This window comes from Daphnia pulex, chromosome 10, assembly GCF_021134715.1.
Source record: "Daphnia pulex isolate KAP4 chromosome 10, ASM2113471v1".
Taxonomy (NCBI): domain Eukaryota; kingdom Metazoa; phylum Arthropoda; class Branchiopoda; order Diplostraca; family Daphniidae; genus Daphnia; species Daphnia pulex.
Window position 1 is genome coordinate 6649643 of NC_060026.1, and position 144179 is coordinate 6793821.

Consider the following 144179-nt stretch of genomic DNA (forward strand, 5'->3'; position numbering starts at 1 on the left):
AGAAGAAACATTACTGCTCGCAGCAACTAATTTAACTTCAAACATATAATTTGTTGCCTGTGCGATTAGACATTTTCAACAATAGTGAGGCTTATTCATAACACAATTAACCGACGAATACTTCCATTTTGTTTGCAATACACAAGATTTGAATAATTCCGGGAAAAGATGAAAACTTCTAACTTGTCATGATTCGCCTCTTCGTAGTGTGGCAGCCGAATTGTTGTAAGCAATTTTTCCGTTAACTTTGATCCTTTTTCCCCTTCGAGTATCAAATAAACGAGTGCCACACACTCCAGAAGTATAAACATTTTCAAATGAATCCATTTTCCTATCAATTCAATACAATTCAATACAATTTCTTCCAACGTTGACTTCAGTTCAGGTGACCTCTCATGGGGCGAATTTTCGGAAAATGTTGTTATAGCTGATTTTTCAGATTCGTCAGTGAATATTTGGCTAAAGTGATCAAGATAAGAATTTTTCTAAAAAAGAAGTTAACTCTCGGGATCACGTTCAAGTTTGGGTACTAGGTAATGGGTACTTAGTTTTTTAAAAACTTCCCTGTAACAATTATCATATCAACATGTATGTTTTTCCAATTGAATCTGTCTACTTTTAGTTGCTGTTAACCTTTTTGTTAGCGTGATCCATTTTTTTATTAGATAAGTGATCATGAGATTGATTTTTTCTTTCTTGAAAACACTCTGTACTATTGAATCCTTTCAATGGAATTATTGATTGAAATGTAATCAAAAACTGTTTGTTTTTTCAATGTTTTTTACCTTTAAGGGAGACCGAAGCTATTCGGAGGCTTGTAATGCAGAGATTACACTAAGATAAAGAGACCGGGTTGAGTAGTGGCAGGAGATGTATTGCGCGTGAGCTACTAGACGGGAGTACAGCGAGAGAGAGAGGGACATGAATACATGGGGTTTATATATTGGGGAGGGTGTACGCCGGCTGCAGAGCAGCTCATTTTTCCACACACAGTCACCTCGGGACGGTGTGGTCAGCCGGAACGTGATGGTGCGGACAGTTGGGACAGGTTGGCGTGGCGAGTCGGACCGGGTTGGTGTGGCCAGTCATTCCGAGTCTGCAAGTGCTGACTGCGCTGAAGTTCTCCAGCGTGACGTCGGGGGTGATGCTGTGGGGGTGACGTCAGTGTTGCCGGTCGTGACGTCAGGGTATGACGTCAGGCTGTGGTGTCCTCAGGAGCGGCCATCATGGGATGAGCGGGACAGTACAGGCTTTTCCCTTTTCTACTGTAATTCATGACTAGATTGATTGTAATTTTTTCACCATTAAACCCGCAATATCTAAATCTATATACTGCATTTTTTTCCCGATAAATATCATGACATGCGAATTATGAAAATAAATGAAATATTTTCCCGAAAATTTATTGACTCTCTTATTCACGGGGGGTAACTTGGGACCGACGTGAATCCTTGGGGTCATAGGCAACTCCACCATGTCACAAGTCCCATCCAATGTTTTCAATGAAACTATAAACGACGTCATCTTCGACGAATGTGACGAGAGATGACGTCATCGTAATCCAACCAAAACAATACCACAAAAGATAATAATGGTCCTCGGAACCCCCTTGTCTAAAGACCAAGAGGGAAATAAAGAAAATAATTTAATCAAATTCATTCAATATTCGAGCTTTTGATTTTTATATAATTTTCTAAAAATATCCAGTGTTACATAATATTGTAACACGATTTTCTCATGATGTGATGTGATGTGTGTCAAGTGCCCATTTGGCTCCGTGGCACAACTTCAGTTTTTACGCTCGCTGCTCTGGTGGGACACAGAGCCACATCCGTATGCCCTGTTTGACTAGCGTCCGCTTGTGTAGCAGGTCATTGACTAACACAATGCGCCCGTCCTCCTTCTTTTTATGGTGACGGAACACTCTTTGCCATCTCGGAATCGCCTAATTATTCTGACCCTTGTTCTTCGCCGCTCTGTTTCCCAGGCCACTGAAAATAACAGAAATAGATCGTCCTCGTCGTCCTCTGTTTCTTATTTATTGGATACCAGAAAAGTGCATCTGCGCCCTCGTGCAGTTGACCATTTTTGTACAAGATTTGAGACTGGTAGGCCTGCACGGAGAGTGCACCTACCAAATCTTCGTTATCATTCAACAAAGGGAGTGATTGTTGGTCACCACCTTTCAAAGAGAGTGCAAATAGTTTCGTTCAAAGTCCCGATTCACATCCAGCTGCGAAAGAAATCGCCACAAGTCCTGAAAACTCTTCAACACCCGTCCTTGGTCCAAGAACAAGAAAACCTCCGGTGCGTTTGGCTGAAGAATCTACAACAAGCATTTACGCGGGATTAGCCCTGGATCCAGACGAGATTGAAGAGCAACAGACTTATGAAGATGCCATCGCTTCACCACAGCAGTCAGCAGAGTGTAAATCTGCGATGGAGTACGAAATGGACTCCCTTATCAAGAATTAAACCTGGTCAATTGCCCATTCTCCAGCTGGACGCGTTCCAATAAAAAACCACTGGATTTTTTAAATCCAAAGATGTGGAAAAAACAAGGCAAAATTCAAAACACGTCTGGTAGCTAAAAGGGTTACTCACCTGTTGTGAAACACAACTCACTCCGTGTCATTTTATCAGTTTCTGCAGCAAACAATCTAGAGATGCTCCAGCTTGACGTGATGGCATTTCTAAATGGGAATGTTGAACAAGAATTGTTTGTGGATTAACCAGTTTAATTCGAAAGAAATGATTAAAACTGTTTGTCTACTGAAGAAAAGTTTGTTTGGATGAAACAAGCTTCGAGGGCTTAGAATTCAGTATGGATTTACTAAATGCAACGAGGACTCCTGTGTATACTTTCAAAAATATGGCGATGACTTCATCATAATGGCAATCCGGGTGGACGATGGGATGCTGTGTAATTCGGCAGTTCAGACTATGGGACATTGTTAAATATCTGTCAGATAAATTTGAAATTACATCCAGACCATTTTACATTATGTTGGATTTGAGATCGCTCAACCCAGATAAAATAAGATGATCTATGTATCTCAGCAGTCGTATCTAAAAAAAATTAAAAAAATGGCTTTAAAATAAGATGGGCAAGCCCCTTTATTCTGTTCCGGGGGATCCATACTCTCATCTAGAAAAGGATCATTCCATCACATCCATGGTCGAAGACTTTCCATACAGGGAAGCAGTTAGGTCTTTATTGTTTGCTGCAATATGCACTCGACCAGACATATCTGTTGCGGTGGGACTGGTCGCCAAATTTTCCAGTAAACTAAATCGCAGCCGTTGAGAGGCTGTGAAGCGGACCATAGCATACATGAAAGAAACAGAAAATGACCTGGAGGAGAAGAAAACGACCTGCTTCGTGCTTTTTCCGACTCCAATTTTGCTGGAGATGGAGACGATCGGAGATCGACCACTGGAAACATCTTTATCTCCAATGGAGTTCCCGTATCGTGGAGCAGCCAAAAGCAGAAATGTGTGGCATTGTCAATTGCCAAGTCTGATTATATTTTAGCTAACTTGGCTGCAAAAAAGATTGTCTGGTAAAGACTCTTATGTTTGAAATCGGAAGCGAACAGAAAGGTCCAACCCCTCTCTTCTGTGATAACCAGTCAGCAATTTGATTGGTCAACAATCAGTCCCATCATAGAACCAAGCACATTTAAATCAAATTTCATCACATACGAAAAATGCAGACACATCAGGAAATCAACATTCAGTTGTACCAAATTAAAATCAGCTGGTGGATGCTCTAACTAAAAACCTGGACGAAACTATCAGCAATAAAAAAAAAACAGTGGAATGTGTTATTTTTATGTCCCTTGTTTGAATGAAATCTGATTGACGTGTCTCGTAATTGAGGGGTGTGTAGGAATGTTTGTGGATAACGACGACCGATGAGGCTTCTTATCTGTTATGCCCCATATTAGTGTATGTAGCTTGTCGTTTGATAATCTCACCTGGTCAAACTATTTCTTTCCAATAAATTCAAGTAAAGAGGCTGTATGGTTTCTTAATTGGTTAATTAATTTCACAGTTTCCAACACTCTGACTCCCACCAGTCATTTTATGTCGATCTTCAGTATCGGCCATGCATTTTCCTTTTTTCCGTCTTTCGTTTCAACCAAGCCAATCAGTATAGCCTACTGGTCCCACTCTATCGTTTCCGTGGCCCTGATTGTCGTCCTCTAGGGCAGAAATGCCTCCCGTCCGGAGTCCATCTCATATTAACTGGACGTCTACTTTGTCCCTGTTAGGATAGCACTTGTTTGTTGTTGCCGGTCTTCCACCCTGCTGAGGTGGGTTTTTCTGCGTCTTTGTCGCTATCCCCCAAGCAGTCTTTCCATCATCTGTTCCAGCCGGTTCCTCCGATCCTCCTTTGCCGGTAGCGTTGGTTTCCCCAACGTCGCTAGAGTCCACTGCTTGCTCTGAGATGTGAGTTCCTGGAGCCTTTTACTTCCTCCAGGAACTTGTCGCAAGTCATAGGCTTGAGACTCCAAGGTTTCTTGACTCGGTTTCACTGTACTAAATAAACACCCCAGTTTTTTACTGAATGCTGCCATCGACAACGATTATTTTTGTCAACCACTGTTAACCGGCTACTACAATACGGCGGTTGTTGCACGCAATGAACATTTCACTGCTTACCGTGCGTTAAAACGATCCTCATATCTTAAATGCGCCCAAAAAGCGTAACCCTTCCCGCTGCTCACTGTGCGCTTACTAGATCTCTACAATCTCTACATAACAATTTCCCACACTCTCACAACATTACCCCACACTATCGCAACATCGCTCTCTAGGTACCTTACTCGTAGGGTCCGTGTTCCTCCCTCACTTAGCATGACCCAGGAGCATAGATACAGGACCTTAGACCCGAACCCCAGCAATTCAAGACACATGCCCTCCGGGTCGTCGCCATTCACTTCTGACGGTTTCCACCTTCCAAGTGCCTAGTGACAGACTCTACACACTACTCGCAATTCCCTTAAAATTTTTATCTAAAATGTAATTCAGACCTACAAGTTCTTTCATCTCCCCCATGTAACACGTTGAGGTGTATTTTCACTTTTTGAAAGTTTGAATTTATTACTTTTATTCGTATTCATTTAGGAGTGTTCATAAATGACGTCACACTTTAGGGGGGGGGGAGGGAGTCCTTAGTTTTGTGACGCACTGTGACATGGGGGAGGGGGTATTAAATGGCTTGTGATGTCACACTTAAGACAATGCAGGGCGCCATCTAACGCCCAATTTAAGAACTAATTATGTTAGGTCGGCCATGCAATTTTACATCGGACGCTGCCCGTAACATTGTTAGCAACGACATTCCCCTCCACAACGCAATTCCCTAAAGACAAAGACTAAACTCCCCGCCCCCTTCATCTTGTTTAAAGGTCGCCACCGTTGCTGACAATGTTACGGGCATGAATTTTTTCGCAAAATGACTAGCCAGGTAATTTAACATTCAATGAAATTTTGACACTTGTGTTAACATTTTGTGCACTCTTGATTGAAGATTGTTGGACAACATTTGGCCGATTTATTCCGCAAGCCAGTACAACTACCCAGCCTTCCAAAAATGAGTTCACTCAAACCTCGACCTAAACGAAATTCGGTGAATTTGGTACATGATGGACTCGCCGATTTGTTTTTCCAGGAATAACATACAGAAATGTTTATGTTGCTGGTCTTGTGAATGTAAATGTTTTTGTGCTGTTGTCGTCAAAAAAATTTCGTAATGTGTGGATTTTGGTCTTATCTCTCGAACTGTGATGATTCCAATTAGGAAGAAGAACTTGTCGGCAATTTTTTTACGGGTTTCTTTTTTAATTATTTTCATAAATGACATTCGAAGTAAGAATAGCGAAGCAACAAAAGAAGGATTTTTATCGGTAGATGTGGAATGATGCCGATGGCCTTGTGTTGTTGGTACAGTCATGTTTTTCCTTCGTTTTTTTTTCTTCTTCAATTCAATAATTCAGGAGAATTGGGAGAGTTCTATCTTCTTACCTCCTCTGACACTTTCGATGTGGTTAAAAAGTCGTTTTTTCTTCTTCTTCATTTGGGTTTCTGGGGGAAAGAAAAAAAATTCATTCATTGAGAAAAAAATAAAAAGACGAGATGGGGGCAACGGGCAAGTCATGATCCTCTATAGCATCCTATCCTAATTCCTACTTAACCCCCCTCTTTGGGAAACTTGTATATGTACAAGAGTCTAGCTGACAGCGGAGAATAGAGAAAACTGAATCGGAAAAGAAGTAAGAAAATCTCATGTAAAAAAAAAACAAAGAGAGAATTGAGCTAATGAAAATTTGATGCCTGGAAACGAAAAAAAAAGGAAAATTTATTTATTCATGGGTTCATCTTTTCCTCCACAAAAACTTGATAAAACACTTGATTCATTGTCGTTATATGTAATCATTTTCGTATTTTAGTATAATTAAACACTACTGACTTCATTGTGGAATTTTGTATGCAGATATTCTGGTGAAGATTCTTTTGAGTTTCTTTGTCCAGTTCATTACCTTATCTTATCGTTCCAATAACTAGAGGTCAAATAACTTATCTTTTCTTTTTGGACATAAAAAAAGATAGGAAAAACTGTCAATCATCGTCATCGAGTTGAGTCCCTATCGGGAAATTGAATCTTATTTCTATGATGGCTTCGAGGAAGAAAGTGAACCCTGTAGGAAAAATTCTGGAGTCTGCCAAGAAAGCTCGAATAGATTGTAAACTACAGGAGTTGTTTTATTCCCCCAGAATAGTTTAAGTTCCAGTGGAAAGTCCGAAAGTTGTAAGTTTTTGTATTGCATTCTTTCATACTTATTCTGCATTTCCAATTATCTTTATTTTCAATTCTAGAAGGCAAAGTGTAAAGATTGCCAGAAAGATTACACAATAACGAATGGAAGCAGGACGAACTATCTTCAACACAAGTGTTCTGCGAGGCTACCATCCCGCATAGCTGACCGCACCGAGCCAAATTTGCCGCCAAGCCGCCACACCGAGGAAGAAAAGCTCATGATGATACTTCGTAAAAAGAATAAATAAATTCTTAAAAAGGACGAATAAATTCTAAAATTGCGGATGGAAATTCAAGGTAATTTTTTAAAACAAAGTAAATTTGTATGAATTTAAAGGAAAGACATGTAACACGGCATTGGTTCGTTTCAATATAGCACTTCAAGAAGCTAAACGTCCTGAGCCATCATCTCCCACGATTACTGCTACGTCAAATGCTGATGAAGGTAAGGGGAGAGTTTTACTGGCTTACACACTTTTTCTTATTTTCATTCCCACTTTTCGATTTACCTTATCCAACTTTTTCAGATATTTTGCATTTGAAGACTGGGTATTGCGTTATATTCATATTCCTAGCCTTGATCCACAGCCCAAAATGTTCAGATCGTGATAAACAAAAACTAGATTCAAAAACTAGTTCATCATAGTTCATCGACAGTTGCTTCCATTTCTTGCTTCAAATGGTTAAGTTTTTCAAAGAGAATCGCTTTCGGCCTTGTGTTTCCATTTTCCTTAAAGAACCAGGTAAGCATCTTCTAGTTTTTTTTTCTTTTCTTGTTTACCTTGACTTTTTAAAATCCCTTAGATGGTTCTAACACAAGTTCAGCAAACTTTCTTGCCGTGCCAGAGTTTTTAACAACTGGTGGCAGACCAAGGTCTGCCTCCTTCGACGACGATTAATGCTACCTCGAATGCTGATCAAGGTAAGGGTAATTCGATATTAATCGATTAAATGAATAAAATCTGCGGGAGATCCTGAATGGAGTTGGGCTCGAGATCTATGGAGGTCAGATTAAACTTAACCTAATCAATCTCGATCTCTGGGGAACTATATGGGAAATTATCGAAAAAATGGCAAAACAAAATTAAATTTCGATCATTCTGATCTTTGTCAGTCTTAACCCTAACCTAACCTAACATTTTTAAAATTCTAGTGTCATTTTTAACCCTTTTTTTAGAAGTGTTATACGGAATCAAATAGATTTGGGCAAAATTGTTCGAGACACACTTCTGACACCATGTTGTAATTACAAGTGTGTGTGTGCGACTCTGCATTTGGAAGCTCTGCGTAGCGAGGATATACACCACTCTGAGTAAAGTGGCATCTAGCGGCAGCACTAGACACTTACCTTAACAGAAAATTGAGTGGGTTCTTCATCATTGCAATGGAAGAGATACGACTTTTGGTAAGGGCTAGGCTACTATGAATCACTCAGCCTGTAATACTTTTTTTGTGAGCTATGGTTGTATTGTTATTTTAATTATCTCGTTAAAAGGCGGCTTAGAAATCTTTTTAAGCTCAAACGAATTAATAGACGTAGATCATATGCTAGCTGAGTTGCATGTATTTGCAATAGGTAGCAGGATTTTTTCCCTCTCAGGCGTTAAGGAGAGAACCTCAATTTAAAAAAAAAACATTAAAAATACTTTTACTTTATTTCAACAAGAAATGTTCTGAAACTGAATACTTCATTAGGTTAGACATTAAACTGCATAATTGTTACATCGCAGTAACCTCAACTTTATTTAAAATAATATTTATTCACGGCCAGTTCTTACATAATCTGACAGACTGATCTACAGATAACTCCATTATTTTGGATTTGATTGTTTCTTCTCTTTGCATTTTATTGAAATTCAACTTAACGATTGACAAAATCATCGTTACTGTGCAATATGCACTACTGATAGTCTTTGAAAGAGTAACTGATTCCAGGTGGGGGGGGGTATAAATATTTAAAAAATCATTGTCACTGTCCATTGCCTATGTACAGCAGTTAATATTACCGAATACCAGACAAAAGTTATAAAGATACCAGGTAAAAGCTGGAACAACATGAATGAACATTTAACACATATACCAAAGCATATACTAATGATGACCTTAATTTTGTTCTAATATAACAATTTGCAAACAATTTTCTCGGCCAAAAGTGTTCACAAACAAAAAAATTTTTTGAACACTAAAAATTGTTTAAACAATTGAATATTTATTGTTTGAAAGAAAAACCTTTAAAAAAATTGGCCACGCAAACAACGCTCCAATAGAAAAAATTGATGGTTGGAATCAGCGGTAATGGAGTCAGCCATTTCACCATTAGAGTCAGTGACTAAATTCTCCGCATTGGAGGCCCCATTAACAACTTCATCATCAGAAATGGTTACCTAAAGAGCCTCATCAGGCCACTGAACTCATCATCCATGACACCTAAAATTGTTATTTGAACGAACAAATTTAAATATGCAATTTTTTATTGATCAACAATTTCTTTTACATTGCTTCAATGTATCAGACTTATTCATATAAGGGCTTTGATTAGGAGACAATTTCATTCCATCCACATTCCAGAGTTATTTGGTCAGAAGGCAACTCGAGTCTTGCTCACTTTCTGTTCGAAGAAAAAAGATTAAAAATGAAATACATGTTTACAACTTGTAATTGCAAATCCATCTTTTATTACCTTTTTTTAGTTTAACTAGCTTCTTTGGATCAGGCTTTAGATAATGTAAAAGTATTATTCCATTCATAGTTTCTTCCAAATGGAACGAATGTTGTTCACCTTTTATGACATAGTTTTATAATTCGAACTTCACAATTCACAATGTCAAAGAATGGAGGATAAGCAGACAGCTATTTTTCCTGTTTATTCTATTTCATGAATCCTGATTGGTAGTTAGAATGGTTACTGTCCCTGAAAAACATGTTGCTAGTCATGGTCATAGCCTCATGGAAAGCAGTTATATTTTAAAAATTGTTGGAACAAAACCAAAAAAAAAATAAAAAATAATATATTTTAAATTGTTTAAATTTTGCTCAAATAAACCCGAGCAACAGTTGTACAAACCAGCTATTTGCGCGAACTTCCCCTGGATTTGATCATGTTGCCACCAATGCTTTCAAATGCTGCCTTCATGGGGCAGATGCTTTTCACAAAGATTTTGCCGGAGCTTTCGAAAGTCGTTTGGTTGAACTCGCTGCCTTTACGTCAAATATTTCGAAACCGCCGATGGAATCCTCCGTGTTCAGCTCAGCACTTATGATGGTGTATCCCTGGTCCAGCGCCTATTGTCCACATCGCCCTTGAGTCACGCACCACAGAATATCGATTTCGCTCCAGAGCAGATGATTTCTTCTCTTGCTGTGGCCTCGCACATCAATTCACTAACTAAACTTTGGATTCAGCTGGAGCCGAAGAACGTCAATTCCATTATGGAACGCCGTGACGTGTTGGGCCGTAATACCGAATTCACCAACAAGAAGGTTTGTGTGGTAGGGAGCAGTGGTGGTGGAGGTGGTGAAGTTGGTCTGAGTGGTGGTGGAGGTGGTGAAATTGTATGAGTAGTTGTTGGGTATCCATCAACTATGGCAACGATGCCAATGTCTCCCCCTAGCAGTCAGTCGTCTTGAGTCCGGACTACACATCAGACCAGAGAGTCTTTGCTCTGCCCTTGTGTCCAATTTCGTCTATGTGATTCGAAATACATTCAATTCAGACTAAACATGGCGCAATTGGTTTTCTAACTTTACGCCCCCGCCTGAAGTTGTGTTTTCTCGTCCGTTCTTGTGTTTTATTGTTCGCCCAAATTCTGTGTGTTGGCGACCATTTTTTTTTTATCGAGACACTGATTTCAACCGACCCATGGGTTCCCCATCTCGTTGCCGGGGAGGGGGGGGGGAGGGTTGGCACCCGGTTTTCCTTTTACCACCCCATCGACCCCCAATCTTCAGTGACGCCTGGTAGGGCACCCACAATGTTCCTCCAGGCATTTTGTCGGACGCGCGTTTCGACTCTCTCGAATGTTCGTTGCGTTTGCTGGCCGACCAGGTGGAGCGATTGGCAGCTGCTCCTCCTGCAAGTGTTTCCGTTCCCCTGCCCTCGGGAACCGGATCTGTCCCAACTGTTGAATATTGTTGAATATAACAAGGCAACAAACTGGGAAGAGCGAAACGCTGCACAGGGAGAGAAGGGGAAAATCCAGAGCTTTCTTGTACGTAGATAAGACGGTGTGGCGTATGGTACTCTTGAGAGTAATACACAGATTCCTTTTGCTACAGTTTACTTAAAGTGGGTTAGTTGATAACCAACAGGTTTTGGGCCCAGCTATACGCGTAGCTAATTTTTCGTTCGTGTTTTTTTTAGTTCGGAAAAGTGAATTGAACTGATCTTTGGCGATAGAAAAGGATGGACGCCGCCATATTGGATGGTGCCTTGGTGGCAGAAACTACGAATCATGGAAGTTCGGGATGAAATTGGCACTACAAAGTGATGAGCTCTGGGGAATTGTTGACGGGACTGAACAAAAACCTGATGTGGTAAGAAACAGTTATTATTCTTTGTTGTGTTTCTTGCTAGTTTTGTGTTGATGGAAATTGGTGGCCAGCGAGGCCATGAGGCTATGTTGTCAGTATTTTTTCTTTCCTTTGCTGTGGTCTGAGTGAACATCTACAAGACAGCTTAGTGTTTTTCCATATCGTGATGATATGAGAGGGATTCCACATTATGATAATGTGAGGCCGAGCATGGACATCAGAAAAAAAAGCTAACCAGCCTTCTTCTTTTTCTTTCCCCACTTCAGAGACGCAATGATGCCCAAGCCATTGTGAATGAAGATGATATCACCAATTGGGAGAAGAAAAACACCAGGGCAATGCAGAACATATTCGGAGCCATTAAAGAAGAACAATCACGAATCCTGATGACCTGCAACTCAGCCAGAGAGATGTGGATCAAACTAGAATCTGAGTATGAAGAAGCTGCCGCTGATAGCATACCATTATTGTGGACCAAGTTTTATGGGTGCACCTTTAGGCAAGGCCAGAGTGTCTCAAGTTTTTTGACAGAACTAGAGCAAATTGCATTTCGTCTGAAGAGCCTACACATAGCCATTGATGACGAACAAATAATGGCAAAAGTCCTCATGTCACTACCTGCAGAATTCCGTGTCTTTGGCTTTGCTTGGGAAAGTACACCCGTCGCTGAGAAGACTCTAAAAAGGCTCACGACCCGTATCATTACACTCGATAAGAGCATGAGAAATGATGAAGAAAAACGATCAACTCCTGCTGCAGCATTTCTCAGTAAGAATAAAAACGGCGCTGAACCACATGATGAAGAGTCAAGAGAACGTGCTCTACCTGCCCAGTTCGATCGTGGAAAACGAGGTCATTCTTCTCATCAACAGTCTGGCGCAACGAAGGGATGCTGGGAGTGCAAATCGACGACGCATGTCAGAGCTCATTGTCGTCAATACAAACGCCAGCGTGAAAAAGAGGAAGACGAAGCAGACCGAAAAAGAAAACGTTTTGATCAGAACGACAGAAGAGATAGTGATCGTAGCAGAGACCAGAGAGACAAAGACAGACATTGCCGTGACGACAGCAGAGATGAAAAGGACTACCAAAAAGAACGAAAGGGTTACAGCTATACATCTTCGACGGATCACGAAGTAAACAAGCCGTCAACATGGTACGCTGACTCAGGTGCTACTCAGCACATGACGGACAATAGGGCACTTCTAACCAACTTTGTACCCACTGGACCATAGAAATGGTCTGTCTCTGGTACAGGAGAATCAAGTTTCACTGTAGCAGGGCAAGGAGATGTTATTCTTACTGCTACAGTGAATGGTGAACATCTGCACGGAAAGATGAGAGGCGTGCTCTACGTCCCTGGATAAGGTATCAATCTTTACTCGATTGGTACGGCGACTGATGCAGGCCTCAAAGTAGTCTTTGACGACGACACTGTTTCTTTCTCTCAAGACGATGTCGTCATCATGGAAGGGAAGCGAGAAGGAAAGAAAACTTTATATCAACTCAACATCCAAGCAAAAGAGAATCACCATACTGTTGAAAGGGCACTCTCTGCTGCTCAAGTTGCCTCTCTCTTTTATGGCATCAACGTTTTGGCCACCTCAACCACAAGACTGTCCTAAGGATGGCAACATTGGGGAGTGTCGCTGGACTCGCCCTCTTCAATGACAAGCTTCATCTCTCTAACCACTGCCGAGGATGTCTCCTGGGGAAAATGTCACGTACATCTTTCTTGTCTACCCGCACCAGAGGAACACACGTTGGAGATATAGTCCACTCTGATGTGTGTGGCCCCATCCAAATATGCACACCAAGCGGAGCAAGGTTTTTTTTTAATCATTGTGTAATTTTATCACAACAAATTTTGTTCATGGTTTTTCTGTTTTGCTTTTAAGGTTTTTTAAAACATTTAAGGATGATTTCTCGAGCTTTTGTGAAATCCAACTGCTGAAACGAAAATCTGAGGTCCCTGAAGCATTCATGAAGTTCAATGCCAAGATGAAGGCTGACACTGGACGAGAAACAAAGATCCTTCGCTCTGATGGAGGAGGTGAATATTGCAGCAAGGATTTTGAGAATTGGCTGGCCAAAGCTGGAATCACTCATCAAGTCACTCCGCCTTATACCCCTCAACTGAACGGAGTTGCCGAAAGAACAAATAGGACGGTGATCGAGTCAGCACGGAGCCAGATGTACGGGAAGAAAGTGTCCCCTGGATTTCTGGGGATTGGCGGTCCTATGTGCAGATTATGTTCAGAACAGGGTGATTTCTAGTATTGGGAAAGTAACACCTTTTGAACTCTGGCATGGAAAGGAACCGGATGTGTCACACTTGAGGACATTTGGTTCACCAGCTTTTACGCATATACCGGATGAAAAACGAAGGAAACTTGACCCGAAGGCTACGGAAGGAATCATGGTGGGATATGGCGATTCATCCAAAGTGTACAAGATATGGGATCCGGTGACCAGAAAAATCATCACCAGCAGAGATGTTGTATTTGAAGAAAACCTCAACAATGAAAACTCTTCTGAGCTACAAGAGCTGCTACTACTCACTTCTTCCATTGTCAGCTGACGAACAGATGCCTGAGTCTCTGCTGGATGAACAGATTCCTACGGATCAACCTAATGTGAACATGGGGGCCGATGATGGAGCTTCCCAACCAAATGATCCCGTCATAGATGGACTAGGGGAGGCTGAATTAAACGAAACGAATGGAGAAACGGAGGATGAATGTTTCCATGGTTTTGAGCCAGTTGCTGATCCAGTAGGTCACCTCCGCCGGTCCCTGAGAACTGCAAGGCAATCAGAAAAATATCTTCTTTACCGTGGATATCATGCTACAGCACCTGGACATCGTACATCGACTGATCAGCCCGAAAAGAAAATTTATGGCAAACTAAACATCACTCTGAGTGCTGCCCTCTCATCACCGCAAGGACCTCTCTGGAAGACTGCCGTCGAAGACGAACTTAACTCGCTTCATAAGAATGAGACGTGGGAACTCGTCCCACTGCCACCAGGACGCACACCTATCAAAAGCAAGTGGATTTTTGAGCTCAAGTCCGGCTATGATGGAGTTTCTGAGCGCTGCAAGGCCCGGCTTGTGGCCCTTGGCTGCTCTCAGCGGGCTGGACTGGACTATAATGAAACATTCGGTTTGTTATTCGCTAATTAATTTTAATTTGTAATTTGTTTCATATTCGTTTGTTATTCATTAGCTCCGGTTGTCAGACTATCCACTCTTCGGATTATCCTAGCTCTAGTTGCCGTGTGTGATCTTAGCGTCATCCAACTAGATGTGAAAACGGCGTTCCTCTATGGACGTCTTGAGGAGGAAGTCTACATGTGCCAGCCGGAAGGCTATGCGGCCTACGGCAGTGAGGCTCGTGTCTGCCGGTTGATAAAGAGTATCTACGGACTGAAACAGGCCCCCCGAGCGTGGAATATGGAGCTAAATGACGCTATAGTTACATATGGCCTCACTCGCTCTCAGCATGATCAGTGTCTTTACTTACGTCTTCAAGGAGAGGAATGGATGGCGGCCCTGTTCTTCGTTGATGACGCTATTGTATGTGGAACCAATAGCAAGGCACTGGACGACTTTGTGACATAACTCAAGAAAAATTTCGAGCTGAGGACTCTTCCTGGGTCTCACAATCAAACGAGAGAGAAGCACACGCACGCTGAGTCTCTCCCAGCCCGATTTTGTGGACGATCTTGTGGCAAGATTTAAAATGGAAAGCTGTCACCCAAATTTGATTCCTGCTGAGCCGGGTCTACATCTCAGTTCTGCTATGGCCCCTAAAACCAAAGAGGAAGAAGAAAAAATGAAGGAAGTTCCGTATCAGAGTGCAGTTGGAGCTCTTCTGTATCTCTTAACCACGACACGGCCTGATATTGCTTATGCTGTGAGCAAAGTAGCACGGTTCAATCAGAACCCAGGGCCTCAACACTGGATTGCTGTCAAACGCATTATTCGTTATCTTGCCGGAACCAAGGAATATGGGATAATCTTCTCTTCAACAAAAGAACAAGGAGCGCTGGGATTCACTGATACTGACTATGGCGGAGATCATGACGACAGAAAGTCAACATCAGAATGCATCTTTTTCCTAAATGGTGGGCCTATCTCATGGTTCAGCCGCAAGCAGGAATGCACAGCCACCTCTACAATCGAGGCGGAATTTGTGGCCGGAAGTGAAGCGGCCAAAGAGGGAACTTAGATCAAGTCACTGCTGGAGGAGATCAGGCAAGGAAAACCTGGTCCCATCACATTATTCTGTGATAATCAAGGGGGAATTAAAGTAGCATACAACCAGGAAATGCATCGGAAAATGAAGCATATCGCCATCCGATATTGGTACATCAGAGAAGCCCAAACTAACGGAGTAATAAACACCAGCTATGTGAGCACCCAGGAACAACTAGCAGACACCTTCACGAAGCCCCTGCCTGCTCCGCGTTTCAAATACCTTCGTGACAAGATTGGTGTTCGTGATGTAGGCGCTCTGTAAAGGCGGACACAGGGCGAGCCTATGGATTTCGTGTTTAGTTTTTTTTTTGTTGTTGTTGTCTTCTTTGATTATGTATGATGTAAGCTTATGGTCGTCAGGATTGTCGGACATAAGGATTTCCGACACAAGGATCGGTATCCTTTCCAGCATACTTTGTATTGATGTCATTGTATTGTCTTCATGTCTTGTGTTTCCTCAGTTTGAGGGGAGATGTTGAATATTGTTGAATATAACAAGGCAACAAACTGGGAAGAGCGGCAACAGGCAGAGAAGGGGAAAATCCGGAGCTTTCTTGTACGTAGATAAGACGGTGTGGCGTATGGTACTCTTGAGAGTAATACACAGATTCCTTTTGCTACAGTTTACTCAAAGTGTGTTAGTTGATAACCAACACCAACAACATCGTCAACTGCTAGTGTACCAGGCGGTCCGCCCCCCGTTTTGCCCCATTCCTATCGTCGTGTGACCCCTCCAAATTTTGAAAAGATGGAACATGATATTTCCTTGCGGAATTTTTCGAAATGGCGCCTCCAATGGCAGGCTTACTGTTGTCTGGAACAATTGGCGGACCACCCAATACCCACTCAATCTGCTGCTTTGAAAACGGCGTTATCCACTCAAATGCTACACACGGTGGAAATGACCTTGGGTTCCTACGACGAAGCCACCACAACCCCGGACGCCCTCTTGGATTCCATCTACGCTCAGCTTCGTGCTAAGTGCAGCATCGCCATTGATCGACTTGAGTTTGAAGAGTGTCGCCAGGCGGTCGGTGAATCTTTCGACGAGTCCCTACTAGCACAGAGATATCCATAGGATATACCATGGCTGTCAGTTCTATCAAGTTGGATATCCAAGTTGGACGTTCTATGGATGTTTACAGGATATACTAATGTCCTCTCCTATGGACGTCAAACTTGGATATCCATGGACGTCCAAAAAACGGACGTCTTTGGGATCAGTTAAAAATTTGGGAAAAATTAAAAATTTAACTTCATCGGGGATCGAACCTTGGACTCCTAAATTCCATGCCAGTGTTAAGCATCCATGCTACTCTGTTATGTACGAGTCATGATAGGTGGCGTGTCAGTTCCTACCCTCCCTGACTAGAGTGGCCGGCAACGGCGGTCTGCTGTACGCTACCCTTGGATAAGGTTGTTCCCTCCCATGTCAGCCCTTCAATACAATTACGCTGGCTTCATTCCACCGGGACAGAACCTAACATGGCGCAGTTGGACTTACCTCTCATTCTCATCGTGTAGAGGTATTTGTGTTACATTTTTCGGAATTGAGTACGCCCGTGAGGAAAAGTGTAGTGTAGTTTGGGCGCGTCCTTTGTCTCCCACACGCGTTGGGGTGGCGGCCATCTTGCTTCCTTTGTTCTCGAACCCAGGCGAGTATCTAGTCGGTAGCCATCTTGGCTTCCTTTGTTCGTACTGTTCCGAGTTTTTATTGTGGGAAGTGTGCTTGCTTTCTCGAATACGCGGATGACGACCCGCGTCATGGTGGGAATTCGGGACACAGACGCGAAAAGAAAATTGTTGGCCCTGAGTCCGTTTCCAACAGCCCAGCAGGCCATCAACATATGTCGCAGCGAGGAGTCAGCAAGAGCGATCGAGAAATCCTTGAGTAATCCGCCGAAGGTGTCTTATGTACCAACGAAGGGCCAGCGATCATTCAAACCGTCAGGTACCGTCAGGTGCGGATCGTGCGGTCGCTCGGCGCATCGCAATGGAGAGCCGTGCCCGGCCGTTGGGAAACAGTGTCACAGTTGCGGCGAAAACAACCATTTCTCCCCGTGTTGCCCAAAAAAGCCGATGACAGAGGCAACAAGCGACGGTGGCGCTAGTGGTGGTGGTGGCGGCCAAAGAGGACACAAGCAGGGCGACTATACCGACCGCTCACGGGTGCACATGAAGCGCATCGTGGTGGGCAACGTCCGCGCACACAGGCGGCATCGACCCGCTCCTACCATCCCGCTACTGCTTCGTGACGCGGCTGGCAAGGTACTGACCACAGTCAGTAAAACGATTCCGAACGGCGGGGCCGAGGCTCCAGTCGGGGGCATGGACGTGTTACGCGCACTTGGATTATCCGAAAAGGACCTCACATCTTCCACCTTCAATTTGGTCATGGCGGACAAATCAACCCCCCTGCTGGTGGTGGGAGAAAAGGAATACCTGGCCGACTATGAAGGAGTGACTGCCAATATCACAATCATGTTCAGCCCAGACGTCAAAGGGCTCCTGCTTTCGTGGTATGATTGCGTCGACTTGGGAATTCTTCATGAAAATTACCCGCGTCCGTACAAAAAGCAGCAGCTCAGTACACGGATCGGCGCCATCGATGCTATCCCGCCGCGTAGTCAGCCATTCATTTACCCGGGGCTGGTTCCATTGATGCCCACGGCCGAACACATCCAGCGCATTGAAGGCGACATCGCTAAGGAGTTCACCGATGTCTTCGATCAATCGGGATCGCTGAATTGTATGGAGGGACCCGAGATGGTCATCGAGCTGAAGGACGGCGCAGAGCCGTTTTACGTCAACGGAGCCCGGCCCATCCTATTTGCCGATCGTCCGGAGGTTAAACGCTTGCTCGACGAATTCGAGGCTAAAGATATTATTGTTCCGGTGACGGAAGCGTCCGATTGGGCCGCGCCACTAGTCGTTACCCGGAAAGCAGACAACTCATTGCGACTTGTTGTAGATCACACCAGGTTGAACAGACATGTGCGCAGACCGACGCACCCCACTCGTACGCCACGCGACGCAGTCGCCGAGATCTCCGGTGACGCACGATTTTTTACTACCTTCGATGCAGCAAACGGGTACTATCACATTCCCCTCCACCCATCATCGCAACACCTAACCATATTTATGACGCCATGGGGCAGGTACAGGTTCCTGCGGGCGTCGATGGGCCTTTGTAGTTCCGGTGACGAATACAACCGCCGTACCGACCAGGCGTTTCAAGGCGTCAACAACACCGTCCGGGTGGTCGATGACCTACTCCGTTTCGACAGCTCTTTTCCAGAGCACGTGGCCGGGGTTTGTGCGGTGCTGTCAGCGGCCAGGAGCGCTGGGATTACCTTCAGCCTCAAGAAATTCCATTTTGCCCGCAGCCAGGTCCAGTGGGTTGGATTCCAAATTCAGCAGGGCGGCGTTTCGGCCGACCCGGATAAGCTTCGAGCCATCTCTGATTTCCCAGAGCAAACTAGCGTCACGGAGCTCCGATCTTTTATGGGGTTAGTGGAGCAGCTTGCGGGATTCTCCACAGACGTCGCGGCGGCGAAGGCCCCCTTGCGGCCTCTCCTCAGCACTAAGACGCCTTTTTTGTGGACTACTGATCACGAAAGTGCGTTCTCAGCCGTCAAAAAAGCTCTCGTGGAGCCGCCGATCCTGGCTCATTTCGATCCCACATTGGAGACGTCTCTACAGGTGGACGCGCCTCGCAAGAACGGCATGGGCTACGTCTTCCTTCAGCTACACGGGTCTACGTGGAAGCTTGTGGACGCCAATTCCCGATGGTGCACTGATACCGAATCCCGCTACGCTATAGTGGAGCTCGAGCTGGCAGCGGTGGAGTGGGCGATGAGGAAGTGCCGTCTGTATCTCCTGGGGCTGCCCACATTCCAGCTCGTCGTCGATCATCGGGCACTCGTCACGATATTGGATAAATATACGCTGGACGCGGTGGAAAATCCGAAGCTGCAGCGCCTGAAAGAGCGCCTTTCACCCTTCATCTTCACGACGACGTGGCGTAAAGGGCGCCATCACGCAATTCCAGACGCTCTTTCCCGAGCCCCGGTGAACGATCCGACCCCGGACGACGAAGGTACAAGTTCCGAAATTCAAACGTTTGTGAGGCACGTCATCGTTCACCATGTCAATGCGATGACTCGGACAGACGACGATGTGGCAGATCCTGACGCCGCGGTGGAGCTTCCCCATTTGCCAGATCCCATGCTGGACGACCTTAGAGTGGCAGCCGCCTCCGACACCGACTACGCGGAACTCATCGCGGCCATTATAGACGGATTTACAGTCCCGCGACACCATACCCACCAGAGCGTGCGCCAGTTTTGGAAGATACGCGAAGATCTATCGGTGGACGACGGTCTGGTGTTATTCGGGCAGCGTATCGTCATCCCAAAATCGGCCCGTCGTGAACTTTTGCGGAAACTACACGCCACCCATCAGGGCATTGTACGGATGAAACGACGGGCTCGGCAGACGGTGTTCTGGCCGGGCATTTCCAACGACATTACTACCCTGGTGGAGAGCTGCCAGAATTGTCAGGAGCGACTCCCGCGTCAGCAGAAAGAGCCCCTGATGCGCGACCCTTTACTGACCCGAGTATTTGAAGACGTATCGGCCGATTTGTTCTAGCTGGGCCCCCTACCTGTCCTGGTATATGCTGATCGCCTCTCCGGATGGCCAGTGGTCCATCAATGGCGCCACGATCCGTCCGCCCAAGGCCGTCGTCGAGAATTTCGTCGACCTGGGAGTGCCGGTCAGGTTCCGTTCAGACAACGGCCCTCAATTTGAAGCGCAGAGTTTCCAGGTCAAGTTACGGCAATGGGGCGTCGCATGGGGAAATTCAACGCCCAACTATCCACAAAGTAACGGCCATGCGGAGGCGGCCGTGGCCACTATGAAGGACCTCATGGCCAAAATATCACCAGTCGGTGTGGCATCCGATGAGTTTTCCCAGGGTATGCTCGAGTTTCGAAATACGCCAAGGGAGAACGGCCTATCACCCGCGGAAATGATTTTCGGTCATTCTCTACACTCCATCATCCCAGCTCACCGCACGGCTTATGCAACGAATTGGCAGTCTGTGATGGAGGCGCGGGAGCGGCAGGTGGCCATAGACGCATCCGTAAAATTCCGGTACGATGAGAACGCTCGCCGACTTACTCCTCTCTCCATCGGTACCAACGTCCGCATCCGCGATCCCAATTCGAAATTTTGGGACAGAGTCGGCGTTGGCGTCGGGGACCCTGGAATCGACGACAGCGTACCAGCCGAAGAGAGCTCAGCCCCCCCACATCTTCATGGCGGGAGCGCAATCAACACCACCCCGCCGCCTTTGCGTCGGGGGGAGCGCGTCCGGAAACGTACAGTCATGTTCGATGTCTGAAAGGATCTCAGCATAATATTGTCTGTATATTGGCTTACACCCTGTCATAATTACGCAGTTAACTTTTATATCGCGGGGTTCGTGTATTTGTTCATGTTCTGCCTTTGTGTTTGTTTGTTTGTCTTTGAGCTGGATTCTTTTGGTGTGTTTAAGCTGTTACTTTCCGGCCTACGGTGAATTAACAGCTTGGGAGGGGTTGTTATGTACGAGTCATGATAGGTGGCGTGTCAGTTCCTACTAGTGGCCGGCAACGGCCTAGAGTGGCCGGCAACGGCGGTCTGCTGTACGCTTCCCTTGGATAAGGTTGTTCCCTCCCGTGTCAGCCCTTCAATCCAATTACGGTGGCTTCATTCCACCGGGACAGAACCTAACATACTCTTGTTCTTATTAATTTGAAACAAAGGGGATATTGGTGCTCCCCTACTAGCACACAATGTCCACAGGACGTTCTATGGATATCCTGTGAACGAAAACCCGTCCGTCCGTTTAGCGTCAGCTACGGATATCCTATTGATTGAATGTTTGGATCAAGAAAATGGGTCCATACTGGGATGTCCTATGGATGTACATCGTTAACAATCTGGGATGTGAAATTAATCGTTCGTTTCAGATCCTTCTTCTGATATCCATACAATGTCCAATACTCATCACGAATGTACGGCTGACTTCACATCCGAGATTGGTACCAGATGGACATCCATAGGACATCCCAGTATGACCATCCGCGACCATCCGTTATCTGGATCAAAATATACCATCTATAGTATATCCCTAGCTGACGTTAAACGGACGGACGGGTTTCCGACGACTGGATGTCCATAGGACGTCCTGTGGATATTGTGTGCTAGTAGGGGTTCTACATGCGTCTCCGCCAGATCGCCGCGGGGGACGATTTATGTCCGCCGTGTCACGATTCTCGATTCGTTACACGGATTATCTCGGGAATTTGTGACCCTGACACGTGTCGCAAGTTATTGGCCATCAATCCCCACCCCGGATCTCCACCACACCGTAAATATGTGTCGCAGCGAGGAGTCTGCGGGAAGCAATGAAGCGCTTCTATCCCAACGTCGATCAGTCAATATGGCATTGAAAGGCGAGCATCATCGTCAGCAGAAAAGTCAACGGCCGAGCAATGACCCGGGTGAGACGTGCGGGTGGAAGTGCGGCTACACCGTCCCACACAAGGGGAAAATTTGCCCAGCAAAAGGTCAGAAATGCAACAGATGTGGTGGCAAAGACCATTTCAGCCGCGTTTGAGGGAAAAACAAGGAACCTGCCCCCACCCCATCCGATAAATCCAAGCCTGGCCATGTAGGCCACATTCAGATCGCGGGCATCAATGCCGACCGACTATTGCCGACGGTACAATTGGAAATTTTTCCAATTTCCACTGCTGGTCAAACCGCTATTATCACCACCGTACCGGACAGTGAATCCCAGGCATCGGTGGGAGGCATCGATTTGCTACAGCCATTGGGAATATCCACCAACGAACTCCAACGTGGGAAGCCAGGAAATCTAGTGGCTGCTAATGGATCATCATTGTCTGAAATTGGGAGGGTGCGGGCTCGCATTCGTTTGGAGCAGCGGGAGTGTATCATCAACATCACCATTTGCTCGGATGTCAACGGGCTACTGCTGTCCTGGTATGATTCAATTGCCATGGGAATTCTTCACCCCCAATATCCCAAACCGGTTTCTGTTAATAGCTTAACCACCATTCACTGGACCACCGTGATCGCCCATCACAACAAATGATTGACGACACTAAACGAGCCATAACCTCTGAGTTTTCGGATGTTTTCGACGTATCGGGCCCGTTGCGCACTATGGTGGGACCCCCGATGCACATTGTTTTACAGGAGGACGCTGTTCCCTTTTAAATTCATCGGGCCCGACCCATCCCTTTCGCTCAACGAGTACCGGTCAAGGCGGCGCTGGATAAGCTGGTGGAGAAAAAGGTGATCGCCCTCGTGACTGGACCCGCAGATTGGGTCAATTCCCAACCAATCCCATGGTTGCAAAAACAAATTTATCAAGACCGAGGGTGATATTAGCTTCACGACGTCGCTGCAGTAAACGGCGGGTCCCCTCTACATGGCTAGCAAAGTCATCGTCGAACTGCAGAACGTCGTCCAATACTTTCACCGTATTCGGTAGATCACCAAACGCCTCGTCGCCCCGCCTACAATATTCGTCGCCCGTAGCACTCAGGCCCATAGTACCGCGTAAAAACATATATCGGCCCCAAGGTGTGATGAAGGTAGTCAGGGGTTGACTGTCGGGGTGAATTTCAATTTGATGGTATCCTTGGACCGCATCAACGGTGGTGAAGAAACGGGCCGATCCAGAAATGCAGGCGATGGCGTCCCGAGGAGTACGAATGGGGTGAAGTGGAAGTTTAACGAAACGGTTAAGTTTAGTCAGATCCACACAGACACGTGGTGATCCGTCCACTTTTTCCGCCACAACCATGGGATGGGTCCAATCTGTGGGTTTGGTCACGGGGGCGATCACCTATTTCCCCACCATCACATCCAGAAAATTATTCGTATTTGTGCCACTGATCTGAACGGGGACGATTTAGCGAACCCAACGGCACCCAGACTTACTATCGCTGGTCTACGACGGATTCCCCACCGACAGCCGGAGCCTGTACCCGTTCACCCGACAAATTTGGAAGATCCAGGACAATTTAGTTGTAGACGACGGCCTCATTCTTTTTGGTCATTGCCTTGTCATCCCGATGGCCGTGAGGCAAGATGTACGCCAAAAACTCCACGCAGCCCACCAGGGAATCAACGGTACTAAGCGCCGGGCTCACCAGACGGTTTACTCGCCAGGCATCAATAACGACATTCAGTCCGACTGCGAATCTTATATTCCGTGCCAACGAGCGGCGGCCAGTCTACCACAGGAACCTATGAAATCAGATCCGCCACCATCCCGCATTTTCGAGGAGGTATCCGCGGATTTATTCAGCCACGGCGGCCATCATCCTGGCATACGCCGACCGTCTCTCGGGATGGACCACGGTGACAGTATGGCGAAAGGACCCGACGTCGCCTAATCTCATCAAAACGATTGTCCGTAAATTTGTTAATCTCTGTGTTCCGGTAAAATTCCGCTCTGATGGGGGAACCCAATTTGATTCCCGCGAGTATCACTCTTTTTTACAGTGCTGGGGCGTGTCATTCGTACCTTCAACTCCGCACTATCCACAGAGCAACGGCCTCGCTGAATCTGCAGTCAAATCCATGAAGAAATTGGTCATCTGGACGGTCCCTAACGGTGATTTGGACAACGAGGTGTTTCTCCAGGCACTGGTGGAGTGGCGCAACACTCCGAGACATCACGGCGCATCACCGGCCGAAATTGTGTTCGGACAACCCATCCGCTCCCTTCATTGTGCCTGCCCATCATCGTTCTTTCTCGGCTGAATGGCAACAATCCATGGCAGATTGGGAATAACGAGTAGCCATAGCAACGGATCGCGCAGCCCAACGCTGTAATGAACGCGCTCATTCGCTTCCCCCCCCCCCCTCCGCATTGGCACACCCGTTCGTGTCCAAGACATGGACACGGGCTTATGGGACCAGATCGGGATCGTCTTCGGCATCGGAGATCGCCGGGATTACCGGAACTAGAAACCGAGCGGACGGGTACTATGGAGGAATCGACGTTTCCTTCGCACCGACCACACCCAAGAGGCCAGGCCTCCGGCTCTGCCATCGCATCTTCCGGTCGCTCTTCCATTGATTCCAGCGTCAGACGCTATCCCAACCACCACTGGAACGGACCCGCCATCTCCACCCCCACCACGTCGATCGACGCGAATGCGGAAGCCTCCGCGACGTTTTGACGACTAGAAGACCCCAATCTGCTCTCTGTATTTTATTTTCTATCATTTAACCCGTCTGAACGGATATCCCCCCTGTTATATGTATCTTTTTGTCTTTATCCGTCTGTTTTCAAGCTCTCTCTGTTGTATGCTCGAGCTTAAGGGAGGGTTGTTACGTGTTATGTGGTTGTGAACGTCAATTCCATTATGGAACGCCGTAACGTGTTGGGTCGTAATACTGAATTCACCAACAAGAAGGTTTGTGTGGTAGGGAGAAGTGGTGGTGGAGGTGGTGAAATGGGTCCGAGTAATTGTTGGGTATCCATCAACTATGGCAACGATGCCAATGTCTCCCCCTAGGAGTCAGTCGTCTTGAGTCCGGGCTACACATTAGACCAGAGAGTCTTTCCTCTGCCCTTGTGTCCAATTTTGTCTATGTGATTCGAAATACATTCAATTAATACTAAACAGTAGTGGTGCAGATGGTACGAGCGGTGGAACGAGTGATGGTGGAGGTGGTCGGAGTGGTGGTGAAGGTGGATATGATGGAGGTAATTAATTAATTTTAAATAAATTTAGGGTATTATTTACATTTTTATTTTATAACAGGTAAAGATTGGAAATGCTCTCAGTGTGGCACGTGGAATTTTGCTTGGCGCCTTTTCTGATGCTTTTGTAAGACTTTCCGCATCGCCGGCCCCTGCCTTTGTTCCAGACCTTGGTCTTGAACAATTCATTCCAGACCTTGGTCTGGATTGGGACATGAAGTCGGGCGAATCACCCCCCCCCCCCCTCCTCCCGCTGCAAATTATCAACAGCCGGTCCGGCAATTCAACTTCCCATCTTTAATGCAGAATCATCGGAGCTTCTGCGGGAACTGTTGGTTGGAGTTGGGCTCGAGATCTACGCAGGTCAGTCTCCTAACCGAGACTTGCCGCGATCGATCGATCAAATCGATCGCGACAAGTCTTAACCCTAACCTAACCTACAATTTTTTAAATTCTAATGCCGTTTTTATCCTTTTTTTAGATGTCTTTGCACGGCACTAAATCGATTTGGATATGTTTATGGGAATGTCGGAAGGGAACCTCATCACAAATTTGATGGCACGCAGGATGTAAGACTGCTCCATTGGTTAGGCTAGGTTAGGTTAGGTTAGGACAGGACTACATTTTTTATTTTATTTTTTATTAGAATCTAATTATGTATCTAATTTTTATTTCTTTAATTAGAACTTCGCCGTGAATAGTACCCAGCGCAACCTTATCCAGCGCAACCTAATCCAGCGTCAACTCTACTGCATGATTCTCTACTGTATGCTGCTAGGAAACTCTGTTTCTAAAACCATTCAATGCTCGGAGGTGGAGGTGGTTGAACTGATCGAAGTTTAATTTAATCCATTATCATTACATTTAAGATAATAAATTTTTCATTTTAAAACAGTCGGTGACTGGAAGCACGTTCCGTGCGGGAAAACGAATTTTGTCTGGCGCTCAGTTTTCTCTGAATGCGGGGTATGCCGAAGTATTTCAGAAGAAAACCATTGAAGTTAAACAGGTCAGGTTAAACTTAAACTAATCGATCTAGATCCTGTGGAATTATATGGGAAATTATCGAAAAAATTTCCAAAAAAGAAAAAAATTCGATCATTTTGATCTTCGTCAGTCTTAACCCTAACCTAACCTAAAATTTTTTAAATTCTAGTGTCATTTTAATCTTTTTTTTAGAAGTGTTTAAACAAAACCAAATAGATTTGGGCGAAATTGTCCGAGACACACTTCTGACACCATGTTGTAACGACAAGTGTGTGTGTAAGACTCTGCATTGGAAGCTCTGCGCAGCGGGGATATACTCCACTCTGAGTAAAGTGGCATCTAGCGGCCAGCAATAGACACTCTAACAGGTACCACATCGCTAGGGGGCCAACCTTGACGCACGACAGGCTAACAGCTTCGTGGTATACCTTAACAGATAGTTGAGTGGGTTCTTCATAATTGCAATGGAAGAGATACGACCTTTGGTAAGGGCTAGGCTACTACGAATCACTCAGCCTGCCGTACTTTTTTTGTGAGCTATGCTTGTATGGTATTTGAATTATCCCGTTAAAAGCCCGCTTAGAAAATTTTTTAAGCTCAAACGAATTAATAGACGTAGATCGGATGCTAGCTGAGTTGCATGTATTTGCAATAGGTAACAGGTTTTTTCCCCTCTCAGGCGTTATGGAGAGAACATAAATTTTTTAAAAATATTAAAAATACTTCTTCTTTATTTAAACAGTAAATGTTCTGAAACTTCATTTTTCATTAGGTTAGACATTAAACTGCATAATTGTTGTATCGCAATAACCTGTACTTTATTTAATAATATTAATTCACGGCCATTGTTAACATAATCTGAAAGACTGATCTACAGAACGACTCCATTATTTTAGATTTGGGTGTTTCTTCTCTTTGCATTTTCTTGAAATTAAAGTTAACGATTGACAAAATCATCGTTACTGTGCAATTTGCACTACTTAAGGGGGGGGGTATAAAAATTAAAAAATATCGTTGTCACTGCTGTCCATTGCCTTTGTACAGCAGTTAATCTTACCGAATACCAGACAAAAGTTATAAAGATACCAGGTAAAAGCTAGGACAATTTGAATGACATTGAACACATATACTGAAGCATATAATAATGATGACCTCAATTTCATTCTAGGCGTTAACAGTTTGTTCTCATGTATAAGATCCATATTTCGTAGTCTCATAGCTGCTACTGTGCTACAACACTAACTTATTACATAAGAAAAAGAACAATTTATTAATAACAACTGCTTTATTTGAAATGATAGATTGTACACATTTAAATAATTAGTAATACAATCCATTTTGTTAGCTTGTTTGATTGTTGGGACTCGACACATGCTAGCAATCATCACTTGTGGGAATAATGATGTTCGATTTCTAATTGAAACAGAACTTGAAGAGTTACTATTTACTTTTTGAACACATTTCATGACTATCGTTTATGAACTAATAATATGTAGCCTACATCACCTTAACAATTCATTGTCCTACAATATAGACTGGTAATCCATTCTTGGTTTGATTCACCATCAACACATAAAAATTAATATTATTTAAAATATTTATAGGAAAATTGCTTACTTACTACAGTTAAAATATTTTGAGTTAACAATCCGTTTTCTATTTTATAACCGTTCTTTTACAAGTTCTACTAACAAATAATTGTAAGACTTGTAATAAAAATAATGAAGTCTGTGTCTGAAGCTGTCAGCTGAATTAAACACTGACCGTGAATTAAATTGCGATAATTAAATGTTTCCTTTTTCCGCAAATACTTAAGGAACTGTGGCAAGAGATCGAGCAAACTGCTAATACCAATTTAAAGAGTTGTTTTGCACGATGTTTATCTCATCAGGCAATTTTATCTCAAAGACGATTTGAAACACTGCAAACTTCGCAAGTTCATAACACAATCACCTCAGTGTTAATCGAGCATTTAAAATCTAATAGATGCGGCGAGAAACCGCAAATGATTAAAAGACAATTAACAGAAGTGGAAGCGGGCATAAGTTTTACAAACGACAGTTCTGGAGAAGACACGGAAGAAGACACTGAAGGAGACAACGAAGAAGACAAAGAAGAAGACAAAGAAGAAGAACCGGAAGGCGATTCTTTGATCGACGGAGAAACTGAATCTTCGTCCGATGATGAAGAGTCTAGGTCGGAGGAAAAAAAAGAAGACAGTGGTCTTGCTAACGCATCAAACGATGCAGAAAGCTGTGCAGCCGAAAATGAAATAATTCCAGACGACTTTGAAAACGTCGTTTCGGGAAAAAGGATCATAGCTTTATTTTCCGTCGGAGGTACAAAAAGCTTACGTTGCAAAAGTCATCAGGCGCAGTAGCAATTCCCCCAAAGTAATGTGTCTAAGACAGAAGTCAAAGGCCAGTTTTTCTTTTCCGAAGCGTGACATAAATATCAACTCATCCGTGGATATTCTGAAAGAGTTGCCTCAATCTGCAAAACGCGAACATTTTTTTTCTTTCTCATTCGAATGTTTTCAGGGCACAAACCTGTTTAAGCGTTGAAGCACCAGTCATGTTTCTGGTAACACTTCTTTTTATTAAAACGGGAATCCCCAACGTCGTTTTTGAGTTATCAGTATTTATTTTCGTCAAAACTATAATTTTCGTTTTTCATTTTTTTGCCACATCCACTCTGTATTGAAGTGATTTTTTTAATGAGAGGAATAAAGGTATGTAGAAGAAACTATTGTCAAAAAATATCTCAAGAATTCCCACCCGTCACCGACTTATTCGCAGCAACTTATATTTTTCTACCGATTCCACATAATTAGCCCATTTACATTACCTATTTTCATATGCTTATAGCAGCCCCCTACAACAGACATCGAGATGGGACAATTGCAGGTGAATTCGTCATCTCTTTTTCTAAGAACATATTTTTTCACGTTGCTTCTACTAAAGCACTTCGGGAGATATGATAAAATAACTGCCGATAATTTGAAGTTTTTGTCTAAAGTAGCCCCACTCTATGTTATGTATTTCTTATTGGGGTAAAGGGTGTCTCGCAAAACTGTTAATTGTAAGTTAGTTAATTACAACAAGATCCCGGGAACAATTTTAATAGAAAGGTAAGTAAACAAGTTTCTTTTTGGTATTAATTGTTGTAGTGTATTTTAATGAAAATACACCAAATTTAAATGTTTTCTCTAATTTTTAATGTTTTAGAAGTATGAAAAGGGGGGGCGTACTTTCTTCTGCTTCCTTTTCTTCCCTCGTGCCGATTCTTTATTACTGGAGTTAAGATCAGCAAAGCAATTCAAACAATTGCGTGAAATAAAAGTTATGTTATTTAATAGTTTGTCGAACAACTCTGATATAATGTAATTCTATCAGGCTGGCAATGTTCTAAAGACATCTTAAAATTTACATACAATTATGTACGTAATGAAAAGAAACCATTTTGTTAGGGATATCTCACCCTCTCTCTTCATTACAAAATTATCTTCAATTTTATACGCAATTCTGTATGTAATTAGCGCATACAATAATGTTGAGTCTACTCTACTCTTTTCAGAACATAAGATACTGTTTTACAAGCTAGTACTGAAGTAACAACTTCATTTACTTCCACAACCGCACCATTTCTTCTCTTCCATGCATAAAAAACTGTATCAATCGGCGGAAAAGGATGAAGGCTTAAGTTTCTTTTTTTTTACATCCATCTCCTTGAAGGGCGTGAAACTGGTTATTGCTTTTATAACTCCTTTGTTTTTTTACAACAAGTGATGCTAGAGAGAGGCCCGATGGTTTTGATGCCATTTTCTCAATTTTTCCCTGTAAAGTACGTGAAGCGATGGGATTGTATATGCAAAAAATTCATAAACTGGTATAAATGTTTGAAAAATTTCCTGTTTATCATACTAATTTCATTTCTTCTGTGTTTTCGGATAGTTGTTAGAGGACTTCCATCATAAATAAGGTGTTAATTGTTTTATCCTTCTGTACTCTCTATAAGAAGTTTTAAGTGAATTTTATTCGGTATTGATGCAGAGTACATATTGTCCATTGTTTTATCTACTTTTTCTACTAAAAGTAGTCTTTCGCTTGCTTTTTGTAGTGCATCCCTGTTAAACAAGTTATCCAGATAGCTCAATGTGACTGTAATGCACCTCGTCCTTGTACTTCTGTAACAAAAAAAAGACGGTTGTCGCTGGTAAAAATACGCCTGAATTGTACGTAAGTCATTCAAGATTGGTTTTTTTATTAATTTACATTTTTTCCGTTTTATACTTGAAATCGAGTTTTCTAACTTACCAGCTCTTTTTATCGTAATGGAGTATTTTTCTTGACGAAAGTAGTATTCCTATAAGTCTTCAAATACATTTTCCATGATTGCCTTAGATATTGAAGCACTAGTTCAAGGATTATCAGCAACCAAATTCCTAAACTCCGGAATAGGATTTTGTTGATTTGTTAACTTTCTTTTGTGAAGACTTTCCAGAAATGGTCCTGTACCAGCAGGGAAACCAGTGTTCGAATGAAATGTGAAAGCTAGTGGTAATACCACTTGGTGAAAATCGTATGGTGAGATTGTTAAAAACAGTGGTGGCAAAACTAACCGTTGTGTGATGGCAAGCAAACCATCAACGTCTTTCCATGGAACTAGGAAGGTACTTTTCGCACTGTTCGCACTTTTTTGTCACAAAGTTGAAGATTGGATTGTATGGGGCGAATGAAAGCTTTCGATTATTCTCCCATTGGGTTTTTGCAGCTAAAACAGTCTTGAAGAGAAATTCTTTGTTATTGACTTTTTTTCCAAATATTTTCAATGCTTTCCATGTGCTTTAAACCATTTCGGGTACAGATGACACAGTTGCATGATGTCGTCTCTTATTCGATAGCAAGAACACAAACTGACAAGATTGTGCAAATCAAATTTTTGAATTAATGCAAATACTGTTTATAGAAATGGATAGGTAAAGTTTTTGTAAAACGTATTCATTTTCCAAGAAAAAAGATAAAGAAATGTTCCAAGAATGAATGTATTATTTTCTGTTCCTTGCTAGAATAGTAAGTTCAATAATAGAATAGTTTTTCTAAAATACATTTACGTACATGCATTGCTTTTTCAGATAACCAATCAACCCCATTGCTGGTTGTCATTAAAATGGCATCAAGGATATTGTTTCCATCATCTTAGTCATTTTTATCAAAAACATTTGATCGTATCCCTGCTGGATAAGATTGAAAAATGTTTTTAATAGCTTTTTATTCTGAAAACAGACAGTTTAGCTCTATCAATCAGTTGTCTCTCTAGGGCTTTCCAATCCATTGTAATCTAAAGAAAAGATGATTTGTTAATTTAATTTTTTACAACAGCTTGAGGTAGTTTCAACCTATCCAAAACAACATTTCCACGAACACGTAAATTTGTGCATTCGAATATTTTTTTAGGTGAAAGTCAAATTCTTTATCTGTACCAATAAATTTGACTACGATAATTTTTAATTTACGTCATCTAGCTGTCATGGTTACGTCGTGCGACTAAGATATGTTCTGCAAAAGCAATTCGTCTAACATGGGGAAAGCAAATTGTTTGACTTTTTTCTAGAAGAAACATTACTGCTCGCAGCAACTAATTTAACTTCAAACATATAATTTTTTGCCTGTGCGATTAGACATTTTTTCACAATAGTGAGGCTTATTCATAACACAATTAACCGACGAATACTTCCATTTTGTTTGCAATACACAAGATTTGAATAATTCCGGGAAAAGATGAAAACTTCTAACTTGTCATGATTCGCCTCTTCGTAGTGTGGCAGCCGAATTGTTGTAAGCAATTTTTCCCTTAACTTTGATCCTTTTTCCCCTTCGAGTATCAAATAAACGAGTGCCACACACTCCAGAAGTATAAACATTTTCAAATGAATCCATTTTCCTATCAATTCAATACAATTCAATACAATTTCTTCCAACGTTGACTTCAGTTCAGGTGACCTCTCATGGGGCGAATTTCCGGAAAATGTTGTTATAGCTGATTTTTCAGATTCGTCAGTGAATATTTGGCTAAAGTGATCAAAATAAGAATTTTTCTAAAAAAGAAGTTAACTCTCGGGATCACGTTCAAGTTTGGGTACTAAGTAATGGGTACTAAGTTTTTTAAAGACTTCCCTGTAACAATTATCATAGCAACATGTATGTTTTTCCAATTGAATCTGTCTACTTTTAGTAGCTGTTAACCTTTTTGTTAGCGTGATCCATTTTTTTATTAGATAAGTGATCATGAGATTGATTTTTTCTTTCTTGAAAACACTCTGTACTATTGAATCCTTACAATGGAATTATTGATTGAAATTTTATCAAAAACTGTTTGTTTTTTCAATGTTTTTTACCTTTAAGGTAGACCGGAGGCTTTTCCCTTTTCTACTATAATTCATGACTAGATGGATTGTAATTTTTTCACCATTAAACACGCAATATCTAAATCTATATACTGTATTTTTTTTTGCCGATAAATATCATGACATGCAAATTATGAAAAGAAATGAAATATTTTCCCGAAAATTAATTGACTTTCTTAATCACGGGGGGTTACTTAGGACCGACGTTACTTCTGGGGGTCATAGGCCACTCCACCATGTCACAAGCCCCACCCATTGTTTTCAATGAAACTTTAAACGACGTCATCTTCGACGAATGTGACGGGAGATTACGTCATCGTAATCCAACCAAAACAAAACCACAAAAGGTAATAATGGTCCTTGGAACCCCCTTGGCTAAAGACCAAGAGGGAATTAATTTAAAAAAATTAATTAAATTCATTCAATATTCGAGCTTTTGATTTTTATATAATTTTCTAAAATTATCCAGTGTTACATAATATTGTAACACAATTTCCTCGTGATCCCCTGCCCATTTGTCTCCGTGGTACAACTTCAGTTTTTACGCTCGCTGCTCTGTCGGGACATAGAGCCACATCCGTATGCCCTGTTTTAATAGCGTCCGCTTATGTAGCAGGTCATTGACTAACACAATGCACCCGTCCTCCTTCTTTTTAAGGTGACGGAACACTCTTTGCCATCTCGGAATGGCCTTATTATTCTGACCCTTCTTCTTCGCCGCTCTATTTCCCAGGCCAATGAAAATACCAGAAATAGATCGTCCTCGTCGTCCTCCGTTTCTTATTTATTGGATACCAGAAAATTGCATCTGCGCCCTCGTGCAGTTGACCACTTTTGTACACGATTTGAGACTGGTAGGCCTGCACGAAGAGTGCAGCTATCAAATTTTCGTTATCATGCAACAAATGGACTGATTGTCGGTTACCACCTTAGAGTCAAAGAGAGTACAAATAGTTTCGTTCAAAGTCCCGATTTACATCCAGCTGTGAAAGAAATTGCCACAAGTCCTGCAAACTCTTCAACACCCGACCTTGGTCGAAGAACAAGAAAACCTCCAGTGCCTTGGGCTGAACAATCTACAACAGGCATTTACGCGGGATAAGCCCAGGATCCAGACGAGATTGTAGAGCAACAAACTTATAAAGATGCCATCGCTTCACCACAGCAGCCATCAGAGTGGAAATCAGCGATGGAGTACGAAATGGACTCCCTTATCAAGAATTAAACCTGGTTAATGGTCCATTCTCCAGCTGGACGCGTCCCAATAAAAAACCACTGGATTTTTTAAATCCAAGGATGTGGAAAAAACAAGGCAAAATTCAAAACACGTCTGGTATCTAAAAGGGTTACTCACCTGTTGTGAAACACAACTCACTCCGTGTCATTTTATCAGTTTCTGCAGCACACGAACTAGAGCTGCTCCAGCTTGACGTGATGGCATTTCTAAATGGGAATGTTGAACAAGAATTGTTTGTGGATTAACCAGTTCAATTCGAAAGAAATAATCAAACTGCTGTTTGTCTACTGAAGAAAAGTTTGTTTGGATGAAACAAACTTCAAGGTCTTGGAATTCAGTATGGATTCACTAAATGCAACGAGGACTCCCTTGTATACTTTCAAAAATAATGGCAATTTGGGTGGACGATGGGTTGCTGTGTAATTCGACAGTTCAGACTATGCGACATTGTTAAATATCTGTCAGATAAATTTGAAATTACATCCAGACCATTTTATATTATGTTGGATTTGAGATCACTCAAGAACGATAAAATAAGATGATCTATATATCTCAGCAGTCGTATCTAAAAAAAATTTAAAAAATCGCTTTAAAATAAAATGGGCAAGCCCCTTTATTCTGTTCCGGGGGATCCATATTCTCATCTAGAAAAGGATCATTCCATCACATCCATGGTCGAAGACTTTCCATACAGGGAAGCATTTAGGTCTTTATTGTTTGCTGCAATATGCACTCGACCAGACATATCTGTTGCGGTGGGACTGGTCGCCAAATTTTCCAGTAAACCAAATCGCTTCCCTTGAGAGGCTGTGAAGCGGATCATAGCATACTTGAAAGAAACAGAAAATGACCTGGAGGAGAAGAAAACGACCTGCTTCGTGCTTTTTCCGACTCCAATTTTGCTGAAGATGGAGACGATCGGAGATCCACCACTGGAAACATCTTTATCTTCAATGCAGTTCCCTTACCGTGGAGCAGCGAAAAGAAATGCGTGGCATTGTCAATTGCCAAGTCTGATTATATTTTAGCTAACTTGGCTGCAAAAAAGATTGTCTGGCAAAGACTCTTTTATTTGAAATCGGAAGTGAACAGAAAGGTCCAACCCTTCTCTTCTGTGATAACCAGTCAGCATTTTGATTGGTCAACAATCAGTCCCATCATAGAACCAAGCACATTTAAATCAAATTTCATCACATACGAGAAATGCAGACACATCAGGAAATCAACATTCAGTTGTACCAAATTAAAATCAGCTGGTGGATGCTCTAACCAAAAACCTGGACGAAACTATCAGCATAAAAAAAAACATTGGAATGTGTTATTTTCATGTCCCTTGTTTGAATGAAATTTGATTGACGTGTCTCGTAATTGAGGGGTGTGTTGGAATGTTTGTGGATAACTACGACCGATGAGGCTTCTTATATGTTATGCCCCATATTAGTGTGTGTAGCTTGTTGTTGGATAATCTCACCTGGTCAAACTATTTCTTTCCAATAAATTCAAGTAAAGAGGCTGTATGGTGTCTTAATTGGTTAATTAATTTCACAGTTTCCAACACTCTGACTCCCACCAGTCATTTTATGTCGATCTTCAGTATCGGCCATGCATTTTCCTTTTTTCCGTCTTTTGTTTCAACCAAGCCAATCAGTATAGCTAACTGGTTCCACTCTATCGTTTCCGTGGCCCTGATTGTCGGCCTCTAGGGCAGAAACGCCTCCCGTCCGGAGTCCATCTCAGATTAACTGGACGTCTACTTTGTCCCTGTTAGGCTAGCCCTTGTTTGTTGTTGCTGGTCTTCAACCCTGCCACATGACACATGCCCTCCGGGTCGTCGCCATTCACTTCTGACGGTTTCCACCTTCCAAGTGCCTAGTGACAGACTCTACACACTACTCGCAATTCCCTTAAAAATGTTATCTAAAATGTAATTCAGACCTACAAGTTCTTTCATCTCCTCCATGTAACACGTTGAGGTGTATTTTCTAGTCATAACTAGAGAGAGGGCGATACATGGTGACCCTCTGAACATGGGCGGATGGCCTACGTATCGACCATATCATATAGCATGGTCAATTAACACGCCATAATATTTGAGAAATAAGGTTTTTTCTGACTTTATACGATTTGATACAATCATGTTTAAACATGGTAAACAAATAAAAAAAACAGAAATATTGTATTGATTTCAAAAAACGCAGTTTTCTGTTGAATAATTTCCTTCGAATAATTTTTTATTTTCAAGAAATAATCAATTGATCCATGATCCTCTCTCTTTCAAATTCATGACTTTTATTCGTATTCGTTTAGGAGCGTTCATAAATGACGTCACACTTTAGGGGGGGGGGAGGGAGTCCTGAGTTTTGTGACGCACTGTGACAGGGGGGAGGGGGGTAGTAAATGGCTTGTGATGTCACAAGTTAAGACAATGCAGGGCGCCATCTAACGCCCAATTTAGGAACTAATTATATTAGGTCGGCCATGCAATTTTACATCGGACGCTGCCCGTAACATTGTTAGCAACGACATTCCCCTCCGCAACGCAATTCCCCAAAGACTCAACTCCCCCCCCTTCATCTTGTTTAAAGGTCGCCACCGTTGCTGACAATGTTACGGAAAGCGGTCGGTAGGGGCGCTAGCGTAGCGCTGGTGAAGCGCGAAGAGTAGTAGGAAGATAGTTTTAGGGTGGGTTCTGAACGGGTGAATAAATGGGACGGTGTCGTCTGCTGGCTCTCCCATTGAGTTGGTCATCTCCTTTTCTCTGCACTGGTGCCATCTAGCAACGAAGCACTATAAGCTCTTAGGAATATACGCTACAAGGTGAAAGATAGTTAAGGCAGATATGTCAGAAGACTAAAGATAAGAGAGTTTTCTTTCTTACTCTAGGCATGTATCTGCTTGCAAACTCAAAGAGCTTAGGGTATCTGGTTCCTAGATGGCATCGGTGTTTTTACCTATTTTTTAAATTTTCCGTAAAGAAAAATTTAAATATCTCTATAAAAATAAATTTTAGGTATAGGAACATTAGGTTATTCAATAATTATTTTTAAATTCTGAATCCGGTTCTCCCAGAAAAAAAAATTACATGGCCGATATAGAGAATGCATCTTCTACCTGAACTGCTATTCACCCCCAATCATTTGTAATTTTATACAAGCTCGGCCTCTACTTAATTCACAATGGCAATATGGCATTACTACCGATGGGAGCTACGCCTTTCATCATGGGTCAATCCACGCCAACTCGACAAATCGGTGGCGCGATGAAACCTCCGATTTTCTTCAAATTTACACAGTAGATCAAGAACTACTGTGCAATCACAACCCCTAAAGGATTTTTAAAAATTCTCAGCCGTAAAAAACCGTACAGCGTGTCGAACAACAATTCTCTGGCAGGGTACATTATACAAGCAAATAAATTAACTTTGTGCGTTTAACGTTTAATTACGTTAAAGTTTAACGAATTCAATAATTTGGGTTTAGCTCAAAGCGAAGGATGCGATATACTCAAACTCATGATTTCGTGTGGGTATCCAATTGTGCCGAGGTAATCGTGGCATTAATCAAATCTCATTTTCTCGTAAGCCGGTGAAATGTATTCTTTCCATCAAGACGGGTGCACTGTAAAAATTTGTGTTCTCTTTTCGAAGGTTTAAAGCTGCAGTTTTTGTCTGCACATTTTTAGTAAGTACCTGCTCTTTTTGGCAGGTTTCGATTTTAGTAAGATATGGAACCTACAGTTGTAACAAGTTTCACTTAATGTTTTAGAACGTTTAAACTTGTTAAAATTGCAGGTTTTTAATTGACAACAACATTTCGTTATTTGGTTGTGTAACTCCAATATTATTTGTCTAAAACGGTTGCTGAACCGAATAAAAAAATATTTTTATAATCCTGAATTATATCATAAATAAAATTATATTTATCAATGCAAACTGTTTTTTTTTATTTTATACTTGAATGGAACAAGGCGGCAAAAACAGAACAGCATGTAAAATTGTTTGACTCATTGTTTCAATATCATATTACGAAATATGCTTGCGGTAGGCCTACTACATCCTAATTTTAGTTGTTCAGTGATCCTTTCAATAACTTCTCCTTCAATAAAGAGAAGGAGGGCTTTGACTTCCTTTCACCGTAGATCAAAAACATAGTACACTGCCAACAAACTTATTAAGGCATCGGTAGATTCCTGGGCGCAGATAAAGGGAGCCTTCCCAGCAACAACGTGAAAGGAACTGTCATACTTCAAGAGGTAAGAAGCTTGACGATCTATTTCTTGTATTGCTGCTGCAATTTCAACATAATCCTATCAATAAATACCAATTACGTTATGTTTAACGTTACACACTCTTATAATTAAAATTGTACCTCTCTGCAATCAATGATATGTAGATGAACGTTCTTTCTACGCCTTCCAGCAAAAATTAATTGCGGGAGCAGTTCCAGTGATTCACAAGACATTTGTTCTGAAATTGAATTCCGTTAATGAAGATAATTTTCAACAAATGTAATACTATAATTACCAAAGTCTGATAGATCTTCATAATAAAAAGAAAGGATGGAGATGATGATGATTGGAGTTTGAAGTTTTTGCTAACGAAACAATTTTCGGAACAAGCTTCTTCCAATTCTCCGAAATTCTGTGAACAGTTCCGCTACCTAATATGCCTTCGAATTGGTCGTTTAGCTATAAAACCAAAAGAAAATGATAAACAGGTATTAACCAAAATTTTAATTGGGCATCAAATTTTGACTTTAAAATGGCTGAAAAAGGGCAGACATCTTTTACAATGTCTTGGACGAATGTAGATAAAACGCCATCTTCGATCGGATTTCTACGACCAGCATAAGTTTATTTCCATAAAGTGATGAGTGCTTGACTTATTACGCCATTAGAGTTTGCATACAAATCTAGCATTTTCTCAACATTGGCTTTGTAAGAGACAAGATCCACTTAACGAAATAAAAAACATATAGTACCAACACACTTTATAGATACCAGGAAGATATTATTCACATTCCGTATCACCTACTGTCGTTCTTCGTGCTCGGCCATCAGAAATCTTTTTATTTTTGTCCAATGTCGGACGACCTCCCTTCGTGCTTTTCTTGATACCTATTTTACGACGTTTTCGTCCCAAATAAGTTAATATTTTCTGGCAAAGAAGATTCTGTAAACAAAAAAGTTAAATGAATTCAAGTCAAGTTAAAATTGAACAATAACAATTCACCTCAAAATCAACTCGACTCTCTTCTACTTCTCCAAGCACATGTGGGTATTTGGACACTAGCTCCCCAATTACATAACGTATGCTGATACTATCGCTAGTTTTAGAATTATGTTGGATTTACTTTTCTAACTCTCTGGCAATAGAAATTTAATCAACAAACATCAATGCTTCCTTGTTCTTTAGCTTATTATCAACAGGCTGACTAAACAAAATTGGTAGAGTGTAGGTCCTAAGGTTGTTCCACAAATTTCTTGTCTGGAATGGCACTTGTTAGTATTTTACAAGCAGAACATAAGCAGTCACAAGTTGAGGCGCAAAATAGTAGAAATCACGCATAGTAGAAATCACGCAGAACCGAAATAATAAAGTTTAAATATAACTAACTGGATGCACCAAAACAAGTCAGACTGACTTAACCATTTGCCATGCAATTGCTATCATTAAGTATTAGAGACCATCCAATAAAAATAGTGACAAATACTTGCTGACATATATGGTGAACAACTGAACATAGAAAAAATTTGGCTAAAACTATTATTCAAACAATCAAAACTATTTTCGTGATTTGATACCAAGATATACAATAGACTTGTATTGAAACATGAAACAAAAATACAAAATAGGCCTACGTTTCCAATCAAATTACAGTAAATCATGAGTGAAATTCTTCCTGTAGAAATAATCGGCCATTCAGTTGCAAACAAAAATCGTCACACACGCGTCAATTGCGTGTAGACCAACAAAAATGAAAACAAAGAAAAAGTGATATGATCATCGACACCTGACCCAAAACGACTCGTGAGCTGACGGATCAGATTGGTGTTTGGGAAGTATTTAGACGGTAGACTTCTTCGATGAGATTTAGTATTCGTTCCTATAAAGAAGAATTGTCACTCAACGGGACCTTTTTCATCATTTCTTGGGTGGATTGATCTATACAAAACAATCATATCCCATTATCCCTAGTCCTCTAAAAAAAGCAGAGAAGTAAAAAATAAACGAAGTTGTTATACCTTCTAGTTTGGGCTGTTTAAGTTGCTTTGCATCCGCTTCCTTCAAATTGGTAACAACTTGTTTGTTCTGAGACATGGAAAGGGCCATGATACTCCTGAACATCCATTTCAAGGAACTGTTCTTGAAATCAGCCCAAATGTTGTCCATGTTGTAATTATCGAGGGAGATGCCAAGAAGTCGCAAATCGGTTGTCAAAGTGTCGAAATAGTGACTAAGCAAATCGTGCAGGTACTTCTGTCTCGTTTTCGGCAAGGTGCTCGTGTACAGGAAATACGCTACGTCGCCAATTGGATGGCCTGGTGGATGGATAGTTGAAAATGTTGTTGTTCCAGTAATCTCCGTGCACAATACACACCAACGAGCCACTGCTCTCAAACGTTTCCACCATGTTGACCTTAGACATTTGAGGTGTAAATTTAGCCACCCACTCAAGTAGTTGATAACAATAAAACAAATTAGTTGGGATGCCAGTGGTGTACAGAAAAATTGTTTATACTCACATAGGGCTTTTCCCCTTCTATATCTTCTAAAAATGTGACGATCGACCCGGATGAAAAGTCTGTAAGGCCTTCTAAGATTTCCATATCGTACTTAGTAGTATCGTTGACAAGAAACTTGACCTTCGGGGAAATCCGGGATAATTCGCCAGTAGTCGGATCCAGTATCCAGAATAAATGACACCTCTTGCAACAGGAGAGAGGTTTGGGTAATCATCTTCAGTGCATGTATGGAACAGTTTTAACGATGTAAAAATAGTCTTCTTCTTCAAATGGAAGACAACTTTGGGCAGCAATACATTTGTAAATCCACGATGGAAGAATCAGCTTCATTCTCTTGGAATAACTTTTTGTGAGGAGGGTGACAATGTTAGCTACAACACAGTATTTTTCCCTGTGAATAAAATAGATTGAAAGATGCATTTAGTAAATTCATAACAAAAGTTTACAGTTATAGATTATATTTACCTGGATTTAACGTAATGTTCCCACCATGTTTATAATAATGTTATCCGCAGTATTTCTTTATTTGCATGAAGTGATGGTGGAATTGATTTTTTGACAACGCAGATTTCTTTTCCGGAAAATATCATTGACGATGGGAATAAAACATTAATTGGTTCCATTTTATAATCCTCACTTATAAAGAACAACAATTTATAAATTAATTTGGACTGACAAGTGACAACAGCAGTTTCAACGACAACAAGTACAAGCGTGGTTGCAATACTTGTGATATATACACACATTTCAATTTTTGTTAGAAAAAATCGTCGAAAACAAAGGGTTTTAACCTGTAGAAGAAAAAATGGTCGAAACTTTCGAAAACCGAACGTTTTCAACTTGAGGTATCGGAAAATTGAATTCTGTTTTCGAAACCTGAAGGTTACAAAACCTTTACTTTTAGAAACCCTTTTTAACCGAGTGGATTAAATTCACCTTGAAATTAGAAGCTAAAAGGGAGGCGGGAGAGGGGTTGTTGGCGTAGTTTATCCAACATCCCACATCACGCCTTGGCCGAATAGTAGAAGGAATAGAAACTTTCTTTCTTGGCAGGATAACTTGGCCTTTCAAAGTTGATGAGAGCCATCAGCAGGGTATTCGAATCAGTGACCCTGGTAGCACGCTTCTATTCATAGGATGTACGTCGTCCATCTAATCACCCGAGTGAGACATCTTAACCCGACGTCCATAGGATTGTATATTTCTATACTAATGTCGCGCTGTAAGACATCCAAATGGGTACGGCTTACAGTCGTCTTCAAATGTGGCTCTATAGGAGATCTGATTGTGGACAGCTCATGGATATCATCATGAGTAAATTTTTAGACATACTTTTTGTGTCCAGAATACATCCTCTTTCCCGTTTTCTTTAGACTGAATATGGACTTATTCCGAACCATTATTCGCCTCCCCAATGACAGTAACGAATAACGAAGCAAACTGAATTCAAGAAACTTGTTTATTAAATGGATTGACACAACTACATCATCTCTAAATCTAAATTGATTGTCTTGATTGTCTTGATTGATTGTCTAAATTGATTGCTTTGATCCAGATACATCTGGATGTATCTGGATCAAGGCAAAGGTCTGAAAAACAAAAAGGATTATGACAGATGTCTAGGTTTTCAATTATGGAACACGAATAAATTTATCACCTGTCTATCTGAAAATTGACGAGAGAAAACATGTAGAACAAACTCATTTGCTCAGAATCAGGACAATAGTTGCTCAGGTTTGAGGTAAATTTTCCGAACAACTAGTTAACGAGATTTTAATTCTTAATTCAATCCGATGCTGCACTCACAGTACTGAAAAAGAGATCACAAATTAAAACGCAGCTGATGATAGTTGCTAAGCAATTTTTTTGTTTGTGCATATGTTAACAAGTCGACCGATTCGAAATACATCATGTGTGACGATGCCGTAGGTAAGGAACCAACCAATTTAATATTTTTTTAAATTTTACTTTAATTATTGCAGAATCCTAATATTTGCAGAGCTCTTGGATGATAAATCAATTGATGTTGCTTCGTACCATTACGATTACGAGGCTTACGACTATGAAGGAGAGGGCGACTATGAAGGAGAGAATGACTATGAAGAAGAGGGTGACTATGAAGAAGAGGGCGACTATGAAGGAGATGACAAAGATAAAAATGTTAAGCCAGATCAAAAGGAGGATAGTAAGACTGAAGAGAAACCAGAGCCAGACAAAGAAATTGCCGGGCAAAGTCAAGCCAAAGAAGTGAAATCACCAAATATGGCTGGGCCCAGCAAAAGAAGAAAGAAATTTCTTCGTAAAAAGGAACTGAAGAAATCGGCTAAGGGAGCCAAAACAGCTACAACCCTGGACGAAGAAATAATTGGGAAACTGGCAGATTTCTTAAGCGACTGCAGTACTAGCAGTGGTAAGTTATTCTGATGCCAATAATTTATATACAAATGTTTAACTTACCCATTTTCTAAATTTTAGATAGTGATGAAGATTAGTTAAAATTCCCACGATGGGAAATTCCCATAACCAAGCCTTAGTTGCAACTGTTTGAGGTTCTTCGTTTCAACTTTTGAGGTCATGTTCTCGAATAAAATTCGTAAAATTTTCTTAGTACTACTCCAGGATGATGATGAAAACCACCCCGAGACACCATAATACTATGACTGGGACAATATGAACTATGATGGGGATTGTGAGGATGGGCCTGAGGATGATCAAGACAAGGATCAAGATAAAACAGAGAAGGATGAGCCAAAATCCAAAAAAATCGAAAAAGCAACATCAGCAGAAACGAAAGTCGAAGAAAAGGATGCGGGAAATTTTGCTGGTCCAAGTCACTGGAAGAAAAGGCAGAGCAGAAAGAAAGAGCTCAAGAATGCGAAGAAACCCAAAACTGAAGCATCAACTGAGGTCAACACAACTCTGGCCAATGAATTCAAGAAATATTGCAATTCAAGCAGTGGTAAAATTATGTGATTTTACTTGGATATTTCAACAATTACTAATTAGCCCTAATTTTCAATTTTAGATGACAGCAAGTAAAATAATTTGGGCGTGATCTCAAGACTACCCACTACTTACTTTTAACCTTTCAAAGCTAGGGTCTGTAGTCAAACCTTTTGTCTTTTTTTCAAATAAAATTCTCAAACTAAATTATTATGTCTATATTCTTAGAAAGAAGTGCAATTGTGCTTAGTCATGTTGATAAATAAATAGGCTTTCCTTACCCTCCCTTGACAGAATGATAGCTTTCTCGTAGATTACCTTCAAGTAACTCTGAAGCCACCTGGTTTTGTGATTCTTTCGTGTTCCTGTTAAAAAATATCAGAATCGTTAAAGTCACAGTTATCTACAAACAAATTTTTAATTTACTACTAATATTTAAAAGGGCCACACAACATGTAGCAGTAATTTTTCTATTGGTTCACCACGACAATTTCTCTTTTCTGTCCCTTTATGCTCAGCCAGCCAGCTCAAAGAACAATTCTCAGCCCCGCTGCACATATTTTGTTCAGAGCTGATCTAAAAGACCACAATTTCTCTTTTTTGTCCCTTTATGCTCGGCCAGCCTGCCTCGATCAGCCACGCTTGACATATTTTGTTCCAAGCTGATAGATTAAAAATATTTTACAGATTTTGATTATTACAATGGTTAAAGCACAAACAATTACGATGATTAATATACAAACAAACTTCACAGTAGATGATTCAAATATATAATATGGCAATATATGGGAGACTATTCAAGTTTTGGTCACTGTCCCATCTTAGACAGTGTCCTAAAAGAATTAGATAAAATGGTACAAAAAATTTTTTGTGAATTGTGAACTTCAAAACAACCTGAATTATAATGGAGATTGTGAGGATGTTCAAGACGAGGATCAAGATGACACAGAGAAGGAAGAGAAAGACGCCAAATCCGAAAAAGTTGAGGAACAAGCAAAATCAGAAGAAAAGAAAGTCGAGGAAGAGGATGTGACTTTATCTAAAGAAAATGGCTGATAAACAGCACGAAGAAGACGGCTCGTGGTGCTGTGATAGGTATAGTAAAATAATAATATTAATTTCTTTTATAATTATTAACTTGTTTTTACTCATGCAGGTGCACGTATGTCAACAAATCTACGGATTCGAAATGCGTCATGTGTTACGACACTATATGTAAGGTTTTTAATTTTAATTAAGTTAATCTTACTAAATTTAAATTTATTTTTACTGTATTTTTCTTAGTCCTACTCCAGGATGATGATGAAAACCACCCCGAGACTCCTTATTACGACTGGGACAATATTAACTATGATGGGGATTGTAAGGATGGGCCTGAGGATGATCAAGACGAGGATGATGATAAAACAGTGAAGGATGAGCCAAAATCCGAAAAAGTCGAAGAAGCAACATCAGCAGAAACGAAAGTCGAAGAAAAGGATGAGGGAATTGTTTCAGGCCCTAGTAACTGGAAGAAAAGGCAAGCCAGAAAGAAAGAACTCAAGAATGCGAAGAAACCCAGAGCTGAAGCATCAACTGAGGTCAACACAACTCTGGCCGATGAATTCAAGAAATATTGCTACTCGAGAAGTGATAAAAATATGTGATTTTACTTAAATATTTCAACAATTACTAATTAGCCCTAATTTTCAATTTCAGATGACAGCGAGTAAAAGAATTTTAACTCAGGACTACTCTTAACTTTTCAAAGCTCAGTGTCTATGTAGTCAATATTTCGTCTTTTTTCCTCAAATAAAATTTTCAAACTGAATCCTATATTAGTATATCCAGTATAATTCCCAGATGAAGAAAAATGAAAAAAAGGGGACATCAGATTATTATTGGAATGACCAAATATATGACGGAGACAACGAGACAAGATAAAAAAAACTCAAACTTTGCTGAGGAATTAACGACTTTGACTTGTAATTTCAATTCAATTAATGTATTGAATACAAGTTTAGTTTGGACCCTACGATGTGAGAGTATGCGAAAGGAAAGATGTCGAGAGAGAGAGAGAGAAAAGTGCGACCTTCCATGGCACAGGCATAGTCAGTTGTAAGTTCTAACCTTTTGAGAATTAAAGAGAGGGGTGTTGAAAATAGGGGGGGGGGGGGGGGGCTTTGTGGTACGAATTACGGGTAATGTGCTTTGGGTACCAAATAATACAAATACACAGATATTCCATTGATAAGTAATGCGAAATTTATGTTTAATAATTCTTGACAGGAAAGCACATTACAAGAAAACATCAGACATGACAAAACTTACTTGACAGGAAAACGATGACAACGCTCGTGGTGGGAATTGTTGTAAACTTACTTTTAATAAGAAAAAAATCATAGACTAAGTTTAAGTATGAATAACTAAAGAAAAAGTCCTATTAACACCATAATTCAACGATCGATTCTTATACGCTAGGATGTTCTTTATTTTTTAATAACAATAGAAAAAATTTAGGTCCTAAAGTTTATAAGTTATCGTCACTTTACTTAGGGACTATCGGACATAAGAGACCTTGTTAAACCTTTTTGGCGGCACTGTAAAATTTTTTAAAATGTAACAACTTCTAAATTATACAACTACAATACCGTTCGACAGAAAACATTCATATTTGGTGATATGATGTAGCCTATCACAAGGTATCATTTCATTTTTTTTATTTTAAATATTTTAAATTCGGTATTAAATTTATAGTTAAATGAAATTTTTTATTTAAAATCAATATTTTTAATATTAAATATAATTATTTCTTCGGGGAGTTTTGAACAAGTATTTATTACCTTGATAGTAATAAAGCTCATTAAAAAAATCAATTCTTGCAATTTGTTCTAGGTTAACATAGCCTTTTGGCATAACTTTACTCCACTAGCCCGGAAGAATTCAGCTTCGCCATCCTGTCGATCAAGAAAAGCATGCCTGAAAAGCACGCCTCACTCTGCAGCGTATTTGCGCGACGTTAATAATAATGCCATCGACGGAATAGCTTCGCTTAAGCGAAACAAAAATTACATTATGACCAGGAGGTGCCGGTGTGGTAGAAAAATCGATCCCCTACTCGCCCGCTCTTCCAACCCCCCAAAATTCGACCCCTTCCCACCCACTCCCTCCACCCCCACAAAATTCGACCCCTTCCCACTTAACCCCGCCCAAAAATCGACCCCTTCCCTAAATCTAAACCGCAAAAACGATAAAAGCGGTTTAATCGCCAGCACTCACGATCCGTTGAACGGATCGGGATTATTTTCGCGTCAATTTGTCCGCGTCAACAAGTTTGACTACGCCCTCCCACCACAGACAGGATCCAAGGGACAATTTGCACGAAAGCCACAAATTTTCCGAAAAGGGAATAAAAAGCTTAAAAAAAATCTAACTCGCACTTTAGGCATACTCGTCTGTTGGTAGTGCTGAAAATCAAGTCAAGTGGACATGTTACATAGAAAAAAGAATAATATCAATGTCTTCTCCAAAAAAACATTATGCGTAAATTGATTTAAAACGAAAAGTTAGAACGAAAAAACTTAAAACTTAATTGAAAAAAAAAAAAAAAAAAAAAAAACGATTTAGAAAAAGTTCATAACAGGCCCATGTGACGTTGAAAAACGACGAACGGGCCCAATTTCAATTTTTGCAACGGACGTAGGGCCTACCCGTTCTTCGGACATCCTTTTTATTATTATATAGTCAACTTATGGGAAACAGAAATAAATTTCACTTTAACTCCTTTTTCTCCCATTTCGGATTTGCCTCGAATGTGTCGATGTAAATAAGCTAAATAAATCACGAAACCCCCCAAAAAAAACCTATTTTTTAAATTGTGTTTCGAATTTTTCCTCCCAACTTCGACAAACCTGGCATGTCATAACTTCTCAAATGAAAATGATGGAAATGACATGGTAAAAAAGTATATAGCATTTAGACAGCAATAAAAAGTATTAAGGGGTTTAAAGGACGAAGAATTCTGTGTGAACTATAAAACGCCTTGTGTGGATATGGCATCACTTTCGTTTTTAGCTGATTTCTCCGAGAGTGAAAGTAAACATTTGATGATTGCTCTTCTGGCAGGACTTCATATTAATAAACGATGTTTCGTCATAAGAATACTCTATTAACAGCGTCAAAAGTTAAATTAAAAAATACAAAAATTTCGTTCATATTTTATAAATTGGTATACTTAACGCGACTTAACGGTATTTAATCTTCAAGTGGCCAGTGGCGTATAGGGCTCTTTCGGATCTGTTTTATTTAGCCGATTTATCTGGCAACGCGGCATGGCGCCGTCTCTTGGTAGGGCGAGAACGGGGAGAAGACGGAGAATGGGAGGACGCCCTCCTCCCTCCCATTCCTCCCATTCTCCCTCTTCTCCCCGTTCTCGTCCTACCAAGAGACGGCACCATGCTGCGTTGCCAGATAAATCGGCTAAATAAAACAGATCCGAAAGAGCCCTATACGCCACTTGAAGATTCAATCAGAAAATTTAGTGTGTAAAAAAATTATAACTCAGGAAGTTGCCGTAATATTTAAAAATACAGCACGACAAGGCCTGTATGTTTTTGTTTTTGTTTCCTGTTATTTTTGTTTTGTTTGTTATTTTAACATGAAGAACAATTTGGAAATTGTAATTTATTCTTCTCTATTGATGCTCTTGGTTCCAAGATAATGCTAATTTTTCCAGTGAAGTAGGGTTTTGTTATACGAAGCAAGTATTAAATATTTTCACATTTAAGTGGAGAAATCAGTCTCGTCTACGAAAGAAATCGCATTCCACATTGCACCAGCACCACTTCTCAATACAGCTGGGGGCAGACAGTTGACTTATATCACGGCAAGTTTCCCTTTCCTCAAAACGTATTTAAACTATGATAGCCAAAGGCGTTCTGTCGCACATTCTTCGGGATAAAAAACTCACAAGATGCTTTTGCGGTGCGCTCTTCAGCTCACGTCAACATGTGTGTAGAGATTGGAGAAAAAAGAAATGGCAAAACGATCTTTAGCCGCTATATAAGCCTGTCCAACGCATGTTGTTCGGTCATACTCTGTCAGACTGTCGTCTATTGACCACAGAAGGAGCACCAATAGTTTTATCAACATGAAGTTTTTTAACGTAAGTTAGTTAATTTGCTAACCAATTTTTTTCTATTATAAATAGGCTAAAATATAAATTAGCTTCAAATCAATAATGATGAATATTTTGATGAAAATATTCCTTTCCCTTTTAGATGAGAAATGGTGCAGCAGTTTCTGTTTGGCTGCTTTTTTTTCAAGTGTCGATAAAATTCTCCGAATCGAGCTCTTCTCGTTTAGTTGGAATTAACAGTAAAAGTCGTTCATCACGAAAACCTGTCAACATTCAACGCGTGACTCGCAACGAAGAAATGCTAACGAGACAAAATAATCAACGAACAGATCATGGAAAAGATGTCGTCACGAATACTAAAGATACTAACGAATCTTCCATAGCAACAATTGATGACTTTTCGGAAACAAAAGTCGAGTCTTTTAATGCCACTGCGCTACCTACAATCGAAGAAGAGATAAGTCCAATTAACCTAGCAGCGCTCAACAAAGTCGAGCAGCTGGCATTTCCTTTGGATGCTGACATATCTAGCTTACCTATTTCGGATCCTATTGGAACTTCATCTTTCCTCAACATCCTGGATGAATCTGAATCCAACTCGGACACAGAAAACTCAACTCACCAGCTAGAAGATTCTCTTATTGATCCTAAGATGATAGAATCGGAGCCGTTTCTCACCATTCTGGTAAACTCCCCGCCTCAAGTAGTGACAGAGCCATCGAAACCCGATTCCTCGCCCGCTTCGCCTTCCGGTTCAGTAAATGTTCCGCTTTCCTATCTACATTTGCGTGTTCCAATACCTCCATCAGCCTCAGCAATTGCCATCGCACCCCTAACCTTATTACCGTATAAACCGGTGAGCCCGATCCCGCCCTCTTTAGTAGAAGCCCCAGAAAATGTCGAGATAAGTTCTTCAGCAGCTAAATCTATGACTCATTCATCGACTTCACCCGAAAAAATATCCAAGTCTACGAATCTTACAGTTTTGCCGTTAAACACCTCTACTTCAGTGAAAATAGATTTGAAATCGAATTCTGGTCAGCAGGTATTAACGCATAACTCTGATAAACATCAGAATGTTTACCAGATATTACCGCCACTGTTAGGAGTAATATACCGTGTCGCACCCCAAACTTGGATTGCGCCTCCTTCTCTCGATCAGGAGTTTCAGTTCGATCAATCTAATAAATTTAACCTAGCTACCTCGTACGGTATTCCTCATGCCGGGCATTCGTTATATGGAAACAACCATCGCCAAAAGTTCGGATCGCCTCCAACACTAAGGGCCTTAGGATTCCCTCCAATATCCAGCACTCGCGATAATCTGCGTCATGAAGTCAACTGGGCCAGAGTCGGTCAAACTTTTCGGTCGACAAATTTTGATTAGTTAATTATAATTTTTTATTTCAATTTTGTGTCCTCGGGGTTATTTTTATTAACATGGATTTATTATACTTTGATATTTCTTTTATTTTTACTTTTTTTTAAATTGTGGCACTGCAATGACATCACCGATATTACCCAAACGCACAACAGTATAGCATATGCATATCTCCATTTATTATTTGTACATCTCATTTTGCCATATTGATTCAATCTACCAGAGAAACTCCTTCGACATTACCATCTGTGCGAGCTTTACAACATTATTTTATTTGGTGTGAACTTGCTTTTGTTGGTTGACTTTCGCATGTTATTACGTTTCCGATGGTTTCCGAGTACTGCTATCTTAAATACTATACAGTATTTTATGTTGTACTGTTTGTTTCGGTTTATCTTTTATTTTTAGTAGGGTGATAATTCTGTAAATAAAGAAAACAAATTAATTTTCGACTTGTTCATTTTGTGTTAATTGTATTTCAGATTTGAAAATTTTTACTACTCGTTCACGAGTCACAAGTCACGCCAAGGGCCAAGCGAAGTAATAAATGGACAATTTTTCATGATATGTCCGAAGTGGGGTACGGTAATACAAATAGGTTGTCCATTTTAGCAAATATTCTAGGGATTGTGGTTATTACCCACTTACGTAGTCTCTGATGCGAAATCCTGGAATCACGAAATCATGTACATCAGAAAGGCTCGTTGATTAATTAGGTTTAAATCAGATGGAATATCAGACGGAAAACTCCTGATACATATTGATTATTCGTAACCAAATTTGTATATACCGACACTTGTTTCGTGCAGAATGTGTATTACAAAAAATGTCTTCGTACCAAAAGAAGTAGAATACTTTAAATTATCGGAGAGTTGGGATTTTACCAAATTACTGCAGATTATACCACACGCAAGTTTGGTAGAAGGGAGCAAAGAGGCTCACAGGAACATGTTGATCGACATACTTAATAAAAGATTATGAAGGAAACGGAATCTTTTAAATATAAGATTTTTTGAAAAAAAGTTCACACTGCAGGGAATCAAGTGACACCATCAAGATGTTTTGGGGGGGGGGGGTTTTCTTTTAAGAAAGGCCAAGAATTGGAGGCTGGTTTGGGTAACCCCAACCGAAACGCAAGTGGGAAGTATAGGTAGAACGTGAACCTTTTTAGACATAAACATGTATACATAAGCGTCGCTGGACTAATGATATGGAGGCCAAGAAAATTTTCTATCCTACCACTCAGTCGTCAAGAAACAAAATTTGTTGTCACTTTTCATTTGTGTGTCAATATTCGCCTGCGTCTACTGTACCAATGGTCAGTGTAATCGAGTTAAAATAAGCGAATTAATTACCGTTACACATACAGGTAAAATCCACGATGGTTCAGAAATGCCAACGAAGAGGTGTACCGGTAATACGGCCATGTAGTCAAAAGAATCCGAACGTTCTACGTATTGAAGCCTTGTTGGTTATGTCTATTGCGGGACTACTAATTTATGCGGTATTTATAGCTAAGATTATGAATCACCTGGAATCATCTTTCCTGCAACTGATATGATGATTCAAGTGTTCCATATTTATTTATGTCTGTAATAACTTTGTAAAGCTTATAGACTGAAGAGGGAGCCGTTTTTTTGTACAAATACACAAAAATATCCAATGCAAATATTTCGACGCTTACCAAAAAAAAATTTACAGCTAAGTGCTATACTGCTACTTTTTGGCGTGACCTGAAAGACGGTAACTCAATAGTATATGTAGCCTATATATGGTCCATTGGGAAAGTACGTAAAAACGAAATTCTTTCGATTGTGAGTAGAAATTGATTTCACAAGTCGAGAGAAAAATTGGCTGAAGTATAGCGAAAAGGGATCAAAATATGACGTTGAATCACATTATTTACTCACAAAAGACGAGGTGCAAGCTGCATAATAATTCTCGCCGTTCAAAATATTGTAATTTTATAATATTAAATATAGGAATGATCAACTGATGGCATGAAATAAAATTTGGTGCGAATAAACATGCTGTCAACGGAACGTCAGCACAATTTGAGATGTGGCAGCATATAAAAATGTTATCCCTATATCGCCCTAGATCGTGTACTGTCACACAACGAAAGGATTCAAAGGAACGACTAGGGAAAATTATAATTCACCGAAGTTAGGTTTAGCATTCAGCGTGTACAATAGTATGGCTGATTGGTCATGAAATTGTTAGTTGGGTAATCATTTGGCGCACCCCTCATCCGACAGCTATCCAGACGTAACGAGGGCTCTTCTGTACATAGAGCTGATCGGTCGAGCTCAGAAATATTTGGCGACTTAAGACCACACGCAACTTTCCAAGTCTATAAGCTAAACGCCCGGCATATCAAGCGAAACGAACGGACGAAAAACCACGAACAACGAGCCAGGATTGAAAGGGAAAGCCGTAGATGAAATGGAGACCATTTCAGAGGACTAGAAGATTTTCACACGATTTAGATCGATTGTCTTGGAGACACATCTTCTGCAGAATGTCACGAGCGACGCCGAGTGACAGTGACGTGCGGGAGCCGCTTCCCATCAGTTTCTTCTTGCGACGCTTTTTGTTCAGATCCTCGCGCAGTCGGATTTGCTTGAGTACGCCGACCAGAAGCTCGTCCACGTTATGTTGAATGCCGCTCGACGTCTCGATGAACTTGCAATCATGTTCGGTAGCCAGCTTCTTGCCATCTTCGCAGAACAAAAAGAATTAAAAGATTGGACCAACTCGTGCTGATATCATTCATTAATCGAGTATTGTACCGGTTGAAACAATAGGGAACACTTGAAAATACATCAATCGATTTACGTCTGTTACTTATTACCAATTTCAGCCATGTGGCCGACGAGTGTTGAGAGAAGCTCTTACCGCTTATTAACCCATGTCATTTTGAAATTTATGTTAAAAATTTGCCCATAGCAGTATTAATTTAGAATTGGTTGGTCTATCAAATCTGTGTTAATGGGAAGGGATTAGGATATTTCTCCAAGTGTCGCAGTCGCAGTCATTTTTAATGAGAAGAGAGTGGTTGGCTACCATAAGTAGCATTAAAATATCAGATACGAATTATTCAGAATTATTGCTAGCGGCAAATAATCTATGGGCGTGGTCCGCCGAATGCAAAGATTTGGTAACAGCAAATGTTTAATGTAAAACAACAAAATTCAAATTTAATTATTTTTATTCAGGCCTCGCGTGAATAGAAAAAGCGGGAAACCCATCAAAACAAAATTATTATGCAAACAAGAAAAACAGACAGCTTTTGTGTTTTGAGGGCTTGAGCCCAATGATTATAAGGAGAGACGCATCGCGCGTCGCCGATAGAATATGTCGTTACTCGTTACACTTTATTCGTCACAACTGCTTGCACTGCTGTTGCTGCGCAACACTTGTGGGTTGTGTTGACTCAACAGAACAGCAACGCACATCCCATCCTGTATAACGTATACGATCGAAACCCTACCAAAGTGGTAAGCTGCTGCTAGTGTGAACCGAGGCGACTATCAATTCTCTACGAGAACTGACGTTTTCCAAAAAAAAAAGAAGGTAAACAAATGGTCTGGGCAAGAAAAGCAGATAATCCACAACTTTCTCGGTCGATACCACAGCGGGGCTGGTATTTTGTTCATAATTTATCTGTAGAACGCTTCTATTACCACGCATCGGCAATGATCAATTGCAAATTGAACAATGAGATACTCAACTACGGTCGAAACAGCTTCATCTCTGACCCACAAGATCTGTTTGGTCGCAAACAGAGTGTTGTTTTGTTTGTTTTTTATGCGCGTGTCTCTTCTTGAGCATCTAATCAATCGAAACGATCGATTATTCATGATACGGTCTACATAGCGTAGGGGCATAACTGAGATGCACTGTCGCCTTTGTTATAGACGGCCGTTATAGCGCGAATCCTTCATACGCATAGTACGCACTACCTATGCCAGCGAAAAGACAACAAAGAATGAAGAAAATAAAACACAGGCCCATTAGTCACGGCCCTCTTGCACTTTTCCACCACCCACCCCTCACACCAAGGTGGGTTTGTAACTAGTTGTAATTCCCTCCGCTCCACCACGATAATGGACGGAGCTGGTCGTCGGTCGATGGATGCTCCGTATTGATTTTTTCTACAGGTCCGATGTTATGGCTGTATACAGTTACGGTATACTACGTTTGTATTTTGCTACTTATTCTATTATTTAATCTATTTCCCTTTTTTTTATTTTCCAACATTTTCCTTCCATCCATCCTGACAGATGGAATCGCATTACCGCGGAGCACTACTATAAAACCATTCCGCTGTAACTTGTCTACGCTGTAGATTTCTTTTTATCTATAACGCTCGAAATTTAATCATGTCTGTCATTGAATTCACGGAATTAATAGAAGCAACGGTAAGTTGTCCATTTCCACGATGCTACTGTTTGCGCTCCAGATTTGATTAAGAGATGCGAAAGAAAAAGTTTAGCAATTTTCACTTTGTTGCTGCTCTTCGCGTTTCAAAACTGTCATCCTTGTTTACTTTTTTTTCTGTCCCTCTAGATCGTTGCTGTCTATCACGAACACTAGAAAAGACGCAGAGGCGATGGTTTAAGTAAGAAAATGTGTGTACTGCCTGGGACTTCCCGATGGTGGACACGGGTGTAATTTAAGAAAATGTCTTTGGTAAATCAATAAGGATGATATGGTATATCGCAAGTGCTATGGCCCTCGAGCAAGATAGAGACAGTGATAGATCAGTTACTATAATTGAAGATGGCCATATCTCATTTGTGCTAGTGGGATTTCCTTTTGGCCTGAAGCTACCATTAGAAAAAGGAAAACAAATATTGTTTAATGATACATTACCTTCGCATTTTATTATTCGCGATCGGGCTAAATCCACCTTGTTGCCAACCAGGATGACGGCTTTCTCCTTTGTGCATGACTCTCGCCACAGGTACTTGAGAACCTCCTCGGCAAACTGGAAACTTCCACGGTCCGTTATGGAGTAAATGAGCACGAAGGCGTGCGGATCGTAGGTTGTGAGGCAATTCTCCACCTGTCGAGACCCAAGACGGATATCACCGGGTAAGAATTCGTAATAAGAAGGTGCTGAGTTTTGTAAATTTAAGATAATAAATACGTTGCGTAACGTCTGTGAACTAAGGAATGCAATTCAATAATCATAGGAGAACTAGACGGTTTTAAGATCATAAGACTATAGAAGACACACCCTAGTTTGGCATGGCCTCTCAGTCAATGCTTCACTCCTTTGTTCTCCGTAACCACAATTGCACAATGATGCGCAGACTTGAGTTCCATATCGGGTGGGGAAAATGCAAAATGAAAGGGTACACAAAACAAGACGGTCATGCTCGACATTAATTTCTCTTTGACAAACAAACAGACGTTTGATGTCTTTTATGCTGAGCACTAACAAAAAATATCGCTGATCGTTAGCACCGAACGAAAACTGTAACTATTATTCTACAAACGCTACTGTACGACACACAATTAAATTTTCTTGGAGGGAGACTTAAATAATTACAGCAAATGACGATTAAAATCATTATATTTTAATTTGGAAATTCTCTGAGAGTATGATATCTATATTTCGCTAATAATTTCAACACATTGGAACAATTTTAGAGGTAGGTCAAAGTATCATTGCTGAGATCAATAACTCTATGATACATTGATAACTGTAGACTGTAGATCTGAAGACTTGCTTATTCTGCTATAAGCTAATTGGAGCTGATTACTAAAGGAAATTTTTTTGTAAGGGGAGTAGGCTAATATTTATAGGAATCGTCTTTTGAAATAGGTGAAAACCAAATCTGAAAATTTTGTGAAAAATTCTTTTCAGGGAAGATTGGACGATTAATTTATAGATTGTGGTTCTTCTAGCTATATGTATATGAGCCCCACACTTACCGACATTTCAGCGCTGGCGTGGTCTATGAAAATCATTTCAGATTCTTCTCCGTCAAGTAGCACGCTGACTGTTTTCTCGCCAAATTCGTCGTCTGATCACAAATTCAATTTTAATGTAATTAGTTCAATAATTAATTTTTCCTATTATTTGTTATCTCATGTTAGTTCTTTATCTACGTCAATGGATATTTTTTTGCAATGAATCAAAGGCTTTAAAATTAAGTTTAAAAATAAAAAAAAAGGTTACATCGTCGTCAGGCGTCAAATAACTACCTTTCTCATATATAACGATCCGCCACAGTTCACACTGAACCAAATGATACAGTATAACAAATAAAATCTAAGACTCTTGCAGATTAGTATATATACGCGTATTCCAGACTTATGCTAGAAACGCAAACACTATACAATTGAGAATAAATAACCGCCCACAACAAATTTATCGTACCCAAAGAAGCGTCGTAGGTGTTCATGTATTCGGACGTCATGAATTGAGAAACAAGCGCCGTTTTACCAACGCCAGCCGCACCTGTGTGGACGATACATAGGTTTGTTAGAAAAACATGAAATGTGTGAAACTATCGGTGTAGTACATATCCTTGAATCCTTCCATAACTTGTGTTTTCACTTTAGGACACAGACAAAACTAGTAAAGTGCAACGCTCGTTGTATCGCAGTGGGATTCAATTTTTGAACGAGGTAAAATTATGTAGCTTATTATTTGTTTTAACTATTTTAAACTATTTCAATTTTAAAGTCAATTTTGCAATAGTAAAACTGAAGTTTATAGTTTATACCTAGCATGACTACGCGATACTTTGTGTTGGAGGTATCACAGCTCTCTTCAGACGAGACATAGCTGGAACCGCAACAAGATCCGCCAAAAGAACGCTCACCGCTCCGGCTCCTTCCGCTCCGACTGCTCAACCTGCTCAATATTAAATGGAAGCCCATTAGCACATTAGATTACGAGATGAACAATTTGTGGTTCCAATAATCGACTAGACAGAGACATGTAGAAGCACGATTAGCTTGGACCCCAACTAGATATGGCGTTCCGTATACTACAGATATTAGAAATATACTCCAGAATCCAAGTTAATGCGTGGTACGGTAGTATAGATATCTAATACCTTGAAAGCGTAACGCACTAATGACTTTCCACATCAGTCAAATGATTATTATTTTTTTTTTGTTTTTTGTTTTTTGTTTTTTGTCATGCTCTTCCCTGCTCTCCGGTGTACATGTCAAGCCAAGCTTAGCGTAAAAACCAGTAAAAACTCGTTCTACTGCACACGTGAATAACGGCAACTCAAATCCTGATCGATTTTTTTCTTTCTAGCGAGATTATACTGTGTCCACGTGTAATGTATACTACTGTCGCACAGTTCTTTCGTCAATTGGCAAAATGGTTTCGTGTACATCATTAAAATCCTCCTCTTTTGTTTGTCGTTCTTTATTGTCTCTCTTTTTTCTTTTTTTTCTTTCTTTGGCGACTGGAAAGTGAAGTAAAAAATGATTTCTAACTGTCTGTGTTTGTCACGGGTTAACTTTTACTTTTGAGAAGAGTGTTCATCATTTCATATTTTGTCAGGATTCCAGGAAAACAAGTTTCCCGTTTTTTTCACCCTGCTGGAAATTAATCATTCGGAATTATTGTTGCCGTCACCAGAGTATGTGCACGACAGACAGAAGGCACATTTCGAGTCGTTTCGAGTATATATCAAATGTAACCTTATATTTCAGTCTCACTGTTAAAAAGGGTACCAATTTTTGGGGGTTGTCAACCACCAAAAATTTGTAAATGCACGAAATTTTGACTTTTTTCGAAAATTCTGGGGTTTTACGTACCACTTTCATTTTTTCAAATTTAACTACAAATATTTGGGGAAAATTACCCCCAAATTTTTGGGCATGGCCAGACATTTAGGGAGTGTATAATATATAAGCCTACTTGGGACATAGATTTTAGTCATGATTAGCAAAGTAATCCCGTCGGCAACCGGCAGAGACATAATGAAAAGTTCAGCTTTTCTATAAACTATGCAGCAGCGATAGAATTATTTCAAGTACATTTAAAATTTTTATAGTTTATTCATTTTTATATTAATCAAAGTATTTGCAAACTACTTGTCAAGTAGATCAATTTTCCAACTTGAAATATTTTCAAGCATGCATCCCTTTCCTTAAAAATTATATCGATTTCTGAAAACGTAAGTATTCTAACGTATAATATTAAGTCTAAGTACTAGTATTTTCGACAAACACGCCCGCTACCCTCTAACTCTTATTTTCTATACTAACAAAGACTATAAAACTTTCTAAGTCCTTACGTACAGGAAATCAAATATAATTCATAAATATATATCATGATTATAAGTCAATTGGTCAAGTGGTTAGCGAGCTGAGCTAGCAAGTCAAAGGTTGAAGGTTCGACTCTGGTCCAAGTCGCATCTTTTATTTGTCTTCTGTACAACCCCGAACGTTTCGTATTGCGATACGATACAAATATTTCGGGTTTGGGAACCCCAGATCTCAGTTGCCGAGAATTTAGGGCGTTTAACCCCGAAATAGTTGGGAAGTTTTTTAACAGTGCTAAGTAGGTATTCTGTACATAATAGGTGGCAAACTCGGTTGACGTCCCGGATGCGCTTGACATAGGCCGCACACTTCCGCTTTTTCTTCCGTTTTTATTACATGTTTGCGTGCACCTCCATTCATCTCCGTGTCTATATAGAGGAGGTTAGAGAGCTTCATATCAGGGACACCACTTGAATAATTCTCCAGCCCTGTCTAGTTGATGAATGGATTTTGGGGGGGAGCTTTTGTTTCCCATTACTGAACTCTCGCCGAGACGTTCGCGAAGGGAATATAAGGCCCGAATTGGATGCTGCTGCGTTGTATAATATAGATCTTTCCTCCTCTGAACCAACAATAATAGCGACGATCCCTTTAGGTTGGCCCTGTCAGACTGTGTGTTGACTGTTGACGACTTGATGCATAGAGACACACAACCGATGCGAGCTAGCTGCTAGCCTGATGATCAAAAACATTGAATCCTTTTGCCTATACACATATCTACTTTAGAATGGCAACCCAGTAGGTTTTATTTTCCCTTCCCGAGCCCCGGCCGGAGATAAACTTTATAGGAAACTGAGCAAAGGGACGACTGTTGTCGTAGTAACGGCAGATCACGACCGAATGAGTCAAGTCATATACCTGTTGCACGCAGGCTATAATATATCTACCAGCTGTGCGCTACGTGGCTCAATCTATTCAGGGAAAGCTAAGAAAAGAAGGACCAACCCATTGCCTTTTAAGCCTCAACTTCAAAGGGAAAAGGATCTTTTTGGCCCGTTCAAGCAACTGAGTCCAGATCCCTGTGAATTGTCGTCCATGTGTGTGCCATGTCGTCGTCATGGTTCGCCAACTTCCCACTCGGCAACGTCCAAAACTCCTATTGCATGGATGATTAGGATCGAGGCAAGAGAGCGGTCAACAAAGGAATAGAATCCACCAGGTCTCTCTCTCTCTCTCTCTCTACCGTATCTGCACATTCAATAGCTGCTTTCATAGACCTATTTATACCAACAACTTTACTTGTGGTGCATTGGATTGCTTCGCTGTGTTTGCTTTCGAAACATAATCAACCGGAAAAATACCACTTATTTTGTTTTTCACGTTGAGTAGGTAAAATGTTGGAGTGCTTCTAGAAGATAAGATAAGTTACGTAACGTTTCTATTCCCCATATAAAAAATCTTTTGAGCTGACAAATGAAATGGGGAAAATAAAATAAATAAGAAAGATGCTGAAGTGAGAAATGATTTCGACTGATAAGGTGAAAATCGATAACAGATCAAAGACGTTAAAAAAGAGTAAAAAGATCCGACGTAGAAAAAAAACGAAGAAAAAAATTATATTAATGGAAGGATCACGCATTTGATATATTTCTCATCTTTGGGCTGTAGAACCTTATAGCTTAGCTAAAAGTAGTCCTTGATGATCCGCACTGTTGCCCTTCTTTTCCCGTCTCCCCCTCCTCTCTTTCTCAATCTTTTTTACGGCCCTACACAAACGCTATCTAATATAAGAACCGGGATCGATCCAAAAGATTTCTGGCAGTGATGAACATTTTTTTTTTCTTCCTTGTTTCCTTTTTTTCCTTCTCCCTTTTTCCTTTTATTTTGTTTTAATTCTGTTCTCCTTCAAGGGAGAGAATGGGATTGCGTAGATATTTTAAGGACAAGGTGATGTCGGGGAACAACTAAAGGAAGATCTGAGAGTCCTGGGGCCGTCAGACGAAACGACATGTCCGTCGAAGCCTCGAAGGGGTGACGCTCATCTCCCTTTTTTTTTTTTTTAGTTATTTTGGTGAAGTCCAAGAGTCACGATGATCAATAACCGCGGGGCTGGTTTACAAAGGAAAGTAACGAGACCTTTCCTCTCGTCCTTTTACTAATTATCTGCCCTCTATGCCTGTTGCCTGGGAAAATGAATAGCTCTTTGTCCAGTAGACCGGGCGTTTGCACCAATATTTACCAATTCCGCCCACTTCCCATCTCATTCATATTTGAACTATGCAGTACGTAATAAGGTAAACTTGAATGGAAAATGTCTCTTGAAATTCCGTTGGATTGTATAACTAAATTATTCAGAAACTGTAAAGGGGCGGCGACGTAAAGAATTCAGCATAGAGTAAATGGTGTTTCTTTGTTTGCTGGTCTATTGGCTGGCCCATAAATAATTGAATTCACCCTCGATCTTTCAACTAGACTCCACTTACTTCTTGGCTGGAAAATCGGATTTCGGGTTTTTCCATACAAACAACAACGTCAATTGCACATACACAGTGCACAGATATCGATCTCTGCAGATGAGATGAACTGAGCACCAGATAACTGGAATGCCGAGGTCGATCTTGAAAGAAGATCCGCGTCACGTCTCGAGCCTCTCGCACTCGACGTGCTCAATAACCCTTGGAGGTTATAACCTCTTTGGCGGGGTAGATGGAAAAAGCCGAAACTGTGAACCACCAACGCCCTGAACCCATCGATTTTCTTCTCTCCAGTGTCGATCACGTTGACGCCCAGGTTGACGCGCACTTCACAGACAGAATATGGTGAGGAGAAACTCACCAGAGGTTTCAGGGAAATGGTATATGGATGACTGAGACTGAAATATACGCAATAATAGAGTCCCTTTTATTTTTTCTTATTTCTTATTTTTGTTTCCCCCTCAACCTTCGATTTACATATAAATAGAGAAATTCATCGAGATTGGAAATTCTATGTTGATGTGTATCAAAGAAAAAGCTCTCGGAGAGCTTATCAATGCAATCTGATTTTGTGTTTCTAAAAAATCAATTGTTCTATTATAATTTTTGCAGGAGATAATATTTCATATTCAGGAGGAATATTTACAGAATCGGAAGAAAAAACAGGAACCAAGGTTGCTGTTTCCATGTATACAGAGAAATCGCGCTTCCTTTATAGCAGCGAATTCACGATGTTTCTCTTTGCTATTCACAAGTGTTGCGCAATAGTGAAAGTCCTAATCATAAAAATTAAAGAGGACTGTCCCTTTCTGGGTTCAAGAAACTTAAGCTCCGCCGTTTACTTTTCGCTGATTGGGTTACATTCATTAAAAAAAAGGCGAACGCTGTTTACTGTTTAGAGGTACTTTCCTGAGTCCCAGAAGTGGATGGGAATGAAACGATACCACTAATTGTATTTATTCACCTTTTTATGCTTTTTTTATGAATTCTTTTAGTATCAAACTATAAACTAAAAGCTAAGTAAAAGTTAAGTAAACACTATGACAAAAAAAATAAAGCTTTAGGAATATCGATTTGTGTGTATATTTTGCATGGCAACCGCATATTTTTCAAATAGTTTACTAACTCGGTTCTTTCGTACTTTTGTCGCTACCTGAGTTTGATCATTAACTAGATTGAAAATGACCTTTAATTAATTATACGTTCAGATTCGTGGAAAGCCATTTTCCGAATGTTCATCTAGTTGCATCCACCAGTGTACGACTCAACCGAGTATATGGACTCTCCCGTGGAATTAGACACGGTTCTAGACAGAGTTATATCCAATCTTTTAGTCTGTTGACTTGAGTGCGCTAATTGACGTTTCTCTTATTCGTCTTAGAAATCGATAAAGGCCAACATCAAAGAGGATGAGAGACTGATCCCATTCGGTAAGGTATAGGCCTGCCAAATGGGAAGAAGTTGAAAATGGATCCCCCGCCATCGTTATTCACATTTACTTACGCCGTGAGGGTAGAATTGATGCTAGTGTTGGAGCGGGAATGACGCGAGATGATTGCATCTCCGCGATTCACCACGCCTTTGCTGGTGATGGAAAAGTTGCGCAATCGGTAGATGTCGTCACGTGAGCGCGGGTTGTAGGGCGCTCGTGAGTTCTCCGGCAAGCTGCAAACGCGTGGACGGAAGTGCACCGGATCTGCAAAGGCCAATACAAAGAGGCAAATAATTAAAGAACGGGAAAATCGTAAACAGAACGGCAAAACAAAAACAAGAAAAAAAAAAAACAGAAATTTTCCTTTGATAAATAACTAACGTGCAGCCAAGTTCAGCTTGTTGCGTTGCAAATGAACATCTGTTTAACAAACAAAACCAACTGTTCGACAAACAAGGCAAAGAAGAGATTGACATGAAAAAAACTTGTCTTATTTGTGTAATCGGTCGCCATCAATTATTACGAAGGGAAATGCAAAAGTTGTGTGTGGTGTACCCAACTGCGCGCCTTAGGTTATTTTACAACTCAGTTGTGTTACATCAGAAAGTTACGCAATGCTGTCCAAATAGCTAAAAGGATTGTCAACCAACGACAAAGATGGATTAGCTCCATTTTGTAAAGAGTCAACCAGTCAACGAAGAAAACATTTCGGCACGCATTTTCCTTTTTCTTTGAGAATCCTTTGGAGTGAAGCAGTTATAATTTTCGAAGGTACAATAAATATCTTTTCAGTTAATGTAAAAAATTTTCGACGACAAAATATTCAATTTCAAATTCAATTTAATTCAATTTAATTCTTTCTAAACACTTGACTTTTTGTGGGAAGAAAAAAATTTTCCTCATTTTAAAATAAGATTGTCGGATTAAAATGATATTACTTATTTTATGGTTTTATCAAGGGAAAACATCTAATAGACCCAATGATGGAACGATGAAATTGGGAATTTTTTCGCTTCGAGCGACTAGCCTGAAAGGTGCCGATAAAAGAAAAGGTAAGCTTGTTTTCACTTTCACTTGTTTTCACTTTCACTTGTTTTCTCTTATGTGAATAAGGCGACAGTTTTTTTCAAATATTTATGGCATGGCAAGTAGTAAACAGATGGCACTTTCGCAGGATATTGTGGGTGCCCGGTACCGTCTTTCATCTTCTTGTTGCCTTTTTCTTCATAAACTGAGTGACTCTCGCAAAAAAAAAAAGGGAGAGTGAAAACTAGCAAGTGTATGGACCCATGAGGCCCGCCTGAAGAAAGAGAAAATATCACAAACCAGATGGGGACGTCCTATAACGCTTACACTCTCTGTTAAGATCGGACTGATAAAAGAGGTAGCCGACAAAGAAAGAAAGCTTTGCCAAAGACTACGAGACTAGAGGAAATTAGAAATAAAACTTTACGTTTCCCTTCCCCCCCCCCCTCTGCTATTTTCGCTCCTAGCACAGCAGCAGCTGTTGCAGGTTAACGGAGATGTTTCTTTTCAAAAAAGTAAAAATATTTTTCAGCAAAAATGCTTATACCTAATACTTAGTAAAAATTTATAAAATCGAGAGAACTTGCATGTTACCATGCGAACAAATAAATCTTCGAGGTGCTGTTTGGAAAAGTAGTTTTCAGAACTCGATTAATTATTTATAATATTAGTCTACAGATAAGTTGTTGGGATTATAGTTTTTTGTTTTAGATTTTTCCATTAAAAAGGAATGTAGTTTTAAAAAGTTATCTCGTACTTAAACGTAATGCACAGAAAGACGTTATTTAATGAGATTTGTCGATGATTTGTCGAAATATTAGAAAATGACATTGCGTTACGTGGAAATCATTGCGTGATCTAACCGAATCTGCGAGCACATCCTGGCTGGCTGAATGGTTTATATTTCATAGATAGATAATAATAGGACACGCAAATGTGGTTATATACGTCCCCCGTCTCAGCATTCCCCCCGAATCAATCAATACATTGATTCTCGTTTGAAATCTCCAGAAACAATTGAATGGCATCAACTGTACGCTGAGAAAGTACGCACATTGCGCACGCGAATCCACATCCGCCATCCAGAAGCGCAATCTCAGGCGGAATTGATATGTCATGATGACGGGCTGACGGCTGACGGCTTCGTCTCATTGTCGAGTTCTGCCCATGGTTATACGAGCGAGCTCAAAATATTATTCTGTATGTTACAGCATGGGTATCGGTTACAACCAATCCTCGCTCTGTTCAGTTCATGCTGATGTACCACGGTCAGAGAGAAAAAGATTCTAAACAAACACAAATAAGTACGTAAAATGATCGCTGAGAGTTTTTTATTCTTATTATTTTTCTATTGTTGTTCGCTGTCTCGTGGGAGTTTCAATTATGTATCACTAGCAGTGCAATTTGCCCTCAGCACTTTCTGTTCCATAAGCTTAAAAAAAAAAAAAAATAAATAAAACAAAACAGAATTTTCTTTCCCGGAATTGATGATGTTATACCACCCATTTCTTGGGCGATATAATGAGGAAGCGGCCGTTCGTGCCTTCAAACATGACAGAACACGTTCACGGAAACGAGTAGTCAGCCATCTAATGAAGACATCCATCTTTGACCCTGGGGCTCCAGATGATTAAGATGATGTACACTATTGTACAATGTACATATCATCCTGTTTGGTATAGACTCAGCAGATGTCAGATATACCGGTACTCAAGTCTCACACAATTTCGCAAGAAAAATTGAGAATTTCGTTTGAATTCGATTACAAGTCTTTTTGCAGTTATAATAATAGTGAGGTCTAACGTGATATTTTTAATACACGCCCTGGAATCCTCCTGAACGATATGCATAATTGTTTTACTTTTTGTTACATAATGAAGATTTCATTATTTTGTTGATGCCGTTTGGAACAAGGTTTGGAATTTCCGTATCCTCAAAAACTGGAAGTAAATTATTCAGTCACGGGATAGAATTGCACGATTAAGTAGTATAATAATTATATTTTGCATATGAAAGAGTCTAAAGAATAACGCAGGCGTCAGCCTAAGGTATAATGGAGAAATGCATTTGCAAGAAAGAAAGTCAGTGTCTGAAAAGAACAATTCCATTAGACCATCAAGAAAGAAGAGCGGAAGATAAAAATGAGCATTGAATGGCGGGGCGCCGACCTGTTCATTCTTTAAGAAACTCGAGTTTGCATATGATGAAACGCTGAAGGCCTGGTGCTGCTATTGTTCTTTTTCCCTGAAAGCTTCTCTCTTTTTTTTTCCTTCAGCACTGTGCGCCACCAGTTGTCAATGTGTATATATAAGTCTGAAAGCAAAATTAATTGGGGTCCGGTTATGCAGCAGCAGCACCCAAAAGCTTTTGTGCTGTCCTCTCTGCTGCTGTTCTGATAATGAATATTCATGTGACGAGTTAATCAAGTCAGCGACTTTTATTTCACCATATATACCCTCTCTCAGGAAGCACCCCGGAGGGAAAAAAAAAACAAGAACTGCCAAAAGTTCTTATACGTGAATGGATCTTGACTAGTATATTTCTCTTAATATTTTAACCCAGACTCCCTCCTTGATGATGCTGGATGATTTTCAAAGCATCGAAAAGAAGAATGGTCTTCATATTTATTGAGTTTGGCTCCCACTCCCCAGCTCCCCTGTTTGTATATGTATACAAATTTAGGCCCTGCAAATACGCATGCGCGCTAGAGAAATTCAGTTTTCTTTTTCTCCCTCATCACGTATTTCGACTTATTTGCCTGCCAAACCAATAACCGATTTTTTTTAAAAGATTCTTTTTATGTATCCTGCGCCTATTCTTAACTCGACATGTTGTACATCTAGACTTACTATGTATCCAGGATATAATAGGAAGGTATTATTCAATTTTTGATATTCTTGGCTGCTCCCAATCATAATGTTTTTCATTCTTCTCTCTTCCACGAATAGAGCTGAATGATTACAATCCCATCAGCGACCCAAAAGGATGTATACCCTCGACCACAGAAAACAGATTCCCTGTCGGGTGATACCAACAATCACCGCACAATTTAAAAAAAAACGGACAAGGCCAGTTACAAAGAATCCTTCAGAAGTTCAGAAGAGAAAAAACGTAATACCTGTCCAAGATACATAAGAAGAGAAGGACTCTCGTCAAGCCTCTTACACCGCTGAAGTATACAGTTTGAAACTCTGAATTGATAATGGTCAAATTCTAAAGAAGAAATACTGCATACTGCTCCTAGGATATTCAATTATTCAAAGACTTTTTCATTTGTTTCCTATGAATAACATTTATTATTTATATTATGTAATATGCATATGTTTATAGCTTTGCTACCTACGCAGTTCGTCGGTGTTGTGTGTTCTACCGTGATACGACGCCATCAGGTTACTTAATTCATTTCCTTCACGCGCAGGGCGTACAGTATAGTGTGTGTGTGTTTGCCTCGTCGTGATTTATTCGTGGAAAAACGACCGTGAAAGAGGATTCAACGGCACGTTGACACGAGGCCTAATGCGTCTGGGAGCGTTACACACTCCTGGCTGTTAACTCCGCTAATGCGTGATACCTTCACGCTGCCATAAAAAAAACACACTCGCACTCTCGTCGCCGGACAATACGGAGAGATCCGTCGTTCGTTTTCGCGGGGCGTGATTATTACGAAGGTGAACTTATATGGTAGCCAGCCCCTGATTTTTATTTCCCTTTTTGAAATGGCGCAAACTTTTGCCGAAATGACGCAAATGCCGAAAGTGCATGCGTAGGTATGTACGTATATATTCGCATAATCAAGTCTATAGAAACTCACCAGGTATTTCTAGGAAGTTTGACGTTCGGCGCTGTGTGTTGCGGACGCACTGGAGCGGCGACGGCTCCCCGGCTTCGGAATCGCGGCTGGATCGTCGCGAAGCCAAGCGGGCCAGGTTGCCGATTTGCACTCCCGATCGCCGCCTCGAAGAGTAGCGATGGGGACTGGCCGATGGCGGCGTCTGATGCCCGGGACTAGGCTGCTGGCTGCTGGGCGACCGACAGGGACTGCGCGGGCTGCGTGGACTCCGCGGAGTCATGGGGCTCCTGGGGCTGCGGGATGTGGGGCTGGGACAAGGAGAACTGCCGTTCAGGAGCGGAGACGCCGCTCTGGATGAGCCTCCGCCATGGTAGACGGACTGGCTGGTACCACTTCCTGCCCGGCAAAATTCGAAATTCACCGGTGAATCGCTGCCGGCCGTGGAGGCCGTGCGCGAAATGGTGTTGTACGAGCGTCTCTCTCTGGTGGATGGCGAAGAAGTGGTGGCCGTCTCGCAGATGGTCTCCGACGTGGAGAAGGACGTGTTGAGCGAAGAAGAGCGCAGCGACAATTCCAGTTCGCTGCTGCTGAGGCTGGCGCTGGCCGTGGCTTCACTCCGGCCCCAGCGACGCATCCGCAGTTCGGAAACCCGTTGCATTTGCTGATGCGAATTCATTTTGTTGTTTTCTTTTGTTTCTTTTTCTTTTTTTTTTGAACGAGGGCTTCCAGCTGCAGTATGCTGGATGACGTCCGCACCACTGTTGTCAAATTTGGGTCCAAAAAAAGACTGAAAAGTCAAACAAGACGAGACACGTACAGTTTAAGAGAAGAGAAACGGGTTGAAGCCGACGCCCAGTAGGTCAGGGATGTGACTGATTTCGTCAGCTCTTGTGCACCTTGCTGTTGTAATAGGTTGTAGTAGTGTACGCACAGACGGAGCTTGTCGCTGCTGGACCCCTGTGCGCCGGCGTCAACGCCCATCCACCCCCTCCTCGGTATATCTCATCTTATTGAGCACTGGGGGCAATTCGTCTACTAGCTGAATACTGCAGGTGACTAACTACTATCTATACTGGACGGACGATACGCACAAAGAGTCCAGCTTGTTTATTTTATGTCTGAGAGAAGAAGCCAGAAATGATTTAGTTTAAAATTCAGATTCACTCTACGAAGTAAAACCGAAAAAACGGAATTTGTATGTTCGCGGAATCAATTTAGCCCAAGAGCGCCCAAGCACTATAAATCTCTTTTTTTAAGCATATTAAGCTATAATAGGACTACTCTCAACGACTACTGCACTACATTATGGATAAGTAGCTTCTCAGACTATTTAATCCACTGTGTAATCTGATTTGTTTTTTGTCTGTATCATTCTGTGCTTATACATTAAATTATCCGGGGCATCCTGTTGGCGCTTAAAGAATCGGTTATTTTTACGCCAATATTTTCTCTTTTTTCTGAGTACAACCAAGTGAAATAGGCCTAATAATATCAAGAGTTAACTTCTTGATGACAATGTGACGGGAAAACCTTTGTGACAAAGTTTCGCTCGAGCAGCAGGTCAAGGATCGGTCGTTGTCAAACAAGGAACAACTCAATCCGTGGAACAGCTCAACTTGAAACACAATTGTGTATAGTATGAGAGGAGATGAATAGATAACAAGGCGTGCGTAACTCATGATTAAGCCACTTACAGCTGATGCCGTCTGATTAAATGAATCAACTTTTTATTCGCAACACAATAACACAATAAAAGGCCATTTGTTTTAATTATTGAACGATGCATACCTGGATTTAATTTGTTTGATCTCTAACTTTCAACAAGATCTTTGGGTATGGAAAAGAAGATCAAATTCGGGACCATATCCACGTAAAGGAAACCTAACGCGCATAATACGTGTATGTTAACACGCATATAATTTTTAGTTGACTTGTAGCCCAGCAGACGTCTATTACACTTTTCTATTCCGTGACGTCTGCCGTGTCTCATCATGAGCGAACTGTTTGCACTTGCTGCACTCGTGCACACAGGACGCTAACAAGCAATCTTAATTAAAGTTTCTGTTTGTCTAATCTTAGAGAGCGGTGACAATTGTGCTGTTGGTCATGAACCTCCACGTCTTGCTACGTACTCCAATTTCTAAGCATTTAGTCAACATGGCCCAGCAAGTACGTTGCTTAGCTGTCGCTTAGATAGGCCACCATTTCTTCGTGGCGAATTCAATATGGTTCAATCTATCCCTCTCTCTCTGTCGTTTTCTACAAGGATGGACATGGCAGCAGTGACAGTTTCTGAATCCATTTGATATCGGAAAATCTGTTTCCATGGGGAAACAAGACGCCAAAAGGATCTCCCGTTTTCCTCCCGAGACGGACGGAAGTGTACGGAAGTACGGAAGGAAAAATGAAGGTGGACTTTTTTATTTATTATTATTTTTTTTTTACTACGCTGTGCTTTTGACAAGAGGAATCAACACCCATCACCCTGGGTATATAATTGCGTTTTCGCTTGATGGGGTATTTGCTACTAAGGAAAGACGAGCGGCTTTTATTTCCGCCTTTGCTGCTCATGTCAAAGCTCAACCTATCCGGAAACACGGCCGCTCAACCGTGTCGATTTTTTCTCCAAGTAACATCAGTTCCAGTGTTCCACATCAAACTCGTCAACTTGTATCGTTCCAAAAAAATTCGGTCACTTGGAAACTGCATTCTGACCCAAAAAAGAGAACTGCATTCGGTTCGTCGCTAGGAGCTTGAAAACAACCAAAAAAGGAATGACCCATTGTTGTCTTTCTTGGTAAGCTCAATTCTAGGTAGAATATCGTGGTTTCAGATTATAAGAGCAACGACTGCAAGAGTCACAGCAAAACCTGGCAACGACTCTGCTACTGTCAGCACATCATTAACTAATTTGTGGTATTGCTTTTTTTAGTGTTCATAATTGTTAAATGAAAACATCTAATCGTGAATTTCAAAAACATTTCTTGGCTTCTTCAACACACCGAATCAAGCACCAACCTAAATTTTAGCTACACAAAAAAGTAGTCTGTTAATTTAGTTTTTTAGATGTGATAAAAGCTAACAAGCGACTGATAAGCGAAATATATTATGACTTTTGTTCACTAATAAAAGAATTGATAACCTACAGACCTACCATCGTAAAAAAAAAAAAAAAAAAAAACTAATGTGCCTTTGAAAAAATATATTCTAAAAATCCGTCAAAGCTTTTGGAAGAGAATCGATGGTGGTCATGCAGTTGGACGCAGTGCGGATGACGCATCGCATTTATATGCACAAAATGTACTTTTCAACTTCTTTTATTCAAAGAGAGGGAAAATTCAGACGCAGGTCGTAGACGGTCGTAGAGTGATAACCACAAGGCAGCGACAGCAACAGATCAAGATTTGCTTTGCATTGCATTCACCGCCGGAATCTTTTTAAACGACATTTTTTTTAAAACATCAATGGAGCAAAAATAAAAAAATAAAAAAAAAATCTTCAATCCAAAATCAACAATAGAATCGCTTTCTGATATCATCTGATGAGCGGCTGCACAGTCTTTTATCCAAAAGCGGTCATCAATATCAGCTGGAGAATCGCTCTTGTTTTAAAAAGAAGTTGTGTGATGACAGCACGAGCGTTTTACGTGAACAGAAAAGAAGTTACGCCGATTCCCCCAGCACTTGTCTTTACACATCGAAAGCTATAGATCCCCCAATTCCCCCATACTACATATAGCCTCGGCTCCTTGCCAGCCTCCTTTTTGCTCCCCCCTACACCCTAGTTCCTTTTGAGAAAAGACAGGAAGAGGGGTGAGGGAGAAAGGAAATGTCGGTGCTGGAAGATGTTGTTATCCGTCGGGATCGTTCGGTCGTTACACCCTCTATATGCTCACCCCCTATACACTATTCCACTCCTCCCCGGGGTGGAGAGTCTTCACTTTCTCTGCCAGTTTCGGCATAGGCAATATAGGCTATATAGGCTTCCCTTTTGGTGAACGGCAACCGATCGATGAGCCTCACACAGCAGCGGCCGCGGCCTAGTAGACCGACGAGATAGAGATGGATAGAGAGGAGGGGGGGGGGAGAAGTATGGGGTCTGTCTAAGTTTATGTATAAGCTGCGTAGAGAAGAAATTGGAACTAGGAGGCAGTTTCTCTTTAGTTAGGATGGACGCCAGATCCGCTCCATAATAACCCGACAAAAAAGAAATCTACTGCGGCTGCAAAATCGACCCTCTTTCTAACATTTCGGCAATTTGTATAAACATAGGCCTGATGCACAGTGGGTTTACTTCACAATACCATTCGTTGTAGGCTATACCACCGACTGTATTGATCTTAGACCCACTGAGAGTTCATTGTGAGATTTCCGAGTAAAAGTCTCCGCAGCTCTACTTATGAAATATGTTTGAGATATTATTATTAGTAGAACCCAATCTACTTAACGGTAATGGCAATCTCAATCATCTTGACGATTAATGATGTCAGTAGGCTAGTCATCAGGATATCTCCCTATACCTTATCCCACCCCCTGGACATACACACACACAAATAAAATCAATACACTAAAAAAAAGAAGTAATATTAAATTTTTACATGTTAAGGATTTTGACGAGCTTTAAAGCAATAGGCTTCTACTTCCTCGGTTCACACCGCCGGTGTAAAGTTTTAATATGTATGAAAGGATTATATGTATGTTGGTCGGATTGAATTGGAGAGTGCTAGGAGACTTCTGGAAAGTAGAAGGAGTGAGACGTATTGAAAGTTTCTTTTAAAGTTTTTATTATTATTTTTTTTGCGACACGAAATTACTCAACTTCTCATTAATCCGCCGCCTTCGTTATTATCACCGTTTTCCCCCCCGCAAAGTTTTCGCGTAATGCGTTGTTTTCATCGAGGAAACTTTAGGCGAGACCTTTTAAAAGTACTACAGATGGGAGAAGTGATTTGAAAAAAAAGAAAAGTTTTGATATTAATTCCTTTTTTATTCAAAAGCCAGCTGCGTGGGTTTATTATTCTGAAATGTTCATAAGGCTGGTGATGACGCATGAGATATTTTACTATAAATTGTTCTTCGAGTTAAAAAAAAAAAACTTTTTTTTTACTACAGGGTAGTATTCTGAGAGAAAAGAACGTTGGAAACATTTAAAAAAAAAGGTTCTGATGATGATGAATTACAAAGGGAATATTGAACCTCAACAAACATATTTTTCAAAGGCTCTTTCGAGACGTGAAAAGCATTGTTTCTCGATGGTTGATCATCTCCCTGTAGTATTCCATTCTCCCGTTCAGTAAAAAAAAATCCCAAGTCACAAACGCAGTTCCAGTTATTTGAAAACGGATCCAATAAAATGACAGGTAAAAGATTTTCCTGTCGATAAGCTTTTTACTCCACTTTATCCTTTCTTTTTTACATTTTTCCGCATGTTTTCCTTATCAAACGGCGCGATCTCAAATAAAAATAACAGAAATCGATTGCTCGAGTCTTCAAATAATTTATTCCGTTTTTAGGGCGCATCTACTATACATGGGAAACTAATGCACGTCAGTGATCAAGACCGATGCATGCGGCCACCTGTTATTCTCCCGTCTTTGTTTTTCGCATATCCAATTTTGTGTGTGTGTGTGTGTGTTTGTTGGCCGTAACGGAAAGGGTCGAAGGCAGCAGCACCTCCATCGACCCACGTGATCACGTGGGCACGGGATTGATTTTGTTTTCGCTAGCTGCTGCTGCTGCTGTATGACAGCGTACCTCCCCATTTTCTTTCTTTATAAATCCACGTTTCCCCCTCTTTTATTGAAGGAAAGAAACCGAATTAACTAAATCTCAATTCAGTTTCCCATTCTCTGTCAGTTTTCCAGGTACCCTTTATCGATTCTGGAACCGAACTAGTAGCAGCTAAGAGCATGTAATAAAAGGTGAAAATGGGCAATCTATTGGTTTTTTTGTCTCTCTTATTGGTTTCGACACCTCTCCAAACGCTTGCAAAAAGAATTTAATAAGAAACTACGCTATTTGACCTTATACGGAACGTACAGTATGCGGCGTTTTCTAATAATGCCACAGTGTTAGCTTTCGCTTATTTTCTAAAAGAAAGAACCAATTCTCATCATCGCCGTCGATTTCCTGTTGCTCGACGAAGACTTCTTGTGCTGCCCTATTGGATCCATCCACCCACACAGCAAAATTAAAATGCGTGTGACCATATACACGTTGCCTCTTCGGTAATTGAATATCGATTGATTGATTGATTTAGTCTCCTGTCTCCTGTTTAGTCAGTCGTTCTTTTCGGGGCGGATTATAAGGTTACTGCAAACGTCGGGAAGTCGCATCAAACTCGTCGTTTATGAGTTCTACGTGGGTATATTCATGGGGTAATGCATCCGGCAATGTAAACGATATTCGCTGAACCAATTTCTTGGAGAGGACGCAGCGATCGTAACAATATATCCTGCTCATTAGAGATCGAAGAGTTTTTACCTTTTTCATTCATGTCGTATTTGGGATACCTTAGCCCCTTCTTGTTAGGTGAATTACAACTGGAAAATCGAGGTCAAGCTCTTAGTAACATTTTAAAAGTTGCCTCTCACAAGTAAAGAAAAAAAAAGGAACTATGGTTAATTGGATAGCCTCTATCTGTCCACAACATATACACAGATCGATACTGTAACACGCGAATAGGACTCGATTTCTTGATGATAATATCGATGTTTTTCAAGGTTCCCATTAGCAGGATATATCTTTTTGAAGTTAGCAGGCTCTTCCGGACCAGTGAGCCAGCCCAAATTTACAGTTGACGAGATGATTGGGCGTTTCTAAGGAAATATCATTTTCATGCCCAAGATGTGAACACTCGGTAACATTGATCGATGGCTCAAAAAACGCGTTAATGAAGACACCACTAAAAAAAAAAAAAAAGAAAACGAAAAAAAAAGAGATATAAGACGAGATACATCCGATCCTGAATGAAAGATTTATTCCACTTGATTCACAGAATGCCATACATTTTACAAGTCTCAAAAAAGTGTTCCAATCTTTGTTTTTTCACCAACAAGGAACAAGTCGAACGGAATCGACAAGCTGGTGATGATCACTGATAGCCCGAAAACTCGAATTTCTTTACTTTTGAACTCGCTTTCCTTTCTTTAGATTCTGTAATCCACTTTCTCCACACTGAAGTCGATCATGTTATAACAGAAAAAGAATAGCCCCCAAGATTACCGAGAAGAAAAAAAAAAAATCAAAAATAAAACGAATCGCTTGAATCCCCACTTCAGTAAAGAGTTTGGTTCTGCTCCAGGGAAGCCGTTAGAAAACATTACTCCTAGAATCTTGAAAAGGAGAGCGATTCAAAGTGGAATCTGACAGAAGTAAGCAACCGAGATGGATCAAGAAGGGCAAACATGTGCTCAATCAAGTTAAAGAGAAAAAGACGGAAAATAAAACCAAAAGTATTAGCATATGGCTGTTGTAATACGGCACCCAAATTTAGGTTTTTCCTTTTCTGTTTTTTGTTTTTTAAAGAATCGAGGTTGAGAAAGGGGTAGACGAAAAGAGAGGTTTTACATTTAACAGCAGGAAGTTGGGGGTGAGGAGAAAAAAAAAAGAAAGAGCATCATCTGCACATATGAAGAGCAAGATGTTTTTTCTTTATCTCTCCTTCTTGACCACAGGTGGCACTTCAGCCAATCCTTTCACTTTGAGTCTCTCGGCCGTTTTGAGGAATGCCGGGAGCTGATCCTGAGCTACATTCACCTCCCCAGCATACATGAATTCAAGAATGGCTTGCAAATGAGCAAAGGGAACATCTTTTAGAATTATGATGGGATGTTTGGAGGGGTTTTCCTGCAAAAACAAACAAAAACAAACATTCAATGATAAGTTGATGATATGGTATATCCCTGGGTAGGGGAACTCACCTCGAGAAGAGATTTGAAGTAAGGACTGCAAGCTGAGAGCACCATTTTGTGTGCTTTACAAGTTTGTCCTTCACAAGCTGTATTGAAAAAAAGGAATGCCAAGGTGAATATTATTTTTTAAATGAATAGTATGCTGTGCAACATTACCTAAAGTGACATCAGTGAAACTCTTCTCATCCCGAAGATGTTTGAAGGAATTGACCATGTTGGATTGGAAGTCGTTCCATCGTAGACAAAACTGCTGCTGATCGTCTGCCATTGCCATCTTAAATCAAATCAAATTTGAATAAAACATGAATCTACAGGTGAATGATCATTACTAAGTTTAACAAATAGAGCATGGACTAATTGGGAAGGCACATCTGCTGCAATCTTTCCTGTCACAACAAAATTTTTGAAGTTGTTTGGATATTGAATTCCTGTCTTGACAAAGGAAATGGGGCAAATGAATAGCTGTCATGAAAACTTCAAGGTCCATTTAATGTATTCATGTAAAGCAATTCTTCAGCTGGATCTAGGAATGGGCTCAAACGTATTCGGATGTGTCTATCAACTTAAACAACCGATGGCAGTAGTCCATATTTCGATGAGATAAATTTTCCATGAACAGAAAAGCTAAAATGCAACCAAATTACATTAATGATTAGATAATTACCAAGTATTGAATCTTCAAAAAATATGCTACACTTCTGAAGTCTGTTTCGTTTTTCTCTCCGCGTCTATCACCCTAAACCATAGGCTACTTGATGCAAAAAGCCTAGCGGTTTCCTGTCTCGCATGTACTTGAAAAACGCACCAATCCGTACCTTCTTTTTTCTTAACCGGACAATCATAACTGCCACCTAGCGACAAGAAAAGTAAAGGCGGAAATCCAGTCTACCCGAGACCCGAGTTGCGCAAGTTGAGCGTATTTTTTAACTTTCTCTTGTTCTGTTAGATTTTCTAGAGGGAAATTAAAAGGACATTATCGAGTCACAACTCACAAGCGTTACCGATTTGAAAACGAATTCATAACACAAGAGTTGCCTATTATCTTGTTTATTATTATCGTAAAATCCATATTTCCCTTGACATTTTCTCCGTTTATTCCAACAGAGAAAAAATAGAAGAAAGAAAGAAATAGTAAGAAGAAAATGTGCTCATTCTTAAGCATTCATGATTTTTACTTTTTTTGATAACCGTTTCATATTTTTAGAGAATTAGTCATAAAATAAAATGATGATCGTCATCGTTGATCAGTTATAACTTTTTCTTTGATTTGTTTTAGATTTACTAAATGTCGCCGTGTAGGAGACGTGACCAAAGTTGAAGTTCCAAGTTCGGCCGGGAGTGGCGTTGACGTTCATTTCAGATCAAAGTTCCGCCCACTGAAACGTCCAACATTTTACTTGCAATTTTGTTGGGAGCGCCTGACCTCCAGGCTTTCAGTATGAAGTTATCTATAATAGCTAATAAAGTTTTCAACCGAATTTCCTTTTTAAAAAACGGTTTTACTTATTTGGGTAATAGGCTCTGTCAATTTTCGTAAACATCCGGAGTTGAATGAAATTTTAAGTTATTGATGAGCTCACTGAGCTGAAAATACAAAATAGATGTAAATATTTTTTCCCGTTTGTTGTCGGGCTGCAGTGTTGTCGGTTCCTTCGTCACAAAATCCACCCTCTAAATATCCGATTCATAGACTTTGTAGGAATGCAAAAAAATGTCAATTGAAAGAAAATTTCAAATTTTGATAACAAATAATATTATAGCGTTAAATTGTTAAGATTTTCAGCGTTTAAATTGTTTGCAAATAGAGTACATCAGACAACAACGCTTTGCGTAGAGGATGGGTTGGTGTTTACAAAAGGATTTTACATTCTCTCGTGAGTCGACTTCACGAGCAGTAAATTCGTTTAGTTTTTACGCAATCTTTCACCTATAAACATCTCTTTTACAAACTTTCGTTTGTAGAGGTTGTAATATTCACGTCGTTTTTGTGTGCAACTCGACAAGGGTGAAACATTAGTTATCGATTCGCAAAAATGGGTAGAGCTTTCTGATGCCCTCAGAATCTATTCAGAGCTCTCTCATTTACTTTTTCTTCAACTAGAGGTATTTGATGGCATGAGTTTTGGTACATCAAGCTTCAAACAAATATGGACATGTACATTGAAAAAGATTTGAAAAAATCTCTAGTGAACAATATAACTCCTGGTGTTTGCTATGTTTGTGGGAGCCCTAATAGTGCTATACACCTGCTTAGGACAAAGCCCGCTACAACGGAGCCTCACTTCCCCTTCCTGGAGCATCATGAGCCTCCAATTGGTTGTGAACTGCCAAAAAGCAATGGAACTGTGCTCGTATGCTTTGTCTGCTACAGCTTCCTTCATGCTCAGTGGGATTCACATGAAAGGAACAATACACCCCATTCTACCAGGCTGTACTGGCTCAAACGAGTAGATCAAGGGCCTTACTCAGGGTCAGATGGCCAGGCTGTTGAAGAAAGGCCTATTGAGGCTAGTCCTATATCGAGATCCCAAAAAGTTCAGGAAAATGCATCAACACAAGGTAAGACCACCAAGTTAATCTCTTGATAAAGCCTATCCAAGTTATCACTTGTCCTTGTTATCAGTAATATTAATACTCTGTGTTTCCCAACTGTTCTGTCTTGTATTTTCCAGTTCAACGAGATGTTTACCATTCTCTTAAACGTCCACGATCTCGATCGAGAGATATGCAACCGGAGATGGTCGGTCCAACTCACACAAAAATGGAACGGATTTCACCACAAGGAAATACCAGCGGCGGAACATTTATAAATGAAAATAGAGCGGATCATAAATCAGAAAAGGTCGACAATTCAGTTGAGGCCTTGGATTTACGAAGTTCGGCATCGGTCAGTCGGGAACGAGACAATGAACGAGCCCCGTCCCGCAGTTCGGTCCTATCGCACGATAGCGGCCTTTCGGGCCACTTATTGAGCGACGGGGGTTGTGGGGTGGTGGAAATTCTGGATTTAAGCATGCCCGATAAAAATGCCACAACTGAAGTCTGCTATGTTTGTGGCGATGAATTTCAAAAAGGCCTTTTGTCGCACGTTTATGCCAAACCTATTCAGCACAGCCCGTTTTTTCCAAGTCTGATGCTCCACCCGCGTCCCAGTCGTTCTCGGCCTATGGATTCAACAGGTATTTTAACAACTGATTCATTATTATTTCTAATTTTTTTTGTTGATAATAAAGTATTGTCCTTTTTATCTAGGTCGCGTGCAAGCCTGTGAGATTTGTACGAGTTATCTTCTCCAGCAATGGCACACGCACCAGTCGAGGAGCACTCCGCACTCTGAGCGCCATTACTTGCTGCGGAAGAGGCAGACACCTGTCTACGATACCACTACCTTCATGTGTTACGCTTGCAGCCTGGAATACCCTTCGTCGTCGTTACGGCTTTTATACTGCCGTCCCAATGCCGAAAATGAGCCTTATTTCCCTTATCTGGAGAACGTTAGGGCTCCTCCTGGCGCCAGTCCCATCTCTCCACAGGGAATGGTTCAGGTGTGCGCCATATGCTTCAAAGCGATCCCTCAACGGGACAAGGTCTTTAATAACTGTGAAACGGGTCGCATGATTACACCAGTAGTGCCAGAACGACGTCCCAGTCCAACCGATACCGAATTGGCCGCTGAACTTTTTTGCTACGTCTGCCATCGAATAAGCTCCACCAGTTCCATGAAGCTGCTATGTTGTTATCCGGATCGCCGGAATGCATCCACCTCTCCTCCCCGCATCATGCATTTTCCTTTCTTGAAGACATTGCCATTGCCTCCCGGGCCAGCCTATTTTGACAGTAATAATCGGACGCTGGTTTGCGTTGATTGTTTCACTCATTTTAGTCATCAATGGCATGTGTTTGAGAGCGATGGACTGGCGCTGGAATTGCGCCACTACACACTTCCGCCAACTGTTCATCGTCCCTCTTTGTTGGCACCTCCGCCACGTTTAGAAATCCGTCCCAATTCGCCTACGCGTCCCGACGGAGTATCGCACGTTTCTGCCTCGAAAACAACAACCCAGTCACAACCGGTATCTCCCGGTTTTCGTCCAAATTTTATGCCGCGTAATCGACCCGTGCAGCCCACCACACCCAATGCCGAACGCCGTCCGCCCAGTTCCAACCGGAATTCACCCGCTAATCCTTCGCCAGTCCTCGCGTCGGTCGGAAATGACTCGCATCAAAATCCAGCCGAATCATCCATCTATTGTTTCTTATGTGGACTAAATTCGACGCGATCTTTCTCGCATTGGCTCACTTCAACTGCATCACCTATCGATCCCACGGCTCCCTATTTTCCTTACATTTTAAATTACTCGCCGAGTTCGCGGGCGGAAAAACTACGCGATGACGGGGCCGCTCTGGTTTGCACCTTTTGCTATCACATGGTAACGATAGCTCTGAAACACTAGTCACGGGACACGTTTACTGATCATTTGATTTTTGTAGGTTCATTCACAATGGAAGCAGTACGAAGATGCACCGGCCAATAAGACCCTTCAGCCGTTGACGCGAGTTTATAACACGAACGATTACGCTTGCTACGTTTGCGGTATAGCAACCTACCGCAAGAGGGTCCGTGCTCTACCTGTCAAAGTAAAGATACATTTTTCACTTGTGTTTGTTGGGAATGATGTTTATTAATGGTTTGTTTGATTTTTGTTGAAGGATTTCCCGTTTTTGAAACAACACCGTCAGCCTCGACATAGTCTTTCAATTGAAAACGGCCAGTTTGTGGTTGTCTGTTTGGACTGTTTCGAATCACTGCGAACACAGTCGCTCGAGTACGAGCGTTGGGGATTGCCTGTCGAAAAGCGGTACGCGTCGAGAACCACACCCACTTAAGATTTGTATTGATGAATGAATTTCTTGATAGCCAATACAACTGGATGGCCATACCACCTCCGCCGGAGGATAGCAATAATTTGTCGACGCCGCTAGAACGATTGTTGGCGATGGAGCAGCAAAAAAGGAACAAGGAGCAATCAGCTGGGCTATCTTCTTCCAAGCCTCGTCTACTGGGTCGGACATCAGAACTACCTAGCGGCGAAATCATAAACAATGCAGACTCGACTACGCAAATCACGCAATGCAGTCTTCGGACTTCCTCGTCGACTTCCTCGGCTGTTACGATGCCCGGGAAACCTTAAGGACATACTTATGAAATAATAATAATAATATTAATAATAATAATAATAAATATTCACTCTCCTTTTGTCAATCAAACTATACATTTGCCGTCTTTTTTGTGCAAAACCAAATGTCTATCGTATGTGTATGAATTAAACTGGGTTTCGAACGAAATTTTAAGAACGACAAAATATTAGTTGTTGGATCTTTCCAAAAATAAATTATAAATGCTCTTAATTGACTGAATTATTTAAAATAAAAAACCAACCGAGTCCGACGGTGAATAAAATCGGGGCAACAAGCCACCGTCATAAAAGTTGTAGTGAAATAGAGTAAATGGAATGAGGATGGGGGTAGTGATGCCAACCAGCGTATCAGATGATTTCTTTTAAGGCTGTCGTAGTAGAATAGTAGATGCTTGCCTTTATGAGAATACCATACCGGTAGTATAGTCGTTATCAGTTTTAATTGCTCCCCAGTGATACAACTTTAGCTTAATTCAGTAAAATTCGACCTTTTTTCTTCATTTCTCCGCTTTTCCCATTCATAAAAAAATTGCGATGTTGTAATGTCGTTAAGAAATCAATGCGAAAATAGTCTCTCAAAAATTCCCAAGAAAATCCGCTGGAGAATATATGTTGTCAAATGAATGTGATTTCGTGTGTTGAAGCTGTCCAATGTGATAAGAGGTTCTACTCATCCATGTGTTCATTTTATGTTTCTGGCTGTCAGAGGAAGACAGAGAAGTGTCTGTGACAGAAAGGGAGAAAAGTATAGGGTGGAAAAAGCCCGGAGGGCAACTGAATGATGCCGACCCGATTCTCCTATAGCTCTCAAGATTTGTAAAAATTGACTTGTAGAAAAGAGTCAAATGTTTGCGATCAAATAACTCTGAATGGTTAAATAAATAATAGAACCCCCTCCCCCCTTTCAGCCGTCGTGAGTGCGTGATATCGGAAAAAAGCGGGAGTTTCATCATCGACCCAAACGCCTGATTCTTCTTAGCTTTTCTTTCATGCTTCACGCGTTGTCGCTGTTGTTAAACGGCGACACCAGGTGGCAGCACCGACGGCCGCCATGGTGGAAGAAGTGGAAAAAACTTGCTCCATCAACGAGAAGCGAGTGGACTCGCTAGCTGAACGGACGTGTAGGTTCACGTTGGCTGCTCGGTCGCCCGCTGTGTGTGTGTTTTTCTTTTTATTTGGTTGTTTTGTGTGTGTGTGTGTGTTGGACGACGCCATCGCTGTTGGTGTGGGATTGGTCATTCTGAGTTGGATGTGATTATTGTGTTGTTTGTCTTTCGTGTTGTGTAAAAGTTGCATGCGAGAAGTGAGACTGCGAGTGACCATTGAGGATTGTTTCCTGTGCAGCAGCAGTAGCAGCAGCAGCACGTTGACTTTTTGTGGGCCGGATCGATCGATCGGTGGGTGGCGTCGTCGGGCGGAGTCACCCCCGTATGACGATGGCTTCTAACGATCTCCCTGGGACTCTTTGAGATATAGGGGAGCCACAGAGAAAAGGGCTTGCTTGGGTGACCTAATGAAATTTTCGACTCTAACCTCCTCTCTTCTGCCGCGCCTACTACTCTGCGACGCCAACGCCCTCTGATCTTACGACGCATCAGACCCGCCCGGCCTGTTATTACCGGTCTCTCGGGCTGCCATGGGCTAGTGAACGACACCACACCAAGAAACAAGAAAGGAAAGAAAAAGAAAATAAATATATATCAGGATGGACTTCCGGATCGGCCGGACGGTCGTTTCTCCCTCATCATCCGCTTCATCCGGATTGCTTTACCCTCCGGCTGCACCGCACAGTTTGACGCCGACGCCCATCTTCTATTACCCAGGTCTGCCATTAATGGAAAACAAATGTTTATTGCTGATAATCCTGGCGCCATTGTCAGATGGAGAAAAGCAAGAAACCTCTTTCACCTTTCAAGTCACGACCTTTTGAACCCTCTTTGTGTTATGACGTCATCGCAGAGAGAGAGAGAGAGGGAAGGGGGCCATTGCGTGTAGAAAAGTGGACCCAAGCCGACATCTGCCTCCCCTCTTATTATTATGATTTTCTTTTCAAAGAATTTTATCTTCTTCTTTCTCGGTGCGTGTAGGGTAATCCGACGAGTGTGTCGCCATCTACAGACCACATCTACCCGGCAACCATAGCCAAACTGAATTTTTAAGCCATTAGACAACTTTCTTAGCCCGAGAGACGGCAGGTGAAAGAGGCAGCAGCAGCTGCCTGCTGTTTTTGTTGTCGGTTTCTCTCTCTCTTGTGTGTGTGTGGTGAAGCCCTCTGTTTCCCCCCCTCTCTCCAATAGCCCTCAGGCTATATCTTCATAGGAAAAAGGTCTTGTAGATAACCTATCGACCATTAGTCACGTTTTGCATAATGATCGAGTCCTCATTTACGGTTGATTTCACGTGGACCTTTTTTTAATTCAATCTGATTCCCATTAACGATCTAAACAACAACAACCCCCCAAAGAGATGGTTACATCACGGGAAATAAGGGCACGAAGGTATAGCCGGAAGTGGTGGCGTTGTCTTGCTCGTGGATGAAATCTGAAGCGCTGATTCCGCAAGCCCAAGAGGCACGTTCTTTCTGTTTATCTACTTTAGCCACTCCGCCTTCTTCCGGCTAAGAAAAAATCTCTCGTCTGGCCTGCACATGTTTCCCCCTTGATGGCCCAAGAAAGAAATTCATGAAACCAACCCTAATGATTCACTCGACTTTCTAAACAATCGCGTTGAGCTTGTCACGACTACAGGAAAGAGGTTTTTTTGGGGATGGGCTTGAAATCTCACGGATTTCATGGCGGATTCGTGCTCCATCATATTGACAACTCTATAGAGACATCTATCAGCCAGGGGAGGAGCCATTGGTCGATAAAAAATAAAATCGATAAAAAAGCGCCTGTATACTTATATTTTTTCTTTTTTTCTTTTTCATTTTCAGGTTTACCGCTAAAAATTCCGCCGTCCCCACATTCTTCGCCTTTGGTGGCTGGACTGAATGGCAACCATCACAGGACGGCCGGTGGTACCACATCGAGTTCAATGATGAGGAGCACAGCAACCGTACAGCCGTCGGCGCTGCATCCACCCGTGCCTCAATCGTCGCCGCATCACCATCGAACCGCACCTGGTTCATCAGCAGGTGCGTTAGACACCTGTGTTTTCTCAGTTGTGCAAAGAAAGAGAAAAAGGGAGACACATGGGGGAATGATCGTCTTTTCTAGTTTCGTCGCCCTCAATCCCTGGGAATTTCTCGTAAGACATCGGGAGCTAATTCAATGTGGAATCTATGGCGCTGTCCAACTTATACAAACACATGCCAACGCTGTTTCTCTCTCTCTCTCTCTTTTTCTCTCACTTTGGGTGTTTTTTTTCCTTACTTCTATGATTCATTAACAAAATTAAACTATATACATGTTTGGCTTCTTTTTGGTCTGTGTGTGTCTGCGTGTGCGTGTGTGGGGGATTTGGTTGGCGGGGGTTACAGTGGTCTCTCCTTCGTCAACCGGAACGTCGGCACGCCATCAGCACAGCTCGAGTAACAATAGCAATTGCAGCAGTAGCAGTAGCAACAGCAGCAGTAGCAGTTTTGCGGCCGCCTTGCGTCATTTGGCCAAACAGGCCGGCGGCCCAACGCAGTCAACCATTCATTCCGATCCAGGTGATCTTGCTCTTCTTCCGTGGATGATGTTCTTTCGGACTCCCCTAGCGACAATTGTCACAGAAAATGCGGTTGTTCCCCTCTTGCGCTCCTTATTTTTTTTGGTTTACTGCCTCCTAGCTGTAGACATTCTATACAAACTGTATCAGTTCGATGCTCCCGACAGTCGTCAATCAACCCTCCAGCAATAGCGTTCGTAAAACAACAACAATTATTTGCAAACTAGAAGTGGAAACCAGTCCCAACCGATCAAGCAGCAGCTACTCCGGAGCAACGCACGGCTATCCCCCCTACAATGGCGATAGAGTGTCGAAATCGCCCAGTCCGTCGGCCCACTATCGTCCAACCTCAAAAAAGGAGTCCGGTAATCACACCAAAAGTCGAAGAGATGACAGCCTACATATCCCCGTGACAACTCGATCTCGCTCTCCTCCCGTCGTCACTATCGCCCCGACACTTAGCCTATCCAGTTTGCATTACAAGGTTTGTACATCGACTTTTCTTTGGTTAAATTTTAATTTTAATCAAAAAATCTTAAACGTTCATTTCTCTTTGGCAGGCTTATGATCGAGCAATGTTATGCCATTCAGTGCCATCTAGTGTCGGATTCAGCGGCGGATTGAGTACGGGTTTGACTGGATTGCAAGGCATGCCTTCGATGGTTGGAAATGCGAGCTCATATAGCGCTTCGTCGATGATGGCCAACAGCAGTTCACCGGCCTCATCAAACGGCGAGTACGCTCGCACTTCCGATATGTCAGGCTTTAGCCATCCAATACCATCCTACACTCCGTTTCCAACGTCGAGGCCCGACGACCTCTTTTACGGTGGGCTACGCTCTTCGATGCAGCAGTCGGCAGCCGCCACTTCGCACTTTCGACCAGAAGAAAATCGAAATGTGCCCATGAGCCTCAATAACTCCTACCACGAAAGGTATTTTTGTTTTCTCTCTCGCTTATAATGATCCAGATGGAAAAAAAGAAAAGAAATATATATATCAATGTCTATCGCCGCGTTTTTAGTCTTTTGAGCCAGCTTCCGACATCCAGAGCGCCTTCCACCTTGCTCTCGCAGCACCAAGAAGATTACCTATTAGCAGCCCGTAATTCAGGCTTCAATCCATATGCCCTAGCTACTTCTGGGCCTTTAGATCATTCCAGCTTGCACCCAAGCATGTACTCGCATCCTTTTGCTTCCTATCGGTCAGTTTTTACCCATGGGCTTTCTTCTCGGAGCGTTTCTAAATTTTTATTTGCTTTCGTATCATAGATCGCTGGAAGAGCAAATGTACATGGAACGATATGGCCTCTTAAGGCCTGGATCCTCGACTTCAGCTCTACCGTCAGCCATCCCTCCATATCCTCCTTTGGGTTTCCCGTCCTACCTTAATTTCCGCTACCCATCACCTGGACTACTCCATTCCGATTTGGGACTTGTCAACAACGGCATGGACTTGAATAGGTTCTATACTGTTTTAAAAGAATTTAATTATAAAAAAACAAAAAAACAGCAACTGATGTAAATATTAAAATTCCAGGATGAAATTAGAACAAGAACAACGTATTAAAGAACGGATCAGAGAGGAAGAATTCGCTGCTGCAGCTGCCAGTAAAACTCAGGAAAATGCCGTTTCAAATCGGCCGTTGGCTACAGTAACCCCTAGGGAAAACAGCGCAACTAATCAGGAGCGTAGAGATCGTGAGCGACAGCGTGAAAAAAGGAGATCGGAAAAGGATGTCGAATCCAACCGAAAAATTACCGTTCAACTACCCAACGAATCTTCTTCCGGTCGCGGAGTCAAAGTTCACACCGTGTCTCCCCTCTACGCGTCTTATCCGGTCATGGTGGATCGATGCAACGACATCACTGAAGAAACAGCAGCACCTGAGGCTTCCATAAGTCCCAATCCGCCGACGGAAGAAGAGAAACGTACCACGGAATTCTCACTAGGAGCTCTAGAGGCTATGGCGGCCTTGAAAAAACGTACCATATCACCACCACCTCCCCCAGAAGAAGAAGAGCAGCCGAGTAAACCCGCCGAGGAAGAGGTCACAGTCCCGCTGGATTTATCTGATCGATCTGTTGAAAGTGTCAGTCCGGTTGAAGTAAGCCAAGTTGAAATTTGCCGTGGCACCTCACACGTCGAAGAATCACCTGTGCGAAGTTTACTTGATGTTCGGGTGGAACGCTGGAAGAGGAAACGCCAAAACAGCGATCCCGGGGAGGAGGAAAACGATGACGATCTGGACGATGAAATGGGCCAGGAAGCAGCCGAATCCTTGGTGTCATTAAGCGTAGAGCAGTGCCTAAAAAAATATCCTATCCCTGAAGGAGTCTCTGAGGAACAACACCATTTCCTCCACATGTTTGGTCTTATTACTCCCAAGAAACGAAGTGGTATGTGCAATTTTCTAGATATATTAAAAACCGTCAAAATGTTACGGTATGTAATAAATATTTCCCCTCCTAGAATTTGAACTGGTGAAATGCATCCGCCGACAAAATATCTTGCGTGAACCAACGCCTCAGCCTATCGACGCCGAAGATGAGGACAGTGCCACCAGTCTTCTAAAGCAACGGACACGTTTTGCAGCCACTTTGGTTCGATCTGCCACTGAGCCACACATCAAGGATCCGGCTACTAAGAATTTTGCTTCCAGTCTCAACCTTTATCCGACGGATGCAGAGGCAGTCGAAAGTAAGTAACAGCTTTTTTTTTATTTGCTGAGCTTTTGAAATAATTTTTTGTTTTGGTTTAGATCTAGAAAAGTCTTGGAACTTGGTGGTAGCCGACAGAATGAAGCGCCACTTTGGACAAAAACAAAATGTACGCAAGAGATTGTGGAGCGATACTTTCCGGCCGCTGAATTTCGACTCAACTTCTCCATCGACAAACGGAACTGATGAATCGATTAGCATTGAAGAAACTGGTCCGTTAATAGGGAACTCAGCCTCCAAGCCTGTGTTTACTTTGCTATCGCACACACCTACATTGAACAAACAGTTGTCAGAAGTTTCAAATAGTGTGGCCAATTTACCCAAATTCGAATTGTCCAACACGGGTTCGCAATCGACGGTGTGCGAGGCGTCCAAGTTAACTTCAGAAGTTGCGTTTTGGTTACGTCACCTTAAACCAACAATGGCGAGGACACTAACTTCTTCGTCAGTCAAGGAAAATGCATCTGATCCTACCAAATCTGATGAAGGATCCTCGGCTGAAAATAGCGACGGTGAAGTTCCCACACGTTGGCCAGGAACAGATTCCATCATGGTTTTGTACATGGCACATCAGCAAGGTAACACGCATATTACTGCCCAACCAAAATTGCGTTTACTAATTTTACGTATTTAAATAGAGCTGCTAGTGGAGACCAAGTTTCTTCGGGAGCACTGCGAGCGTCTGCACGTCCAGTTGGCTGAAGGGCAGGCCACCTTGAGTAAATTATGTCTAGCACTGAGCTCCTCGGTGGAGGTGCAACGGCGGTGCAAGGAGGAAGACACTTCTACCTTGCAATCCATCAGCGATCTTCAAACCACTTTAAAACTGTTGCAATCTCCATGATTTGTCGTTGGAGAATATAGAGTAAAAAGTTTGGTGTTAGCTTGTAAATAGAGAGTAAATGAGGCACTGTCATATCAGATGATGGTATTTAGGTGCAACTATCAGTCGATTTTTCTATCACTTGTAAATACGTGCATCTTGTCGAAGTGTTATATCGGACACTCTTCCACTGTTTCATATTCAAAACTGTGTTTAGTGTTCGCATTACTGCCTGTTGAAGCAAGCAATAAATTCCCTCTTGAAAATGACTCGTATGTACACTGGCTCTTAATGAACTCTAAAATCACGGAGTGAGTTATTATAAATATTTATCAGATAGACGAATCTTCCCAACAGCCAATAATTTAACATTTTAAGTATATAAAACACATAAGAATGTGTATTGGTATAAGATTTTATTGACTTACGTATGTGAATACACATATTGATATTTGTTCGTAACTACTAATTCTACCACGTTTTTCAATTATTGCATTAGCTTGCTGAAAAAAAAAACTGGCAAAATGTTTCTGATAAAAAATCCCGAATTAGATTTCGCCCCAAAACTTCAAGCAAATGATAACTTTTCGTTTCAACCAGCAAATTTGTTACAAAACAAATTAAATTGATAAAAAGTCAATCAGTTATACTCATCAAAAATAAATTTGACGAGTACCATAACAAAAATTATGATCCTCTTGTGTGTTTACTTCTTGCTTGAATTACTGAACAATATTACACGTAGAAAAGGTGTCATGAAATTGGCTTTAACCAGACTATTTAAGTAAAATTACTTTGAGGCCTTTCGGCCGTTTTCTCAAATAAGTGCAAACTGACTACTGCTACCTATTGGTGGTTTTAAAAAGCCGGATAAAACTGAAGTGTTCGTACACGCGTAAATGCAAATTATTCCGTGCTAAAAATCTGAAAAATACGCGGTAAAAATCAAAATCAACCGAGGATTGCTGTTTAAAGCTATATGTAATGTGTCGAATATGGGAAAACATTTTGTACACTGAACTGAAGAAATAGCTAATCTAAGTATTCACTGTCCATCACTGTTCAGATACTATGAAATTTAATTACGAAATAAGAAAAAATACACTAAAAGCAGAAAGAAAGTGAAAGAGAGTGAAGGAGAGAAAACGTGTCGTAATGATGACGAAGCATGTTAATTCAAGTAGGACAAAAATGAAAAGAGGGATTTTGATTGCTATTATAGAATAAAAAAACATGGACCAAAGACAAGTAATGCCTGATGTTTTACGGGGACGGCGAATTCATCTGGACTGCTTGAACTGGGAGGGACACAGGACCTGCGATCCGACTAGATGCATCTAAGGCTGCTTGTTTTGCTGTCCTGAATTGTAAAAATCAAATTATTTTCTAAATAAAGTAAAAATTCGAGGCAAACGATACTCACAAAAAACGTGTAAGATCTTCAATATCCACTAACATAGAATCCTGTTCCATATGGCAATCATCTCGCTTTAGCAGAAGTTGAACGAGCTCTTCGTTTAATCCTGCGAAAATATCAAGATGAATTAATTTAGTCACGTAACATCCCTGTTTTAGATCACTACCTTCTATCTGAGTATGTAGATCGTTTACAATGACTTGTAATTGAGCGATGTTAAGCTCGGTCAATATTTGACGACTGAGACGACGACAGTCCCATGGAAATGGAATTCCCAACTGTAAAAAAAATTATAAAAATAATAATTTTTTTACAATTTAAGCACAGAGTTGGATTACCTTCTCTAAACTCTGCCTAACAAGGTCGCTTATCCTGGTGTGTTTTCTTTGTTGACGTTCTACTTGCATTTGGACACGCGCTAATTCTTTTGCTTGGGCTAGAGCAGTGCGTGCTTCCATTTGAAGCTTGGCTTGTTGGGAGAAAAAGTCCAATTCAGCTAGCTCCTGCTGCAGTTTTGGTTGCTTGAGACTGGATACGACTGGTAGGCTGACATATGGATTTTTTATGTCACTCTGAGGAGAACCCAATTTTAAATTATCTAACAGCTCCTTTTGATTGTCGATGTCACCGCCGTCTGCCGTCTCATTCATAAAACAAATCTGCAGATTCATTCCTGAAGGGAAAACTGTTGAAGGTTATTTGGCATTTGCTAATAAACGCCATTGATAATTAGGGTACTAACCACTTTGAAGACGGGATTGCAAGCTTGGCCTTTTGCCTTTATCCGATTCTTGTCCGTCTTCAGCTTCAACACCCATGGCCAAACGTCGCCTGATTTCTTCTCGGTCATTTCGCTTCTGAAATAAGACAGACCATTTCGGAATTAAATCAAGTGTACATGATTAAACATCCATAGAATATATATTTAATCATTAACATTATGGGCTTGATGATGGAAATCAAATTTTTCAACAATTTTGAGAAAAGAAAAATGTAAAGAAACAAACACGAAATTTTCTAAATACAAGGTAAGGCCTACAACGTTGGTTCTGAAACAGGAACTACATTTGCAACCGTCATAGCGGTACTTTTTTTTATGTAGACGTGGTTTCCATGTCGACAGGTTTAGTTTGCAAAATAAGAATTTTTACCAGAGCTATTCAAACCAAATTTACTAGAATCCCCTTTTATATAGATAATGATGTCGAAAATATGGAAAGAAAATTTAGCCAATTCCAGAAGTTGAATTGGAAACAACTTAAAAACTTCAGAATATTACGTATTACGTCCATGACTTCCACCGACCTTGCAATCTCCCGTGCAAAGACTTTCTCCCGAGTCATAAGTGAGAGTGTAGAGATCGAGTAGGAATCGTGTATCTTTCTTGTAATGGCGACGGAACGGATCGTATCTCGTATTACCCATTCTTTTAATATTCTAACGGACACTTAAATTTCTTATGACAAACACTCGAGTGGAAACAACTCCCAGGCCAATTTTTTACACAACTCGTATTAGCTGAAGTCACCACAATTTTGATCACGAATCCAACTTGTTCAGTTTTCCAATTGGAACTGAACAAGTAGCAGTAGCTCTTTCATTTATGAACAGAAAACCAACTTTCAGTCGAATCGACAGGCAAAGAAAAAAACGGAGCAATTCTAACTGTGGCTGGGGAAGCGAAGGCGGGTGTATGTAATATAGCCTAGGGGACAGGGATAAGCTATGCTAACTCGACCCTCTGTGGTTAACACTTCGTCAGTCAAGCATGTACGTTGCTGGCCAATAACATGCGATTTCTTTGGGCTCAACTTTCTTAAATGACATCTTTCCTTAGGCCATCGAATTTTTATACTTCTTAAAAATTTCACTTTAATAAAGAGTTTTTGTTTTTATTCATTTTAAAAATTAATAGATAATGTTTTTAATTCCCGAATAAAAATCGTGACTAATTAAATAGTGGCCGAGTGAAATAAAATAAATTTCTCTTATTGCGGTGGCGTATTTAGGTTGAAAGTAAATAATCTCTTAATAACATGTAGTATTGGAACTGATCTAGTTCCCCCAAAATTCATGGGTGCACAATCGATGAATAGTGCAGGTAACATGTCCTCAAAAAAAATAAAATAAAAAAATAACCAATTAAATAAATTTACGGATTTTCCGGTAATGCCAAAAATATGAACATTTTGTTTTCACAATTTCTGTTTAAATAACGAACTAGTAATATCAAATGATGTAAGAGGCAACGGATAAAGATAAACGGAATGTCTAACAAAGAAAATGGAAGTGACATAACATCGGACGTATGTGATGTAAAATATTAAACTAAGATTGGTTCAAGTTCATATAATATATAAATGCATACCCTTTTCTCTTCCTCACTGGCTGCTCGAAGATTAGCCTCTACGGTGTCCCATTCAATTTTGGGAAGCGCTGTTTCCACGTTGTACACGTCAAAACCCCCTAGAAAAGTTAACATTTGTTAAAACTAACATAAAGACAAAGTACATAATACATAGTATGATCAAACTTTAATGATATTTTTGTTCGAATTAACACAATTTTAATGTAAAAACTACCTCCAACTTCAGCAACTAACTCTCTCTTAAATTCCTTGGCTTGGGAAACTTGTTTTTGGTGATTACTCATAGATTCTCGTTCCTTCATGCCTCTCCTTTAAAAGAACCTTGCAAGATTGACAGAATGAATGTATGGTACTTTGATATTTTTTTTCAATCTTTCATGCCTCTCCTTTAAACGTAGGGGAGACCGGGGCTGTGTGGGACATGGGGCTACATGGGACATCGCAGTTTTGAGCATGTTCCCGTAATTTTTTTTAAATAATTTTTTTACCCAACATGGGGCATGGTAAATACTCAAATATAGTAAAAAAATTATTTAAAAAAAATTACGGGAACATGCTCAAAACTGCGATGTCCCATGTAGCCCCATGTCCCACACAGCCCCGGTCTCCCCTACCTTGCAAGATTGACAGTATGAATGTATGATACTTAAATATTTGTTTTGTTCCAAAGAGGTATGTGCACATACATAGAAGATTGACTTTTCTAGACTGCTAGAAGTTGAAACAGTTCATCCAAACAAGCCTGTAAAAAAATTGAATGAATTTTATAAGAAAAAAACTTAAAAATCATTTGCAGATTCAACCCTTGCTTTTAACATCTCAACTAACAGAGAATTGTTTTTAATAGTAAATATCCTTAGTGGTTTACCAATGGTAATTTTTTATTTAGTAGAAACTGAAGGTACTATTCCCAACAGTTTTTTTTCAGTTGAGTGGTTCAATATTAGTTTTATACACAATTTAGTACCAGGAACTGATGAATATCATAAAACTTTCATAACAGATATGCATTTCTGATTTTTGCTTCTAAATCTAAAGTTTCAAGTGAAGAAAGGCTTTCGCGTCAATTGCCATAACATCAACATGTTGTGTTTCTTCAATTCATTTAAATTTTGATAAAAAAGTTTCCATTTTTTTTCTGATCTGGCAGACATTCGAATTAAAGAAAAAACTTTGCATATTACCTCAGTGAACCTTGTTATCACATGTTGTTGAAACACTGTTGTGGAACGGGCCCTGACCAGGCGTTTACGTTACGATTAATCGATTATTAAAATGTAGCGTTGCTTCCTTGCTGACTAGTTCAAGCCTGAAGCCTGTTGTTTCGGACTCCAAAAGTGACGCAACCCACGGGCGATAGGAAGAGCAGAGCCAATAAGGGGGAGGTCAGTCAGTTCCATAAGGAAACTTTACCTGGGGCCGTGAGTCAGTTTTTCCGAGCTCCCATCTATTCCCATCCTCCAGTTCCTCCTACAGATACGAGAAATACCTGCCATCTAGCGCTAAAGATGTGAAGAGATTGAAAGATTGGAACCAACGTCCGTAAAACAGTATGTTTTTAACATTTTCATCCCATTGCACCAACCAGATGACGTAGTGGTTAGAGATCCAGTCTATGACCCTTGAGTATGAAGGTTTGAATCTTGACTTATACAACAATTATTTTCAAATATTTTGTCTTTTTATTTTAAAATAACTTCAACTGACAAAATAATAATTAATTACTGTGATTTACGCTTCTTTTACGTACCTGCAGTAACCTAATTCGCAAAACACTTGTGCGATAATCTACAACAAGGACTTAGACTAGAAAGACTGAGTTTCCCCGTGGAAGCTCACCACACACCCACAAGAGGCAGCACCGTACTCGTAACTTCAGTGAGCGTAAAAAAGGATGAACGATGAAAAACGAGATTCTGATTTTTGAAATATATAAAGCAAGGTGTCGAAATATCTCTCGTGGCAAAGGTATGGTTTATGGTTGTGTATATGGTTTAGTTATTGCCTCATATTATGTGTGGCAAGGCAAACCCCCGAAATAAAAAAAAATTATTTAGATCAAAATAAAAATCGCGATTTAAATCATTTTCTATTTAAATCGCCATTGATTTTCCGAACACAGCACACATGCCCTGATTAATTTTCAAGGTGTTAGACTCCACATAAATAAAGATTGGTAGTGCATTCGCCTTCCGCGCAGTGGATTTATGTTTGAGCCTACTCTATGGAAGAAATTTTTATTAACACAGAAAAAGCCAAACAAAAAAATTATTTAAATAGTTATTGATACTAGGTGCGGCAGAAAATTTAGCAACGAGTCCACGACTAAACCAGGCAAGATTTTGGGGTTTTGATTTTTCAGAAATCGCCACTAGGAATCTGAGCTAGTCTCGATGTGGACCATTCGAAGCGAAATTTATCGGAAATTTGAATGACGTAATTCGCGATTTCGCAGCTTTTATAGTTCTTTAGCTACTAATAAAAAACTAACAGGGGGTAGCCAAAAATCGTGAAATTTTTTGGGTTTTGTACAGCAGTTTTCTGCTAAACAAGAGAACTTTAAAAAAATCTTGTTTTCTAAAAAAAGTAGATCTAGCTCCCCTCTACAGTTTTGTAAAACCGTTTTATTATCTGTGACTTATTTGCCGAAATATTAACGGTTGAAATTTGAAAATAAAAATTGGCCATTTTATGTTGTGTTCTGGCTTCATCCTCCTAGCCACCTAGCGGTAGATATTGAAAACTCGACGACCAAAAGCTCTTATGGGGCCATATTTATTCGTTTACAATAAATTTTCAAGCTTTTAATGGTAATCTTTCAATTTTTATTTCACCTCGATAGTCATTGTAGTTTATTTATTATTAATTTTTAAGTAAAAGGCATTTTATTTTCAAAGACTATTTCCTGCCCCGAGGAAAGAGAACCCCGCGCCACCCCTTTGTCCCTTCTTAGTTTCTTCCTTCGTCTTTTCTTTCCATTCTTCCCTTAGGGCAGGAAATGGCGATATCTTTTTGTAAACACGGTAGAGACGTTTACAAAAAAATTAATAATAAATAAACTACTATGACCATCGAGGGGAAATAAAACTTAAAAGATTACCTGATAACGAAGGAATTTCGTAATCCAATTATGAATGGAACTGAAGATTATTTCAATGGGTAAATTAAAAACTAAAACTAAAACGGTCGAAACTCCGTAAGCGGCCATGCAAGAACTGTTACTGGTTCGTGTCAAATTGATTTTTTACAATTCCATTGAACTGGCAACTTCGGACGTTAGCCAACTCTATTTACACAAAATTTCTTAATTAAAAAAAAGTGAGATAGCAAAAGTGTAGATATACCTTTTATCTTTAATCACAAAAAAATAAAATTTTTTACTTTAAAAATGATTTTTAAAATTCAAGTTTTCCCAAAAGCGTTTCTGGTGGGATATCTGGGAAAAAAATGTGGGGTAAATTGGAACCAAAAGGGAGTTTTTAATGGGCGGAGCTTAGCTCAGTGGCAACGCTTAAAAAATAATAGTTTGTAAACAATTTATTTTCTTAATTTAGCAATAACCTAAAAACATAGCGATAAACAAATACTAGGTGGAAAATATAATTGCGTGATACTTTTTAAATTTATTTATAACAATATTTTAGTGCTAAATTTTAGGTATTTCGCATTGTACACCTTCTGTCCCATATATGTCCACGCCCACTTTTTTCCGCAACTTTAAAAATCGGTAGCGAGTAAACGAATAACTCTAAAATAAAATAACAGATATTGGAGATAGAAAAAAGTGCGAAAAATACAATAAAACGTTTATTTTACAAATCGAATGATTAGGAAAGGCCCCAAACGAGAAAAACCAAAACCAGTCCAAATAACCCCACTCTCTCCTAGTAAGAAGAAACTATTTTGTTAGGGATAACTCACCCTCTCTCTTCATTACAAAATTATCTTCAATTTGACATGTAATTCTTTATGTAATTAGCGCATACCACTAAAAACTACCTATAACTTCAGCAACTCTTAAATTACTTGGCTTGGGAAACTTGTTTTTTGTGATGAACTTTAACTTTCGCAAAGTTAAAATCGGCAAAGCAACTCAAAAAATTGCATGAAATAAAAGTTATATTATTTAATAGTTTGTCGAACAACTCTGATAAACTGTAATTATATCGGGCTGGCAATGTTCTATAGATAATTTAGATTCGACATGCAATTATATACGTGATAAGAAGAAACCATTTTTTTAGGGATAACTCACCTCACTCTTCATTCAATTCTGTATGCAATTAGCGCATACAATAATGTTGAGTAAATTATTTTTAATATTTTTTACGTACCGTGATATTATCCTACTCTTACAATTGTCATCAAACTGACACAAAATTTTGTGCGTAGGGGAGGCGAGAGGGTGCTCTACTCTTTTCAGAACTTCGGAAGGCCTTAGTCTCGAATTTGTGTCCCAGCCCTTCCAGTCCCTTATCCCTAAGAACTCAGTGTCAAATCCTTCTCAATGGGATGGTTACCTAGATCGATCTGAAGGACGCTTACTTAACCATACCTATCAATTCTCTGTTTATAAAATTTTTGTGTTACAAGTGGGAAGGAAGGTTTTTTCATATTGTTGGTATGCCCTTTTGTCTTGCTTCCGCCCCCGTGCTTTTACGAAATTATTACGCCCCATTGTAGCTTTCCTTAGACAAAAGGGGATTCGTTTAGTGATCTATTGGGATGACATATTTTTTTTGCTGCTTCCAGGGAGGAGGCTACATCACCGGTAAGAACAGTGATTTTCCTTTTGCAATCCCTGGGTTTTGTAATAAGTACAGAAAAATCGGTTGAAGAACCCTCCCAGTACATGGAGTTAAGTCATTCACTCTGTTCCATGTCCTTTTCTTTAACAGAAAAGAAGATGACCGACATTAAAAGAGTTGGCAAAGAGGCCTTAAGATCGAAAAAGATCTCTTTTTAGAAAGGCAGCTAAGATTTTAGGGAACTTTAATTGGGCCACTCCAGCCGTCTGGTTCGCCCAAGCCCACTTTCGAGCATTTCAATCCTTATACAACTCCAATTTAAAGTTGTCCAAAGGATATTTTCAATGGTCTTTTTTTCTTGATCCCAATTCTAAAGAAGATTTGTTTTGGTGGGTTTCACGGGCAAATCTTAGTATGGGTAAATCTATTACACCGCCCCCTCCCCTTCCTGACGATTTTTTTCGGACGCTTCAAATTTGGGATGGGGATCGATATTTCAGGAAATAAAAACGGGTGTCCCTTGGACTATTCCCGAGAGTTTGCTTCACGTTAATCAATTGGAGATGCTGGCCGCTCTCAAGGCCTTAGAATGTTTAACCACTTCGTCCTTTTCAACTTCTATCGAATTGAGGGTAGATAACACGTCGGCGATTAGCTACATAAATTGGTCTGGGGGTTGCAGATCGGTGGCGTTATGCTCAGTCGCCCTTAGTATTGCATCTTGGTGTGAATCTAAAGATCTCGAGTTACACACTATTTTTCTCCCGGGCGTGTCAAATATGTTGGCGGATGCAGAGTCACAGAGACCACTGTCATCCGGAGATGGAAAGCTATCAGTAGCTGCCTTCAAATAAATTACCCCAATCGGTAAATGTCAGTCGACCTCTTTGGCAGCGAATGGAACTCTCAGTTACCCAAGTTTGTGAGTTGGTTCTCTCAAACCGGGAGCATGAAAGACGGACGCGTTCTCACTGAGATGGAGAGACCTGTAGGGCTACGCATTCCTTCGTTCAGCCTGATCCCAAATTGTTTGTCGAAATTAATCAGTGACAAGGGGTCGTTAAAAATGGTCACACCCTTCTGGCCCAGTCAAGCCTGGTTTCCGTCCCTGCTTCGGATGTGGACATTTCACGATTATTGATGCCCAGCCCCAACCTACTCTCATAACCACTGGAGGATCCCACCCGTTAACACTGGACGGCTCGATGCGGCTAATCGTTCGGAAACTCTTCGGAATGGCATCGGAGCCCAAGGTCTTCCGCCAGAAGTTGATGAACTTCTATTGGCCGCGACAAGGAGAAATTCACACGCTGCATACCAGTCGGCCTGGTCTGCATGGCGTGATTGGTGCCATCGAGGGGATAATGATCCCTTGTCAGATGACGTAGTTGAGTTCGGTCGGTCTGAAGACATTTAACTGTCTTCAATTCCCACTCACCCAGCCCGTCCTAATCTAATGACTATGGTTTTGTTCTTACAGCTCCGGCTGCCTCTCCTAATAGACAGTTTTTTGGTGGAAGAGGCAGAGGAAATTAAAAAGTTGGAAGAAATTCATAATGCCCGAAAGCAAATGAAAATGAAAATTGTGTTTTAAACTTCTATGCATAATGCATTTTCTGTGGCTGCCTAAAACTGGAAAATCCCAACATACCCAGTTAGGGTGCACCCCTAAAAATGGCCGGGTGACTGTTTTTCGAGAGGCGGGCCTTAAACCAACTTTAAAATGAATTTAGGCTAAACCGTACATTTTCCCTATAGAAACATGATTCACAATCTCTTCTAACTCGATGAGTTTGACAAGATGGAATCATTTTTCAGGAAAATTAGTTTTACCTTTCATTCCCTATTCAGAATTCATTGCGGCAGACAAAGAAGATGACGCACAGTTGTCTAGTCAACTAAGCTCTATGCGATGTCTACGGATGCAGATTTAACTGCCAAATCACATGATTCAGCGAGTGATTTTAATTTTTTTAGTAATACTAATAAAGGATCCAGAAAAAAGTCGTCGGAAGTGTCTTCAAAACCAGCTTATTATAAATCTTCAAAGCTATCACTTCGAAATTGAAGCAGTCTGAAAAACAGTATTAAAAGTGATGGAACTTGCCAACAAGTCATGGTCTTGGTACTACCCTCTGAAGTTCCACCCGGGACGAAACAAATTCCACACATTTCTATAGGGAAATTCAAATCAGGTTACGGCGATGTTCCGGCAAGGTTCAAACGCCGTCTCACAGCTGTTGGATGCAGCCAAAAAACTTTGGTTATGGAGAAAAATTAGCACCATTATCTCGTCTGGAGTCATTTCGCATCTTCTTCTCGATTGCTGCAACTGAAAATTTGGAGGTGGTCCAGATTGATATCAAGACAGCTTTCCTTGCCACTGATCACTTACCCATCCAGATTACTAATCCTGAAGGGGTTGTGGAACCAGGGAGAGAAGATAACGTTTTCCTGAAGCGGAAAGTAATTTATGGAAAGAAACCAAGCACCCTATATCTTTGGTGAGAAGCTGAAAGAAACCAATTAAGGAACGAGAATTAAGAAACGAGTTAAGGAAGCTGGTTTCAAACAACTTACAGCGGATGCTTGTGTCTACACTTGAGTGAATGGTAAGACATTTTCAATCTTTATCACGTATGTAGATGACTGCATGTAACAAATCGCAAGGAGACTCTTCAACCTTTCATTGACTTCATGGCTGCTGAGTTTGAAATCCACAATTCTCGAAATTCCTCGTGAGTTATTAATATCAGCATGCAGAAGTATAGAGAAAACGTCAAATGTTCATCTGTCAAGAACATACAACACTTAATCGAATGAATGACAGCAAACCTGTCAGCTATCTTGAACTCTTTGTCTCTGGCTAGAGGAAGTGATGAAGATGTGGTGGTGTACGTTGATGCATTTCTAGGTGGAGATTTGGACAAGAAAAATTCGACGTCAGGCATTATTGGTTTTCTCCGTGATGGTCCTGTTCTGTTCCTGTGGGCCAGTCGGAAACAGACAATTGCTACTTCTATGACTAACTATGGGTTTCTCTCAATTACTGCGAATGCTGTGTGAAATATTCCTTTAAAATTGGCATGAAAATTTTCTACAAGTGGAGGTGGTGGTGGTAGATCATAGATTTAAGAAATAACTTAATTTATTAATTTTTTTTTATTTAAATTTTAAAATAGATGATAAGAATTGGAGGTGCTGGCGATGCGGGAATTGGAATTTCGTTAGGCAGTTATAATTGCTATAATTTCGGGGCTCCCCACATTGTTTTAGATGACGACTGGGACATATATGAAACTAGATTCGTCCGACAACCATCCAAACGTGAAATCCTTCGAATCCATCGATGAAATCCATCGTGAAATCCATCATAAAAATCGACTCAAACCCCCCACTCGATGAATTTGCCCAATCATCTGGTAAACCGTCGATCCAATTCCATAAGCTTTCTTCGGGAACCCATCGTTTCCAATTCAGAATTCTCTTTGATCTCTCTTAAGTCCTAAGACTTAATGCCTTTTAAATGCTAGCATCAATGCTTTTTTACTGCGGGTAGAGAACAACCGTGCCAAGATGGCAACGTTGAACCACCCTATACCTTTTCGTAATTCTAGTGTCATTTTAATCTCCTTTTTAGAAGTTTTTTTACGGATCGAAGTAGATTTGAACAGGTTTGTGTAAATGACGGAACCTGATCTAATTTCCATTGGGATCACTTTGTATGGGGCTACAAAAATACTGCTTGATGCAATCAGAGGTATAAATTGTTTTTTACTTCATTTTCCAGTCAATTCGGATCGGTTGCTGCGGTTTTTTGTCCTTTCGTTATGCCCACTAAAGAAATAACACTAACTCAAGAATTAAAGAATGACAGAGAACTGAGAAAGTTTTTGATCTATCGGTGGTAGAGGTGGTCGAGGTTTAATTAAATTAATTTTTTTACAATAAATTTAAGGTAATTAAACGTTGATGGTCGAAAATGAGGAGGTGAACGAGGTGAGACACAATGAAGAGATTGGCGGTCCTTTGGCCGTAACATCAAGTGTGGAGCTCCGCGCCACGGTCGTGTTCAAACAGTGACCCCAACAGAAGAAATAGAATGGGAGACCAAATCTAACCCAAATTTGGTGAGTGCAAACGACCACGTATTATCTCTCCCGCCACTGGAACAACTTCTTCGTGTCCCAGGAGACATTTTATCGACGCTGCATCGCCGCTGGGACCAGTTCTTCGTCTCCCAGGAGACAATGCATCGACCCTTAACCCTTCACAAACTCGATTTGACAGGATCTCGTCGCGTCAATAGATGCAACTGCTAGAGGACGTCGGTCTAGAACGTCATGCAGATGTGCCATCCAGAATAACATTGATCTGGTAATGTTTCAAACATTGACCGGCTGGTTGAGATTTCATTTAATTAATTAATAAACAATAAGTCTAAGGTGATTATTTTTTTTATTTTAAAACAGTTTCCCATCCAAAAGCAAATTCAAATCCACAGAGGACTTTGGAAACCACGGGGACCCTTCGTTTTAACTTCGCAGCCATCTTTAGTCTGGAATCCTCGAGGCTCATGGAGGAACTCCTGACGGGAACTGGCTAGGAAACTATATAGGTAAGACCCAACCTAACCCTAACCTTTAACCCTAACCTAAACTTTTCTTAATTCTCAACCAACCAACTCAACCACATTGTTTGAACATTTTTGTTCAGATGACGGAGCAGGATCTCATTTCCATTGGAATCGCTTCGTACGGGGCTAAAAAAAAACTGAAGCAATTAAAGGTTTAATTTTACTTGGTTGTAAATTGGTGAATAATATATTTTTTTCAATATTGCGAGGCTAAGCCGATTTTTGTGCTTGCTGCAGCATCTTTTTTCCCCTTTTCACCCAACAATTATCCAAGTGAAGCGGAGGCCAAAGCTATTTTTCTGCTTATGCGAGGCTCCCCGCATCCCCGGTGCCCCTTTGTTCCAGACGAAGACTGGGACATGGAGTCGGACGAATCGCCCGCACGTAAACTATAGACCAGCTTAAACCCCCCACTGGATGCAACTGCCTGCAATATAACTTCCTGACCCTCTTTAATATGGAATCATCGGGCGTCTGCGGGAAAACCTGAATGGAGTTGGGCTCGAGATCTATGCAGGTCAGGTTAAACTTAACCTAATCGATCTCGATCTCTCGGGAATTAAATGGGAAATAATCAAAATAATGGCCAAAAAAAGAACGAAATTTCAAAAATTTTGATCTTCGTGGCAAGTTACCCTTACCTAACCTGCGGTGAGTGCAAACGGCCGAGTATTATCTCTCCCGCCGCTGGAACAAGTTCTTCGTATCCCATGTGACAATGCATCAACCCCTAACCCTCCAAAAACTCGATTTGACAGGATCTCGTCGCGTCAATAGATGCAGCTGCTGGAGGACGTCAACCTAGAACATCACGCGGATGTGTTCATCCAGAATGACATTGATCTGGTAATGTTTCGAACATTGACCGGGTGGTCGAGGTTTAATTTAATTATTAATAAACAATAAATTTAGGGTGATTAAATTTTTTATGTTAAAACAGTTGGTGATTGGAGTTGTGTGTCGTGTGGGAAATGTAATTTCGTTAGTCGGTTAGTTTGCTGTAAATGCGGGGCTCGCCGACTTGTCTCAGCCGAGGACTGCATGGAGTGGGAATCTCCCCTCCCAAATCAGGGCATGTCATCACCAGAAAACAAGGCATCCACGTTATCCTTATCATCATCCTGCATTACTCCATCCTCTAACCAATCCCATCCACAAAGCAGCCCACAGCAGGAGCTGGAGCTCTAATCTGTGTCTAATCTCTAATCTAATCTACAAATCTGGGTGGCCTAATAATAATAAAAAGTAAACAGATCTATTTAGTAGCCTACTCCGATAGCTCTGCTAGCTTGCAGTTCTGTGAGTTTTTTAATTTTATTTCCATCATGGCTTAAAAAAGAGTGATAACTATAAAAAATCAGCTGAAGAAAGCCAAGAGAAGCCGAATTACTGGGAATGTCGAGGATCTGTTTGAACCCGCCCCCCACAATAGTTAAAGAGACAGGGCCAAGGCCAAGGAGGACAGTTGTAAGTTTTTGTATTGCATTATTTCATACTTTTTCTGTATTTCTAATGATCTTTATTTTAAATTCTATAAATCAAAGTGTAAACATTGCAAGAAGTATTATGTCATATCAAATGGGAGCATCTCTAGCTATCTTCAGCACATTAAAACATGTCCTCAGAGAGCACGCCGAGCCGAGCACGTCATGCCGACCACGTCCACGACGAGACTTGACTCCGACTCCGACCGACCGACTCCGACCACGTCGATACGGCCCCACGCCGCCCCACAGAGGAAGAATGGCAAAGAATGTAACAATTACTTCGCGACATGGATGAGCTACTTCGTAAAAAAGACGAAGAAATTCGTCTATTGTGGAATAAAATTTTGGTAATTTTTTTGAACAAAGTAAATTTGTATGAATTTAAAGGAAAGTCATGTTATACGGCATTTTTTTTTCATTTCAATCCAGCACTTCAAGAAGCTCAACGTCCTGGGCCATCATCTCCCACGATTCATGCTACCTCGAATGCTGATCAAGGTAAGGGTAATTCGATATTAATCGATTAAATGAATAAAGTCTGCGGGAACTCTTGAATGGAGTTGGGCTCGAGATCTATGTAGGTCAGGTTAAACTTAACCTAATCGATCTCGATCCCTGGGGAATTATATGGGAAATTATCGGAAAAATGGCCAAAACAAGAAAAAAATCGATTATTTTGATCTAATATTATTTTAACCTAACCTAAAATTTTTTTGAATTTTAGTGTCATTTTAATCCCTTTTTATAAGTGTTTATACCGAACCAAATAGATTTGGGCGTAGCTGTTCGAGACACACTTCTGACACCATGTTGTAATGACAAGTGTGTGTGTAAGACTGCGGCAGCACTAGACACTCTAACAGGTACCACATCGCTAGGAGGCCGAAGCCAACCGTGACGCATGGCAGGCTGACTGATTTTTGGTATACCTTAACAGAAATTTTAGTGGGTTCTTTATCATTGCAATGGAAGAGATACGACTTTTGGTAAGGCCAGGCTACTATGAATCACTCAGCCTGTCAGACTTTTTTGTGAGCTATGCTTGTATTGCTATTTTAATTATCTCGTTAAAAGCGCTCTCAGAAATTTTTTTAATATTTTCTCGGCTGAAATTTTTCACAAACCAAAAAGTTTTTGAACACAAAAAATTATTTAAATAATTAAATATTTATTGTTTGAAAAAAAAAAACTTTAAAAAATTTGGCCACGCAAACAACGCTCCAATAGAAAAAAAAACATGTTGAATGTTGATGGTTGAAATCAGCGGTAATGGAATCAGCCATTTCACCATTAGAGTCAGTGACTAAATTCTCCGCATTGGAAGCCCCATTAACAACTTCATCATCAGAAATTGTTACCTCAGAAGCTTCATCAGACCACTGAACTCATCATCCATGACACCTAAAGTTGTTATTTGAACGAACAAATTTAAATATGCAATTTTTTTATTTAAAATTTCTTTTGCATTGCTTTAAATAAGAATAATTCATATAAGGAATTTGATTAGGATACAATTAAATTCCATCCAGATCCCAGAGTTATTTGGCCAGAAGGCAACTCGAGTCTTTCTCACTTTCTGTTCGCATAAAAAAGATGAAAAATGAAATATATGTTTGCAACTTGTAATTGCAAATCCATCTTTTATTACCTTTTTTTAGTTTAACTAGCTTCTTTAGATCAGGCTTTAAATAATGTAAAAGTAATATTCCATTCATAGTTTCTTCCAAATGGAATGAATATTGTTCACCTTTTATGACATAGTTTTTATAATTCGAACTTTTCACAATTCAAATTGTCAAAGAAACGAGGATAAGCAGACAGCTATTTTTTCCTTTTTATTCTATTGCATGAATCCTGATTGGTAGTTAGAATGGTTACTGTCCCTGAAAAACGTGTTGCTAGTCATGGTAATGGCCTCATGGAAAGCAGTTATATTTTTAAAATTGTTTGAACAAAACCAAACAAAAAATAAAAAAATATATTTTAAATTTTTTGAATTTTGTTCAAATAAACCCGAGCAACAGTTGTACAAACCAGCTATATGTGCGGACTTCCCCTGGATTTGATCATTTTGCCGCCAATGCTTTCAAATGCTACCTTCATGGGGCAGATGCTTTTCATAAAGATTTTGCCGGAGCTTTTGAAAGTGGTTTGGTTGAACTCTGTGTGACTGCCTTTACGTCAAATATTTTGAAACCGCCGATGGAATCCTCCGTGTTCAGCTCAGCACTTATGATGGTGTATCCCTGGTTCAGCGCCAATTGTCCATATCGCCCTTGAGTCACGCACCACAGAATATCGATTTCGCTCCAGAGCAGATGATTTCTTCTCTTGCTGTGGCCTCGCACATCAGGTCGCTAACCAAACTTTGGATTCAGCTGGAGCCGAAGAACGTAAATTCCATTATGGAACGCCGTGACGTGTTGGGCAGTAATACCGAATTCACCAACGAGAAGGTTTGTGTGGTAGGGAGCAGTGGTGGTGGAGATGGTGAAGTTGGTCTGAGTGTTGGTGGAGGTGTGAAATTTGTCCGAGTAGTTGTTGGGTATCCATCAAGTATGGAAAAGATGCCAATGTCTCCCCCTAGGAGTCAGTCGTCTTGGGTCCGGGCTACACATTAGACCAGAGAGTCTTTGCTCTGCCCTTGTGTCCAATTTCGTCTATGTGATTCGAAATACATTCAATTCAGACTAAACATGGCGCTGTTGGTTTTCTAACTTTACGCCCCCACCTGAAGTTGTGTTTTCTCGTCCGTTCTTGTGTTTTATTGTTCGCCCAAATTCTGTGTGTTGGCGACCATTTTTTTTTCTTTATCGAGAAACTGATTTCAACCGACCCATGGGGACCCCATCTCATGGCCGGGGGGTGGCACCCGGTTTTCCTCTTACCACCCCATCGACCCCCAATCTTCATTGACAACTGGCAGGGCACCCATCATGTCACCTCCAGGCCTTTTGTCAGACGCGCGTTTCGACTCTCTCGAATGTTCGTTGCGTTTGCTGGACGACCAGGTAGAGCGATTGGCAGCTGCTCCTCCTGCAAGTGTTTCCGTTCCCTGCCCTCGGGAACCGGATCTGTCCCAACAACATCGTCAACTGCTAGTGTACCAGGCGGCCCGCCCCCCGTTTTGCCCCATTCCCATCGTCGCGTGACCCCACGAAATTTTGAAAAGATGGAATATGATATTTCCTTGCGGAATTTTTCGATATGACGCCTCCAATGGCAGGCTTACTGTCGTCGGGAACAATTGGCGGACCACTTAATAGTATTAAGTGGTCCGCCAATTGAAATGAAACAATGAACACGCAACATGAAAACATGAACATGAAACATGAAAACGCCAATGAACCTTGTAGCCAAGAATGATGCAAACAAATTAGTGGCGAAAGTAGATGATCCGATGTTTAAAGTTCTTTTTCGCCGAGTGTTCAGCAAAGTAAAAGGATTTTGGAACAAGATAGGAAGAAGTGTTGTTATTGCCGACGAAGTTTCAGATATTCTTGGTAAATACTTGTAAATTATTTACTTCAAAAATTTATAGTTTATTGTTATCCATTTCATATTTCACATTTCCTTAAGGTCGACATTTGCCTACACCTAACGAGACTCGCTGGAATGGAGCATTTGACTGTATTGAAGTCTTTATGTCTCAAGATCTTGAAAGTTTGAACAATGCTTTGATTGTATGTGGCATTAAAGCTCTTATTCCTACAGAAGTATCATTCCTTAAAGAATACTTGATAGTCATGAAACCCGTTTCCATTACTCTAGACTGTTTCCAAGCAGAGACAAATTGCTATTTAGGAATGGTATTACCTGCTATAGTAAAACTAAAGAGAAGATTGAATGAGCTGACTGAACTTCATTCTTTCTCTGAATATAGAGATCTTCTTGTTGAAAATATAAATTTAAGGTTCGGGCATCTTTTTAAAGATGATAACCACATTCTTGCAGCTGCAACTCATCCTCAATTCAAATTAAATTGGATTGAGGATGAGTTCACAAAACTAGAAATTAAAAAAAAATTAGATAATCTTGTAATGACTTGTGTGAAGACCTGGCCTACTGCTTGTAGTATAGAGCAATCTACTATGCAGTATCCCAAGGTCAATCTACTACGCCGTACCTCAAGGTCGCTGTACTACGCAGTACCTTGATGGCTTTCTCTATTGCACCATCTCACCTGATGCCTATGCAACTACATCCGGGATTGCGCCACACTCTGCAGTGATGGTGCAATCCCAACAACCTTGACAACCGCTTATAAAAGCCCGACGCTCTGTTCATCCAGCAGAGTCGTACCCGGCATTGTATTCCAACACATCTGTTAATAAACTGCATTGCAAGAATCTCCTCGTTGTTTTGTTACTTAGACTATTGTGAATCATCACAAATTGGTGAACGTGCCAGTTTGGCTTCGAACATCCGACTTTTCAACAAGCATCGAGGAAGGAGAGAAACACCAAAGCGGTAAGTGAATGACGACTCCTACGTTACCTTCTAAAGATACATCTTATGCTGCTTTAAACGAGTCCCTGATAGGGGAGATAGACTTAGAAGAAGACAGTTACATCAGATCCCTTCCACAAAATATTTTACCTATTAGAGAAAGATTTTTATCGCAGTGGAACGAGTTAATTAAACTCACAAAAGACGTCGCAGATAGGACAGCTACCAGACGAGTGACAAGAAGCGACTTTCTTGCGAAACAGAAAGACATCAAAAGTCAAGTCTATAATGCATTAAAGCAATACACTTATGAATTTTATAAAAAAGAATTAGGGGGACCCCAATATATAACCGGTGAGGCAAAAGAAAAAGTAGTTGACGATATAGCAACATATTTGGTACAGTTAAAGGGAGATTCCGTAGTATATAATCCATTGATTCAAAATATACGAACAGCACACAGTAAAGAAGTCGAATTCAGAAATAAAGCTTTTAAAGTCTTCAAACGTGAATTAATTTTTAAGCAATTGTCTCTAGAAAATTATGCAAATAGCCTTGAAGCACAACTAGAAACCCAAAAAGCGAAAAGTGAGAGAGAAGTCGATAACGTAAGAAGAGATTTGTCTAAGAAATTGACAGATTGTCTTGTCGATAATACTCGATTAACAGCAGAAGTAGAAAATCTACAACTTTCCAATGATAAACAAGCAGCTCGGATAACAGAATTAAATAGTAAAGTAGAAGACCATCAAGCGAGTGGAGAAAGTAAATCATTTTTTAACGAATACGAAGCAGTAAAGAGGGATTTAGAGACCGCGGAAGACAATATATCAAAGAGGGACGAGTATATTAAAAATCTGAAAGATACTTTAGCCCAGCTAGAAAACGATTCAAAGGATAAAGTAAAACAACTCGTTGATGGCTACAACGCGTTAAGTATTAAACACGACTCCCTAGAAAGCTCCTGTAAAACAGCTGACAGCAAAGTTATAGAATTAAATAATCTAAATTCTCAATTGAACGCACAGTTGAATCAGATTACAAACGATAACTTAGCTAATTTGACGGACCTAAGCGACCAGAACGTACAATTAACTACCCAATTAACGAAATTACAACAAGACGTCGCCACTAAAGAATTGTCAATAGATTCTTTAAGACAAACGAACAAAGGGTTAAACTTAGATATAGCTGCGTTACAGCAACAGTTAGCACAACAGACAGCACAAATCACTCAAACCCCAAACATGACTCCGACTCCTCCAACACCACCGACCGCTCCTATACAAAATCCTTTAAACCAACAGCAAGCCCCGAGAGCACCTTCCCCCGATCCAAACAACGTTCCATTGACTAAAAGTCATCTCCGTGAACTATACTCACAGGATGAACGAAAATCAATTCCAGTTTACAAAGGGAAAAGAGGAGATCAGCTCATAAATAATTGGCTAAAAGACGCCGAAAGAGTAGCGCAAAGCGCAGGATGGAGCGCCAAGGATAAAATTAAATATTTTTCAGATAGATTAAGAGGTGATGCCGCGGATTGGCACAGTGACTACATAGATCACGCTGCGGATAAAGAAGATTACGATGCGTGGGAGAAAGCTCTCATTAGCAGATTTTTAACGGAGACAGAAATCGAGAATCTTAAGAAACAATTAAATGAACTAAAACAGATGCCTGATCAGAGTACCCAAACATATGTTTCAAGACTTAATCATTTGTATGACATTATTCATGGAAAAGAAATCGTTCTTGACGAAACAGTTGCACCCCCTGAAGCCGTAGTTCTGGCTAGATCCCTTAGGAAAATTAGAGGAGAAGCAAAACAAAAGATATTGCTAAAAGGCTTGTTACCGAAAATAGTACAAGTCGTGTGGACCAGAATTGACGTAAATAGCTCGTATGAAGATGTTTGCGAGATAGTTTATGCAGCAGAAACTATAGTAAATAGAATGGAGCAGAATGAGGACAAAAGCCTTAAAGCAGCGATAGCAGGTATTTCAGCTCACGAAGATGAGCAGGACGTAGAGCTTCAGAGACAGAAGAATAAACTTTCGAAACTTGAAAAGCAATTGGCAGAACTAAATATCGATCCCACCGCTCAACAGGAAACACCGGCAGTTGTCCTGCCTACAGTGGCCATTACTGAGGCCTATAACCGACATCGGTCACCTTCCGGTGATCGTAGACGCTCACATTCCGAAGGTCGTATACGTTTCCAGCAACCCTCCCAGCAGCGACAGAATACGGATAGTAGTTACTCGCGGGACAGAGGTAGGAATAACACATATTTTCATTCACGAAGCCCAAGCGGAAATAGGTACAATCCAAATTCTGATGTGCGACAGCGTAGAGAACAGACCCCACCACGTCAAAATTATTCCGGTAGCCAAACGGGTAGAACACAATTCCCACGCCCAAATAACGATTCGTATAGAAGACGATTTTCAGATAACAATAGTTTCCAACGTAATAGAAATTTTCAGGACCAACGTAGTGCACCCGCGAATTACCGCCCAAATAATTCGAATTTTCGTCCAGCCCCTTACAACGGCGCTAGACCAAGAACGAACGGAGGATACGAGCAACAAAGAGAAGTTAGAAATAGACGTGACATCGAATGTTATGCATGTGGTAAACGTGGACATTACGCTAGAGAATGTCGCACAAATCCACCAGGAGTACCCCAGCAGCAACAATAGGCTTACTAACCACTCCCAATGTACATACGTTACCCATTATAGCTAATGTAGCTCAGCTAATGAGAATACCAGTAACATTTAGTAACCTTAAGACACAAGCATTAATAGATACCGGTGCAGCTGCAAGCTTCTTAGCACACCGTTTGTTAATATGTATTCCGTATACAGATATTAAAGAATTACAAGCTTCTGACCCAAACGTATCCAAACGTAAACGTAGACCCATCCGGACCCAGTTATTTAGAACAGTTTCAGGTGAAGTAGTTAAACCAATAGGTAAATATGAATTAAGCATTAGATTGGCTCGTAGACACCCATTTATTCACCAATTTTATGTTATAACAGATCTAGATGAAGGTTGTATTTTAGGCTATGATTTTCTCGCAGCAAACAAGATTGTTATTAACCCCAGTGAACGTAGTATTAGTTATACACATGAGAATGAATTAAGAAACTTGATCATACCCCCTTTATCAATATGTTCAATCAGTATAGCCACACCTCCACAGCTCGATTTAGCAGGAGTCCCAGTGGAGCAGAAAGAAAATTTGAAAAACCTGTTGCTTAGCTATTTTTCCCTTTTCACCGAAAATATTAATGAGTTGGGTAAAGCGAAATCGATTAAACATTCAATTCATACCACGCGATTACCAGATGTTATGCCCATGAGGCGCACCCCAGAGAGATTGAGATTAGTAGTGAAAAAACAGATTGAGGATATGTTAAGAAACAACATCATTAGACCAAGTACCAGCCCATTTGCCTGTCCTATCTTGCTCGTAGCGAAGAAGGAAGAAGGTCAAATGAGGTTTTGTGTCGACTATCGCCCGCTAAACAATGTAACAGTTAAAGACAGATATCCAATTCCCAATATTCAGTTGATTATCGATAGCCTTCACGGCGCGAAATATTTTTCAACTTTGGATTTGCTCAGTGGATATTGGCAGATCGAAATAGAGGAAAAGCATAAATACAAAACTGCTTTCATATGCGAGTATGGACTTTACGAGTTCAACTGCATGCCTTTTGGTTTGTGCAATGCTCCGAGTACTTTCCAGAGGGAAATGAACACCTTATTTAAAGATGTCTTATATGAATTTGTACTTGTTTATTTGGACGACATCATCGTTTTTAGTAAAACGAGGGATGAACATATTCGACACTTGCGGATAGTATTCGACCTGCTAACAAAGGAGAACCTTAAACTAAAGTTAAGTAAATGTGACTTCTTTAAGACGAAAATAAAATACCTAGGACATATTATTACAGCTAGTGGATTTCATCCCGACGACGGGAAAACACGTTCCATACTAAACTACCCTGAACCGTTAAACGTTAAGCAATTATCGTCCTTTTTAGGTTTGGCTAATTATTATCGCAAATTCGTACGCGAGTACGCGGAAATAGCTCATTTTTTGACAGAACTAACGAAAAAAGATAGTAAATGGGTATGGGGCGAGAAAGAAAGGGACGCCTTTCAACGTATCAAACATTGCCTAACCAGCAATCCACTTCTGAGGTATCCAGATTTTACCCGGGAATTTCTAGTCTACGCGGACGCCTCAGGATACGGGATTGGTGCAGTGTTAGCGCAGATACAGTATATACTGCCCTCAGAAACGGATCCAGAAGCCATACACGGAGAACACGAAGTAGTAATAGCATACACTTCGCGACATTTAGACACACGAGAACGAATTTGGAATATTTCAGAAAAAGAATGTTTAGCTATTGTACATGCATTAGAGCATTTCAGACCATATCTTTATGGTAGAACTTTTAAAGTATTTACAGATCATAAACCGTTAGAGACGTTGATGAAGAAAAAGGACCCACACGGAAGATTAGCACGTTGGGCATACGAGATGCAAGCATATAATATGACTCTTATACACCGTCCTGGCCAGGAGAATCAAAATGCAGATGGTTTAAGTAGACAACCACTCCCAGTAATAGGCGCTATATTGAAACCAGAAATAATACAAAACGACTGGATAACAGCACAACGTAACGACGAATATTGCAAAGAAATAATTCGAATAATTAGTGAATGTGAAAACGACAAACAAGAATTTCAATTTGATAATGCAGGTTTACTCGTAACCTATGACGGAAAAATTGTAGTACCAAAAGAAAAGATAGAAGAGATACTAAAGATGAATCACGACCACATGTTAGCAGGGCATTTAGGAGTTGCAAAGAGCTTAGCGAGAATTAAACGCCAATACCTTTGGCCCGGACTAGGCAACGACGTTAAAGCATATGTGAGCAATTGTATCACATGTGCTAAACGCAAAGCCTACGGCTCAATTAAAGCACCACTTAAACCTTTGCCACCTGTAACCAAAGTATGGGAACAGATCGCAATGGATATAGTTGGACCGGTCACGGAAAGTAGTAATGGAAACAAATATATATTAGTTCTGTCTGATTATGCAAGTCGATTTGTTATGACAATTCCAATGGAGAATCAAAAAGCTTATACGATAGCTGAACACTTAGTAAAGAAAGTTTATACTAAATATGGTCCACCAGAAAGAGTACTAACCGATCAAGGTACCAATTTTCTTTCAAAACTTATCTCTCATATCTGTGTATTATTTAAAATCAAGCAGATCAAGACCACTAGTTACCACCCACAAACAGATGGTCTTGTAGAAAGATTTAATCGCACGCTATGCGATATGCTTGCTTGCTATGTTAACGAAGAACCAGAGTCTTGGGATATATATCTCGACTTTGTGACATTCGCTTATAACACTTCGCAACACTCAAGCATCGATAGTTGTCCATTTAATCTATTCTTTAAACGTAATCCAATAATACCCAATGACATTGCGATAACGCAAGACGTTCAAGTCTTTGAAGACGACGATGACTACGAAAGACTTTGGAGAAAAGCTCTAGATTATTCAAAAGGAAAATTAGAAAAAGCGCAAGCAAAGCAGAAGCAATCTTATGATCAAGGGAGTAAATTAGTGAAATTAAACATCAATGATCATGTTCTTTTAAAAGCATATGTGACGACAGGAAAATTTAGTAATAGATGGATAGGACCCTACATAATATCTAAAAAACTATCTGATCTTAATTATGAAATTATAAAATTAGTTAACAACGTAGCCAGTACATTACCCAAGGACAAATTTGTTGTACATGTAAATAGAATTAAGTTAGTAACAGAAAATCCAAATGAAGTAGTGATTCCAGATACCACCCCCGTCATAGCTAAACGCAGGGGCAGACCTCCGAAAAAAGATATACCTAGCGCAGGTGTAATCCCAAAACGTAGAGGCCGTCCACCTAAGAATCCCAAAACCCCTCCGAATAGCAATCCCCAACCAGACCCTTCTGCTAATATTAGACAAAACCAAAATGTAATCAATCATGGATACAACTTAAGAAATAGATATTAAAAGCATTCAGTATGTAATAGACAAATGTTTCCCATATTGGACTTTCCAGATGGAAACATCAACTTTTGTGTTTGTTTGCTACTTGTCGATTCTCTTCGCAACGTCAAATTCAATAAAAATTTCGATATGCGATTGTACAAAACCGGTCACAAGAGGTCTCCTCGACCTAACTGACCCTGAATATTGTTTCAAATTACACCGCGATAAAGATGACGTGCAAAAGGCCATGAGCAAGCCTATTAGCTATAAAGTTATTACTACTATGAATGCCGTTTTGAAATTGGAAGGATTAGTTTGCTCACAGTGGATAGAGACCAAAAAGGTCACAGGCTCCTTCTGGATAGGATCCTATGACACGGAACATTTTCGTACCACAAAAGAGGTAAGCGCTAAAGAGTGCTGGGATATGAAGATTCAGCTGGCTTGTGCAGGAAACCGTAATGTGATCAACGGAAAGACGTACAGTTATACGCACAAACCAGTGGGAAGTGGAAAGTGGATGTCGATAACCGAATATTCTGTAGTGAACTGTTTAGCTCAAGAAATTGAATTGCGACAAGAAGAAAGTGGCGGACCGATACTTTCACCTTTTGGAACACATAACGTGTCGATAACGAGTGAAAAGATAATAGTGAATCACAACACCATAGTGTGGCATAAACCCAGTGATATCGGAAAAAACACACATAATTGTGAACAAAAAGGACAGTTCCAGAGCACAGGACGACTTTCCCTCATCACCGTGGAAAACGACAGATCGAGGATCAATGAAAATCAAACGAGAGTAGGAAGACTCCTAGATTTGGAGAAGCAAATAGAAATTTTGTTCAACCCAATAAAAACAAATATTTGCACCACTTCTCAGATAGCTTATAAAATAACTGGCATTCCTGACACATATTTAGTCTTTGACGAAGAAATAGGAAAATACTTCAGTCCAAAGATTAAACCAAGAATGAAACGACAAACACAGTCGCAGGAAAACGACCATGCATTTTCACATGCTTGGGGACACATTATCCCACTCTCATTTTTTCCTCCGTCAGAATTCGACGAGAAATTCGACAATAAAGAATATGTTGTGACTACATCAGCGGTTGAAAATCCCCTGTTCCTTATGCCGCGTGTGCCACCATTCAACGCGTCCAGATGGCACGACTTAGGCATTTGGCCAGCCACACAACAACAGTTTGATCATTTTTCAGATCAGTCCATTAGTTTTACCTTCAACGAAACTCGTTTTTGTCTTACTGTAAACAAACCAGACTATTTACTCTTCAAGGAATGCTCGATATCCAGATCAACATGGATCTATGACGCATACCGAATGTACTTCATGGAGGCCGAGACGAAGAACTGTCTCACGGTAGTTACAGACAAAGTGGAATTGCTACCCTGTGAAATGGAGCCCCACTCCATAAAACAAATGTGGAGATTTGAGTTCCGAAATAGGGACCAATTGTTCCATAGCATATACCCCAATATGACCATAGACGAATGGGAATTCGTACAAGAAGAACTTCAGAGTAGACCAACTGAAAGTGCTACGGAAGTAGAAGATTTGTTTAATTGGGGAAGTTTCATACAGAAGACGAAAAAGAGGGAAAATAAAATGAATTCAACTTGTTTGACTCATGGGATAAATATGCGAACTGTAACACTAGAACGGTGTACCAAACAAGACACAGATTTTTCCAAGCAAAATCAAATGTTCGAGTATGCTACAGACTATACCATAAGGAAATTCACCTCTAATATGTGCCTCCATATAGAACATTTTCTCCATAACTCACTACCCTCATTGAAACCATGCAACAAAAATAGTATGAGATGGGGAATAAACGAATTGACAGGACAGTTTATGGAATTACACTCCTTGCGGTGTATTGAAAACAACAAAGGACGATTACAATTAGGATCTTGCAACAACGACCAAAAGCCACGAAGTCAAAAATGGAAGTTTGAGTATTATAGCCCAATGTTAGTAAATTCGACGGACTTTCCCCGTCTTACCCCATCTGTTATATTGCAATGGCACAAAAATTTTACAGTCTTCGGGATACCATTCCCACCATTGCCTCCAATAATTCAACGTGTAAACGTTTTCGAGACACTAATAGATGAACCTACAGATACAATACCAGAAACCACTACGACAACAATAGCAACGACTACAACAACAAAAGCAACCACGACGACAACAAAAACAACCACTACCCCAACTCCAACTAAAGCAACGACAACTACAACCACCACAACAACCTCCGAACCCACTACTACAACAACCACAACCACCCCTAAAACCACTACTACAACAACCACAACCACCCCTAAAACCACTACTACAACAACCACAACCACTCCTAAACCTACTACAACCACTGCCTCCGAACCTAAAGCACATAAAGAAGCAATATCAACTACAGTACAACAAATAGCAGTCCCCATGAACCAGAACGAGACAATTCCAATTGTAATACCCCCTCCACCACCACCTAAAATACAAGAGACAACCTTGCCACCCATCCAAAACACAACCACCCCTCCACAAATCATTTCTCATCTTCAGCCAGACACAGCACAAAAGCCAGAAATGGACAGCTTACGCCTCAATCAATCAGCTAAAGTTCCTCCTATACAACCTAACATTTCTGCAAGCACGCCGACAGCTCAACAGCAGTTACCTCCACCATTAAATGATTCCAGCGATTTTTCATCAATTCTACCATTACAGCTAACACCTCAACATCCAGAAATTGACAATTTATATTTTAATAAGTCTTCTCCAGTTAAACCAATATGGGTGGAAGAGCCAGTCGAGGCTCACCAATATTATGAAACATCAACTGCTACATACCCAAACATGACCAGGCCAACCACGACGGTACATCGAGTAGCTAAAGCAATCAACGACTCTGCAGGGTATAACCCCCCAATAAACGTAACGCGGACTTCAAATCCAGCAGCAATAGATAAAAGAGCACTAAGTGAAGTTATGGCACCAATAATGCAATCTTTACACGAACAATACAAACAGAATCTTGAAATCCAACATGAAAACGAACTAGCGAAAGAAATCCGTCAAATGTATTGTCAAGTTTCAGTGCTCCGCAGACTTCAGGCAGTTACTCTGTCACAAACAAACGGATTATTGGCAGCATCAGTACTCGAATTACCAACATGTTCCCGACTGCAAGGATTGGGTCAATCTTTACTCTTGCAGGAATGTGAACGAGTCCAAGTCTTCGTCACAGCAACGGAAACGAGATGTGGTTATCAACCACTAACAATATATAATAATAAGAACTATACAATTGGGACAGATGGATGGTCCATTCATCCATTTTCCAACTGTTTTTGGAAATCAAATTTGATTAATCTTAACGGAAAAACTTATCATTGGGAATATAACAGTACCCACAGCGGCTGGATAGAGCAAGTTCCAACAATCCACACCCCAAATTTGAATTTAGTGTCTGAATTCCAAGAGCTGCCTCTCAAAGATTTTGACTACGCCCTAAAATCACACCCATCTCACTCCACAGCTGACCTAGAACGACTAAACGTATTGAACGAATTAATTGGACGAATAGAAGAAACAAATGACAATTCATTGGCTGGCATGGTAATGTCAGAAAAACAAGACAACAAATTCGGCGACATGTTTTCTTGGACAGACTATTTAAAAATTATAATTTTTGCTACAATCGGATTCATACTGTTTGTCCTATTATTATATATCTTCGCTCGAGTGAACCCTTTGCCAGCATTAGTCGATTCATTCCGGCGTAGACGTTCAGCCATTCGAAACAACTCAGACCTAGCAGACATTCCGTTAGAGCAAATGCAACCAATGATTACCGGGTCACCGCAAATAATTATCCCAGGAAATGTCTACCCTTTCGTAGTGCCACCCAGCGCACCGTTTGATGCGCGAATGCATTCCAATAGCTTTTTGAATCGCATACAACTATAAATCAACCCTTTTTCCGAGCCTACCTTGTATGTATTTTATCATGCTTACAATAACCATATATCGCGCAGAAATGTACTCAGAAGATTTTTCAACTCACTCCAAACATAAGAACTGGACTGTAAAATATGCAAGCGGAACCTTTCGACATGGCATTGATGATACTGTACCACATATCCACGAACTAGTTTTGATGAACGACGAGGACGGCCTACGCGATTGGATAACGAAAAATCCGGAAGACGTCGAAAAACGTTTTCGTGACAAAACACCACTTCTCATGGCCGTGAAATTCGACTCTTATGAATGTTTTACTGTACTATTGGACCACAACGCAAATATTGAGGAATCGAATTTTAAACATGAAACAATCCTGGTTATAACCGTTAGACTAAATCGCACTAAAATGTTTAAAGATCTTATTGTAAAAAACGCAAATATGCGTATCCAAGATCGCATGTCAAGGACAATTCTAGAAATACTGATTTCCAAAGACGACGTCGAAGCAATTCAATTCATCCATCTGCAACGTGGAACTCTATTGCTACATGACTTGCACAATATGGAATTTCCCCTAACCTTAGCTGTAAGCTATCAGGCCGAGAAATGTATCAGTTACATACTTAGTCTCAAACCAAACGCACAAACTTTCCTTATACATCGGAAATTCAGCTGCCCTATTTCTGCAGCCATCCGCAAGAACGACTTGAAAACTTTAACTTCATTGGTGCAGCTAGAAGATTTTGGATATGTTATAAACAAACGTATACACAAATCAGTATCCTATATTCACCTTGCCGTTGAACGAGCAAAGCCTCAAATTGTAGAACTTTTACTAAACAATAACGCTGCTGTAAATCTACGTGACAATAACGGAAACACACCAACACATTACGTTAAAGATGTTCCGACTCTTAAAATTCTAATTAACCACGGAGCTCGCCTTGACATGGTGAACAAATCAGGCGATACCCCGCTACAGACAGCAGAAAAGGAGAAAAGGAATTGCATTTATCATTACCTTCGTTTGTATTCAGCCATAATTCAAGCGCGTCCACAGACATTCTTCAACGAGCGTTTTGGAGGATACTACCGAGAGCGCCTACGGCAAGGAATGGAAGATGGCAATGTTCCCCCCTCTCACAATTACTCTTTCGATACACTTGATTTGGACCCTCTTCCATCATTATTTGATGAGTTACCTCCCCTAGAAGAAGCCCCAATAACGTCACGACTGGAAGTCAACACGTGTCGACAAGTGAGAGCAACCACTTCTTTTCTAGGACAGCGAGAAATACCGGAGACCACTGGACAAGACGATACAAATCGACAGCAAAGCTCGAGACCCGCCCTAAAAGTTCGCCATGTACAACGCTTATTGGAACAATTAAACTCAAAACCATCACCGTCTCATACACGTGAAAATGAATATTTACAACCGACTGAAAGTGAATCGGAAGAAAGTGATTTAAACCAAATTGAGTAGATTTTGTTTAAAAAAAAAAAAAAAGGGAACAGAAACAAAAGGAAATGACCCCGACCACAAACTTCTTTAAATTTGTACTACTTTAATTTTTTTTTCCACTTATCATCAATAAGTTTGTATGTCCATTTGCCTACTTGATTTTCCCTTTCTTAAAAGATTCAAATCTTACTTCAATCGCATAAATTGTAACTTTCATTTCGGATTTACCGTTTGAAAAAACAAAACTTTCTCTTTTTATACACACAGTATTCAGCTATCACATTTTACCTGTATACATTAAATCACCACATGAAACTTTCTCTTTTGACCCGTTTTACCTCTATCCTACATATACATCCTTTAGCATGTCCCGCACCAGTAAATCATCCGTAGAAAACAACGCTCTATACGCTATGTGTTTCGAGTCGAAGTTCAAAGTACATATAATAGCATTCAACCATTTTCTTTTTCATATGACATCTCATAATTCACATAAATCCTGTATATGTTTTCACTACAAAATTGTGTTATGTTTGTGCGGTCATTGCGCATCATCTTTTGACCTATTTTGCAAGACAAAGATAGCCGTGGTATTTAAAAACAGCAACAACCGCACTGTACCACACTCGCAATTTAGTTTACAATGTGTGAAGACGCAACTGTGCTAAAGAAGACTTTTGCCCTTACGGCTCAACGCCGGAAAGGAACAATTGTGATCCTAGATGTGCAAGCAAAAATCAGGAGAATTCCGGCAAAAATCATCTCCGACACCGAAGACAAAGTGGAGATCACCACAGACCCCCGCTATCTACCGGGCATCGAGCAATCGGTAGGGTTTGTGATTGAGCAAATGAAAGAAGAGGCCGCTGGCAGTGAAGACGAACGGGGAGAGGCGACGGTTGACGACGGGCCTGTCCAACAACCGGAGGGCGTTGCAGAAGCCGAAGATGATCAGGAAGAAGAAGAGGCCAAAGAAAACGTCGCGACAGAACAACATGCCGAGCAGACCAACCACCAGACCCTCATCATCGACCTCACACTCAGCGACAGCGAGGACGACGAGGACGACGAGGATGACGAGGACGACGAGGACGACAAAGACAGCATACGCAGCGACACCACGGAGGTAAACCCAGACATCCCCAGTGCAGTCCCGTTAGCCGTTCCGCCTATAAATCATCCGACACCACAACCGCCGACAGTACAACCAGATTCAGCCCAGCAGGAGAGGATCCCATCACCATCCCCTCCGTGTTTTCATCCACCCCAACATTTCCAAAATATGTACGCCCCACCCATTATGTTGCGGAGTGAAGGGGAATACTACGCTCAGCGGGAGGTACTGATCCAGCAGTACCTGAGAGACAGCTTGGATTTATACTACAAGTATGAATTCCAGGCCCTCAAACTGAAAAGGGCTCGGGATGTACTCACCAACCGTAAGTACTAAGCAACTATTCAATTAATTTTTTTTTAATACTTACGGTTCGTGAAGCGTTCCATTACATTACTTATCGACATTCCATTAAATACCGCATTGTAGTTCTTATGTTATTCCTGTACTATGCTTCTATTTTTATACTTATATTTTAGCTATTCACATTATTATGCAATGTTTTGTTATTGCGTTATTTCACATTTATCAATAGGTGATGGTATTATGTTTCCCAATGTATTCAATTTGATCATACATATATACACTTAAAAGTAGTATTAGCAGCATACAAAAAATTTTCTCTTGCATGTATTGAAACTTACTACCGAACTACTCGAAACAAAAATGGTTTCCTTCCCCGACCAAACTTCTGCGGAAGGGGGAGGAGTGTAATGACTTGTGTGAAGACCTGGCCTACTGCTTGTAGTATAGAGCAATCTACTACGCAGTATCCCAAGGTCAATCTACTACGCCGTACCTCAAGGTCGCTGTACTACGCAGTACCTTGATGGCTTTCTCTATTGCACCATCTCACCTGATGCCTATGCAACTACATCCGGGATTGCGCCACACTCTGCAGTGATGGTGCAATCCCAACAACCTTGACAACCGCTTATAAAAGCCCGACGCTCTGTTCATCCAGCAGAGTCGTACCCGGCATTGTATTCCAACACATCTGTTAATAAACTGCATTGCAAGAATCTCCTCGTTGTTTTGTTACTTAGACTATTGTGAATCATCACAATCTTTTGACACTTGACGGAAAACAACAGAAATTAATTTCCCCAGTAGAATCTTCCGACTTTTTGAATTTCAACACTAACAATTCTTGCCTAACCGAAGTAGACCATTTCCTAACTAATGAATCGCGAGATTTTAAATGCTTTGACAAATGTCCAAATATTAAGTCCCTCTTTTTAAAATATAACACTACCCTTCCATCCAGTGCACCAGTAGAACGACTTTTTAGCATCGCTGCACTGGTTTTATCATGTAGACGTACACGACTTACTGACAGTAGATTTGAAACTCTTCTTCTTTTAAAAATGAATCTTAAACTTGACTGACAAATATATTCAATATATAAATTTATGCTTTTTCTTTGTGATAATAATAAAAGAATTTTTGATTTAATTTTTGATTTTGATTCATGAATTAAATCAAAAAAAAATTTGATTTTTGATTTGATTTTTGATTTACCTAAAACTAAAGAAAAATTATTCATGATTTTGATTCATGAATCACAAAACACCGTGATTCAGCAAACACTGCTTAATACCCACTCAATCTTCTGCTTTGAAAACGGCGTTATCCACTCAAATGCTACACACGGTGGAAATGATCTTGGGTTCCTACGACGAAGCCACCACAACCCGGACGCCATCTTAGATTCCATCTACGCTAACCTTCGTGCTAAGCGCAGCATCGCCATTGATCGAGTTGAGTTTGAAGAGTGTCGCCAGGCAGTCGGTGAATCTTTCAACAAGTTCTACATGCGTCTCTGCTAGATCGCCGTGGGGGCCGATTTATGTCCGTCGTGTCACGATTATCGATTCGTTACATGGATTATCTCTGGAATTAGTTACCCTGAGACGCGTCGCAAGTTATTGGCCATCAATCCCCCGCCAGATCTCCACCACACCGTAAATATGTGTCGCAGCGAGAAGTCTGCGGGAAGCAATGAAGGGCTCCTATCCCAACGTCGATCAGTCAATATGGCATTTAAAGGCGAGCGTCATCGTCAGCAGAAAAGTCAACGGCCGAGCAATAAGGAACCGGGCAAGACGTGCCGGAAGTGCGGCTACACCGTCCCACACAAGGGAAAAATTTTCCTAGCAAAAGGTCAGAAATGCAACAGATGTGGTGGCGAAGACCATTTCAGCCACGTTTGCGGGAAAAACCAGGAATAACCTGCCCCCACCCCATCCGATAAATCCAAGCCCGGCCATGTAGGCCACATTCGGATCGTGGGCATCAATGCCGACCGACCATTGCCGACGGTACAATCGGAAATTTGTCGAATTTCCCCTGCTGGTCAAACCGCTATTATCACCACCGTACCCAACAGTGAATCCCAGGCATCGGCTGGAGGCATCGATTTGCTTCAGCCATTGGGAATATACACCAACGAACTCCAACGTGGGAAGCCAGGAAATCTAGTGGCGGCTAATGGATCATCATTGTCTGAAATTGGCAGGGTGCGGGCTCACATTCGTTTGGAGTAGCGGGAGTGTGTCATCAACACCACCATTTGCTCGGATGTCAACGGGCTACTGTTTCCTGGTATGATTCAATTGCCATGGGGATTCTTCACCCCCAATATCCCAAACCGGTTCCTGTTAACAGTGTCGACCACCATTCACTGGGCCACCGTGATCGCCCATCACAACAAATGATCGACGACACTAAATGAGCCTTAACCTCTGAGTTTTCGGATGTTTTCGACGTATCGGGCCCGTTGCGCACTATGGCGGAACCCCCGATGCGCATTGTTTTACGGGAAGACGCTGTTCCCTTTTCAATTCATCGGGCTTGACCCATTCCTTTCGCTCAACGAGTACCGGTCAAGGCGGCGCTGGATAAGCTGGTGGAGAAAAAGGTGATCATCCCCGTGACCGGACCCACAGATTGGGTCAATCCCCAACCAATCCCATGGTTGCAAAAACAAATTTATCAAGACCGAGGGTGTTATTAGCTTCACGACATCGCTGCAGTAAACGGCGGGTTTCCTCTACATGGCTAGCAAAGTCATCGTCGAACTGCAGAACGTCGTCCAATACTTTCACCGTATTCGGTAGATCACCAAACGCCTCGTCGCCCCGCCTACAATATTCGTCGCCCGTAGCACTCAGGCCCATAATACCGCGTAAAAACATATATCGGCCCCAAGGTGTGACGAAGTTAGTCAGGGATTGACTGTCAGGGTAAAGTTCAATCTGATGGTAGTCTTGGACTCCATCAACGGTGGTGAAGAAACGGGCCGATCCAGAAATGCAGGCGATGGCGTCCCGAGGAGTACGAGTGGGGTGAAGTAAACGTTTAACGTAACGGTTAAGTTTAGTCAGATCCACACAGACACGTGGTGATCCGTCCGCTTTTTCCGCCACAACCATGGGATGGGTTTAATCTGTGGGTCCGGTAACGGGGGCGATCACCTTTTTCCCCACCATCACATCCAGAAAATTATTCGTATTTGTGCCGATGATCTGAACGAGGACGATTTAGCGAACCCAACGGCATCACCAGACTCTGTACTCGAGGAATTGCGCAGAGTTGCCTCCCTCGACGCCGATTATCTACGCTTACTATTGCTGGTCGACGACGGATTCCCCACCGACAGCTGGAGCCTGGACCCGTTCACCCGACAAATTTGGAAGATCCGGAAGATTGGAAGAATTAAGTTGTAGAAGACGGCTTCATTCTTTTTGGTCATTGCCTTGTCATACCGATGGCCACGAAGAAAGATGTGCGCCAAAAACTTCACGCAGCCCACCAGGGAATCAACGGTACTAAGCACCGGCCTCGGCAGACGGTTTAGTGGCCAGGCATCAATAACGACATTCAGTCCGACTGCGAATCTTGTATTCCGTGCCAACGAGCGGCGACCAGTCTATCACAGGAACCTATGAAATCGGATCCGCCACCGTCCCTCATTTTAGAGGAAGTATCCGCGGATTTAGTCAGCCACGGCGGCCATCATTTCCTGGCATACGCCGACCGTCTCTCAGGATGGACCACGGTGACAGTATGGCGAAAGGACCCGACGTCGCATTATCTCATCAAAACGATTGCCCGTGAATTTGTTAATCTCGGTGTTCCGATAAAATTCCGCTCTGATGGGGGAACCCAATTTGATTCCCGCGAGTTTCGCTCTTTTTTACAGCGCTGGGGTGTGTCATTCGTACCTTCAACTCCGCAAAACCCACAGAGCAACGGCCTCGCTGAATCTGCAGTCAAATCCATGAAGAAATTGGTCATCCGGACGGTCCCTTACGGTGATTTGGACAACGAGGGGTTTCTCCAGGCAATGGTGGAGTGGCGCAACACTCCGAGACATCATGGTGCATCACCAGCAGAAATTGTGTTCGGACACCCCATCCGCTCCCTGGTGCCTGCCCATCATCGTTCTTTCTCGGCTGAATGGCAACAATCCATGGCAGATTGGGACAAACGAGCAGCCATAGCAACGGATCGCGCAGCCCAACGCTGTAATGAACGTGCTCATTCGTTGCCCCCTCCCTCCGCATTGGCACACCCGTTCGTGTCCAGGACATGGAGACGGGCTTATAGGACCAGATCGGAATCGTCGTCGGCATCGGAGATCGCCGGGATTACCGGATCAAGAAACCAAGCGGAGGGGAACTATGGAGGAATTTCCTTCGCATTTTATAATAGGTAAAGATTGGAAATGCTCTCAGTGTGGCACGTGGAATTTTTCTCGGCACTTTTTTTGCTGCTTTTGCAAGACTTTTCGCGTCGCCGGCGCTCCCCGTGTTCCAAACCTTGATCCGGATTGGGACATGGAGTCCGAATCACCCCCCCCCCTGCAAAATTAAACTTCACAACCGTCTTTGATGCTGAATAATTTTACATTCTGCGGGATCTGTTGGTTGGAGTTGGGCTCGAGATTTACGCAGGTAAGTCTCCTAACAGACTTGCCACGATCGATCGATTTGATCGATCGATCGTGGCAAGTCTTAACCCCAACCTAACCTAATATTTTTTAAATTCTAATTCCATGTTTATCCTTTTTTTTAGATTCCTTTGCACGGAACCAAATTGACCTGGACATGTTTAAGGAAATGTCGGAAGCCGATCTAATTTCCATAGGCATCACATCATTCGGTGCCAAAAAAAAAATTGGTTTCTGCCATAAGAGGTATTTTTTATTTTTTTAGATTAGAATCTAATTATTTATCTAATTTGTATTCCTTTAATTAGAACTGCACCGTGAATAGTAGTGCAACCTAATCCAGTGCTAAATCCAGCGCAACCTCATCCATTTATATATCCATGTACTTTACGAAACCCCTCCCCCCACTGCAAATTATTAACATCATTATCAAGATCAAATCAATCGCGGCAAGTCTTAACCCTAACCTAACATAATTTTTTTTTAAATTCTAATGCCATATTTATCCTTATTTTAGATGTCATGCACGGCACCAAATCGATTTGGATATGTTTATGGGAATTTCAAAAGGGTACCTCATCACAAATTTGATGGCAACGCAGGATGTAAAACTGCTCCATTGGTTAGGCTAGGTTAGGTTAGGACTACATTTTTTATTTTTTTTTATTTAGAATCTAATTTTGTATATAATTTTTATTTCTTTAATTATAACTTCGTCGTGAATAGTACCCAGCGCAACCTTATCCAGCGCAACCTAATCCAGCGTCAGCTCTACTTCATGATTCTCTACTGTATGCTGCTAGGAAACTCTGTTTCTAAAACCATTCAATGCTCGGCGGTGGTTGAGGTCGAGGAGGTGGAGTTGGTTGAACCAATCGAAGTATAATTTAATCCATTATCATTATACTTAACATAATTATTTTTTTTTTATTTTAAAACATTCGGTGAAAGGCAGCACGTTCTGTGCGGGAAATGGAATTTTGTCCGGCGCTCAGTTTGCTCTGAATGCGGGGTGTGCCGAAGTATTTCAGAAGAAAACCATTGAGGTTAAACAGGTCAGGTTAAACTTAACCTAATCGATCTAGATCCCTGGGGAATTATATGGGAAATTATCGAAAAAATGGCAAAAAAAAAAAAATCGATCATTTTGATCTTCGTCAGTCTTAACTCTAACCAAACCTAAAAATTTTGAAATTCTAGTGTCATTTTAACCCCTTTTTTTAGAAGTGTTTATATGGAACCAAAGAGATTTGGGTGTAGTTGTTCGAGACACACTTCTGACACCATGTTGTAACGACAAGTGTGTGTAAGACTGCATTGGAAGCTCTGCGCAGTGGGGATATACTCCACTCTGAGTGGAGTGGCATCTAGTGGCAAGCACTAGACAATCTAACAGGTACCGCATCGCTAGAGGGCTGACTGATTCGTGGTATACCTTAACAGATAGTTGAGTGGGTTCTTCATAATTGCAATGGAAGAGATACGACCTTTGGTAAGGGCTAGGCTACTACGAATCACTCAGCCTGCCGTACTTTTTTTGTGAGCTATTTGTATGGTATTTGAATTATCTCGTTGAAAGCGCGCTTAGAAAATTTTTTAAGCTCAAAAAAATTAATAGACGTAGATCGGATGCCAGCTAAGTTGCATTTATTTGCAATAGGTAACAGGTTTTTCCCCTCTCAGGCGTTATGGAGAGAACATAAATTTTTTAAAAATATTAAAAATACTTCTTCTATATTTAAACAATAAATGTTCTGAAACTTAATTTGTCATTAGGTTAGACGTTAAACTGCATAATTGTTATATCGCAATAACCTATTCTTTATTTAATAATATTAATTCACGGCAAGTCTTTACATAATCTGAAAGACTGATCTACAGACGACTCCATTATTTTGGATTTGGGTGTTTTTTCTCTTTGCATTTTCTTGAAATTAAACTTTGGGATTGACAAAATCATCGTTACTGTGCAATTTTCACTACTTATAGTCTTTAAAAAAGGAACAAATACCAAGGGTACACAAATACAAACACCGAGGTATAAAAATTAAAAAATATCGTTGTCACTGTCCATTGCCTTTGTACAGCAGTTAATCTTACCGAATACCAGACAAAAGTTATACAGATTCCAGGTAAAAGCTAGAACAATTTGAATGACATAGAACACATATGCTAAAGCATTTAATAATGATGACCTTAATTTCATTCTAAAAGTTAAGAGTAAGTTCTCATGTAGGATCCATATTTCGTAGTCTCATAGCTGCTACTGTGCTACAACACTAACTTATTACATAAGAAAAAAAAACAATTTGTTAATAAAAACTGCTTTATTTGAAATGATAGATTGTACACATTTAAATAATGAGTTAAAGAATCCATTTTGTTAGCTTGTTTGATTGTTGGGACTCGACACTGCTAGCAATGATCACTTGTGGGAATAATGATGTTCGATTTCTAATTGAAACAGAGCTTGAAGAGTTACTATTTACTTTTTGAACAGATTTCATGACTATCGTTTATAAACTAATAATATGTAGCCTACATCATCTTAACAGTTCATTGTCATACAATATAGACTGGTAATCCATTCTTGGTTTGACTCACCATCAACACATAAAAATTAATATTATTTAAAATATTTATAGGAAAATGGCTTACTTACCACAGTTAAAATATTTTGATTTAATAACCCGTTTTCTATTTTATAACCGTTCTTTGAGTTCTACTTACAAATTATTGTAAGACTTATAACAACAATAATGAAGTCTGTGTCTGAAGCTGTCAGCTGATTTCAACACTGACCGTGAATTAAATTTTGATAATTAAATGTTTTCTTTTTCCGCAAATACTTAAGAATCTGTGGCAAGAGATCGAGCCATTTGCTTATACCAATTTAAAGAGTTGTTTTGAGCGATGTTTATCTCGCCAGACAATTCTATCTCAAAGACGATTTGAAACACTGCAAACTTTGCAAGTTCATACCACAATCACCTCAGTGTTAATCGAGCATTTAAAATCTAAGAGATATGGCGAGAAACCGCAAATGATTAGAAGACAATTAGCAGCAGTGGAAACGGGCAAAAGTCTTACAAACGACAGTTCTGGAGAAGACACGGAAGAAGACACTGAAGGAGACATCGAAGAAGACAAAGAAGAAGACAAAGATGAAGAACCGGAAGGCGATTCTTTGATCGACGGAGAAATGGAATCTTCGTCCGATGATGAAGAGTCCAGGTCGGAGGAAGAAAAAGAAGATAGTGGTCTTGCTAACGCATTCTCCGTCGGAGGTGCGAAAAGCTTCCGTTGCAAAAGTCATCAGGCGCACTAGCAATTCCCCCGAAGTAATGTGTCTAAGAAAGAAGTCAAAGACCAGTTTTTCTTTTCCGAAGCGTGACATAAATATCAACTTATCCGTGGATATTCTGAAAGAGTTGCCTCAACCTACAAAACGCGAACATTTTTTCTTTCTCATTCGAATGTTTTCAGGGCACAAACATGTTTAAGCGTTGAAGCATCAGTCATGTTTCTGGTAACACTTCTGTTTATAAAATCGGGAATCTCCAACGTCGTTTTTGAGTTATCAGTATTTATTTTAGTCAAAACTATAAATTTTTCGTTTTTCATTTTTGTTACCACATCAACTCTTTATTGAAGTGATTTTTTCAATGATGGGAAAAAAGGTATGTAAAAGAAACTATTGTCAAAAAATATCTCGAGAATTCCCACCCGTCACCGACTTATTCAGCAACTTATATTTTTCTACCGATTCCCATAAGGAATCAGAAAAATTTTCAAATGCTTATAGCAGCCCCCTACAACAGATATCGAGATGGGACAAATGCAGGTGAATTCGTCATCTCTTTTTCTATCAACTATTTTTTTCACGTTGCTTCTACTAAAGCACTTCAGGAATTATGATAAAAAAAACTGCCGTTAATTTGAAGTTTTTGTCTAAAGTAGCCCCACTCTACGTTATGTATTTGTTATCGGAGGAAAGTTAGTCTTGCAAAACTGTTAATTATTAGTAAGTAAATTACAGCAAGATCCCAGGAACAATTTTAATATAAAGGTAAGTAAACAAGTTTCTTTTTGGTATTAATTGTTTTAGTGTATTTTAATGAAAATACACAAAATTTAAATGTTTTTTCTATTTTTTAATATTTTAGAAGTATGAAAAGGGGGGAGGGGCATACTTTCCTCTGCTTCCTTTTCTTCCCTCGTGCCGATTCTTTATTACTGGAGTTAAGATCGGCAAAGCAATTCAAACAATTGCGTGAAATAAAAGTTATGTTATTTAATAGTTTGTCGAACAACTCTGATAAACTGTTATTCTATCGGGCTGGCAATGTTCTATAGACATCTTACATTGATTTTTTCTTTCTTGAAAACACTCAGTACTATTGAATCCTTACAATGGAATTATTGATTGAAATTTTATCAAAAACTGTTTGTTTTTTCAATGTTTTTTACCTTTAAGGGAGACCGGGGCTAGTCGGAGGCTTTTCCCTTTTCTACTATAATTCATTGGGGGGAGCGCGCTCTTTTCGTGAGCGCGCTCTTTTGCATATCGGCGGTTATTGGTGACGGACATTTTTGTATATAATGCATTTTACCACCAAATTAAAAAAAAATTGTGACAATTTCGCTCCAAAAGGCACTACTCGGAATCGGTTGACAACTAGTGGAGATTCAGGATCACTTGGGTTTTCAAACTAAGGTCAACGAAGAAAATCGCGATCCGTATCGTGCAGATTGATACACATACAATCATGCTTGAAAGTGACTTTAGCAGGCAAATGGCTGTATATGTTTTAATTTTAAATTGACGGAAGGTATACTGAAAAGCAAACCTTGATTTATTTGGTGCTTTTCCATTCTCTTCCTCTTTTTCTTTCAACTTTCCCACCAAAAGGAACAATATTGGAGGTTAAGTGATCTTCAAATGGTATAACTTCCGTCAATTTAAAATTAAATATTATAGAGCCTTTTTCTTGCTTAAGAAACTTTCAAGCATGACTGTATATTCCGATGGCATAAGTGCGGTACAGCAGAAGTAGATGAGTTTGATCGTTTTGCAACAGAGCTCTGGCCTCGACACAATCGTTGAAGCTCTTTCCATTCCAACTTTTCCACGAACAATCATATACGATACGTATAGCTGTAGTGGCAGATGATCCTTTCACATAGTGATAAGAAATATAATGACAACTTCTGTTTTCACGAGTGCCTATTTTGGGATGATCTCGATAAAATTACGCTGAAGTTGTTCCTTTATTAAACCGGAAAAATGGTTTGCATCTTCGGATCTTTTCCTAGAACCCTGACAGTTGAGCGCGGCAGTTTTTGTACCGTAGCAAAGTTTGATGGAAGCTCGCTTGATTCCGATATCCAGGGAAACCATAACGGTACTGTCCATCTTTGAATTCAATGCACTTAATGCCCGCATTTTTAGCAGCGTCTTTTGCGTTTTGTTGATGAGAAAAAATGCCAAGCATTTCAAAAAACAAAAAATATGACGGATCTTCTTAATCTTCTGTTTGAAGATGTAAATTGATGGATTGCTTTGCTTTTGCGACTCGTACGCTTTCCAGCGAACCTGAGACGAGATATACCAACTTTTAATTTAATGTTGTGTGCCCTTGGCCACGAATCCAGGTTTCATCTCCCACAAAGTGCCAATAATAATCGGCTCAGATAAGTTTATCCACATGATACGTGTCCTGCTGGCCAGTGTGAAGGCGAGCAAGAGTCACATTTTTCAGATGAGGGAGACCTTGTAGAGTCTGTCGATTCACAATATTTCTTCTTTCTTCAGTTGATGTCACTTTTTGACATTGGGTTACTGCATGATCGACTCCACAGAATACACAGAAAAATCTTTTGAATTTTATGGCAGTCCCGCTAAAGAAATTAGTGCTTTGCCTACCACCGGAATGCATATTTTTTGAATGATTGCCCTCGTTTTTGTTGCTGTACGGGGTGGGAGGGGGGAGAATTGCTGATTGTCCTGCCTCCAAAACGTGAATTTCGCCTTATTCTTAATTGTTCCAAAGTCCACTCGTCCTGATAGTGTTGGCGCTCTGCATTTTTGCGTACTTCGACGGGGAATTTGTCCAGTAACATACAAACAAACGCATCTTCATAGTTTTCTGGGGCTTAGCCCGGGGCATCCAATCCAAGAAAATAATGCTCCAATAAGTCATTTAAAAAAGAAGATTTTTCAGAGAAAACATATGTATGCTGCTGTAATTTTCGGAAAACTTCCGAAACGTTCTTTTAGTAGATTCACCAGGACAGGGTAATGTTCGTTGGAATGTGCCACTCTGACTAGTACATTGGGCTCTAACTAACCCACAATATAGTTGAATTTTTGTATATTTGCTAGTGCATTATCTGAATCAATTTCTGCTTGAAAGGCCTGCGAAAATGATTTCCATTGAACCACGGTAGTGAAATTTTCGGACGATTGGTCGCTCGTACTGTCGCATCTACTGGATCTTGTTGTGCTGCTGGACGAAGTTTGGGATTCAGAGCAACTACTTGCCGCCTCATAACGTTGATGCGATGTTGAGTTAAAGTAAGTGCGTCTTTCACAACGACATTAGTTTCGTCAGCCGTCTTCATTTCTTCTTCTATCGCGTCTGCATTCGTCAATGTGAAGAAATTTTGGTCCAAGTTTTCGATGGTTAGAAACGGTTTTGAAGATTTTTATGTTTTGTTTCAAGGTTGTGAATCTTGAAGAGCTATTTCTACTTCTTTATTAGCAAAGTGTTAAGGCCAAGAATGGCACGAGTAGCTGCACCTCTGCTACCTCCACGAAACAATACGAAATGTGCCAATTTTGGCAATTGTAATTTTTTTTCCCTAAGATTTGTTTTTAATAAGCCCTTTCCACTAACGTGATCATAGGCGCTGAATTTTATAGTTTCCAATTTAGATGCGATTTAACACATCACAGTATATTTAACGTCATATCCTTGGAATCAATCAAGAATCCTGTTTTATGCATGCAGCCACTAGGGCGCTACTTACAGTTTTATGACGGGATTTGTTCTAAGTCAGTATTCTGGGTAGAGTTGTCTTGTATTTCACGAGGATTAGTCATTACTACAACTTAATGTCCTAAGTCGTTTTTTAATGTAAATGTACATAACATTTCGGTATGGTTAGTGAATGTTGGTTGAATTTACTCTTACTTACTACAACTTCAATTGTTTTCCCATTTCACTAAGTACCAATAATTTTTGACGTTGTAAAAAAACGTATAAGTCGCCCGTCACCGGAAAAGCCAACGTCAAACGTAACCGTCAAAAAGTCAAGTCATTGACAGAAAAATTTCTAAGTCATAAGTCATGACTTAAGTCAAAGAAAACGTCAAATGTCAAAACATAGCAGAAAAAATTTCAAAGTCCATACGACATTTTTAATCAAAGTAGCATTTCTAATAAAGCATCACTTAACTTATTTCGTCTTACAGTTAAAATTAGGGAAGCTTGACTAAACAGTCTCGAAAAAATAGCACGAAAAAATAGCACGTTGCCATACCGTGATATGTGCTCTGACTTTTACGTTAAAAGTCAAAGTTAAAAGTAAAATATGTCAAAAGTCAACGTCAAAACGTAGTTTTAGAAAAACCTTAAGTCAAATGTCAAGGTATACGTCAAATTTCTAATTTTCTCGACTTAAGTCACGACTTAAGTCAAAAAAATACTTAAGTCAAGAAATGACGTTCCGATCACTGGAAAGAACATACGTCTATTTCAATTTTATTCGGCAAATTTACGATTTCTCCGGACTACTGTTTAATTGTAAATAATCTAATGAATGGAAGTTTTTTGTCAGTTTTTGAGTTGTTACTGTAAAAGAAGGACACTGAATGTAAAGAGAGTTTTTATTGTTCTTTTAGTTGCAAAGGTTCCATAGTAGATTTCACAAGTTGAAGAATATTCGACTTTTAAATTTTGAATTTAATAAATTTGAAATTGTGCACATGTATAAGATGTTGTAGAGCTTTCCCAGGTGAAATACAGGCATAATTCTGAAATCATTTCGTATTCTTATGTGATTTCAATATAGAAAGTTGGTATTTTAAGATGTCTTCTTTGAGTCAAATTGAAATCTCATATGCTTTTAGGTACATTTTGCCTTAAATTTAGTTGTATGTGATAGCATAACCCATTTCAACTGTATGTGTTTAAACTTTTACAACTGTTGGGCCTTGTTTTCGGCAAATCTAATTTTTTATGGTTTTTTGGGGGAATAAAATAAATAATAAATTGGAATAGTAATTCTATTTTTCTGGAGTGTCTGGTTTGAAGGCAAATTTGCAATACTGTGTGTAGGGATATGGACATTTTTTATGAATAAAGGTCTAAGTTAGTAATTTCTCCCGATTTTGCTACATCGATCTGATGATTGGCTACTTTAACCCTTTCTTGGTGTTTATTACGTGATCACTGAATGACACTGTATCACTGTTATAGCTGCTCCATTAACAATACCTTTGCTGGTGTTTATGTTACATGTTATGGGGATGTGGGGTGTAATGGACTAGAGCTTCAACACTTTGGAAATAGGCAATGAGACTCTGGTTTCGAACCCCAGCTGAACCCGTCATAAAACTGTAAGTAGTGCCCTTGAGGCAGCATGCATATCCCAGGATTCTTGATTGCTTTCAAGGATATGACGTTAAATATACTATGGTGTGTTCAATCACATCTAAATTGGAAACTGAAGGCGCTTTGGAGCATATAATGGAAAGGCACCATATAAATACGTAAATTATTATTATATTTTTTTTAATATGTGACCTGGTGCACCATAATTAGGTGAACATTTTCTTGATCGGAATGGCAACCAAGGCTGGCCTTGAAGTCCGTTTCAAAGAGACTAAGGTAAAATTAACTATTTGTTTATGTTTAAGTTGCAATATTCTCACTAATTTTATTTTCCTTTAGACTCTCTTGAGTTGAGTGATTCCATTGTCATTGTGGGTGAAATGGTTGACGTCTCTCTGGATAAACTACATGTCACACCTGTGACTGTGAGCAACGTGAGAGTTTTGCTGTGGTTGCCTTGTCGACTCTGTCTATACTACTGCTGCATCTTCTGCTGCTGATAAAATATTTGGAAACGTTCGGCAGAAACTTGTCTACACTCGAGTGAATGGTAAGGAATTTTCAATCTTTATCACGTATGTAGATGACTGCTTGTACGCAACAAATCGCAAGGATACTCGTCAACCTTTCATCGTCTTCATGGCCCCTGAGTTTGAAATCCGCAATTCCCGCAATTTCACGCAATTTCTTGTTATCAACATGCAGAGGGATAGAGAAAATATACAATGTTAATCTCTCAAGAACATACAACACCTCATCGAATGAATGGCTGCAAACTTGTCAGCTTTCTTGACACCTTCAGATTTCAACCCTCATTTTTCTACCCAGACGGTGCCGTCATCAGAGGGAGACAATTCATAAGACATTTCAACAGTCCCATACAGTTCGGCTGTCGGTTCATTGCTTCATCTGTCTGGGGCTACAAGGCCGGGTATCGCGTTTGCAGTAGGGCAAGTGGAAAACTACTGCTGCAATCCTCTTCCAGCCCATTGGAGTGTGGTGAAGCGTATTTTTCGTTATTTGAAGTCCACTCCAACTCTCGGTCTCTGGCTAGAGGAAGTGTGATGCAGATGTGGTAGTGTAAGTTGATGCTGATCTAGGCGGAGATTTGGAAAAGCAAAATTCAACATCAGGCATTATTGGATTCCCACGTGGTGGTCCGTTTCTGTTTCTGTGGGCCAGCCGGAATAAGATGACTGCGGCTTCTACATCCAACTGTGGGTTTCTAGTAATGACTGAAGCCGCTAAGGGTGCTGTATGAAATACTCCTTTAAAATTGGCATGAACATTTTTCTTTATCTGACTTTCAAACCTTCCTCTAAGAATGTAGGTGTTTTGGCAGTTGTGGTGTAAACTCTCGTCAAGTCAAGTAACCCTTTCATTTATTTTCAGTATTTTTTAAAAGTTGTCCGGCTTCTACACTGATGGGCGAATTCTTCAATCTCCTGTAAACTTAAATACTTTTTATTTTTTAAAATAACTGCGGGTTAGATAAGATCAAGTTTTTTTTGCAAGCACACTAAATCGATCTATTTCATCAAAATAGATTTCGATTTTTGTTTGACATATATCTGGCGCTGAATAGCGAAACTTTAATTTTCTTCTGATTTCCCGTGAATTCCAATTGGTGCTGATGGGCATACGAGGAAGTTCCATCAGCAAATCAAATCATTCCTAAAGCCTTTATTCAAGTTTTCTTGTACTCATGAAGTTTTTTTCTTAGAGGATTTCACTGGTTCAAACTCAAGTTCAATCGTTTCAGTTTCATCAGTCTGCATAGGCAGCAATAGCGTGATATCGGCACTATCTAGCTGGTCTTTGATAACACTAAGGCCTTCTGCAGTCTCTGTTGAGGTTTGTTCATGTTCTATTCAGCTTTTTTTCAGTGGAACTATGCTGCTGTGAACTTCACATTTACTTGTATCTGTGGTTCAGTCAGTCACTTCTGATGTTGTATCTCTGGTCCAGCAACAAATTGTCCATATTTGCTTAATTTTTCTTTCTAGTGTTTATTTTCTGGGATACTTTCACGCATCGAACGCATGATCGGAAGCAGAAACCAGAGTATGGGGAGCGGACGGAGCAGAAACCATCGGGCTGTAATTGGGTTGGAAGGATATGGCGTCGAGATACCGAAAAGGACTTTAAAAGGGTCGCAAGATGAGGGAGAGATTCAGTTCAGTTTCAATTCGTTGCGTTGTTGAAGATTTCATAACAATTTCTGTGTAGTCTCATACTTTTACCTATTTTAACCCTTTTTGCGAAGTTACTGTGTATAGTTACTTAAATTTAGCTGGTGAACCGTTGTATTCAAGTCATCGAGTAGCCACAGACATTTATCTAATAAACCTTGTACTCAAGCTACTGTTTAGTTAAATACATTCACCTTCAGCGTAGTACATCCTATCGCCTGGGGCCAGCTCTCGTTACAATATGTTTGGGAGGTTTGGGGATATCATTAAAATATGGTTGTTTTCTCTTTGGTTTTGTGTTTTACATGGTTTCGGTCTCTGATGTGCGGAATACATTGACAAATTTTAAATTAAAATCTTAGTTTTGCCTTTGTGTTTTGATCTTTGCAGATTTTATCGTTGGTGTGATTTTCAGATTGATTTAGATCAAGCTCATTTGTCCAGAAATTGATTGTTGGCACCAAACTTGGGAAAAAATTTGGTTCTTCCCACGTTGTACCCGAATTGAACTTCAATTTATAAGTGCACGTGTTATGGTAGTATTTCTTCTTCTGTAGCTCGGCTGGGAAATTTGCTGATTGGCGATGCCACGGGTGGCGGCGTATTTCGGTCCGGTTGAGTCATCGCTTGTTAAATCAAATCTCCATTTTATTTGCCTCCTTCCCTCTACCATTCCTACATGTATCTACGATGCACTTCAGTACCATTTTTTCGAAACTTTGATTTTGGTAAACAGTTATCATCATCTTTAGATTTTATGGGAAGTGTTAAAAAGACAATTCTTTTGTCTTGCGCCCTCTGTGTTTTGCTGATCGTCGAAGATCAACCTGGCATTATATGTGGGACTTCACTTTACGACTTTACGCAGTATGAGACTATACTGCACAATGTCACTTGAGCACACAGATGATATAAACAAGTGAAAGAGGCAATGGCTAGCTATCTTCTTGAAATATTTCAAGCAATTAAAATTACAAATCACTTTATTATAAGCCTACCACAAACTTATCATTTTCTTTTGTAGACCTTGAACAGTATTTTAAGAAGATTGTACTGAAGAAGAAACAATCGCAGAGATGTAAAAAACTCAAATCCGAGTTAGTTTGACCACGGAAATTTGGACGTCATTAATGCAAAAAAATTCTTGGTGTGGCCAGACATATGGTTGACGAAAATTCCGAGCTAGAAGAATTGATCATCGATGCTGTAAAGTTAAAGGGACCGCATACCAGAGTCAAGCAGGACAGCAACACATTGATAACCTTGAATGATTATTGTTTTTGGTTGTTGAGGGTACTGGAGAGGACTCCTGGTGGCCAGGGGACGTCTCCAGCTGGCAAGCATTTCCGTGCTCATCATTATTCCAAACCTTCTTTTTTGCTTGTTTTTGTCTTATTTGGAGGCTTTTGTCACATCATTTGCCATGGTTGAGTGCTGTGATTCGAAGTTTGTAGAGTTTGGTGTTTTATTTTGTGGTTTCTCTGTTCTGGCTTTGTGAGGTTTTTTTTCTGTTTGGATATGTCTTGTTTGTTGAAGTTGGCGGGCTGCGGAGTTTCTGCTTTCATTTGGAGTGGGGGTTTTGGCTTTGCTTTCGTTGGTCGATATTCTGCTTCTAATTTTGGTGCCTTTTAGGTACTTGATTAGCAGCTTGGTGATCTCATGAGTGGGTTTCGCTGTTGTAGGTTGGATTGAGACCTAGTAAGTAGGGTAATTCATGTTGGGCTTTTGAAGTATCGCCCCGATACTTTCTTTAACTCTTTGAGGTTTCTTGGTGCTGGTGCTCCTGAGCAAGGCATGCCCCCTGGCCCTTCGTTGCAGTCCTTTTATATTGGATTGATGTTGGAGTTACATTTTTCCTGGTGGCAATTTAGTCTGGTGTGGCCAGTCTGTAGCCTGAAGAGACTCTTGACGTTTGGTTATGTCATTTTAGCAGACCGATCTTATTTCTTAGTTGGATATTTTGTTTATAGTTTTCTTTTCTCAATTCTTCTAGAAATTTGGTTTGGAGGTGTACTTTAAGTTGGACACATTGTTAGTTTACTGACAATTTGTTGTGTATCCTATTGGTGGGCTCGTTGCTTGAACTTTCTGTTGCTGCCAGTCTATCTGCTTTTCGTTGCCATCGATCCCGATTCCCGATGTAACTGGGTATCTAATATACTGTTGGTTTTGTGCCTGCGCTTCTTAGGCCTTCAGCTAACTGCAGGATCAAAGGGATAATCTGCTGCATCTCTTTGCCTGGCGAGTTAAGGGCCTGGATGATTGATTTTAAGTGAGTAAAAATAATAAATAATTATTGCACTGATTGGGTCATTGTGCTGTAGCATTGATCCCATGGCTTTGAGGATGTCATGTCTTAATGCTGTGGAGATTGAGGAGTTTTTTTCTAGTATGTACTCTTCTTCTATGGAAAAGCTGGAAATGACGACCGCACTGGTTGTCGTGTTATTGATGGATTTAGCAATCCGTCTGTGAAGATCTTGATTAATCTTTCTGGAAGACGATGGGTCGTGATCTTGTCAGAATAGTGATCTTGCTGCTGACTCGTTTTGGCATTGCGTGTTTTTTCGATATTGGTAGGTATCCGAAGTTGATGTTTGGTTCTCTCTATGGCAGTGGCTCTTGGAATGGGCTCTTGTAGTCTGGTAGGGTGTTGAAGAGGTCAATGGCTGCAATCCTTGATTAGTCGATGGCGGTTTTCAGTGATGTGGCTGCTTGTCGATTCTTATGATGAATCTTCTTGAGAACATGTTCTTCGATTCTCAATTGAGGTGAGTCCCATTTCACATTTAGTTATTTGATTGGTGTTGTAATTGGGGATCCTGATATCATTCGAAATATGCAATTTTGAATTATTTCTAATATTTTTGCCGGGTTTTGCTCGAGCATCCATAGAACATGATCCCATACTCTATTCTGCTTCTTACCAGTGCTTGGTACATGATGCAGTGGTGGTCTACATTTTTGCCGTGCTTTGTTTTGGTGAGTATCTTGATTAAGTTTCTGAGCTTGATTGTTTTGCTTATTGTGACTTCTGTTTGTTTTATCCATCGTAGCCCGCTATCAAAGTGGACGTCAAGGTGTTTTACCTCTTTGGCTTCAGGGATTAAAGTCTCTGACAGGAACAGGAGTTGAGCCACTTGATTTCTTCTCTGGCTGGTGAAATGAATTAATACTAATTTTGCTGCTTAGAATTTCATCCTCCATTTTTTTTCTCCATTTGCTTATTTTATTTTAGTTAGGGGATGAATTTCTGTTCTACGCCTCTTCCTTCTTCTGTATGTATGTGGAATTCAATGTGATCTGCAAAAATCAGCGTCTGTATGGATTACTGAGGATTGGAAGGTCATTTACCATCACCGAAAACAGGAGGGGTGATCTTTGCGGGACTTCCTGTTTTAGTGGCCATTCTTTGGAGAAATGGCTACCTATCCTTACGCAGTAAGTTCTATTTCTTAATAGATGGTTGAGACATCCTAGTATTTATCCTGTAACTTCTTTTTTGCTTATCTTGTATAGCATTTTAGTCCTTATAACAAGGTTGGTTGAAGGCCAATGCTACGTCTAAGAAGACTGCATATGTGTTCTGTGGCTGGATTTGTTGAAGCCTTCTCTCACGAAATGTTCGACGGCAATGACGTTGTCCATCGTGCCCCTTCCTTTCCTGAATCCGGAGGTGTAGTCCATTCTTTTCAAATGTCCAAGCTAATCTTCTGTTAATTATTTTCTCCTTCACTTTACTCAGGCACGATATCGGAGAAATGGTTCGATACAAGCCTGGATCGTTCGCTGGTTTGGCTTACGGATTGGCATATTGACAGCTATCTTCCAAGTGTTGGATACGTAGGGCTATTCTAGTAGGGCGTTGAAGGTGGAGAATGTGGTTTCTGTTTTGTTCTTTAAGGTTTTTGAGCATATTGTTGTAGATGAGATCGCATCCGATTGTCTGCATCTTGAGATTGCTCATACCAAAATCTAGTTCTTCAGATCCATTTATGAATTGATGGCTTCTTCGTAGTCTTCTCTGTCGGGTGTTTCTATTGGATAATAATTGAATTGGGTGGAGAAAATTTCCGCTTTTTCTTCCGGTCCGGTTGTGTGGATAGATGGTTGGTACTGTTTTTATTAATGGTGATGAGTTAATGTCTGGTGGTTGGGCGCCGTTGGTTCCTTCTTTCGCGACATCCCATGTTTTGGTCGACGAGATTTTGGGGTTGAGTTCGTCAGGTCAGGGAGGAATTGGGTCCAGGTTCATCTGCATCCATTCCCTCCTCTTCTGCGCTTGGAAGGTTTTCGTCATCAGTCGTACCAGCTTGTCAAATTTGCTGTTCTTTGTATGTTGGCCTCCTTCCAGGCCGCTCAGTGTCCGTTTAATCATGCTGACTAATGTGTTGAGAATCTTCACTTTTTTTTCTAGCCCTATTTCGAATAATTTTCATCCCATTCTTCATTGCTTCGATTTTGCCTCTCAGAATCTCTACTTCTGGGTCGGGGTGGTGCTCCTCGTGGTTTGTTTTTTTACATCTCTGTAAGTTTGACCTTTGGAGTCTTGATGGATAGTCTCGTTTTGTTTTTCTGTATTGTTCGTTTTTTCCATCGAATGAAGTAGGGGCATGATGAGGAGATGGCTGGGTGGTTATCTTTGCAGTTGGCACAGTAGAATGGTTCGGTGCAGTTAGTCATGTCGTTGTGGGTAAAGCCACAGTTTGGGCATCTCTGGCTGTAAGCGCAGATTCTTTCTGTGTGACCAATTTTTTACATTTTATTGCATCTGTAAGGGGTTGTGGCTTGCTTCTCTTGCCGTTCAGTAGTATTTCTTTATGAGGAGGGCCTTTAAACTCTAAGGCGACAGTGGTCGAGTGTGATTTGACAGGACCTTTTAAGATGGGGAATCTTTGTACTTGTCTTACCTTGTAACCATTTTTTGCGTGGGCTAGCCTTATTTCTTCGTTGGTATCTCCTGTGAGATTCTGTCGTACGAACTCTCGCTGATAGGTGTGCCTTTTCGGTAGTAAGCAAGTGATTTGTATGGTACCATTTAAGGCCGTTGTTATTGTGAGACGATGCTTCTGCTGAAGGATCGAAATTGGCCGAATGAATGTGTCGCCGCTTGCTGCCAAATTGACTCCTCCTTTGGCGAGTATCTTAGCTCGATTTCTAATTATTGTATGATTTCACTTATTTCTTTGCTTTTCTCTACTTGAAGGGACCTCCATCGTTGAGCTAAATGAATACTGGGATTTACAGCGAATATTCAATAGAATCGTACTTACTCACTAGATAGCACCACCTAAACACGATGTTGAAGGAAGGCAGGTTAAAGATATAACCAGAAAAGAGCAATAAGTGATTTTCCACATGTAGATCATGTGAGAAGATTTTCCATATGTTGGTCATATGAGAGAAAAAGAGATTTTCCACACTTGAAGTAAATGGCGAAATTCAACATTCTCTTTCCCTTTGCTGTAGACCTGAACGCGTTGGCAAGTTGTCAAGGCGGTAGCAACTGGAGCCTGGGAAAAGAAGAACATCTCTGCAATGAGGATCATCTATTCATCCATTCAAGGGGGGAAGTCAAGATGTCCTGTCACATTGCCCAATAGATGTGAAGCCGAATAGAAATTGCATGTACCGAAATATCCGATGAAATTGCTGTGGTAGTATGGAGCAAGTTTCATGGATCCATGTTCCGACAAGGACAAAGTGTCATGGAGTTCATGACTGAAGATAAGCAGACAGTCTCTAGGCCAAGAGAAATTGAAGCAATTGTTATCGCAGATGACCAAATTATTACTCAAGTACTGATGTCTATTCCACCTAGCCTAAAGCTGAACTTTGGAATTGCAGGAGACAGTACTCCGGCACAATAAAGAAAACACGAGAAACCTGACTTGAATTGTGAAGATGGAAAAGAATATTAAGAAGAGTAAAGAAGATAATTTATGCAATGCTCTAATGAGCCTGAAAGAAACTGACAATAAATCAGGAGCATGTGAAGAACAAGCGTTTTTTGTTCGTGACAACAAGAGAAGAAGAGGAAATGAAGAAAATAGAAAGTGCTGGGATAGTGGAGACGAATCTCATGTAAGACCAAGAATTCAGATATTCAAGCGTCGCATCGAAAAAAAAGAGAAGAAGACGATCGAGATAATAAGAGAAGAAGATATACAGTACTTACACAAAGTTTGGAAACACGGCGAGTGTTTCCGCGCTTCTAACACGGCGGCTTACGGCCAAAGTGTCTCCCTTTTTTACACGATAACTCACGTTTGAGTTATCGCAAAGCAAATTAAAAAAATCATCTTGGTGAGGAAATAATTTCCTTTCACCATGATTTTTTTGTAGATTTTAGGGAATTGAAGTTAATCCGCAAAAGACTAGATATAAAGTTTGGAAACATCGGAGCTCTCGCCATATGTTTCCAAGCTAAACTGTATGCTAGTTAAAAAATCATAATAAATTGAAATTAATCAATTTTTACTTGAAACTTTTACCAACGGTAGACGACATAGTCGTCTACATTTGGACAAAGTTTCAAATTTTTTTAATGGAACTCTGATTTTTCCCGATTTAAAAAACAAACAATTCCGATCAATCTTTCGTGGCGGGGGGACGAAATCCTTGCCTGAGGGAAGAATGGAAGAGAAAAGCAAAAGGGGAAGAAAGGTGGGACAGAAGTTCCAATGATGGAAGCTAGTGGCGCTGGCGATTCCAGGAATTTTTCGCGAACGTTATTGCAGAAGATTCTCAAGCTTCATTCTCTAAGTTTGGTTCTTGATTGTGACGATCTCTTCTTTTTAAAATTCCTTTTAAAATTGAAAATCATTGCTGATTGTGGAATCTAAGCAAAATGTTTCCAGTAGTTCTAAAATCTAGTGACAAAAGTGATCGCGTGCTGTTTGCCAAAGAAAACCTAAACGTTAGGAGCGAGGATTGGCTCGAAGCCATTGCTTGTTGTTTATGCTCTATGGTGTAATTTATATATGTTTCTTGGTTGAAACTCTTTTTCACTAATTATTTGTTTTCTGTTACATAGTTACAATGAAAATGGTATACCTAAGTGGAGTGTTCACTTTGGGGGACGGACACCAGTCAACTCAATTACCTTGAAGACATGGAGTAATTTTTTATTTTAAACTATTAGAGACATTTTATTAACTAAATTTTTATCGTAATAGGCTGTCTAAGCAAAAGTGGATGCATCATTGAAGAAATTAAGGGAAAGTTTGATTCATCAACTTACGAGCAGTTACTTGACAAACATGTTTGTTTGAGTAACATAGCTTGTGATATTCAGCCACGATTTTTCCTACAAGATAATTTCCCAGTTCATTTAGCTCCTCGTATTGATCATTGGTTTTCTAAAAACAAATCATTCATTCTTCTTCGCTTACCCAAAAATTCCCCTGATCTCATGCCACTTTGCCTGTTGCATGTGTGTTAGTGTCTGAACTAAACAAGCAAGAAGTTGTCTTTTCACTGAACTTTCCTATTGATTTGAACCGATGTTTACAATCAGTATGTCAATCCCACGTTGAAAGTTTACTTCTTGAAATACCAACCACCCTGAAGTATATTGTTGAACACAATGAAGAGTTAAGAAAGATGTGAAGTTTCAGGAAATAAAAAGGAAATTTTAATTTCAGTTACACGATGTTGTTTGTTTTATTGATTTAATTGTTTATAATTTAAAATGAGTTAGAAACGTGTGTGCCCGCCCTTAGCTGCAATCACAGCAAGGCATTGATCTTTCACAGAGAAAACATATTTTTTAAGGGTTTTACGTGTTATGCTATGCCAGCACTTTTGTAGGTGTTCAAAGAAATTTTTTAAGTTAGTATACATATCCTTCGTACAGATGTGTCAAGATGATCCTAAAAATAAAACTGGGTAAATGAAACTGTCTTCCACTTTTGTTTGTATAGTATACCTAAATTTGCTCGAAGGGGTTTAAATCGGGACTTTGTGGTGGCCAGATCATGTTTTTAATGGTGCCTAAGGGATGCAGAGAACAGCAAACGATATTTAGTTATTGAAATAACACTAAAAAGAAAAAAAAAACGTCTTTTTCCTTGTTGCCAAGATAACGCATAACTCTCTTTTCTTTATGTTTGGGATCGTTATCTTGTTGAAGAACGAAACCTTTTCCCAGCAAACGTACGCCATCCGGGAGAACATTGTGTTGTAGAATACTTTTATATGCTGATGAATCCATTTTCCCAACAATTAACTTGAGTCGAGTCACCCCGCGTACGCAAATGCCACCCCAAACCATTACACTACCACCACCGTGCTGCACGGTTGGTGTTAAACAATAATTTTTGAAAAGTTCATTTGTAAACCTCCGAACGTAATGTCTTCTTTTATTCCCGAAGAATTCAAATTTACTTTCATCGGTAAATAGCACTCCACTCCATTGCTTTTCTGACCAGTCGACTTGCGCTTTAGCGAAAGCCAATCTTTTTTTTATGTTCATAGACCTTAGCAGAGGTTTTTTGGCAGCAACTCTCCCATTTAATGCATTTTTTGCAAGTGCTTTGTGATAACAGTTTTGCAGACTTTTTCTTCTTTCTTTCTGCCACAATTAAACTCCTCGTGAAGAACAGGAAGTGTTTTAAAACGGTTTCGTTTTGCCAAAACAACCACGTAGCGCCGGTCTTTTTCAGTCATTACACTAGGCCGGCCTGATCTTGGCCGATCTTCTAATGAATTGGTTTCACAATAGCGATCTAAATTCTTTTTTACGCAACTAACACTGCAACCAACACTGGCACCTATTTCAAGCATTGACATGGCCGTACTTCTTCTCAATACAATTATTTTAGTCCTATCTTCAATACTAAGTTCTTTTCTGTTTCCCATTTATGCACTGAAAAACAAAAATTGAAAAACTTTTTCTACCCAAATGCACAATTGAAAGATGTCTGAAGTCTCCGAGACTGAAAATTGAAGTGGCATTTCCTTTATTACCTATTACAAAATAGATTTTAACAAATTTTCGACATTAGTTTTGGGCTGAAAAATATTTAAATTTGATTTGGTCACCCTTCCCCCCCAAAAAAAAACACAGAAATGAATCGCCAGCGCCACTAGCTTCCATCATTGGAACTTCTGTCCCCCCTTTCTTCCCC

The 144179-nt window shown here is 40.5% G+C and overlaps 9 protein-coding genes and 2 long non-coding RNA genes across 21 annotated transcripts; 7 read left to right on the plus strand and 4 right to left on the minus strand.

Annotated features, from left to right (window-relative positions):
• The first annotated feature begins 11694 nt into the window (after positions 1-11694).
• LOC124203460 (serine/threonine-protein kinase fray2-like) lies at positions 11695-12591 on the plus strand. The gene has a single exon (XM_046600132.1). It carries the CDS (start codon positions 11695-11697, stop codon positions 12589-12591), a length of 897 nt encoding a protein of 298 aa, XP_046456088.1.
• Positions 12592-15100: 2509 nt separating this feature from the next.
• LOC124203461 (secreted RxLR effector protein 161-like) lies at positions 15101-15589 on the plus strand. Its single transcript, XM_046600133.1, has one exon. It carries the CDS (start codon positions 15101-15103, stop codon positions 15587-15589), a length of 489 nt encoding a protein of 162 aa, XP_046456089.1.
• A 26449-nt stretch (positions 15590-42038) lies between these two features.
• LOC124206152 lies at positions 42039-46057 on the minus strand. 2 transcript variants are annotated; one of them, XR_006879592.1, is made up of 4 exons: positions 44629-46057; positions 44016-44567; positions 42449-42601; positions 42039-42380 (listed from the first exon to the last, which is right to left on the minus strand). It is a non-coding gene; the product is annotated as an uncharacterized LOC124206152 (long non-coding RNA). The 2 variants fall into 2 exon arrangements; XR_006879591.1 differs by having other exon boundaries at positions 44016-46057.
• Positions 46058-48771: 2714 nt separating this feature from the next.
• On the plus strand, positions 48772-50676 carry LOC124206154. The gene is made up of 2 exons (XM_046603832.1): positions 48772-48877; positions 48993-50676. Exons 1-2 carry the CDS (start codon positions 48863-48865, stop codon positions 50235-50237), a joined length of 1260 nt encoding a protein of 419 aa, XP_046459788.1. The 5' UTR covers positions 48772-48862; the 3' UTR covers positions 50238-50676.
• Positions 50677-68074, minus strand: LOC124206153 (pneumococcal serine-rich repeat protein-like). The gene is made up of 7 exons (XM_046603831.1): positions 67222-68074; positions 62456-62648; positions 56975-57105; positions 56626-56706; positions 56178-56269; positions 55110-55302; positions 50677-52951 (listed from the first exon to the last, which is right to left on the minus strand). The coding sequence occupies exons 1-7, from the start codon at positions 67874-67876 to the stop codon at positions 52689-52691; spliced, it is 1608 nt and encodes a 535-aa protein (XP_046459787.1). The 5' UTR covers positions 67877-68074; the 3' UTR covers positions 50677-52688.
• Positions 68075-74156: 6082 nt separating this feature from the next.
• On the minus strand, positions 74157-75935 carry LOC124206155 (longitudinals lacking protein-like). Its single transcript, XM_046603833.1, has 4 exons — positions 75777-75935; positions 75269-75386; positions 75122-75198; positions 74157-75047 (listed from the first exon to the last, which is right to left on the minus strand). Exons 2-4 carry the CDS (start codon positions 75384-75386, stop codon positions 74853-74855), a joined length of 390 nt encoding a protein of 129 aa, XP_046459789.1. The 5' UTR covers positions 75777-75935; the 3' UTR covers positions 74157-74852.
• Positions 75936-76945: 1010 nt separating this feature from the next.
• Positions 76946-80521, plus strand: LOC124206156. The gene is made up of 6 exons (XM_046603834.1): positions 76946-77671; positions 77785-78291; positions 78365-79542; positions 79604-79750; positions 79823-79971; positions 80031-80521. The coding sequence occupies exons 1-6, from the start codon at positions 77260-77262 to the stop codon at positions 80302-80304; spliced, it is 2667 nt and encodes an 888-aa protein (XP_046459790.1). The 5' UTR covers positions 76946-77259; the 3' UTR covers positions 80305-80521.
• Positions 80522-81385: 864 nt separating this feature from the next.
• Positions 81386-84532, plus strand: LOC124203463 (serine/threonine-protein kinase minibrain-like). Its single transcript, XM_046600134.1, has 5 exons — positions 81386-82133; positions 83246-83446; positions 83792-83965; positions 84192-84452; positions 84525-84532. The coding sequence occupies exons 1-5, from the start codon at positions 82016-82018 to the stop codon at positions 84530-84532; spliced, it is 762 nt and encodes a 253-aa protein (XP_046456090.1). The 5' UTR covers positions 81386-82015.
• LOC124206157 lies at positions 84503-87775 on the plus strand. Of its 2 annotated transcripts, XM_046603835.1 has the most exons (7): positions 84503-84898; positions 84988-85167; positions 85235-85426; positions 85503-86362; positions 86436-86663; positions 86725-87261; positions 87322-87775. In XM_046603835.1, exons 1-7 carry the CDS (start codon positions 84540-84542, stop codon positions 87525-87527), a joined length of 2562 nt encoding a protein of 853 aa, XP_046459791.1. In that variant the 5' UTR covers positions 84503-84539; the 3' UTR covers positions 87528-87775. The 2 variants fall into 2 exon arrangements, with proteins under 2 accessions (XP_046459791.1, XP_046459792.1); XM_046603836.1 differs by lacking the exon at positions 84988-85167.
• Positions 87776-88468: 693 nt separating this feature from the next.
• Positions 88469-92625, minus strand: LOC124206159 (schwannomin-interacting protein 1-like). Of its 9 annotated transcripts, none has more exons than XM_046603843.1 (9): positions 92476-92625; positions 91906-92033; positions 91506-91600; positions 91292-91389; positions 89666-89780; positions 89262-89596; positions 89090-89201; positions 88930-89029; positions 88469-88866 (listed from the first exon to the last, which is right to left on the minus strand). In XM_046603843.1, exons 3-9 carry the CDS (start codon positions 91591-91593, stop codon positions 88770-88772), a joined length of 945 nt encoding a protein of 314 aa, XP_046459799.1. In that variant the 5' UTR covers positions 91594-91600; positions 91906-92033; positions 92476-92625; the 3' UTR covers positions 88469-88769. The 9 variants fall into 9 exon arrangements, with proteins under 9 accessions (XP_046459799.1, XP_046459796.1, XP_046459797.1 ...); XM_046603840.1 differs by having other exon boundaries at positions 89262-89608; XM_046603841.1 differs by having other exon boundaries at positions 91506-91612.
• Positions 92626-142006: 49381 nt separating this feature from the next.
• LOC124206160 lies at positions 142007-142697 on the plus strand. Its single transcript, XR_006879596.1, has 2 exons — positions 142007-142167; positions 142227-142697. It is a non-coding gene; the product is annotated as an uncharacterized LOC124206160 (long non-coding RNA).
• Positions 142698-144179: the final 1482 nt, after the last annotated feature.

Bases quoted from the DNA above. Each gene is read 5' to 3' on its own strand.
- LOC124203460 (XM_046600132.1), top strand. From the start codon at position 11,695: ATGCAGAACATATTCGGAGCCATTAAAGAAGAACAATCACGAATCCTG.
- LOC124203461 (XM_046600133.1), top strand. From the start codon at position 15,101: ATGGAAAGCTGTCACCCAAATTTGATTCCTGCTGAGCCGGGTCTACAT.
- LOC124206153 (XM_046603831.1), bottom strand. From the start codon at position 67,876: ATGAATTCGCATCAGCAAATGCAACGGGTTTCCGAACTGCGGATGCGT. The intron at 57,106-62,455 runs GTAAGTAAATGT...AATATTGAGCAG, and splicing joins ATCAATTCTACCCTCACGGC to GTTGAGCAGTCGGAGCGGAA. The intron at 56,270-56,625 runs GTACGATAAATT...ATTTGTGATCAG, and splicing joins CACCTACGACGCTTCTTTGG to ACGACGAATTTGGCGAGAAA.
- LOC124206155 (XM_046603833.1), bottom strand. From the start codon at position 75,386: ATGGCAATGGCAGACGATCAGCAGCAGTTTTGTCTACGATGGAACGAC. The intron at 75,199-75,268 runs GTAATGTTGCAC...TTTTCAATACAG, and splicing joins TTTCACTGATGTCACTTTAG to CTTGTGAAGGACAAACTTGT. The intron at 75,048-75,121 runs GTGAGTTCCCCT...TTGTTTTTGCAG, and splicing joins ACTTCAAATCTCTTCTCGAG to GAAAACCCCTCCAAACATCC.
- LOC124206156 (XM_046603834.1), top strand. From the start codon at position 77,260: ATGGACATGTACATTGAAAAAGATTTGAAAAAATCTCTAGTGAACAAT. The intron at 77,672-77,784 runs GTAAGACCACCA...TGTATTTTCCAG, and splicing joins GGAAAATGCATCAACACAAG to TTCAACGAGATGTTTACCAT. The intron at 79,751-79,822 runs GTAAAGATACAT...TTTTTGTTGAAG, and splicing joins TCCGTGCTCTACCTGTCAAA to GATTTCCCGTTTTTGAAACA.
- LOC124203463 (XM_046600134.1), top strand. From the start codon at position 82,016: ATGGACTTCCGGATCGGCCGGACGGTCGTTTCTCCCTCATCATCCGCT. The intron at 83,447-83,791 runs GTGCGTTAGACA...CGGGGGTTACAG, and splicing joins CGCACCTGGTTCATCAGCAG to TGGTCTCTCCTTCGTCAACC. The intron at 83,966-84,191 runs GTGATCTTGCTC...TTTGCAAACTAG, and splicing joins AACCATTCATTCCGATCCAG to AAGTGGAAACCAGTCCCAAC.
- LOC124206157 (XM_046603835.1), top strand. From the start codon at position 84,540: ATGTTATGCCATTCAGTGCCATCTAGTGTCGGATTCAGCGGCGGATTG. The intron at 86,363-86,435 runs GTATGTGCAATT...TTCCCCTCCTAG, and splicing joins TACTCCCAAGAAACGAAGTG to AATTTGAACTGGTGAAATGC. The intron at 87,262-87,321 runs GTAACACGCATA...GTATTTAAATAG, and splicing joins GTACATGGCACATCAGCAAG to AGCTGCTAGTGGAGACCAAG.
- LOC124206159 (XM_046603840.1), bottom strand. From the start codon at position 91,593: ATGAAGGAACGAGAATCTATGAGTAATCACCAAAAACAAGTTTCCCAA. The intron at 91,390-91,505 runs GTAGTTTTTACA...TAACTTTTCTAG, and splicing joins GTTAGTTGCTGAAGTTGGAG to GGGGTTTTGACGTGTACAAC. The intron at 88,867-88,929 runs GTGAGTATCGTT...TTTACAATTCAG, and splicing joins GAAGATCTTACACGTTTTTT to GACAGCAAAACAAGCAGCCT.